Raw genomic sequence first — 144,179 nt, 5'->3', positions numbered from 1 at the left:
TGATGTGATACTGCAAAGGAAAATGCTGAAGTTCTGACATTAAAGATTAATTAGACATCTTATTATATTTTATTTATTTTGAATTGGAGGTGAGAGGATGGGATGTACTGCACATTGTGCCCCATGGTAGCAGTGTCAAACAAATTATGTTGCTTTTGAGCAAGGCAGAATTATTTGGCTTGAGAATGAAAGTTGTAATTAGACCTTTCCTTTAAAAAGAAATTCCTAGTATGTGCAGGCAAGATCAGCTCCTGTCTTTGTGTGAATTCTCAGATTGCAGAGACACTTTCCCTTGGTCTTATTTGCTTTGAAAGGGCTTATTTTTTTAGACTGAATTCATCCATTTCAAATGTTCATTGTAAATGTGTTACAAAATATAATTATTTTCTAAGAGCTGAAAACTCAGAATGACCTTCTTTAGAAGACAGAATCCTTGGGATCTTTGTCAATTTGCAAAAAGTTATGACAATGTTGCTGTCATCTGTCAGTCTAGCAAATAGGCATAGTGTTACACACACTTTAAAGAAAACCTACGAGGTTGCTCATAGATTTCAAATTAAATTAGTTAAAGTGGCTTAATCTTTTTGTCTTCATTTTCAGAATTTACATAGGCGTTGAAAAGGCTTCTATCTATTTGTCTGCAGTTGTGAAGGATAATCTGGTTTGGATGAGGTGAAAGGTTTTTTTGTTAATCTTTTTTCTTGAATTAGCAAGAATGGTAAGGATAGGTTTTAAAAATGATGGAAGTAGCTGTGGACATTCTTGGAAAAGGAGAAAGAGTAGAAATCAGTGGGTGCTCTGATGGACTAAAGGCAAAGGGGAAAGCGCAGACACAGTACTGTGAAGAAAATTGAAAAAGAAGCCTGAGAGGTGAATGTGGAGGCGAAGAGCCTTTGTATGAATTGTCCCAACAGATGGATGAACAGAAAAATTGATTAAAAGGGTGTGGAGGGAAGAAATGGAAATCAAAGAGGGAAAAATGTCAAATGAAGGAGATGATAGATGCATCCCATGGACAGCAAAGAACTTTGTCCATGAACAGCACACGAGTGCACTAGCAGAAAAGCAGCTGCAGAGATGAGACTGAGGCAGTCTGCCCAGGAGCTGGGAGAAGGAAGAGTGATGGGAGAGGACACAGGAGCTAAGCGATGGCCCACACAGACTTGACAAGAACATGTGAGAGCAGCTCTGCAGAGAGGGACCAGGGAGTGCTGGTGGATGACAAGCTGACCATGAGCCAGCAATGTGCCCTTGTGGCCAGGAAGGCCAATGGCATCCTGGGGTGCATTAGGAAGAGTGTTGCCAGCAGGTCGAGAGAGGTGATTCTGCCCCTCTACTCAGCCCTAGTGAGGCCTCATCTCGAGTACTGTGTCCAGTTCTGGGCTCCCCAGTACAAGAGAGACATGGAGCTACTGGAGAGAGTCCAGCGTAGGGCTACAAAGATGATCAGAGGGCTGGAGCACCTGCCCTATGAGGAACGGTTGCGAGAGCTGGGCCTCTTCAGCCTGGGGAAGAGAAGACTGAGGGGGGATCTTACCAATGTGTACAAGTACCTGAAGGGAGGGTGTCAAGGGGATGGGGACAAAGTCTTTTCAGTTGTCCCATGTGACAGGACAAGAGGCAATGGGCAGAAATTGAAGCACAGGAAGTTCTACCTGAACGTGAGGGGGAATTTCTTCCCTGTGAGAGTGACGGAGCCCTGGACCATGTTGCCCAGAGAGGTTGTGGAGTCTCCTTCTCTGGAGATATTCAAGACCCGCCTGAATGCAACCCTGTCTAACATGCTCTAGGTGACCCTGCTTGAGCAGGGAGGCTGGACTAGGTGATCTCCAGAGGTCCCTTCCAACCTTGCTGATTCTATGATTCTATGAAATAATGTCAGACCTTTCAAATTTTCTTCTGCAGCTCTGTGAATGACAGAGGAGCAAAGATATCAGGTATAATGTCTCTAATAAGGCTTTTTACACTGATTTAAAGAACATCCTCATGAGCAGGCTTTGAAAATATGTTTCTAAATGCAACTGCATCAAGTTGAGGTGTAAAACAGCCTGGTAATATGCACTCAGTAGTGCTAAGGAAGGAAGACACTTCAAACCCTGTCTGTTTCCATTAACTACAGATGGAGGGAAGGGGAGAACGCTAATTAAACATATAGAGGACACGATGCCATGAGGAGCTACCAAGAGATTGCAGAATATGATTAGAATTCAAAATGATCTTGAGAAATGGGAGAATGGGACACACTTCCATGAGGCTAAATCCTAGTGCATACGTCTTAGGCAGGTGTAGTGAGCTACTCTGCAGAAAAGATCTGATGTTCGGAGAAAATGACAGTGTAAAAAAATCTTAAATGTGCATCTAAAATGAGAAAATCTTCCAGATAGTAGGTCAATTTTCTTCTCTTCTTTATCTTCGCAATATAGACTCCCCCATATTTTTATTCTTTGATTTTCCCCAGTATTTTTTAAATACAATGGTTTTATCATCCATCAATATGACCTGATATCACCTTGCCTACTCCTTATCATGCTAAAACTAGAAGGTTTGAAAGTGTATTTCAGCTATTTGCTCTTGCAGATTTCTTTCCCCTGAAAACAAGGAAATTAATCATTAGCAGTCTCAGAAGAAGCAAGCACAGAAGTGTGAACCATCACTATTATATGTATACACCTCAATAAAATTTTTTTTCATAAATCAAACTGACATTTGAACTCAGCAGCACAGCTTCTCTTAAAAGTGCTGCCGCTGTTTTTATGTGTTAATTTCTGTGTAAAGGATCAGTTATTATAATGATTAGAGAGTGCCTCACCCTCTTTCTCCAGAGATTAATAATGCTCCTCTTCTAACGCCTTTTGGAGCCCTGCTGATCTGAGTGAAAGATGATGAGTTTAACCGGTGCCATTAGTTCATACAAAATGAGGGGCTTTGCTCTCCACGGACAAGAATTTTCTTTGAACAATATCTTTCCGCAGCAAACCTCTGTGCCCAGAAACCCGGGAAAACATTGCAGATTCCTTCCACGCCAGCTTGTTCCCCAGGATGTCACATCTCACTGCAGAGATAAGCACTGACTGGGGTCAGAAACGCAGCCACTTCCCTCCTGTAGACTTCAGGTGGTTTCAGGTGCCAATCTGAATGGGTATCTAAGTCCCACAGCCAGAGCTCAGCCTCAGTTCTTGAGATTTACCTGAGGCCGATAGTCATTTGTGTGTAGTTTTATTTATATATACGTTGTCAGTAATTACTTGCACTAAAGAAGAACAAAACCAGCTCGTTTTAAACTAGCACAGATCATCTGGTCCTGCACATACCATGCTGATAGAAAGCACGCATCTTCAGTACATGCCTTAGCATCGAAGTCATTGCTCCTAAATTAGACATCAAACTTTTGAAAGCAAGTCTGGTTTAGTTACTGTACTCTATCTCCAGAGGGATATCTGACTGTCCTGAACCAAACCCATCCATTTTCTGCAGCTTGCCTTCAACTCCTGCAGGCTCTCTGTGGTTTCCATTTTGCCTTGTGATCCTAGGAAGTCTCTGAACATTTTCCTGGATTCCACTGAAGTATGAAAGTACATTGATATTTCCTATAATTGGGAGTTGCTTATTCCATGAAAAAATCTAATTGCCCATCAGATGATTTTTGCCAGCATTTGATTCTGGCCACTGGAAGAGAAAGAAGGTCTGGTTTTTTTTGTATCATTATTTTCTTTATGAATCAAACCAGGTAACAAAAATATTAATAATTAAAAAAAAGAGAGAGAGAGAAACAGGAAACAAAACACTGAGCTATTTCCTTCCCTACTTATAATTCTGTAAATCTACTGGTTTAAATTATGCTTGTGGAACCATAAGTTGAGTTTTTTCTTTGTATGTTGTTAGATAATTATATTCAAGCTTTAAAATAAAACTTAAAATAGCTACCTAAAGATTAATGTATAAAGTTAACTAGAAAAAGTGTCATTAAGAATATCTCAAGTAAATCTGCTTTGTTTTTAAAAACATTTTCGCATTGTTTCCCCTTAATTGCTACAGAGAAGTTGCTTTAAAGGCAAAAGCAGTAGAGGAAGGCAGATGAGCTCTCACATGTAGATTGAAAATTCCTCATATGGGGGATTTATAGTTTATAAAGAACAGTCCAAAAAGCACCACTGGATACAGATGCGTGTGTATTAAATCCAAATTCTATGTTAACAAAATGCTATTTAAAGCCCTTGCTTTCCATTGGGCTTTCACCAAACTGAAAGCAGTTGACAACTGTGGACAAAAAGCCCTGAGCACTTTATGTTTGTCAAATTGCTTCTTTAGTAAATGCATTAGGAAATTAGAAGCACAAGAACAATTCAGATTGCTTCAGGCTTTTGTGTTGAAACTTCTTTAACTAAAGGCATTATTTGACCTTCACAATACGTAGATTTTTCATCAACCTGATAATCAGAGAACATACTACCAGGTTTATTTTAGGGCAAAGAAACAGTAAAAGGAAGGAATTAAGAGCATGTAATCCATTAAGACTCATCTCTTATTAGACCCCTCATCTCTTCAGGTAACATTTAACTGTTTCTGCAGTGACTCACCCCCAAACTTCAGTGTTTTTATTCACATCATAAATTTTCTTCTACTCAGTATTTTCACTGCTGCACAAATTGGTATTCTCTGGGCAACTTTATTTTAGCATATTTAGAGAAGCCTTTATTCTTTTGACTGTTCTTTATTTTCTCATGATCAATTATCTTTATTAGTTAAAATAATTTCTTTATTGATACAATGTGAAGTGGTAAGTTAATAGAAACGTTCAAATTTCAAGTTACAATTTAAAACTGTAAATTAAATTGATGTAATTGAAAAATCTTTACCAAATAAACCCCTTTCTATTTATTCTTTGCGAATTCACTTGTCATTCATTAGAGTCACAGATGGCTCCTGGACCGGAGGCACTAGTCTAAATTAATGTGTTGGAAAGACATTTATGAGTAAAAAAAAAAGCACTTCACTGAATCGTTTAATCATGCATTGGGGATGAAACTCATGTTTTCAGCTCCTGTTGAAAAAATACAAGCCTCTTCATTTGGACACTGATCTCCGGGATATGGTGGGCTGAGAGTCCAGGTATGTTAGTTCATTTTCCCATTGCATGAATAAGAGCAGCTTATATTGTTTTTTATCCTGTAAATGAATCAATGTGCAGAAAGAAATAGGTGAGTGCAAGTGAAAGGCCAGAAAACACATATAAGACACTATGGTACAATGCTGTACTGTTGCCTGACCATAACAATTAAAAATGGAACTTTTCAAAGGCATTTGAGGACATAAAAAGTGAGATTAGTCTTATCAAATGTAGCCAGACACATCTGGGCTATTCATATAGACTCCTGAGACAGTCAATGGGGATAAACTGGTATATTTTACCTTGTCCCAATAAAATAATCTCACTTAGGTTGGACAAATTGCTCCCTGAAAGTACCTATTTATTTCTGTTGACTATACAGAGGTATCGGGTAGCTAGATCAGAAGTAGACACATACAGGCAGGTGTCCAAAGCTGAGGAGGCAAATTCCCCTCACGCTCTGGGTTAGCCTGCTGTCAGCAGGTGAGCTTGGGAGTCAGTGCTGATGGCTCCCCTAATGCTGTGTGTCTTTGACAGCATCAGTCTCATAACACTGACTGTGTTTTAAAGGCTGTCCTTAAAGCTTTCAGAAAAAGTACAAATCAAGAAAGAGATACTACCACAGTTACTCTCTTCTTCAATATCTTTCTTGAGAATTACAACTGTTGAGTGTTTTTATCATGTAAGTTGTGGTACCAGGCTCATGGACAGTCCTAGTCAGAAAAGAATACAGAAATGAGACAAGTGTATTCAGAGATCATGGTCCGAATACGAGGTTTCAGTAGATAAACTGGGGTTTTCAGTCTGGAAAAATTCCAAAAATAGGTCTGAGAAATCAGAAAGGGCAAGGAGAAGACAAAAAGGTTATGATTTCCCATGATTCTTTTTATTTTCATTAAAGACTCTTAAATTCTTATACTATGAGATGACAGGTTCAGAACATACAAAAGTAGACTTTTTTCCTACACAGAACACTGTAAAAATATGATCCTGTCTCAAGACAACAGAAGCCTAAAGGGCAAAAATCAATGAGACAAATACACAGAAGACATATCTGCTGAATCTGGTTGGTCGCACAATAAACGTATTAGGTTCAATAAGTTCCTAAACTGCAGAGTGCTGGAAGGTAGGACAGCACATCTCATGAGCATTCACTTCATGCTTGTGTCTGTTCCTATCATCTTTCCTTGGCATCTGCTATCAGCTACCATCCGAATCAAGAACTGAGCAATATGATTCAATACAGACACTTCTATGTCCTTACTGGATGTGTAGAATGTGGCATTTTATTTACAGCCTGGTATATAAGATGTATGAATCAGGAGTATTGACACTCAGCTTCCATTCTGACCTTGGAAAGGAACATCTGAAGAATACACAGATTCCCAAAGAAAAGAGCTCCATTCTCAGCAGATTGAAGAGTGAAGGTCCCTGCCCCACATGGGCACTGAGCAGTTCCCTATTCCTTCCTTGTTCTCCTCTTTTCTTTAAAAATGAATGATGAAGAGTTCATAGAGACTGAAGAAATAAAGTACTTTCAGAGCCATTTCTAGAGCTCCAGCACAATTTGTAGTAAATCAGTTTCTCCAACAAAAAGCTTTTGTTAGGATTTATTTACTCAGAGGCCCTATGCATGAAGCGTGGATCATCCAGGGATAGGAGCTCTTGAAGCAAGTGTAATGTGCACATTTATAGATAAGCTGTTTATTGAGATGCCACTCAAGCATCTCAGTTCAAATATGCTTTAAGTTAATTGAAGTTTAACATTTCAAACAGAATAAGGTACCCAACTCCTTGTCCAGGACATGTGGGATTCATAATAAAGGCAGGTTGCTCAGCTCTGGAGCAGAGTAAGAGAACATAAACATCAGCAGCATCCCTCTGTACAACGACTACAGCATTTTCCAAAATGGCATTCATTGATGCTGAGAAGAAAAACATCCAAAATCCAAACTCTCTCAGTGTGACTCCTTACAGACTGCCTTAAAATGGATGGAGAGAGCTGTGTTCAGAAAACAAAGAAGAAAGGGCTAGAGGTTTCGAAGGAGGGTAGCCTCCTCGTGAGTGGTCGTAGGATTTCATTTTAGGAAATTACCGCTGTCAGCTGGAAGGGACTGCCCAGCAGCCCAGGTAGGATAACTGGCTGCATATAAACTAAGCTTGTTGGAATAGAAAATAAAAAAAGTTTCCTGACTGTCTTCACAGATACACTGTACCCTTCCACAACGGTTTAAGCAAGGCCATTTTAGTTCACATCACAAGGAAATAAGGAGCATGCACAAGTTACCACTGCTCAGCTGAGAGATGGTAACACCACAAAATGTGCTATTTTATTTCTTACACTTGTATCATCCTCATCAGAGGTCAGCCTCAATTTTACCTAGTTCTGGGTTTATAGCAAGCTTTTAACTCCTTAGAAAGAAAGAACAGGAGAAAAAATACCAAAAAGGAAGTTATCTGGTGGTTTCTTTGAGCCTTCTGTCAAGTATCAGCTACTGGGACTTAAAACATTATATTCCTGGTTATAGTGCTGGAGTTTATAGAGCTATGCTCTCTTCCTCTTCATAAAGAGGAACATATTAGTTACAGTAACTAAAAATTCACTTGGAAGTCCAGTGCAAATATTTTTGTAGAAAAAAAAATAAGCAATCTTTTTCTTTTTTTCCCCAAAGATGCATCTTAAACCTTTTATCCATCTATTTTCTCTTTAAACTACTTGCTTTCTAGAAACAAATGAGTGAAGACCGAAGCAAACCTTGTTAGTTCAGAGGGGATGTTTGAGAAATGGCAAGTGTAAGGTGTCTCCAGGGGATGGCAGAGCAGGTCAGGGTCTGCAATGCTGAAACTAAGAGATTGCCTAGCTGCTTTCTGAGACACAGGGTGAGAGTTGATAGAGGTTTGGAGTCTAGAGTAGAGAAACAGCAGGAATGTGCATGGCCTACTCAGTATTTTTGATTTCTACCATCCCTTGAGCAGCACTCCTTGAGGTATTAACTCTGAAAGTGTCCAAATGGTTCAGGATCTGGGTTACAATCAGTCAGTGGCGTAGCAGCCACTCTGCAGTAGATTTTCTGATGCTGACCCATAGCCAGCCCCAGCCCAGGCAGGGCTGCCCTCCTGGGAGGCCTGGCACCATTTTAACCTCCACCAAAACCGAGGCTCAGCTGGGTGGTCCTCTCTGTGAACCTTTGCCCATATCTGGCCTGGGAAATCTATGGATGCAGTTGGTCATGCTCCCAACCCTGGCCATGGCCAGGTAGCCCTAAGGCAGGAGGTGATACCAGAACCAGGTCAGTGCTCCTCTACCTCTACTTTCTCTTCTTCACCATAGTTTATTTTGCAAGCAGGTGGCCAGCTGGGTCTGTGATAGGGACTGGGTCACCAGCATTAGAGGATGTGGCAGAAGGTAAACCTGCTTCAGGGCCAACCACAAGAAGTGCCTACATTCAAGATAGTGGCAAATTCATCACTGAGCAGAGAAGCTGTGACTGGCCCCTGGTGTTGTGGACTCCAAAGTTGCCTCTGGTTTGGCAAACTGGAATCCCCATAGCCCTCAGCCTGTCCCCAGCACCAGGCAGTGGTGTTGCACACCTCTCCCAGGGACTCACTTCTTTGAGCATCATTACCACTCTGTAAGCACCATCTATCCACTTAGGAGTATAGAGCAATTATTTGTTGGCTAATGCACATAATGAATGGCCAGAACCTGCTAGACTGAGCATTAGTATGTCCCAGTCCCTCTGGGGAGCAACACGGGAAGGCTTTACTGTCGAGGCGGCTGCCCATGCCAAGACAGCGGTGGACTCTGCTGCTCCTCAGCACAGGCCAAGCCTTGAGATAGTGGCGCTGCTGTCTTCCAAAATTCTGGGTTTTTTTGCCTTTGGGGGTTATACTGGAGGACTCCCCAGTGTGGTCACCGGGCCCTGGAGCACCGCCGGGGGGAAGCGGATGCCCTGCAGCTCTGTAGGTGCCACCTCACTTTCAAGGATTTCTGAGTCAAAAAATGACATAAGATAGGTGGCGAAAACCATTACAGCAATCCTAATCCTTGCTCTCTTCATCAGCACTGCAATCAATTCAAGCACAAGCCATCTAGATTAAAATCACAAACTCTGTGCTTTGAAAACGCTGCAATATCCCCAGCCCCAATACCCTGAAATGGCTTCTTCGTTTAAGGAGAGTGGGGCCCCCTGGCACACAGCCGTGAAGCTGAGAGCTGTGTTGCTTTTTCTCACACCAAACTCCTCTGAATCTTGTCGTCTCCCACAAGTGCATCACACCATGACAGCTGGTTTCTTCAATCATTTCGCACAGGTCCGAATTCTGCTAAACTGTTCAAAGTGATCAAATCCCATTTATTGGCAGGTGTATGTCTTTTACTAGCCTGTGAGATTTTTTTTTGCTTTTTTTCACTTTCATAAGAAAAACAGTGGAAGAGAGAAAAGAATGTAAATTTTTAGAGTCTCTTATCAAAGTATTTTTATTTGGAAAACAGAGGTTGGAATTATCATTAGGTGGCATATGGCATGTGTGCTGTAAACACCCGTTCACACAAGGTTACATGGTTGTATAACATAGAGCTTCCTCACTACGGATCAGAGGGTGGGAGATGCTGAATTCCTCATGCAAGGTGCTGCAAGTACAGCCTGTGGTCGTGGAGGTTTCTTGGCAGCAGGTCTCCAAAAGAGCCCCCGTAATTCTCCCACTCCCTCATTTCCTGCTAAATAAATTCTCTCTAATGGCAACTCTAGCATCCTGCTATGATTCTGGTACAGCAGCACATGTGTGTTTCCGGACAAACAAGAATCAAAAGATACATAGGTACCACTCATAGTTAATCCAAGAGTTTTGCCAGCAATTATGCTGCAAGTAACGTAAGATCCTTTGTTGGTGTAAGACGTGCATATATACACTGACATTCAGCAAAATATAATTTAGAGAATCTTGGTTGGAAGATAAGTGAAAACTTAACACTGCTTGGAAATAGTCTACTAGAAGATGCGGTGCCTCTAAGATGAGAGCCAGAGCCCATTTTTTCATCAATGTTGCTGGTATCTGCCACACCTCCAGTAGCTAATGCAGTTTTAAAAGGACTCAAATACGTCTGCCCTAGATGCTTAGCTGTGCTGCAAGATCTTTTTAACACCAAAGTTTTTTTTTTTTTTTTAATGTCTTTTTTCTCCTGATGTTAGATTCATGCAACTTCAATGCAGCCTAGAAAGGTGCCAGAGGAGAAGGCCGCTTCCCACGGCGTGCGCTGGCAGGTGGTACGTTGTGGCGAGAGTGACGTCTGAGCCCGCAGCTGGCCGTGAGAGTGCTCTCTAATAACGAAGCAGAGGAAATCATGGTTTTACGAATGGATATGATTGTGGTTGCATTTTGACAGTATAAAAGTTCTTATTTAATAGAAACCAGACATACCACTATCAGTCCATAAATATAACAAAAATATGTTTAGCTGAGGATTCCCACAACACTAAAAAGTAATTACTTCCAGGGCTACATCAGAAAAGACTTTCTTGCTTTATTGCAGCAACAAAATCCTGGAACCTGAAGCCTGCTCTGCTGGGAAGAACAATCATATTAAATTACTCTAATAATTAAGTCCTAGAGTGACTACTAAGCATGATTCTGAGCCAAGTGAAGAATTTGTAGTTTTCTTACATATTTTATATACTCAAATATCCCATCTAAAATAGATAATAACTTATACTGCTGTATATTTGAAGCGTTTTCATCCCTTTAGACAATAAGTGTTTAAGAATAGCTGTTGGATTTAGTCTTGGAGAAGAGTTTTTGTGTATCAGACAGTAGTAGTCAACTTGCTGTAGATGACTGCAGGCCTGCGTACTTAGTTCATTTTAACTCAAGAGTATGTTTTGCTCAAATATCTCCCCTCTGTAAACTAGGGTAGCATTTCTGACTCAGATGGGACTATGACCATTTCCCCATGGTGAGGAGCTGATCCTCATCCATATGCTGGAAATAATAACCTTTGAGCAGGTTACCGGAGAGACAGGTTAGTGGTGGATATTTTTAGGATAATGTTATGCACAGCTCCTATAGTAATGAGGTTTTTCCTGATCTTCTAAGAGAGCTTGCAAGTAAGAAGATTCAGTAAGAATTTCTTTGTGGTGCCATCAGAACAGCAAATAAAAAAATACCTCTTTTATCATTTGAAAGCAACTGACAAGAAGTAGGCAGCACCTCCAAATGAACGTGTACCAAGTTTTTCTTGTAATTCTTAAAGCAAGACAAATCTCTCTTGCCAGAGCTATTTCTCCACAGCCAACCAAGTAAAATGCAAGAAAACCACAACCCATATGATATCTGCTTTTTATCATCCTCTCTCCCCTCTAGCTCCTTTTCTGAATGGGAACTGGCAGAATGGAAATCAAACGTAAAAAAATATTATAAATGCAGCATGGGAAAAAATCTTTCACAAATATTTAGACTCTTGTTTATTTTATAGCTTTTATTCTTGGTAAAAATAGCCCCCAAAACTGAGTACATGTGGAAAAAATGCAAACTGTGCTCTGTGCCTTCAAAATACAATCGTGTAATGCTACATGCAAAGTTTGAGCAACACACTGCAGGAAAGGATTTCCGCAGGTGATCAGAAGGTATGGCACCAGCCTACACCTCTGATCTTCTCCACGAAGTCTACCTTGAACATTTACCACCAAGTAGATATTCTCATGTCAGGCCCTGTTCTCATATAGTGCTGATACTACCGAGTGTCCAGCACTTGTCTGTTGGCATTATTTTTGCCAGCTGATATTCTTTTCTCCGTTGCAGACTGTTCATCACTTCTGCAGATATTGGGGTAATATATTTTATGAAAAGTTGCCTTTGATGCTAGTTGTCAAGCCTTCCAAATAAACACAAGCATCCACCAAGCTTGTTTCACTAGGCCATATATCTAAAAATAATTTCAAGCTAAATATCTGTTTGGACCGCCTCTCCAATTTGAGAGAGTTCAGGGCTGCATAAGGGAATATCTTGCAAAAGCAGGCTCTGGGTGTAATTACAGTAGTAATTGTCTGTCATGCATGTAAGTAGGCAATAACCATCTTTTTCTCATTGGTTAACATAATTCTGAACACATGGAGTAGGCCCGAGGAAATGAAAAAGATAATTTGCGAATGAGCACACTGGCGTTTAACCGGAGGGGGGGATACCCTCGGAGCAGCAAGAGACCCCCCGTGCAGACAGCTTGCCTTTCATAAGCGTTGCAACTTTTGACACATTAGAAACATTTTCAAAGAGAGGAAAAACATGCCACCTTTTACTGAAATATTGGTTATGTTCTGCTTAATTCTTTCACCCTTCTTTTTTTGGCCTTTCTTTTTTTCCTTTGCTGCCTTTCCATGGAAACATAACACAGTCTATTGTTTTGTTTAATTTTTGTCATTTGCTTTTCTTCTATTGACCTCCTCTAATATGTGTCTGATTCTATTTTTTTTTTCAGACAAGTTAATGATTCAGGAAGAGGAAAGACATTTTCAGACCAGCTAGAATATAAATGATAAACTGTAAGTCACATTTGTTTGCACATAGATAGTATTTGTGGTTTCACACTGTTCCAAAGAAGGGGCTCTGCTTCCAAGAACTGACCGGGTAGTTTGCCTGCTGTTTATTACTGTCCTGAGCAGATGATTTCTGGATGATTAACAGCGCTGTCATTGCACTCCTAAAGGAAGGCCAAACTGGTCTTACTGCTTTGGAAATACTTTTTAATTGTTAGGAAAAAAAATATCTAGAAATTCTTATCAAATAAGCTTTTTGTTAAAAGTCTTTTAAATGTTTGCATTATTTTATCATTAATTAAAGCCTAAATGAACTTTCCCAGCCATCCCATTCTACATGGCTTGCAAATAGTTGCAGTCCCAACTGTTCTTCAAATTGCGATGAGATTAAACTAAGGATTATTGAATTCTTAGAGTGAGATAGGATCTGCGGAGACATTAAAGTCTTCCACACAGGGCAATTTAATCTCAGCAGCCCAATGGGGTTAATTCAAACAGTCAAATAAATTCTGAAATATTCCAGGTGGTTTTTCTTTCTTCAGTGGAAAAGCTAGGTTCAGCGGAGCCCCAAGATAAGGAGATGCTACTATGGAAGTTCTTTCTATACGCCCAGAGAGCACCTGGCAGATTCCTTCTCTTCTGCTTATGGAAGTTAATGGAGTAACGTGAAGCTGTGTTTGGAAATGAAGACTCGACCTAGTAGTTTTGTGCCTTCTTATTGCATGTACTTAACAAATCTGCATTGCAGCCATTGCTCTGTAGTATGTTGGAACAGTTATCTGTGGTCTATTTAGGAACATTTTATGATTAAAGGATAGGAAATGATTATTTTTACTTCAATCCGTTAAACTGCTTACATTGCGCTGTGGTAGCAGAAGTCTGTGACCTTCTGAGAAAGTTTGCCAAGTTCCATGACACGTCTCACATCATAAGCAACTTGTATATATACTGGTCTTGGGTTACTTTATTTTCCTTTTCTGGCCTGTGGGAAGCTAAAATGAATATTATTATTATTATCATTACTTTTATTTGCTTCACATCACTGAGCCTGGGCATCCTCTCTGTGGAAATAGAAAGGAGTCTAAAAGATTCTTTAAATTTCTTGCCATGAATTCTAAGCTGCATTTACCTCTAAATAGCATGTTCATTTATGTAATCAAGCTATATAAATACCTATTTAAGAGATGTCTAGAGTGTCCAGAGAAAAGATTTTTAAATGCACTGAAATACTTAAAGACGATCTGGAAACATGATGGATTATTCCAAAGCAACTAAGCTGCTTTTCTGTCAATATTTTTGTGTCTTATTTTTATTGTGCATAATAACACATGTGCTACCCCAAGACAGAAGACTAAAGAAAAATGCATCTTACTAAGAGGTGAACTGGCCAAGGCCAGCCCTGTATCCTGCAGTACTGGGCTTCTGTCAGTTTATCTTTTGATGAGATAGAAGTACCTTGCTATAACTGTATTTTTATCTTGGAATACCTTGCATGCACTAATCAACACAAAATAGGGAGAAAAATGCCTACTTTTCTCAAAGAATGAAGACAATCTTAGTTACATTTGAAATCTAGGTCTTAGGAAAGTTTTTAATCTAATTCCTGAGAAAAAAACAAAAATAAACCCAGTAATTCCCCACTTCGTCATCTGGATACAGCAGCAACTTAAAAAATGTGGAGAATGATACTTCATTGTACTTCTTCTGTGGTACATCTAGATGGAAGGTTATTTTGCTTCCATTTTCATAAGAACAAGACTCCTAAGCAGAGCTGTAGCATTTTTTTCCCTTTTTCGTTCTGTTTTCCTGATGCTATACCTCTGAGGAATAAGCAGCTATGTTGCAGTATTAAGCTCATAATCTTAGACCGTAGATCACTATCTTCAGTGAGGCCTCACTGAATCCTCACCGGTTCATGTTCAAAAATGTGTTAATAAATACTTTAGGTGGTCAAACATTACGAGGTCAGGCAGCTACGTGTGATATCACTACCTGGCTGAAATATGGCAGAGGTGCCAAGCACATGTTCTTTCCCACTGTATTTTCCTATAAACAGTCTCAAGAGTCATTCTGAGAGATTTAGTTCAGCCAATGGTACCACTGCAGCCAATGGACTAACGCTGGCTTCAGACATGGGTGTATGACAATGCCTAAACACCTGATCACCCAAAGATACTGCATGTTAATTCTTGGATTCACATTTTCAACTTTATTTACATAAAATGTTAAAAATGTTCCCCAGAAGACTTCATGAGGGGATGGAAGATAGCAAGAGGGAAGCCAAGTGAAATGTGTCTGTAAGGGTTTTAAAACTACTCTGGAATCTGTCTGATCCTCTAGATTATCACATATGGGACCAGCCCTTGAGCCAAAATGCATGGAGAAGAGCTTTGCAGCTTGCCGAGATGGAGCAGCAGGCTGTGCAGGCCCCCTGAGCAGGCATCTGCACAGGGTTGCTTCAGCCACTACTCTGCATGAAGGGAAGGACAGGGACTGTGGCACAGACTCCAGCCCAGCAGAGCTGGGCTTGTGGTGACAATCAGCATGAGATAGATCTTCATTATTTTGGTCCTGTGTTTCTTTTAGGACAGACAAGGTATTGCTAGTACTTCCCAGAGACAGGATATTTTCCTTTAGGGTGTATGTTCCTTTCCATGTGACTGCAAGTTAATCACACTCAAAACCCTGAGTGCAGTTTTACAGATTAAGCTTTCTGGAATAGAAGCTTTATTTGTTATTTAATTTTTTTTTTTTATATCAGTGATAAGTACTTAAACTAAGCACCTGAATTCTTCTAGAGAAAACTTAGCAGTGTAGAGAGACCATTGGTTCTCTTTTTAGTGTTTAATTTAATGCACTGCATTTCAACATTAAAAAATATTTTTGATATGTAATAAAAGAACCTATTTTGTGTCACATTCACCAGCAGAGAAATGCTTGTCCTGGGCCAGTCTTATTTTACAATAGACAGAGGGAAGCAATGTCAGATCAGAGTAACCTTGAGAAAGCTCTACTACGCATCAGAAATAAGCTCAGTCCTTAGCTAGCCCAGCCCAGACCCTGGGAACAGCTTGCTTAAAGTTTCTTTCCCTCAAAGAATCATACAGACTTCTGTCTAGAAGCTCACCTAGAGTTTTTACTTATCCTAGCAGCGCCTAGATTATATGAAGATCAGCTGGAAAAGGGGTATATAAGTATGCCTCGTTAAAACATAAAACACAAAAACACAAAACACAAAAAATGTGTGTCCACGGCAGTTCATTAGAGTTGTATTAAGTAATTAGCTAGGATATCAGCTGTGTTTCTGCACTGCGCTGTAAATCGTGGTTTTTGTCCAGCAATGTAGGAGACCTATAACAGAATAGCCTGTAAGGTGGTGAGCAAGAAGCTGGCTTGAAAGAGATTTTTGCGACCTTCCAACTTTTTGCTGTTCAGACCAGATTGAATTGAAATGAAATTCAGGATGGGACTCAGCCGTAATGAGAGTGAATCTTTGTTGTCTGGTGACTGTTTAGCTTGCAACCCCGCGGTAATTAGCTCTAGCGTCCTTCAATTAGCCGTAACTGGCCTCCTGCCACTCGGCTTCCAAACGATAACGTTCAAGAGCTGCATCCACTTGGAGCCTGCTATAACCGCAGGGCTGCCGGGGTGGGCTCTGCTCAGCGGCTCGTTACATATGTGCCTGCTAAAAGAGAAATAAGTACAAGAGAAGGACTACAGAGAAGAGCAAATGAATGAACGGGTCACAGCACCTGCGTCTTGCCATTTGGTGTATTTTACTGTTGTATTTTGGCACGCAGTTGTACTTGCAGCTTTTGCGTGCTGGGAAGGCTTCCGGTGCTTGCAGCTGTGGTTGGGCACTTTGCGGTGAGCATTTCGCCTAAGCCCAGTTTCTATCGATTCCTAGGTAATTGTCCAAACGGCTGCAGCGTTGATGTGCTTGAGAAGAAAACAGCAAAAGCCAGGCAGCGTTTGTGCAGGGTGTTAGAAGTGTGCAAGTTATGTTTTCTCTTCGTGATTTAGATGTCCTCAAGTTACTGCTGTGCTGTGTGTTTTTCACCAGTGCCAGTGGCTCTGCAGAGCCACTTCCTAATACCTCTCCCAACTGCTTTTGCAGTTCAGCTCATGAGCTGGGCTGTCGTCTCTGGATTCAAACCGGTTCTCAGCATCGAGGGAATTTAGTAATGTTTCAGTAGCTGAACAGTGTTGTTCAGTGCGCTGAACAACAACAGTAGGGCAACAAGCCTAATAAGAAAAAAGTGTGGAATACTCTGCTTTACAGAAATAGAATTTAATTTCAGCCTTTCTTTCTGAACTATGAGATTTATTTGGGAAAGTGGCCTTCCTTCTCCAAAGGCTGTAGTTTCACTCGGAATATTATTGCCCCGTATTCACATCAGAACCAAATTCACCTGCCTATTCAGCTTTCTTTGCATGTGCACATTATGTGCTTTTTGACATCTCTGGTAGGATTTTTAAAGCACTAGTGTTCAGATTATTACCCATGTCCAAACTACAGTTAAAATGATGCTAAATTCGAGTATATGGACCTTATATTTGTGACAAAACCAGTTACTGCTTAGCTAGGCTTTAAGAGCTACTGTGAGGAAAAATCCAAACAAATTAAATCTAAAAATGGCATCTCGTGTACTAGGGCAATTTAAAACCTATGCCATTGTTACAATATACAATGACCCTATTCTCATGACTGAAGCATTTTATTATTCCTACTTCTAAATTAGTTTAAACTGATTTAAAAAGCAGTAGTTATTTCCTCTTTGTGGCTTCCCTCCCAGGAAGAGTTCTGGTTATTTTGGTTCTACATTTTGCTACGTTACATTTGCTGCCTTAATATGTTTTGATTGTTTTTAAGAGGAACTTTATTTAATTTCTTTTATAAATATATAAAGCAGCCTTCATTTTATAATCACTTCAGTTTATCCTCTGTGTTTCGTTTACAGAGAATAGGACACCTAGTTGTTTTGAATTTGTCTTGTTTTGAATACGTCTTGTAACAAAGTGGAAGTAATGAGGCTGAAAGCATCGTTACACCTGTATAGACACATTGCAGAACCAAAGGAAGGAGAAAGGTAATCATTAACAAATGCAGGCTACTTGATCATCAGACTTTCCCAAGTAGAACAGGAGGAGAAATAAGCCAGAGTTAGCAAGGTATGAGGCTCTTGGAAAAAGATAGGGAAGCAGTGATGTACAGTGTCAGCCTTCTGCTGCCATGACAGATGCTTCCTTTTAGTCTCTTACTAATTTTTCTTTGATTTTGCGCTAGCACTTTGGATATTTTGAAGCTAACTAAGCAATGGATCCTTTCTCTTTCCTTTTTTCTTTTCTTTTCTTTTCTTTTCTTTTCTTTTCTTTTCTTTTCTTTTCTTTTCTTTTCTTTTCTTTTCTTTTTCTTTTTCTTTTTTTGCATCATTCAGTTTATCTTTAATTAGCACATTTTATTAGCCATATACATCAATCATTGTTCACCACTTATGTAACACCTTAACGATCTTGTGTCAGGACATTATATTTTTAAGAGCTAATTGCTGCCTGCAAATTACAGCAAAAGAAATGGAACTGCAGCTCCCTCAGCTAAGGTTTAATGGCAGCTTTTGGACAGCAGCTGACAAACAACCCCCCAAGTCTCCATCGTGTTGTAAAGGCCATTTGTCCTCTTAAGAAACACTCTAAGAGCATCTGTCACTGTCCTTGTTTTGCGTCAGTGCACTATACACTAAGCTAAAAGCATCATTTCCACAAGGGAAATTACAATAGAAAATCCACCTGCAAAATTATCATTATATCTTCAAGCTAGCTGGCGGTTATTCATAGCAGCTTCTTGTTATTGCACTTGGTTAATCAGAAATACACAAATAAAGACAAATAAAAATAACTGAACAAATTTATGTGATTTCCTTCCAGTCACTTGTGCCTGACCAGTTACTTCAATACTTAAACCTCCTTCCTGTAAAGCCTACTTTCTTGTGGCAACAAATCATTTGTACTCCTAAAACTGAGCTCTAAATTGACAATCTCTTATACTCTGTTAGGACAACTTATTTTCTGCTGTGAAAATAAATAAATATAAATAAAAATTCTGGAATAATGTACACTCCTTATGAACATGTTGGTCAAAATCTTCATGTCTGATGGATCTTTCCAACAGGAACACATGCTGAAATCTGGCCTAGAGAAAATGATGAGGTCTACTTGAATATATAGAAACATGAGTGCTGGGGCATTGGTGTTGTAAGAGCTTTACAGAATACTGCACAAACCAATGGCTGATGCCCTGAGAAGCTCGAGTTTAACCTGCAAAAAGAGCCAGTAGCTCAAGGCAAGTCACGTGAATGTTTGCCAGCGGGAGAGGGGACAGTGATCCCAGGCACTTACCAGCCCAGCCAAGGCGTTGCTGAGACATAATGGAATGGAAAGTTTCAGAAACTGTTTGAAGAAAAACCGGGAAGCTTTGTACATTGTTTATAAGAGGCTGCTCTCAAACATAAGCAGTAACTGAAAAACAGGCACAAAGCTGCTTGTGTGAAAATCCAGCTGGGTGCAGCCTAGACACTTGTGCTGCACAAAGACTGAAGCTGGCTTCAGAACCACAATGAAGAAGCTAGAAAAGGTTGTTACGGGCTAGGAAGGCCATTGAAAGCTGTTCTTTGATATGATAGAGAAGAGGAACCTCAGAGTGAGATACAAAGAGGCTTATAACAGGGATAAAATAAAGACTTGGAAAATTATCATTGCAAAAGTAGAGGTGACAGACATAAGGTTTACTGAGGCCAAAGAATATCATGCCATATTAATCTAGACCTGAGATGAGAGGCTGGATAACAGTTTGAGCTGAGCAAATGAATCATAAGTGCTGTATTTTAGAAACATAAAGTAGAAAGATGCTGTAAGACTCCGAATGACTTCAAGAATATGAACATGAGGTTATGGTCTCTCATGATCAGACGTTTGATAGCTCTGTGCACAACAACTGAGCAGAGAAATGCTAGGGAGAATACCAATTTTATATTAGCCATGTTGAGCCTGACTGAACATCTACAAAGAAGCATTAGAAACAAACCAGCATTTTAGTTTGGACAAAAAGGTAGGATTTACCTCCCCTAACTTTATATAGCTACAACATAGGTATTACCCTTCATAATGAACGGAAAAAAAGCACTTTTAGAACATGGTTCAGCTGCCTTATTTCGCAGACTTTTCAGCAGTACGATGAATTGCACCTTACTGAATATCATCAGCTTGCTTTCCAGACTATACTGAAAGTCTGCGTAGATCAGAAATGAATGTATGCATTTAGGCATATGAATCCCATCCACTGGGAGACCGTACAGGGGTAGAGCAGAGGTAATTCCATAGAGATGGAGGGAGAATTATGGCTGTAGATGACATTTGTTTAGACAAGAAGTACAAAGAAAAGGTAGAGCTGTAGGGTATCCCCACAGTGGGATGGAAAACGACAAGGATTCATAGAAGAAAATGCAAAAAGAACAACTAGAGAGGTAGAAGGATTTATTTAGTGAGGCCAGTAACAAGACACTAGGGAGAAACACAGGCAGGAGAGCAAAGGTGGTGTGTTGAGCATAGGGAAAATCATAGGGAAATTCATAATTTGTCAGTTTTGTCTTGGAGTAAATAAATGAGATTCTCCGTGAACTGAAAAGCAGAGGCACCTGCTGTAAGGAAGAGCTGGAGGAAGGTGTCAAGTTTTAAGTTTTCCAGAACTCAGTCTCCATATCTGTAAAATGGAGATATATATATATATCCTGAATATATATAAATATATCCTGAATCATTTTGCAGAGCATGGAGATATTCTTCCCAAAGGTCAAAGACAGCTTCAGAACCACACTCGCTCCTAAGAAAAACTTGCTAATTCTTTTTTTTTTCTCATTGTATTGCTCCAACTGTTCTGTTAAAATGAATCAATGTACTTTGTCTCCTCCAAAGCCTTGCTTTATAGAGTGTGAGACTTCTTGAGGAAGTATAATATGGCAAGACAAAATGCAACTCCTTCACTTAATGGCATAGTTCATGTGTGTTGCACCTAAGCAGTCCTGTCTTCCATAAAGCTCTCCTCCTTCGGTTTCTTTTCCATCCTCCCTGTCTCTCGTACCTGTCTTCCATCTCTGTTCTTTAGGATCTTTAGGGCTCCTAAAAGAAAAATTGCAAAATGTACTGTTACTTAATTATTCATTGGATGGAGTTAAAAAAAATCCCAAGAAGGTTGGACTGGATAGTATTAGAGATACATCAAGAATAAAACTGGTTAGGGCAATCTGTTGCCTGTGTATTAGTGTTCTGCAACGCATATGTCACATGCAATAAGAGAAGATTTTCCAGTAGGAAGTAAGCTCCTCAGCTGAAAACAAGCAGTGCAAATCAGGAATCAGGATTGTCTATTGTTGGCATATTTATAAAATAAAAGTTAAGCTGTACAGCCGTGAGTTGCTCGTTCAGTCAGAACCATATCCCACCAGTAATTTCAGAATTTCCAGGGATGGGGAGGAGTTGATTGTTTTGTTTGATTTTTAACACAAAGCACTAGTATTTCCTAACAGTGTAATTTTTATCACTGCAATATGATTGAGTCTTTTTGTTTCAATTTGATCCAGGCACCAGGCTATTATTTCTGAATGACTATATGAATGAGAAATTCAAAGTAAAACTATAGGTATGCCCCAAATTTGGGAAAATTCAGATTTAAAACTGAAGTCTGATGTTGGCTCCTCTCTGTTAAAAATAACATATAGATGGCTGTAATCCTAACTGGCAGGAGACTTGTCAGGGATTTCAAGTTTGAAACTCTGCTTCAAGTGTTGATTATCCCTTTCTTGCCTTTTTAAAAAAATATATGCAGAGCTTGGATTTTAGACTAAAAGAGACAGACTTGCGGTAACAGTAAATTTACTCATATGTGCAGCTCCACTGAAACTTCAGAAAACCATTTAAAAGAATCCAACTACTTCAGGGGTTACATTTCCAGAGTATTTTGATTCCCAGGAGGTTCATGAGTCTCTTAAAATAGAAAACCTTGTTTTTCTTTTTAGTTCAACAGTAAACTCTCACGTTGGATAACTAACATGGACTCTGATAAGGGAAGTTTCAGGCAATGTTATGGCCCAGACATTCAGATTTTCTCCTAAAATGGACTACTCAGGATACAAGTACTTTCAAGGTTTTTCAAAATGTCAATGAAAACAATAATATTTTTGAAATTAAACGTGTTTCTGTCATACAGGATACACAAACCTCAGAGTATCACACAAGTGCATGAGAACTGGAGACTGACCTACATCACTTTGTGTTCAAAGATGTGGGCATAATTTGCTTAGAAAGCCAAAATGCAATTATTTTTAGACTCATGACTGCTTATGCCATAAAAGCTTGTTTCAAAACATTTCCCTAATTATAAAGAAGCACAGCACTTTGCTGCATTACAACAGCACTTTCCTCCAAAATTTTCGTGCATTCTGTTATGTAATGCTGCATTAATTATATTTCTAAGAAAAACATTTGAACATCTTTGAATCCAGCGCTGTGGATTTGGAATGATAATATTTAGCACAGTTACATTTTTCTTCTAATATTTTGTAGCTTATTTGCATAAATACAACTTTTGTGGGACTGGCTCAATAATTTATAAATACATTATCTTATATGTACAGTAATGCATACATATGAAGATAAAACACCATAACAAAAGGCACATTGTGAGTTTTGGTATAAATAAGATTCCTTGTTTTCTTTTCTCTTGCATGGTACTCACTTATGCTCTGCTTTGGAGTTCTTTGTAGATTGGTAACCATCGTCACTGTGGTCCACTTATTAACTGTTACTCTCAGCGCGGCCATACCAAACTTGGGAGAAGAGTCGATGCAACAGAGATCTGCACTGTATGTGGACAATACAAACTAGCTCAGTGGCTCTTGCTGCTCATTTTCTCCTTGCACTGTAACAAAAAGAGATCTGGCTAAATTAGCTGATCACAGAGTGATTTTGATCCATTTTTATGGGGCACCCATCAAAAAATGAGAGGCAGAAGTAGGATTGCTGTAGGTTGGATACGCTCTTTAGCGGCAGGGAAGTCTAACGACATTGTGCAAGGCACCTCACTGGAATATTGTGTACAAATTCGATCACCCATGTTTTGGTCTGCATGAAACAGATGCAGACCACCAACAGGAATGACAGGGGAAGAAGAGAGTCTTAAAAGGATCTTCTTCTTCGACTAAGTGAAGCAAAGGCTAAGAGGGAATTTCACAGTTCAAGAAATATATCAGAGCTGAGAAAAAGTAGTGTTATAAATACCATTAAATCTAACTGACAGGGCAGACAGAAGAGTAGATGGACCCAAACTCTAGGAATACAGGCAGGTCAGAAATTAGGATGATTTTCTAACCATCAAAACAACAAGGTCTAGAACAACTTTTCAGTATAAGTAATATAACAAAAACCATACACAGTTTTAATCTTGATCAGTTAAAAAATAGTGTATATTCTAAGGTCTGTAAGTGATATAGTAGTGCAAATACTGTGCAAAAATCCTTAATATCTGAATGATGTGTTTTAAACAATAAGGAACTGGAGTACCCCCATTCCAGATGCCGAAGTATTTATGCACACATAATGTGATGGTCTGAAGCAATACAGCGCCGGCGGGTGCTCCTTGGGTGAGACTCGCTCTGCAGTCGCTGATCACACTAGGTCTAGGGTATAAGAGCAGCAAGAGGCAAACTGAAAGCAACAATTTTTCTTGATTTCTACTCAGCTGAAGTTGTGAGAATTTTTAGCACAAGTTTCTTCATGTTCTCCTCGTAACCCTTAGCATTAATGCTCATAGAAACAAGTGTTACTGTACGGATTTCCCATGGCTCAGTCACTCCATAGTTCAAGATTTTCAGGATACACAATTTATTTCGTTTGGATCTTTTCACTGCTCTGCCAAATTTTCCAAGTGGATTAACATCATAATACTGTGCCTGTATTTTCTGTTCATAATTGTATAAGTTTTGTTGCGGGAAGAATATTTAAAGAAAGCAGAAAAACTAGGGGGTAGTTCTGCCAGTAAGCACATGTCCAGTTTGTTCCTTAAGTATTTAATTTTATAAAAATGCATAAAATTTTATCACCTTACTGAAGTGGAGGAACTACAGCACTTGCTTTAAATGACCAGTAAGATAGATTGAATTAGGTACGGTAGAGTCCCCCCTATTTGTGCAGTGTCAAGTAGCCTGAATTACAACTTACCATACTAAACATTTTTTTCTTAGCTGTATGAGATTGATTCAGAGCAACAGTAGTGCAAAGTTTCTGATCTCAGCTGGAAAATTAAGCCCGTTCAGAGGCAGACACTCGGCGCCGGGTGCGTTTGGAGGAGCAGCGGCTGAGCAGGAGCTCCTTGAGGTTTCCCACCGGATGTGGAGCAGAGGGATGTGCTCCCGCTGCTCAGCGCAGGGCTGTGCGCTGGGTGGCACCGTCCTCCTGGGCCCCACATCCCACTGCCGTCGCAAAGGCAAAGTCAGGGAGAGCTGGGCTCCCTTCTCTGAAGTCCTTTGCAGCAGCGCTGGAACCTGCCTCAGGGAGTGCCTGGCCCTTGGGCAGCTTCTGGAATGGGCGTTCTGCAAGCTGAGTTTGAAATACATATATATATATATAGAGAGAGAGAGTGTGCTTATGCGTATTTATATATATACATGTACATATATATATATATATATAAATACTCCCCCACCCCCTTTAATTCTTACATTCTGCCTGGCTCCTATTTGAGACACACAAGGTGGCTCTTTGTCTCTCGCCCTAGTCACTGCCATAGCACCTTGAGGAGCTCTAATCCCGAACCCCCAGCAAAGATTTTGCCGTTAGAATGCTATCTTTTCAACGAAACATTGAGTTTCTCAAGTATGCTTTGCAGTTAATTAAGCCCTTGACACAGTGCTGCCTATACTTCTTGGATTTATTGCTCTCAAACAGGTTGCATTAACTTTCTTGATGAATTTTTCTAAACTAATTTTGCCCACATTAAAATTGCATAATAATCTCGGATCAAGCTCACTTTAAACTTGATCTTGCTGCTTTAATTGGAAATAGATAGATTTTATTTACATCTTTCAGTTCCTTAATTTATTTGATCTCAGGAGAATCGGTTATTTTTGGCATTGATTTATATTTAAATTATCTACAAAAAATGATTACTGAGCATTAGGAGAATAATGACAACAATATTCTCATTACAGTGCTACTTAAATTGCAAATACAAAAATTGTCCTCAGTTGGAGGTTCTGTAGGTTAAAATCTGGGAGAATACAGATTTAGCACTAGACTGGTTTCTTAACAGAAAATGTTATTAGCAAATAAAAAATAAAGTGAAAGATATAAATAGGATTGATTTTTTTCACATTCAAGCCAAGATCATAATGTTGACCAATACATACAAAAATACACAAATATCTGCTTTGGTATAGGATCTTATTGGAAAGCTGGCAAAGTGTATTTGTCTGGATGCATAACAGTTTAAATAATTCAAAGACAGAGGAAAATGGAGTTACTTGAATTATAGATAAACCAGCAGACCATAAGGAAGAGATCTAAAATAAAACTAGTTATCTGAAAAATCCTGTTCAGTGGCAGAGGAGAGAGTTTTGATGACTCAGAGGTTGCCTGTCTTTGAAAACTAAGTAGAACAGTTGTCTCAGAAAAAAAGTGGCCATGTGAGGGTTTATATTGAAACAGTTATCCTGGCTATTTCACCACATTTTCAAAAGTAAACAAGTCTTGATTGCTGATGTATTTATGAGTTTGGCTGCTAGTGCTTGTTTTAAGTTTATGTTTGCAAGAGTTGGGTGACCTAAATGATTAATAGTAGAGTGCAAGACGGGATAACTGCAGCCATCCCAAATTTTTCTATGTAGTTCACTTACCTCATTAACACTGTGTTTTCCATAGTGGAAATGTTAGCATGGGAGACTAGATAATGAAAATACTGCTGTTATAAAGAAGGTAAAGAAAATACTTACCCTTTTTTATAGTCTTTGCTACTAGGAGTCTAAATTAATCATGCATGTTCATACCACTGAATAAAGTTGACTATAAATCAAGAAAATGGAGAGGAATTTTGTGCATCTTCCATGTGTCGCTAGATACCAACCCTGGGAGCTACAGCACTGAGCTGACTGTTGCACTGCTGCTGAATACGGTCAGCTTCGAAGGAAACACTGGGGAATGTAGGTCTGTCTGTATTTGAAAAAACTGGGAGTGAGAGATTTTTGGATTCTATATTCAAAGCCCAGTTCTTAGAGCTCTTGTTTTAATTCGATTTTAAGAGATCCCACATAAAATCAGGCTTCACTGCAAAAAGCTTGCAGCCAAAGGTAAAAGCCCAAACTGTTTGGGACATGAAGGCAGAATAAATCCAGTCATGTCTCTCATAAGCATCCCTTGCACACACACCCACAGAAATTAGTGTGGTGATGCTTATTCCTTACTTACTTCTCTAGCAAAACACTCTGAATTGGCCTCTCTTCTTCAGGTATCTTGAAGAATTTATTATTTTTGTACAATTGTGTAGATATAGTATCCAGACTTTAAATAGGTAGCCCAATACCTATGCTTGTGGGATATTACCAGTCAATTTCTCTCTTCTCAATGAATTATTTATAATTTTCTATTGTCAGCAGTTCACTAGCCAACTTTTGATTGAACTAATTGTTTTGTTGCCTAAGCTATGATTGATTTAATTTTCTCCCTAGGCTATCATATGCCTCCATATCAAATGCCTGTCTGAAGTCCGAGTATATCCATGGCATTCCCTCACTTTGGTTTTCTGCCCAAAAAACTATCAAGCTTGTCTTGCCAGCTTTATTTTTAGTATTTCCTTGCAGTTCAGTTTTCTTGACAACAGTCCCATCTACGGACTGGATCATCACAGCCTATCACAGGGGGAACATGAGGCTCCAGGAGACCTCAGTACATCTCCCAGCCTTGCTTAGGCATTTACCCAGTGGGGCACAACGACAGTTCTCCCAAAAATCCTTTGAGAGAGCAAGGCCAACCATAAACATAAGCAGCTGCTCCAGCTAGCAGGCCTAAATGGCCAGCACGGTTCCACAGCAACGGACAAAAACCAGCATTCTCCCCAAACATAGGGAAAGCCAGGAGAAAATGAGGGTCAGAATATTGGAGGCACACTGTACCTAGCCTACAGCATATGGCAGGTATGCTGCCCTTGCCTGATACCAACTGCAGTATCATCTAACACAAGACCTAATCCCATTTTTTTTGTTTCCTAAGTTCCCAAAGCAACATAAACTTCAGCCGGCTGGGTGCGAGTTAATAGCTTCTCCTTCTTCTTCATCAGTGCCCCAGGACCTGCTTTTCTTCCTAGTCTGGTTTCTAAGGAGAAAACTGTTGGCCAAGCAAAAATAGTTGGCCAGGAGCTCTTGAGTGCTGCTGGACCAGCTGCTGGAGGTTACCAACAATGGCAGCAGTTGTGGCACCAGCAGCAGGGAGTTGCAGTGATGGGACACGAGTCATGGCAAGGCAGGTTGTGTCACCTCTGCTGCTGCCAAGTCAGTCCAGGAGGCTCTACCACACAAGGTTTGCTTCAGGATAACCTACAAGTTTACCCAGTGTAGAAAGGCAGAGCATATATTGAGTCTGAGTGATTCTGACTCCATCTTTCAAAGAATTCAAGTTTCACTTGTGATAAAACAGAATTTTCCTTCATGAAATGCTATACATTTGGGAGAAATAATGGATGTTTGCAAAACATTTGCTAACAATATTGCTTGACTACAATAAATTGTATACTATAGTAAAGGCGGAATTTGTTTATCAGATTAAAATCATTTTAAATTTTATTCTACTATCTTCCCAGTTCCAAACCTCACTCAGTCTTTCTGACAAAGCCTTTTAAAAGGGAATCAGGCATTGCATGGATGACCTGCACAGCATGTTATCTGTGCAACAAAGAACCTTACAACTTTCTATATTAATTGATTTAGCAGAATGGACCATCTTTCCTGCAATTGTCTCTCCACAATTGTTTGTGTTTTTTTCATTGAAATAAGTTCCAACTTCACTTGCTCCATCAAAAGGATGCAGAAAGTGTCAACTCTATGTACTGAAAGCAAAATTAAAATAAAGGCATCACCACCAAAAAAATAGAATTTGAATTGGAGGGATCATGAGAGACTTTTCTGAGCAAATTGTTTCCCAAGAGCTCTGAGAGGAGTGTGCATGTGAGCATGTGTGTAGTCTTCCATGAACTGGTCAATGTAAAGGCTATGTCCAAGTCAAGAGCCAAAGGGGCTGACATCCAGAGATCTGACATGAAGTTTGGCTTTTGCATCCCACCTTGGTAGAAACAGGGAGGAAGCTTTTGCTACTCCTATGTCTGCAGGTGAACATGTGCATGGGTAATAAACCTCCCTGCTGAAGAACAAGAAGAGGAACAGGAGGGCAACAAGCTGGTTCTTGCTCTGATGGGCAACAAGATAGTGCTTAAAGCAGTTTTAAAATAGTCTGAGGAGTTCCCACTACATCACCCAGGGAAGACTAAAGGGACTTTCTGACTTGAGCTCAAAATGCAGCTCCAGAGCAATGCAAGGGAGCCCCGAATGGAGCTCAGTGTCACATAGCTCCTATAGCAGCAGCCTAGTCCAAGCCATGCTGCATCGAAGCTGGTGCAGGCAGCTGAAGTGCTGGGTAGGTAGATGAGGATGCAGAGCCTGCTGGGGCATGCAGAGCCCTGACACACGCCTTGGGAAGTAAAATGTGAAACTGAGGGTGACTCTCCCTCCCTTTTCTTTCTTTTTGGTAAGCGCCAGGTGGGGTAGCCCCATGCTAAGTTTGGGAGATGCACATTTAGGAAGCCACCAGCAGTGGCTATGTGCTGGCTTCAGCAAACCCTGCTATTAAAGTGCCCAGCCTCGTGTGTGCATTGTAAGGGGGCTCCTGAATTTGGAATTCCTCTGGAATCAGTGTCCTTCCTGGATTAATTCTCTGTCCTTTGTCATAACTGAATAACAGATAAACAACTAAAGTTGCTTTTAGTGTTTCTGTGTAGTATTTGGTCCTATCAGACTCCCTTTGTTCATATGACTGCATCATCCTCCGTATATTTTTGAATGCAACATTTGTAGCTTATGTCCAAGCAGTAACATTAAGCATTCTTACATGAGCATCAATAGTATTTTTCAGATGGATTGTTGCTTTCTCCTGCCCTTCAGCCAAAATTAGGGTCTATTCTTTCAGCTTTTCAGTTAGCCCATTATTTGTTCCAAAGCCATAGTATTTGAACAGCAGAGGCAAAGCTGAACCTCTTTAAATTTCTTATCTTCCACAGAGACACCATGGATACTTTGGATATATGCAAATAAAGTGTTTGTTATGCAGAATAATCTGGCAAGTGTTGACTTACATGACGTGTTTACAAGAACTATAGTCACTGAAAAGTATTCAGGTGTCCTCTTGTAATCCTCCTCTAACTCAGCTACTTTTTAACAGATCTGTAGGGTCAGAGTAGTGCTTCTATATCTTGCTGTTATTAACACACTTTGCTATAACTGCTACCTTTTTGTTATGTTTCAAAGGGACATTTTTCAGAATACTAGTTAGAAGCCATGGGTCAGATATATTTATATACAAAACCACCACATGTGGACTGGATAATGGCAATGAAATTACCATGAAAATCATTTATCCTGAAAGAGTGAAATTACAACTGTTGTGCTTCCAAGGAGACAATACATGAAGTGCTAAGGGAAGGGTTATAGTCAGATACTTTGATTAACCTTATAAAGAAAAACATAAAAAGCTGCTATTATGAATACCCATTCCTAAAGTCATTGACAATTTCTATACTTAAGTTTCCAAACAAATAAGCAAAACAAAACAAAAACTCTCCCTATTCTTCCTCTAAGTTATGAGAATGAGTAATAACAATTTAGGTCAAGGATAATCTTTATTTCCAACACTCATGCTGTGTTTGGTACCAAAATTCTGGCAGTTAATTTTGACTCAGACTAAGAATCCAAGATCTCAGTGGCTTTGCTGAACTTCCTCAATCTTTAAAGCAGATCTGGAAAGCATGAAAGATAGAAAACGAACCTGTCAGATTTTTTTTTTTTTTTTTTTTTAGACATGCAATGGTTTCTGTCAGTCAAACTGAATATGTAGGTTTCTCAGTTTTATAATTTGGTCAACTCTTTGACTACCTATTTCTTTTTTTTTTGTTTTGATGTGCAAGACCTTCCTACTCCCAGCCTGTCCAAAAGTGTCATTGAGTCATTTCAAAAATGAAAACTCTTTTTCCTGAAGACTATTTCCCTCACAAATATATGTGAAGTCTTGTCTCTTGGGTCCATTAAATCTTTTTCCGGGTGAAAGCTCAGGAACAAAGTCAGGACAGACTTTTTTTGCATTCTTTATATTTTTTTCAACATGCCCAGAAAATGAGTACAGCTTTACTGTCCCAGTAATCATTTCTGGGAACAGCATGTTTTGAATGTTATGGGACACGGGAAACCTCTTCTTTGCACAGTCAAATCAAATTTGCCTCAAACTGAAACGTTGGAGCTGAGCAGCCAGGACAAACGGAGGAGTTGCGTGCTGGATTCTGTAGCTGCAAGACTCACTGGAGTTGTATATTCTGAATGGATTTCATTTTCCTTCAAAATTTTGCTTCAGTGTGTGACTGCTAACAAAACTTCTGCATAATTCTTCTGCTAATCCTCTCTTATAGTCCAGCCCTCCTAGTCTGGAAAAGTCACATCCCTCAATTAAGCTATCTTGAAGATAACACAAAAAAGAGAAAGTACAAACTTTCTAATTACTTCTAATATCGTATTTTTTCCACACTGTTTTTATGTAATGCAGGAATGCGAGTTTTTTCTGGTTTTACCCTGTATAAAAAAAAGGCTTTTGCCAGCTCTTTGCAGGTCTGACTCAAAACGTATTCTGTAATTGCTTACTGAGATAATTTTTATTTACTCAATTTCTTTTAGGAATAATACCCAGCTGATCTCTGTAAAGCTGTTCTCCATGTAATTCAGATAAAATTTAGTCCGCCTTGTACTACCAGTTAGAAGAAGTAACCAACAGAAAGGTAGGATTATATTGAACATGTTGATTGCAAAAAAGAATGTCAGTACACTGTTATCTATTTTGTTCAGCAGCCTACAACCAAATTTACCTGTCTAAAATGGTGGGTAGGTCAGAGATGGTATTTTACCTGGGCTGGCCTTTTCTTTGCAACAGAGGTTGCAAAGAAGGTGGACCTAGAATGTGACATTAGCAGTATAGTAGCTTCCACTGTGTGTAGCTCAGAGAACAACCATTCTTATGTACATTGTGCTAAAACTAAGGCTGTAATGTTTGATGAAGAAAAGTGATTTGGCTCAATGTAGAACCATTCAAGGCTCCGTCTGGAAATGACCCCCAAAAATCACTGTCTTAAAAATCAGCACTGGCAGTAGATGGTTACACTTTCTTCCACTTACAAAACTGTATATTTATTGTGTAGCAGTTAATTATGCACAGGATGGATTCCTGGAAGCCAAGCTACAACCCTTACTTTTTTCATAAATAATGTATATTTTGACTAGCATTACAATGTAAAAATGATGTTTAGAAGTAGGCTGCAGGAACCTCCAATAGCATTACCATTGCAATTTATCAAGCAAGTAGGAATTTACAACTCCAGCATCTTCATCTCTGTGATTTTGACCTCAAAGCAAACTGTTATACTTGACTAAAAAGATAACAGCCCAGATCCGAGTTTTGCTGACTCTTTATAAATTGATGAAAACTTGCATCAGGATTGAGACAGCCTTCTCATGTCACACAGGTGGTTTGCCTGTTCATTCCTTATAAACATAATGTCTGGATAAGCTCCTTCAAATGTAGTTCATTGTGTTGATTGTCTAGACTGGAAACCAAAATGGCCACAGGCTCCAAAATTGTTGGTTTCAGATGCTAAAAGGTTTGCTACTTTTAGAGTTTTATTGCTTTTGGAGCTTCTTAATGAACTTCAGCTAAAGTTAAAACTATCACAAATTGTCCTCCTTCACATAAAAAATGTTTAACCCATGAAATGGGGTTTGTACTGTGTTGTACCGCTGCAGCATTCAGGAACTAACTACATTTATATGTGCTACTAGCCCCTTCCTCACATGAACAATACAGTATTAAACAAAAAATTTTAAAATATCAGAAAATAACTTGGGAATGGGAATGGTTTTGGTTTTCCTCCAGACAGTAGAGCCATTCTCTGCCTAAAAGCTTTAATTTCTTATGCAGGAGGGAATTTCTCCGGGGAAAATCACACACATTAGTTAGAGGGAAGGAAAAAATTGTACTCATAAATTTTAATGTGTAATTTATTTGCCTGTTTCTGTGGATTAGCTTGAAGAAAAATGTTAAGGGCAAAAGCCGGCATGGCTTGATTAACGGTCCAAAAGACCTTTCATGGATTAGGAATCTGGATGAATTTTTCAAAAGCATCTAGAATTTTGAGAGGATTCTTCTAAAATGTTTTATCTTAAAACACTACTTGACCTTTGTAAATTACATACTAATATTTCTTACCATAAGGTGAACATAACCGAATTTAAAGGCCTTATTCCAATTTCGTTGGCACTGATTTAGCTCTGTTCAATACATGGTGATATATCCTTGTTATGTACTGTAGTAGACGGAACTGATCATTACTGATGAGAGAAACAAAACTATATGCTGCTAAACCCTACCATATAAGAAGAATATAATATTAAACAAAAGGTCATAATATATTTGAAAATAATATGGGTATGGTTATGGGAATGGCATCTCTGTGGTCTATCTCTATGTTCTTAAGATGTTACTGGCCAAGAAGTAAGATTTACCTTTAAATTCAAATCAAAGATTACATTTTAGTTATAGAATTAGCAGCTCCTTCTTACTAGGAGTAACCTTTAACTTTTAACTTAGGTTAAGGTTTTCTGCTAGATTTTAGCACAACTTGATGAGTGAGAATATGCACTCATCAAGAGACTCTATTGGAAACAAAACCCAGTTAGCTGCTATTCCAGCACATTGTCCATTGGCAGCACATAGTATCTCAGTATAGGGACCTTCTGCTTACCAAACTTTCTATTTTTTCTAAATTCTGGATATTTTAAAAATGTTATAGATAAACAAATATGTACTTTCAAAGAATTTGTGTGAGAATTATTAATTTAAAGAATATTTACTGACTCCTCTGTTTCATTCCATTCCTATAACAGTAACTATGTCTAAATGTAGGGAGGGTGTGTTTTAGGGTTAGCAAGGGTAAAAAAAAAAAAAAAAAAAAGGAAAAGAAAAGACAAAACCAAAACAAGCTATCTTAAAGAAACAAAAAACAAAGCTGACACAAACAAAAAATACCAAGAGAAGAACTTTTCCTGTTTTCTCATAAACCTTACTAAGATGATCCTACAGCAAATAAATTAATGAGGAAATTCATACCCAGTGGCTGGGAAAAACAGCTGGAAATAAATGTATAAATATAGCTTGAGTTTCCAAACCAGAATGATGCATAGATGTCTGGATTGTTTCTGTCACTGGGGCTCATGATTTTTATTTATTTCCTCACAAAGATATCCATGAAGTAACTTGGAATTCTCCTAGCCGAGCTCTCAGGTACCATATATGTATTGGAAAAAAATTTACGTGAATATCCAGATGTGCCATGATCCAGATGCTCAGAACCAAAGATAATAAACAATAACTGCAGAGAAAGCAGTTGAAACATGAGAAAACAAAACCATGAGCAGTAAAAGAGAATTGATGAAAACAGACTAAGAGAAATGCCATTTATTGCAGCATTTTCAAACTGAACTGAAGATTAGATTTCACATGCAGTAAGGCTAAACTGATCACAGTGCATCAACACTGACATGTTATAGTCCTTTCTGCAAGACCATATCATAAATCCTGGGAAAAATATAGTTAGTTTTTGGAGAAGCAATCCTCAAGCCTGGTTAAATAAGAGAATGTAGATCTCCGTCGACAAAAGGAAACCAGCCAAAACAAACATTCACTTCTCAAAAACACTCTCAGCTCCCCAACAACCAGCAACTGTTCTGTGCAAAGCAAAATCAATAAAAATCAACTCAATAAAGCAGTACAGGAAAGTCCAAGAGGAGTTAAGTGAATAATATTAGTAAGGAAATTGATACAACTGTTGAAAGAGGTGATAGTAAATCACAGCTACATCCATCTATAATATTCTAAGATGTAAGAGATGAACAGTGTGTGAAGAACAAACTGGGAAAAATTCAACATAATTAGTAAGCCAAGTATACTGCAAAAGTATCTTTAAGAGACTAAAGACAGATCTTAGGAAGAGAAGGGTAAATTTCAGTGAGTTTTCAACCACAGAAGACTAATCATCAAAGATGCATCAAACAGCAACAAATACTTAATATTGGTACTCTAGATTTTAAGAAGATATTTCATAGCTTCTGTCATAATCTTGGAATACTATATAAGTCAGTTTTTATATAAGTCACTATACAAAAATAAATATGATACGATACTTTTATTCAGGTTATAGCTTGCACAGATGAAGTAGACACAGAATTGAATGAGTGGTTAAATGTAAGTGTTGGCGTCACAGTCTCTCAGTGTGACTGGCACTGAATTTATAAGATTTTTAAGATGAAGTGCGACAGATGAAAAACAGACAGAGTGGTCTGACAGCAGAGCATAACTTGAATTTTGCTAATGATACATCTCTTCTGTGACAATCTGCTAATGGGCAAGCCAAACAACAGAAATTTTCACTACCGTAAAAAAAAATAGATTGTTTAATAAGTAGTCATAAAAACAATACTGAGAACCCAGTATTTTGTAATATCTGCATTATATCAGAGGGCACTGAATAGTAAGATGACTGGCTTTCATGTACCTTATTAGTAGTATGCAGATCCAAGGAATAATCAGATGGAAACTATATTATGAATTGGGAAGTCACTTGCATCATTCATTATATCAAGCAAAATTTGATCACTACAAATTTATGAATTCAAGACCAAACTACTAATCTTCATTTCAAATATAATTTCCACATTTACATCTGGAACTCTAAATAATTTGAAAAGCAAGTGCGGTAGGAAAATACTACATATTGAAGAAAAATGAATTCATAACAAATGTGCAAATTTATCCTAAAGTTCACCAATTCTAGCAAGTGCCAAGAATGAAGCCAGGATGTGTATTACAACCGCTGCATCACTGGCTGCCAGGAGAGTATGGAAAAGGATCAGTGGAAGCAACATGCAGTTCAGCAATGTTGAAGGGAAGCTTGTAGAGTATACAGGTGATGGAGACATGGGAACAGGACAGCTTTGTTTCTTTACTAGCTCCTACTTGATTGTATGAGCTGAATCCAGACTACTCTGACACTCAGATCTCTGCATTGTTATTATTGGCTTTTGTGCTTTGGGGGAAATTAGTTTTTGAAAGAATTTTTACTTCTCAGAAGATCCCTCATTACAGCTTCAAAGCTATCACTGTGCTTCATGAATGCAGCTTTCTTTCATTTTTTAACAGAAATATTGACCCTTGCTATTTTGAATTATGTTTATAAAGCTGATAATGCTGATGGGATGAATCACACACACTTGCATTCCGACTTCATTTATATGTCTTTTGAATTGGATCCTTTTTACATATATCTTGAATTCGGAGCTTGAGAAATCGTATTGCTTGTTGAATTACATTGTTAAGTGGTATTTTAGAATGCTTATGGCAAGTTCTTAGTTTTTTTTTGTGGGGAATATCCAGTACTGAGTTTTGAAAGTCGTTAGAGTTGTCCTTGGCAATGAAGAACTCCTGCTCCCTCCCCTCTCATAGAATCATAGAACCAGTAAGGTTGGAAGGGACCTCTGGAGATCATCTAGTCCAACCTCCCTGCTCAGCAGGGTCACCTAGAGCATGTTAGACAGGGTTGCATCCAGGCAGGCCTTGAAGATCTCCAGAGAAGGAGACTCCACAACCTCTCTGGGAACATGGTCCAGGGCTCCGTCACTCTCACAGGGAAGAAATTCCCCCTCACGGTCAGGCAGAGCTTCCTGTGCTTCAGTTTCTGCCCATTGTCTCTTGTCCTGTCACACGGGACAACTGAAAAGTTTGTCCCTGTCCCCTTGACACCCTCCCTTCAGGTACTTGTACACATTGATAAGATCCCCCCTCAGCCTTCTCCTCCCCAGGCTGAAGAGGCCCAGCTCTCGCAGCCGTTCCTCATAGGGCAGGTGCTCCAGCCCTCTAATCATCTTTGTAGCCCTACGCTGGACTCTTTCCAGTAGCTCCATGTCTCTCTTGTGCTGGGGAGCCCAGAACTGGACACAGTACTCAAGATGAGGCCTCCCCAGGGCTGAGTAGAGGGGCAGGATCACCTCCCTCCACCTGCTGGCAACAGACTCCTAATGCACCCCAGGATGCCATTGGCCTTCCTGGCCACAAGGGCACATTGCTGGCTCATGGTCAATCTGTCATCCACCAGCACTACCAGGTCTTTCTCTGCAGAGCTGCTCTCCAGAAGGTCAGCCCCTTGCAAGTATTTGCATGCAGCCCAGCACATGGATTTTGTTCAGGAGATGGTGAAGGGACAGTTGCTGGACACTGGTGTCTGAGCAGCCCAATAACGTTGAGCTGGTGTAGGGGCATCAGCCAGGGAATGACTCTGGTTCAACCCTGTTCATTGCAGTTTGCCTTGCAGATAACACGTAGGGTAAGGTAACTTCTAGGTACAGGTGACACAGGCAGTTCCCTAAAGCCACTGTGGACCCACAGCCTATTTCTTCTGCCCTTGAGCCCTGAAAGTCGGGCTAGACACTGCATTGATGGGAGAGTGCTGGTGGGGGAAAGGGTGCTGGCTCCCCTTCTCCTTCCCTCAGAAGAAGAGCCAGTGTTCCCACCTCTGCCATTCCTGGCAGCCAGTTCTCTAAGGCTACCCTCCAGCTCTCCTCTGATCTCTAGGATTTTCTCACACTTTCTTTTTTTTTTTTTGCAGGAATGACCAGATCTGAATCCCAGTCCCTCAATCTTGGATGAAAATGAAATGTCTACTCTGCTGAGAGGCCTTCAGCTGGTACTGTGACTGAAAGTATGTCTATACACGCAATGTTGATGAGCCCGAGCCCTAATTTTGGTCAGTATGGGCCAGCCATGTTAAAGGCCTGCTGGAATACGCTCTCCTAAAATGACTTCCAGACTGCAGAAAACTTACGTCTAGCCTGGTAACAGAGGAGCTTCACGAAGTCTCATCTCTCTATAAGAACACGCTGCTATATGGCTAAAAAATTGTATAGTATTTCCCACAGGGTAAGATGAGCCAAAATCTGGTTTTAATTATGTTGGAGTAAATCCAAGGTAATACCATTGCCTGTTCTGAAGTTACTCAAGAGTTATACCTGCATTAGCCCTGGGCCAAAGCTAAGACTGAAACACTTGCGCATGCCAAGTAACACTCAGCTTTTTCACACTTTCTTTTATGGGACTTTCTGTCTTAATGTTAGTGCCACAGACCTTAAGTGCACCAGTTCTTGCATGGCTAATAAAGTATTCTGGTGTTTCACTGAGGGCTGGAAAAGTCAGTGGAATAGCCACGTATTCGTGCCCTGCACCAGGACTGAAACCCCTCTGAGTGTGACTGACCTTGAAAAACATGGAACTTCCCTGCATTTTTAGACCATAGAGCTGTCAGGATGCGTATTTCTACCCCCCTTATTTTCACTTCATGGCATATGGTTTGAATATGAAAAGATCATTTGTTCATTCTTCCTTTTTCCCATCTGGAAGGATATGTTATTTATTTATTTATTTGAGTGAAAAGTCATTTTCACATTCTAGATATTACTGTGTTGATTTTATGATTGGGGTCATCATAAAGGGCATTTTTGAAATGATTCTTGTAAAAATATTACTTGTTAGTTGAGTAGGTTCTCTTTTTGCTGTCTTCTTTTGTATTAGGCTTCCTTAAAGTGAGGTTAGGGAGAAGGAATTGAAAAGAAAAAAATGAGTAAAGTTCAGCCAGCAAAAAAAATTTTACGGCAGCATTATTGGGCTACCAGGACTTTATGTACTGTATTTCTATTATAATGTGTTTATAATTTCATGATTGGCTTCTGCAGTTTTCTGAAGGATTGTGGCCTTAGCATGTAGGGATTAGGACAGAAATGGTTCTTGCAGATCAAGTCAATCATGCCCCCCTCCCCCCAGCTGCAACCTGTTCTTTCTCTTTGTTCATGTTTATTTTTTGGATATTCTAGGTAAGAAAAAGGAGAAAAGACATAGCTTGTTTCAAACAAATTACTCTTGATCTTGATCTTAGTTACAGTTCCAGAATAAATTCGTAATTATTGTTCTCACTTGACAGAGGGTATTCAAATCTGTATCTGGGAATTAAAATCAGAATAAGGTCTTATATTTCATGTTTTTTAAATGAAATTGAGTGGTACCAAACTATCTAGAATATACTAGAATGTCCAAGATTTTATTGTATGCCTCAAAACTATAGGTTCAGAGACAATCAGAAACAAATTTGTGTTTGTTTTGCTTTATGAGAGCAAGTCATCTAGCTTTGGCCCATTTCTAATGTACATCATTTGCAGCTTCATTTGTTCATAAAAAATCTGCAAAAATACTTTACCATAGAAATTAATATACTGAGCTTACTGATCTTTCTTCCCTCTCCCCTCAAAAATCCCAAATCAAGTCCAAACCAAACATAAGTGTGTATAATAGATTAATGATTTTTGTAGGTATGGACTGTAGTGCGTATGACCAAAGGAAGCCTGAACCATTTAATTAGTTCAGAAAAATGGTGAGTTCATGCACAACCTGCAAAGTCCCAGAAAACCATACAAGTAGGATATCATAAATATTTTGGGTTTGGAGGGGTTGCAGTATCTTCTTGTGCAGCTCTCTGATGGATTAATGATATGATGGAGTTGAGGGTAGCTCTCACAACTAAGCAACTACTTTCAGGACCAAAAATCAGCATATCTACTTTCTAAATTGCTGACTAGACACACTTTAAATATATTCTGATATCAATCTTTTATTTCAGTGGGGAGCCTAGATCATCTCTTGTGTGTAATGTGACTTTAACAATAATATACAAGACTAAATAATAACAAAAGAAATGGGGACATACATATTTTCAGAAGAGCAGCTCTGGAGCCAGCATGGAGCATTTGTCATAATGAATTGGTTAAATGAGCACAGAAAAGCAACTAAATAAGCTAACATTAGTAACAGGCAGCTGCAGGTTGAAAGCTTGCCTGGTTTCTTGAGGAGAGGCAAGATGAAAGATAGTTAAGACCTAATTCTTATGCGCTGGGTGCTTGTGTTTTTTTGTGCAAAGAGTATTATGAAGAGTGTTGAGAAGAAGAAACAAATTTATACATTCTATAATGTCAGCAATTCCTTCACAATTCTGTTGACAGTCTGGGCACTGGGAAAAACTGAAGGGCTTTAGGAGCTTTTTCAATCTCCTGTATGTTCAAAAAATCTGTTTGACTTTCTCCATGGCAATCAATGTGTCAGATTTTGTTATCTCATTATAAATTTTATTCAAGCAAAATTCCAGTTATGCATCTCAAAACATAGCACTCAATTAACATTTACTCCCTCTAAGTGCAAAAAAAAAAAAAAATCTATACACCTTCTATTTGGTTTGCATCAGGGCAATTTAGAGCAGAATCCTGTCCATGTTTTGGGTACCTGTTTTGTTTATTTTTCTTGCTTTCTGGCTAGGTACCTCATAGTCTGTTTAGCTAAGGCAGTCTTGGTAACAAGACTTGCTTCATTCCCTTGCTGTTGAACAGTGCTGCATAATGGGATTTGAACATTGCCAGATTTACTATGAAGCATTAATTGATTTGTAGAAGAGCAAAATGAGAATTGGCAAGAGCTACCCTGTCTCCAATGATTGTCAATAGCTCTAACATCCTCTTGAAAAGTAATGAAAATCCACTGTAGTGTTCTCTCCTAAGAGCAAAGATCTGTGTTATATCATTGCTTGCCTAGTCAAAGATTTTGTGAGTCCCAGGGCACAGAGCCCCATATTTTGGAAAATGCAACCCAAGGGGAATGTAGAAGCACAAGACATCCAGAGTCTTCATGCTCACAAAGTAGAGGCAAAAATTAAAAGCAAGTGTTTGGGGATTTGCTTCAATCACTGAATTTCCCATGTAATCAGAAAGTCCAGAAACATATGCCAGCATATTTAGGTTGCTTCTTCCTCTAGCCTTACGCAGTGCATTGAGTAGTGGCATAACTGTGGTTTGATGCTTGGGCAACAGAGTAGTTTGCGTTAATACCATGTTGTGGATTGTGACTACAGTCCCCTTGCTTCTTTTCCTTTTGCAGACAGAAAATTTCCTCCTCTAAATGCAATAGAAGGAGAAATTGAAAACATCCTCTCTCATCCAGCATAGTTGGTGTGAGGTCCCAGAATGTCAGTGCTGAGGTCTATGTTTAGATAGCAAGCTCAAACCTCTTGTCATTGCAAAAATGCTCAGATCTACATTAACAATATTACTGCAGAAGATTTTGATGTGGTTAGAAAATCTCCGTGAGATTTTTTAACCAGTTCTGACTAAACAGAGAGCCAAAAATGCTTAACGTAAGATATTTTCCATTGTCCATACTCTAGAATAGAGAATAGAGTTCTGGCTCATTTACTCGTATGTTTGTTCCTTGCTGTGATGTCCCACATTTGGAGTAATATTCTCAAGAAGATAAAAATTCAGTTGCTAACCAAAATATCTAGATTTTTGCATAAGCATTTTCATATCAAAATGGAATATGAAAAAAGTCTCTCAGAATGCCCTGTGAATGGGAATTCATCACAATTTATATTAGAACCAAAACCTAGATAGCTTGTTGATGAACACCTTAAAACAAACATGAAACGGCATATTAGCTTTCTTAATATATGGTTATATAACGATATTAAAGTTACAGCATGAATCCATTATTTTCATTAGCCCTAGATATAATTGTTTTTTCTTATATTAAAGTAGTTTTGCTAGGAGAATTCTCTGAGTCCTCAGATCCAAGAATTCCTTTCAGAAAAAGTAGTTTAAGTTTTTGTAACCAGAAGCTATATGTGATTTTGATACTGGTCAAAATATTATCTAGACTATGTGAAATATTTTGCACATAAACAATGTGGAATTCATCTGACTTGGCTACAGTCATTTAAAGGGCAGGTATCACATCTAAGCGCTGCCTGCCATCACTGTGATGGAGAAGAGGCACATCCAGAAGAGAATTCACCTCACTTAAACAGACACCCTAGAAAGGCAGCATGAATCTCTCCTTCCCATGTGCCTATCTTTATTAATTGCTGGTAGAAGGAGACTAGAGGTTTAGCACAGACTTCATACTTTCTTTTTAGGTGAATCACATCTAAAATTGGTAAATTCAGAGAAATATTGGAGGAAAAAAAATAGAAATGCTGTAGTGTGGGACATATCTCTTTGTGTGTCTTTCCATAAGTAAAATTATGATTTGGGGCAATAAATGGAACTATAATTATCAGGTAGTTATGGGAATTTCTGAAAAATCATATGTTGCTGGAAAGGTAAACAAGGACTGACTGCCAGCACCAGCGGGATGGTCATCTTTCTTCAGGGAAACTCGTTAGTCACAATTTACAGGTGCGACATTGTAGAGGGCAACATTTAAGAATCAGATAAAATAGATTTTTTATTGCAGTCATATGCTAACACACGATTAGCAAGCAAAAACTAGAGCCACCATACCCTAGGAGCAGTTACACGTGAAACCCGGCCTGCCTCAGGGTGCTTTGCTCAGGGCTGTGCAGAGGCACTGCTATACACTCAGGTTTTAGAGTTTGCAACCTTCCTTTGAAGAGATATATGCAGTCCTCCCTTGCTTCCTCTGCCTCCAAGGGCTGTGTAAGCCTCTTTTTGATTTCTCTCTAAACACGGGTACTATTTCCCTACTTTTACACTTTTGGGCTTGTGATCGCACAGCTGTAAGACAGAGATACAAGTTCAAGTATGTCTTCAGCTGAAGGGCCCAGCACCCGCCTCCCTCAGATATGCCCTTGCCACAAAGCCCTGAGCTGCTCAGGAGAAGGGGAGCACTCCCATCTGCTCCTGCTGAGCCCCTCCCAGTGTGCAGAAAGACAGGTTACAAGGGAAAATCATATACTTGACCAAACAATGTACCTGGAAAAAAATGACAAACTTTGAGGCTCAAGAAGGCTTCATCAAGACTAACCAGACAGAAAAAAAGAAGAATAATTGTAACAAGATTAAATTAAAAACACTTATATTTCACTTGGTTTGGTTTGGTTTAATTATTTTGGAACTTCCTTCTTTCCTCTTCCCAAAACTTGTCTGTTTTTCCCACTCATATCAATTGCCTCACCGAAGATCCCTACTTCTGCTTCCAGACATTGCCTCTAGTAACTGCGGCAAGAGCAACACCTGAAGAAAAAGAAAAAAAAAAAAAAAAAAAAAAAAAAAAAACATTTTAGCTATGGGAGCACAGAAGCAGCTCTGTAACTACTAGGCTGATCTGTGGCTTTGCCCTGGCTCCCAGAAGCGCGAACATACTTTGCATTAAAACATACAGTTGGATAAGATGGATATATAAGAAAGATATTTTGCATTAAGAGATATAGGTTAGGAGTAGGGTAAAAAGACCTGCAAGATTTGTAAGTTAAGGCCTTGTGAACTTCGGATCCTGTTAAACCAATTTTTAGTATATACTTTGTTACTGGAAGACTGAGATAATGTTGTCAGATATTTAGGAATTTTCTGTTACTTGTTAATATTCTCACTATTCCAACTACTTTGTTCAGTGTGACTTAGAAGTCACATCTTTATCTTTATAGAGGAAAGCAAAGATAAATAGCACATTCCCTCCTCGTCATTTGTGACCATGAAGCTTATCAAGAGATCAGAGGAAATATTAAAAGAAGACTATTGTCCCAATGTTTCCTGTGTGCTACTGGCAACTAAATAAGGGGAACAGGAATAACCTGTAAACTCATGAGAAAACCACTGACAAGTGGTTTGCATGATCTGACACTCTGCTCTGCTAAGGCATGTGACTGCTTCTCACTAAGAAGGCATACACACACAAAATTTTCCATCGATGCTCCTTGCTTCCTAAGAGTTGTTGAGGTTAGAGCCACAGTGAGACATCTCAGCCACTGATGGCAAAATCTGTGTTTAGTGAAATTAGGATTTTTTTCCCCCTCACTCTGATTCAGGACACAAAAGTGCAGTATCAGGCTCTACATTTTCAGAATTATGCAAAATCAGTCTGTGTACATGCAGCCAAGAATCATCATATTGTCTGCAGCGTGAATCATCATATTATCTGCAGCAGGAACACACCAGCCACTTCTGGTATTCATTATTTAACAGTTTTGCAGACAGTGAGAGTGTTGTCTTCACTGACAGCTTAACAAAAGGAAAAATCTATAGCAAATGTAAAACTCAAGTTGTTTTGGAATGAAGTATCATTTTCTTACAGGGAAAATCATCTTATCAAGTTCATAAATAACTTCAAAGTCTATCAAAGTAAATCTTATTCAGGCACAGACCAAGAAAGCAGCCCACAAAGAAAACCTTCCTCCAAAAGCCTGTGAAAACAAAGGTCCCTGATGTTGCCTCAGATATATTGAGTGCTAAATAGGTATTTGCTAAAATAAACTTCATATCATATGATCACATTCATATCATCTTGTCAAGCATATCAATTGTCAATCACACAAATTTACCATTTGTGCAGATGGCAAATGGAATTTGATTAATGGACAATTATTCAACATTTTCTTGAGTTAGTCCAGGAAGAGCTGATCCTCTGTGGATTTCCTCTTGTTTCTCATCACTCTCTTGCCAACATACTACACAGTATCCCGAATGTCAGTGTATTAACGACTACAAAGACTTCTTTATTTTACAGAATACTATATGAATTTCTAGATAGTTATTGTCTACATTTTGAACAGATACTCTCAGTGAACTTTCTTTTGGTTCAGAGATTGGGACTTTGAAGAGGTCGGTCGTCACCTATCTGAACAAATTAATTCCTATTCTTGAATAAGAGTCTGCAAGGAACACTGCTATCAAGTAGATTATGAGATATTATGAGATCAGATATATGAGTGGAGAAATATTGTTTCATTCCTGTCCTTACACTTTAAGTAATTCCTTATTCTCCAGGTGATCCCACTGTCTTCTCCATTGTCTTCCACGTCACAGGCTGCTTCTGCGCCTGCCATTTCCGCCTGTGGAAAGTCCCCTAAAGCACTGCCATGCTCTCTTGATGCTTCATAAAAAGGATGTTTATTACACTAAGAAAGGCAGAAATGTAGCTTCAGATGAAAATCTAGGCCAAATGGTCAAAACGAGTTCTTGTGCACAACGGATATTAGATTTCACTTTTTTTGTTTTTCAAAGTCCTGGAACTAGTGATGAGTTTCTTTCCTAGCCTTTGGCTACTTGTATGCACGTAGTGACTATAGGTGTGAACACTATTCTGAACTCTTTAGACTCTGGCAATGTCAGGCTTGATTGCAGTTTAAACCAATTTCAACTGACAGATCACTATACAACAAATATATCACTGAAGGGAATAACTCTATTAGCATTGAAAACAGCCTAAAAATACACTGCAGACAAGGTGTTGTGCTACTAATTTAAATACAAATCACCTCAAAAAGGCAGAGCTAGCACGGATGCCAGTTCATTTACTGTATTTTCCAGGCTACACAGAAGTCAATAGACAAGAGTACTATTTCTGCGTACTGAGACTCCTGAGTCAAATGAACGTGTTAGTCAGCATGTTCCTTAGTATGGTATTCAAATAGTTTTTTCTTAGACTGTTTCCCAGTCATTGTACAATATTTTGATTTTGTTTATGGTATGTGTAGTCACACAAATTCTGTTGACGTAATTCTCTCATTACAATTAGTGAATAATACTCTCCTCTCACATTCAACACAAGGAAGTGGAGGAACTATTAATTTTTCCTGAATAATTAAGTTGTCATCAGAGTGTAAGAAAGAGATAAGACAATTAAATAAACCCTCTTATAAGTCTCTGACTGAAAGTTAAATTGCAAAAAAGAAAAGGACTATCTACAACTGGATTTTGCTCCAAAAGTGAAATACCCTGGTTTAGCTGGTGCCTTGACAGCTGTGTACATCTGCCACATTAGTAACAACCATCAAGCACTTAAAGAAACGAATAAGTGAGTATATCATAAATCTTCTGCCACCCACATAATTATGCCACTTTAGTAATGCATCACTGCACAAAACAATAGACTTAGAATGCATTTGTCTGGAGTAGAAGTATTGGAGTGTGACATTCACGTTAAAGCTACCTTCAGCCCCCATCAGCCCTTCTCTTGGACCTGATTCAAACCAAAATCAATGAAAAATCTCTGAGTAACTCTCAATGCCTCAGAATAATGCAGACCTCTTGGTAGACGAAAGACGGGACCTAGCCTATTTTTCTTATTCATGAGTATTCCAAGCTTGAAAGAGTAATTTTAAAGTCTGGACTAAAACTAAACCAAACCAACCCCTCCCCAAAATCCATTTTGCCCATTCAAAATCCTATTAGAGTACCAAAATAGAATTATGAAAGTATTACAAGTTTTGTTTGCCTTACTGAGAGTCTTTTGGAAAGGCCCACATTTGTGAGATGTGGATAGGTGCAAGTGGGTGTGTGGGTATGTACATAAGTAATATATGAACATGAAAAAAAGCATGTTCAGAAGCAAACTATGTTCCTTACATGACTCCCCCCTGTCCCAGCTATTTTGGACTGAAGGTACTATAAATAGAACAGGACAGACATTTGTACTGTTCAGACAAGGATTTCTCTAGGATCAGTGTAAGAGCAAACAGAATTAAACTTCTTCTTGACTGAGGCATGAGAGATGTCTTGGTCTCCTCACAAGTATATGCAACTGAGCTCTCCGTGATCCCCTTATTTTTGTTGCTTTTTTTTTTCACAATTGATTTGACATAAGTCATACTGACCTTCGACTCCCTCCCCACTTCCCAATGACCTATAGCTTCCTGTCCTTCTCCAGTAATGGACCCTGATCCTCCTTGTTTGGAAAATCCTGCTTGCATCCTGAATAAACTACCCCTATCTCAACAGGGCAATTCTTGATGACTTAGAAGGAGATTAAATATCTTTCATTGCCATGTTCCCTTGATCTTATACAGTCAGATTCATTTTTGATCAAAATGTTCATACTACCTTGCAAGGGACAGTTTGAAGAATCTGGTTTAACTTAGCTTAGAAAACCATTTTACTACACCATAAGCAGAAGAGAAACATTATCCACACAAGCCATCCTGAAATCTAGTAACTTCCTGACAATTATGTTGGCTGCCGAGCTGGACAGAGAGGAAACAGTGTCTGAATTAATTCAGCAAGCTTTTGGGAGGCAGAATGAACCCATAGATGCCTGGAATGGAAAACCTGTTTCTATTTCTTTCTCTATCATGGACTTTTATATGACATTAGGTTGATGGACTTCACTGCTGTTTCCCATTCTATCCATTTGTTTTGGCTTGTTAAACTGTTTTTTTTTTTTCTTTAGGACCTGGACAGACTAGTGATGAATTGCACAGGGCTTAGTCTGCTAAAACACAATCCATACGTAATCCTGTCTATCACTATATAAATGAATAAGAGAGTTGTAGAGCTATAGACTGCTTCTGTATGGGTAGTTGTCTATTCAGTTCTTCTTCCAGATCGCTTGTAAGTTGGTGATTTAAGCTGCTGGGTGTGACTAAATTGCAGCCTGTTTCTCAACATGACAAGTTAGCCTCTGTTAGGGGTGCTATACCTGAGTTAATTCAATGAAAGGAGTACTGCAGTGCAGTGAAAGGAGTACTGAGTAGACAGCAACATCCCTGCTCAAAACCCTGAAGAAAAACTTAGGTGCAAAAGCTCATTTTTCTCTTAGATTCCTGGATTTGGAGTTTGTCAAAGGGTGGCGGTTAGAGGTAGAGTTGGACTGCCCTTAGGATCATGTCACTGCTCTAAAAATCTGTAATATAGATTTTGTTTGTTCTTTAAATACACCTCAGAGGAAAAGGTCTTTCTTGCCAAAACTATGTGAGAGAAACCTGGATCCAGCTAAAGTCAATGGGAGTTTTGCCACTGAATTTATTGAGACCAGTGTGACACCTCGAGGACTGTAGCTGTCTTAAAATCTTCTTGGATTCCTGTTACAGAAAAATAAAGGAGCTAAAGCACTTATCCTTGCTGGATCCTCTCCAGTGCCAATCTCCTTTTAGCTTCCAAGAAAGGCATGAAATATAAAAATGAACACTTCTCATCTTCCGGACAGCCTCTCAGCCATCTGTCTGAAAAAGCACTGTGTAGAAGCTTAAAAAGTGCCACTTTTTTCCACAGGTAGTTTTGCTTATGACCTCAAAAGTAATTTTCACTTGTTGAGAGTAACCACAATATGGAGACTTTCCACACTGACTCCTCCGGTTTTGGGGGGAAGGTTTTGTTCTATCGAGGCTGAAGGAAATATTCAACACTCTCTTATTTTAGTCATGTAGTAGGTGCCTAACTCATGATCCCAAATGTGAATACACATAAGTTAGGCATCTATCTCTTTTCATCGGCTATAAAATTCACTGTGTTCAAAGAGAAGTATAAAATTTACTTCTGTGCAGACAACCCAAGCAAAAACCCAAATCTTTATCTTCTGACAGTGATATTAAATACAGATTGTGATCAGTAAACTATAAACTGTTGAAAAAGGTCAGGACAGAGAACCACCCAAGAGTCTGAATATTTCTTTAAACTATTCAAATCTCTTTTATCTGCTAAATTGGGTTGGACAGTCTTGTGAGAACTGGCTCTTTATGAGTTTTTTTAGTTCTTTCTGCTTCTGGATAAGCTGTAAATAGCCTGAGAAAAGGCTTTCTCACAGTATTTTGGCTATTCCCATTCTAGTCCCAAGAGGCACTGGGCAGTGTGAAAACAAAGATGGACAATAATTTTTAAAATTGACCTTAAAGCTTGAAATTGAAAGAGAGGTGCACGATGAGAGGGTTGAAGAAAGAGGAGAAAAGTGGAAGGTGAGGTAAGTTATTTGATCTGAGATGACTCCCCTTTGCTCCTTACAGGAAACAAGGATAGGATGGTGGTTGATAAGACCATAAAAACGTAAAACAGGTCTACTTGGACCAAAGATTTGTCTGGCCTGGTATCTGAGCAGCAGCATATGCCAAGTAAAAGGACGAAAACAGGACAAGTACACACTCGTACTTCCCTGGGGCCTGTTCCCAGTGGCTTGTATTTTATGGCTTTCTTGAGGCAGTGACAGCATCCCGGCATTGAACTGACTGTTTTGGAGATAGGCTGTGCACTCCCTTTCCATGAGGGTGCAGAGAGACCACGGGTGCTCTTCATGTTCTTTCTACCTGCAAATTGGATGCCCACCTACCAACAGCTTTGCACAGCATAAGCTGTAGAGCATAAGCCACAAACAACTCCCATTGCTTTGAGCTGCTCTTTCCATCTAGAGCTTACAAAGCTCTAGTATCTTATCAGCAGAGAGCATTGAGAGGAAGCTTGGGTTATTTATACCAGCATACAGAACAGTTTCAATAAACGAATGAGTGAAGGATGGATGGAAAAATGGAAGGTGAACCTACAACTGGTAGCTACTGTCAACAACAGCTCATTTCTCAGGGTATTCAGGTCCTGACCTGGCGAGCAGGGGTGAGACCAAGAGCAGAGGAGAGCTGTCTCCCCAGACGCAGGCATCAACACAGAAAGAAGCAGCAGCTGCAACAAGGAAGCAGAATTATCAGGAAAGTGTTTAGTCAGGCGCACGCTGGTGTGTATTTCCTGCTAAAGTGCTGGCTTCACAGCCTCAGCCAACACAGCTCACCTCAGCCCTGCAGCCTCCACTCAGCTCTCCCGCAAAGTGGAGTGGCAGCCTGGCGACAGCCACGTGTCCTTCCCCGAACGGAGAGTGGGAAATTGCAGGCAGTAGCGTGTTAACCATAAATCCCAGTGGCAGAATAAACAACCTTGGCTTGTTAAACTGGGATTGAGCTTCATGAGGCAGAGAGGAAGGGAGGAGGCATCAAGATTACTTGATCTCCTTCCAATTTTTTTATTATTGAATATTTATTAATAATCATTAATATTTATTACTGTGTGCAAATATTTATTAGTGTAATATATATGCATATCATAAAGGAGTTTATTGTTATAAAAACAGCAATCAGAAAAAAGTCCTGTCATTAAAAAACCCGCAACATTTAACTCATTAATGTTAGAAGTGTAGTTTCCACCCTGAAGTCACAGGTAAATGGTCCCCTTTTACAGAATGATATAGCACAGGAATCGCTTTGCTGCTGTAAGTGGGAACATGCTTGAAGACTATACAGCCATAAGAGGTGCTACTTCTGTCCTTGCATAGTTTGCTCAAGAAGGTAGCACCAGCAGAACTGAGAGACTGAATGAACCCCATAGCATTTACAAAATCCTGCTCAGCCACACAGCAGGGTGTAGGAATACTCCCCTCTCAGACAAATCCTGTCCTTCCTTTTACAGCTAGGCAGCAGGCCAGCAGGGATCATTAACTTCATTAATATCTCATGTTTAGTTCTAGCTTATAAATAGAGCTGCAATTATGCATGTACATGGTCTGTGTAACTAAGTGTTCTTATCACTGTTTCTCTCTGCCTTTATTCTCCAGTCTCTCCATTTATTTGATTTGTTTATTGTGTCTGAATTTAAACTGTAAATTCTACAGGTCAGAAAGATTTGTTTGTACAGTTAACATGATAAGAGGATCTTGTTCTGACTGGAGCTGTTGTAATACAATTTTAATACAAATAATAAACACTATATAGAGATGTATATAAATGGTTACCAACTGTACATTAATGCACTTACTGCATTATTGCTCTGATCAGTATATTTACTCTACGATTACTGCTGCTTCTTCTTGAATAGGTACTCTCAGAGCACAGCGAACAGACGCAGCAGTTTGCGCAGCACTGTCTCGGCTCTGCTTTGAGCTTCTGGGGCCCGTGTTGGACATTGTGCTCTGCTGACTCTTGCGGAACGAGGGGACTAGAGACTTGCCAACACGTAAGGGGAGCTGGGCAAGGGCAACTGCAGGAAGCCTTAAGCGCTCCTGGAAGAAGCCCCAGCACTTATCACCCACTCTAGCTGGGTGTAGCTACTGCTACTAGCAGTCTCCCTTGCCCCTGAATAGAGGGAGTTGGGGCTTTTGACATAGGTAGCCCTTGTTTAGGGTGGATCAAGTACCCTGTGGGTCGGTAGTAGGGAGAGGTCTATTTAAGAGCCAGGCCTAGAGTACAGCTCCCAGACACAGCAGTTTACGCAGGAAGAGCACAGATAGGTGCAAGAGGATGTCTTTTTGGTGCTAGTAGTGCCCACTCTTGCAAACATGGTTATAACTCACAGTAAAGCATATTGTAGCTGTGGGAATTGCTACATCAGCTGTGTCAGAAGCTTCAACCCAGACAGAGCCTCTTGCAGCAGATGCTGTCCTACAGGTCTCAGGCTGCAGGGAGTGCTTGGAGCCTCTCCAGAAGGCCTGGACTGATGGTCTGCCCTCCTGCAAGGGGTGTGCTGTTGTTGATGATTTGTGTCCTCAAGTGAAAGAGTTGCGGGATGAAGTCGGTAGACTGTGAAACATGCGAGAAAGTGAGCAGGAGATAGGGCGTTCTCAGAGACCATACTGCTCCCAGAGTCCCAATCCCCTGAAGCAGGGGAGTTGCTGGAGGACTCTGTGAAGTGTGAAATAGCACAGCACAGCACTGTTGAAGAAGGCTGGAAGCTAGTTGCTTCTTGAACAAAAAGAAGAAAGGCCCCTAATCCTCCTGTAGACCTGGAGTTACAATTGAAGAACAGGTTTAGTGCACTCCAGGATGAGGAGAATCTGGACGTGACCTCAAGGGATGCAACTGGGCTGCCTGATCCTGTGCCTTGTGTGACCAGTCAGAAGAAGCGACGAGTGGTTGTAGTGGGTGATTCCATGCTGAGGGGGACAGAGGTGCCTATCTGCCAACCTGACCCCTCCTCTAGAGAGGTTTGCTGCCTGCCAGGAGAGAGGATATGAGATGTGTCTGAAAGGCTACCAAGGCTTGTCTGCTCATCAGACTACTACCCTCTGCTGCTCTTTCATGTGGGTGCTAACAATACAGAGGGCAAACTAGAAACAATCAAAGAAGACTTCAAGGCTTGGGCATGGTGGTCAAGGGTCTGGGAGCCAATTAGAGGGAGGCATGGGAGGAGCAGTAGGAAGATTTTCCAAATCAACAACTGGCTATGCCGCTGGTGTTGGCAACAGGGCTTTAAACTAGGTAGGAAGGGGCAGGGGTGGGGGTATCATAGAGACAGGGTAGACAACAAAACACAAGTGGGGTTGGGGGGCCTCCAACAGGTGCATGCAGCTGGGGATGTGCGTTTGGGACATGGCTATGGGGGACCCCCATACACCCTTCTTGGGAAACCTGCAGGCATGACCACCTCTGTGAAATGCCTGTACACCAATGCATGCAGCATGGGGAACAAACAGGAGGAACTGGAGACCCGTGTGCGGTCACAGGGCCATGATCTCATTGCAGTCACAGAGACATGGTGGGATAGCTCACATGACTGGAATGCTGTCATGGATGGCTATGTGCTTTATAGGAGAGACAGGCCAGGGAGGCGAGGTGGTGGAGTTGCTCTTTACGTGAGAGAGCAATTGGAACGCATCGAGCTCTGCCTAGGCGGGGAGAAGGAGGCAGTTGAGAGCTTATGGGTGAAGATCAAAGGGCAGGCCAACATGGGGGACACTGTTGTGGAGGTCTACTACAGGCCACCTGACCAGAAAGAGAAAGTTGATGAGGCCTTCTACAGACAGCTGGAGGTAGCCTCACGATCACAGGCCCTGCTTCTCGTGGGGGACTTCAACCACCCTGACATCTGCTGGAGGGACTACACAGCAAGACACAAACAGTCCAGGAGGCTCCTGCAATGCATTAATGATAACTTCTTGTCACAAATGGTGGAGGAGCCTACGAGGAAGGGTGCCCTGCTGGACCTTGTCCTTACCAACAGAGAGGGATTGGTTAGAGATGTGAAGGTTGGGGGCAGCCTTGGCTGCAGTGACCACGAGATAGTGGAGTTCAGGATCCTGCAGGAAAGATCTAGGGCAACAAGCAGGATTGCAACCCTGGGCTTCAGGAGAGTGGACTTTGGGCTCTTCAGAGACCTAATTGGTGGCATCTCGTGGGTTAAGGCCCTAGAAGGAAGGGGGTCCAGGAGAGCTGGCTAGTATTCAAACATCACTTCCCCCAAGCTCAAGAGTGGTGCATCCCTATGAGTAAGAAGTGCAGCAAAAGGGGCAGGAGGTCTGCATGGGTGAGCAAGGAGCTCCTGGCCAAATTCAGACAGAAGAAGAAAATACACAGACTGTGGAAGAGGGGACAGGCTACTTGGGAGAATTACAGGAATGCAACCAGAGTACGTAGAGATGCAGTGAGGAAGGCTAAGGCCCAGCTGGAATTGAGTCTGGCAAGGGATGTCAAGGACAACAGGAAGGGCTTCTTCACATACATCAGCAGCAAGAGGAGAACTAGGGAAAATGTGGGCCTGCTACTGAATGGGGCTGGGGCCCTGGTGACGAGGGATACAGACAAGGCAGAATTACTGAATGCCTTCTTTGCTTCAGTCTTCACTGCTAAGGGCAGCCCTCAGGAATCCTAGAGCCTGGAGGTAAGGGAGAAAGTCTGGAGAAAGGAAGACTTTCCTTTGGTTGAGGAGGATAGGATTAGAGACCTTCTGGGCAGGCTAGACATCCATAAATCCATGGGCTTGGAAGGGATGAACCCACGGATAATGAGGGAGCTGGCGGATGTTATTGCCAAGCCGCTCTCCATCATCTTTGAAAGGTCCTGGATAACTGGAGAGTTGCCTGAGGACTGGAAGAAAGTCAATGTCACTCCAGTCTTCAAGAAGGGCAAGAAGGAGGACCCAGGCAACTATAGGCCAGTCAGCCTCACCTCCATCCCTGGAAAGGTGATGGAACAGCTCATTCTGGATGTCATCTCCAGACTTTTGGAGGAAAAGAAGGTGATCAGGAGTAGCCAGCATGAATTTACCAAGGGGAAATCCTGCTTGACCAACCTGATAGTCTTCTATGATGGAATGACTGGCTGGGTAGATGAGGGGAGAGCAGTGGATGTTGTGTACCTTGACTTCAGCAAGGCTTTTGACACTGTCTCCCATAACATCCTCTTAGAGAAGCTCAGGAAGCGTGGGTTGGACGAGTGGACAGTGAGGTGGATTGAGAACTGGCTGAAAGGCAGAGCTCAGAGGGTCGTCATCAGTGGCGTGGAGTCTAGTTGGAGGCCTGTGGCTAGTGGCATCCCCGAGGGCTCAGTACTGGGTCCCATCCTGTTCAACTTCTTCATCAATGACCTGGATGAGGGGACAGAGTGCCTCCTCAGCAAATTTGCTGATAATACCAAGCAACAATACCTCCTCCAAGCTGGGAGGAGTAGCTGATACACCTGAGGGCTGTGCTGCCATTCAGAGAGACTTGGGCGGAGAGGAACCTCATGAGGTTTAACAAGGGCAAGTGCAGAGTCCTGCACCTAGGGAGAAATAACCCCAGGCACCAGTACAAGCTGGGGGCTGACCTTCTGGAGAGCAGCTCTGCAGAGAAGGACCTGAGAGTGCTGGTGGATGACAAGTTAACCATGAGCCAGCAATGTGCCCTTGTGGCCAGGAAGGCCAATGCATCCTGGGGTGCATTAGGAAGAGTGTTGCCAGCAGGTCAAGGGAGGTGATCCTGCCCTTCTACTCAGCCCTGGGGAGGCCACATCTTGAGTACTGTGTCCAGTTCTGGGCTCCCCAGTAGAAGAGAGACATGGAGCTACTGGAGAGAGTCCAGCATAGGGCTACAAAGATGATCAGAGGGCTGGAGCATCTGCCCTACAAGGAATGGCTGAGAGAGCTGGGCCTCTTCAACCTGGGGAAGAGAAGAGTGAGGGGGGATCTTATCAATGTGTATAAGTACCTGAAGGGAGGGTGTCAAGGGGATGGGGACAAACTCTTTTCAGCTGTCCCGTGTGACAGGACAGGAGGCAATGGGCAGAAATAGAAACACAGGAAGTTCTGCCTGACCGTGAGGGGGAATTTCTTCCCTGTGAGAGTGACGGAGCCCTGGACCAGGTTGCCCAGAAAGGTTGTGGAGTCTCCTTCTCTGGAGATCTTCAAGGCCCGCCTAGATGCAACCCTGTCTAACATGTTCTAGGTGACCCTGCTGAGCGGGGAGGTTGGACTAGATGATCTCCAGAGGTCCCTTCCAACCTTACTGATTTTATGATTCTACGATTAGAGCATTGTAGACTCAGGTCAGACACTACAGCATACCCTCACCTTCTCCTCCTACCTTCCTTAGGTGATGTATGCTGCAGTCTGACCTGTCCTAGTGATCTTGTGGTCTTGGACAACAGGCAATTGCTTGTTTCCCAAATCAGCTCTCTTTACAATCATTTTCTCTGCTTTGCATGTTGGGGAGGAGGATGATAATGATAAAAAGGAAAGAAATGGGCAGAAAGTCTTGTCTTTTCTTTCTTCAATATGAAAAAAATGAAACTAAATATTTTCAGCGGTGTTTCATTTGAATATCCATCATCTTCCTCAGCAATGAAGTAATGAAAAAATGACTGTGACTTTGGCATCCTTTATAAAATGGAGAGTGGGTCATCTCATCTGGCTAGAGCCCTTAGCTTGATTTCTCTGATCTGCTCAGGAAGACAGGTTTTCACGTTTCCCACCATATTATATGGTATTCTGATTTCTTGCTCTCCTGCTTCATATAAAATATAAAATACTAATATTATCACAGAGACAAAGAATTTTATAACACGGTTACTGCTCTTTCAGGTGAGCAATCTCTCCTTCAGTAACTTAATTATTTTGTGATTAGTATTTAATACTTACTGGTAGAATATCAATAGGGCAGGAAGATGCTTGGAAAGTGGATGCAGCTCTCAAGCAGAGAGAGGAATTTGATCTGTGTTCATTTCCTGGATGAAAGCCCTAACTGCTCTATCAAAGGACACAGCCTCTTCCAGCATTCTGTGCATATAACTGCTTTCCCCTTCTTCTCAATGTTTTGGTCAAGTTAGCTCTAAACTGAATAAAAGATAAGTTATTAATAACTTTTTATAATGTGTCATAAATATATAAGAAATAATAATTTTCATTAATAACAACTTTTCCATGAATTCCATTTGCATTTACAAGTGATTTAGGGATATTTAAAAGCACACTTTCTAGTGACTAAATTGCTCATGTGGAAAAAAATTATCCAATGAAAAAGTTACCTACAGATGAACCTAATTCTCCCTCAGCTAAGATGTTTTCAAACTATTGTTGGACTCTCCAACATTTCATGTTGCAGATGAGACAGGATGAGTGTATTGCAGAAAAGTTGCTAAACAAACATTTTGAAGTTGTGAATTTATAAAAGGAAAAGTTTTACACAAGACAGTAAAGCTCAGCTGCATCAATTTCCTTTATAGAATTATGGTGCAACCCTGAGATTTTGCAGCAGGTCTATGATACATGCAATATAAACATTTCAAAGAGTTTGAAAATTGTTATTTTTGTCTATATAAAATGGCAGTCAGGATGTAGAATTTGACTAATGAAGCAGCAGCCAACAATCCCTAGCAATGAACAGTCCAATATGTCTTATTTTTAAGAGGGACTGCAATAGCCCGAAGTTGAGAAAATGAGTCTTGTAAGAAAACAGTTTGATATTACCTCAGGTTATCTATTTAATTCCCTTTTTGCCAGCTTATATTGATTCCTACACCCTTTCCTTTGAATTCAGACAGGACATGTGAGCAGAAACTTAGGGCCAGCTAGCAGATGTCTTCATATAAACCTACGTTCTTTAGGGAAAAAAAAAGAAAACACATCAGCTGTGTCTGTACAAATAGCTTGCCCCATTGTTGAACTCCAGAAAGTGCTTTAAAGTGATTTGTATTCTTCCATAAAAGTCATCAGTTCACTTAAAACTTGAATCCACCACTTGAGCTTTGCTGTCTGGTATTACTGGGCCAAAGATGAAGGCTGAAGTCCTGCCTTGCCGCATGACTATATAAAGCCGGCAGGACGCTGGCTGTCACAAGAAGCGTCCGCTTCCCGCTGACACTGCATACACATGGTCCTGCTCCACTGCCGCCTCCTTCTCCTCCACCTCTCATTAGTGGGCTCCAGGGCTCAGGGATGGGACAAGCAGTGAAAGTGCTTGGAAGCAGTCTTGCTAGTGTGTACCAGGAGCTGAAGAAGTGCTGCTCCATGGTGCTCATAAATAGCAGTTTCTTATCGCATCTGTTCTGCTGCAACGCTGCAGACACATTTCTTCCTTCTATATATATTTGCATATATTCAGTCTACTTAAAACAGATAACCAAAACCATCCATCAGGCATACGTATGTACTTCGAGTTAATGGGGAGATGGAGAGGGCAAGCAAAGCAGATTCTAAATCTAGAATAACACTGGCCAGACTGGCAATCTTACAGTTGTAAGTTATAAATGTATGACTTGTCAGTAAGAATAAGTCTGAAGTCAGTCATCTAATTTCATGGTTTTGTAGATTTAAGTGTAGCTTAAATAGTATTTTGGCTTTCTCAAAGCAATTTTCAGGAATTATCACAGTAACCGTTATGGAAAAGTTCCATGGAATTTAATTAGCATAAAAAATGGGAGGCAAGGATTATAGGATTTTATAGGATTATAGGATTTATAGGATTTTTATAGGATCCTAATTTATAAGATTATAAAACAAAATGTAAAATATAGAATTTGAAGAGAATGAGATCATCATGTATAATTTTAAGTCACACTGCAAATTTCAGTAGATAATTTTATCTCTAATGTGCTGTGGAAAGTTTTTAATATATTTAGAAAGATTACTACTGTCTCTTTGTGAAGGAGAGAAATGTTCAGTATGGAACTTTTACTAACTAAAAATGTTTTGTGCTTGGCAACCTTATTGAGTTCAGCGGCGTAACACAGATCTGATGACTATGGTTTGAAACCAAAAAGTATAAACTAGAGATTAAACCAAGAGAGAACGAAAACAAGGAAGAGCTCCCTGTGCAAGACCATTGAAAAAGAAAAATGACTGCTTTCTGGAAGGCCTCGGGGATGTTGGTTTCCAAGATTCAGAAGAGAAAACCTTATTTTGCTCCTTTTTAGAATTTCCATCTAACCTGGGTTCACCACTGCAGTCTTCAAAAAGTGTTGAACATATTTAATCATCTATAGAATAAATTCATGCATAACTGTAAAGCTCTTAAAATCTAGACTACATTTTTTTTGCTTATTTTATTCTTCCTCAACAAGGTACTTACTACTTTTTTACTCTGTAGCTTGCTAATTTCAAATGAAATAGGAGTACACAGAAAATAGATTAAACTAAATTTTGCCCAGACAGGTTGTGGAGTCTTCTTCTCTGGAGATGATATTCAAAACTTGCCTGGATGCAATACTGTGCAATGTGTTCTATGACAGATGGCTTGGACTAGATGATCTTTGGACGTTCCTTCCAACCTCAACCATTCTGTGATTCTGTGATTCTCTGAACTCAATATTGCTTTATAATAATATAAGGAAGCAGTTCCAGCACTTTCTGCAATTGCTAACTATTTAGTAAAGAATGCAAATATACAGTAAATGAACTGGTTTGCTTGTTAAAAGCCCATCAATGTTACGATGATATGGCAAAATGGCACTACTAATGGACTTTAGAGCAGAACTATAGCTGTTCTGCTCTGTAGCAATTTTACTTTAAAACAATCATTTCACTGAGAAATTAGGGAGCCTCTATAGTTTAGAGTATTGTTTTGGTTTCATGCCTAAGTAAATCCTACAAAGTTTGGGCAAATTCCAAAGTTTTGAAAAATCAGTTGGCAAAGGATCAATAGAAACTTGCTAGTATTTAATAGCTTGGTAACTCTTCTGAGATTTTATTTGTCCTGAGTATCCTACAATCCATGTCTGCACAATTTGAGCTGTTCTTTCCTTGCAACAGCTCTTTTCTCTCAATGGTGCTGAAAGCACTAGGAAGAGCTCCCTGTTCTCTCAATATTCCTGTTGTACAAAATAAAAAGTAATGGTATGAGAGAGACAGGGAGAGATAATCTGCAGGAACCAGAGAAGAAGGGAATACAGGAAGCGGAACAGGAGAGGCAAACGCAGTGAGAGCGAGAAATCTCGATGGGAGCACATTACTAGAGGAGGTTAAGGAAGAAAGGAAGATGGAGAGGACAAGACCCTTCACTCAAAGTAGAGGAAAAATGTTTGCGACAAGATTATAATTGATGCGTAGTTAGCAAAACCTGAAATCCTGAATCCTCAGTGCACATGAGAAGAGTGAGCTGAAATCCATGCCAAATACTTAAATGTTGCTAACAAGATATCTACCTGTAAGATATCTACTGGTGTTATTTCACCTGCTTCACAGCTTGAAATGACACCCAAAATTAGCTTAAAGCAATGGCATGGTTGTAAAGTCAAGCTCTCTAAGGATAAGAAATACAGCAAGAGAGGCTGTGCAACTGTCATGTGCACAATTGCTATGGTGAGATCCAGGAGATCTAGAGCTCACAAGTGAATGCAATACCGAGCTCCCATTATAGCTGGACTAATGCATGACCACAGCTGAGGCGACTCATCCTACAGTGGAGTGGCAGCTAATGGCAGCAGCATGTATGCCCATGCTCCCCTGTTTTGACAGCACTGACAGTGTGCCAAGGCTGGACCTGCCAGGCAGGCAGAAGCTGCCTCATAGCCAGGCACCTCCATGCTCAGGATGCAACTGTATGATCATTGCAATGGCTACTCCGTCTAACATGTGCATCTGACATTTTGTTCCTTGTACTGTCACACATTCGTTGCTCACTTGAATTTCTTTCGGTCCCTCTTGCCTCCCTCCATCTCAGCACCTCAGCTGGCTGCTGTGATACTTATTCCATTACATTAGTGAAGTATTTAAGTACTCCCAACCTGAGAACTTCAGAAAAGCCTTTCAGAAAATTGACAAATCTCTGTTGTGTGGAGGATGTGGATAGCATGAATTAAATAAGATCTAAGGTCACATATTGAGTAAAAAGGAAAGGATATTTATTATGTTATATTATATTATATTACATTATATATCCGTTTACTGCATGAGGCAGAAATACCTCAGGAAAAAGTATGATCATGTAACTATAGGTCTGAATTGTAATGCGTATATACCAAAAGGCCAAGAAGTCATACAGGCAACCTTAAGTCCTCAGTTTTCAAGCTTTTGAGAGTTTGACTTTGCAGTTTTGGTGCATCTCTCCCTTTCTTCTTTCCTTCTCTTTCTTCCCTTCCTGCACTTTTTCTTTCTTTTTCCTCTTTTTTTCTTTCTGTCCTTCCCTCCCTCCCTTTTTTCCTTCCTTTTTTCGTTTCCTATTCTTTTACTTTTTTTCTCTCTCTCTCTTTCACTTCCTTTTTCATAGCATTTTTGCATTTAGTACATTTTCTGTCACCATGAGCATGACTCCTACACATACTACCAATAATTTTTAGACGGCAAATATCTTCCCGCATCACAAATTAACTTGATTTTCCCCAACTTTTCAGAGCTTGATAACATCCAGATCTTGTATTCAAAGAAGTGAATTTAAAAAATCGGAGTACTCAGATGTTTTTGCTCTAACATGTGCTGAGCATGTGCCTCTCATCTTTTCTATGTGCAGAGATCCAGCAGAACTTGGATTTAGGACTTAGAGAACAACAAACTGCAGTGACAGTCAAAGTTTGTTTGTTTATGTTTATAAAAGCAACAAAAATTCCTAAAGCAACAAGAGAGATTTTTGAGGCACTAATCCACACAGCTAGACTGCTTGGATTAGGAAATGTTTCAAAACTATAGTCACAAGCAGCTGGCAGTGCTAATAGTCAGAGTGCCTAAAGAATTAAATAATATTGGTACACCACCAAAGTGATAGAGTGAGATGAAAAACAAGCTGGAGCTCGTTTTTGCTGTTTATAACAAGCTCATTTGTGCAGTATGGTATGTATGATTATACCCATGTTGCCTGGCCAGCCAGCCCGGCGTGGGAGGAGCAGGCACATGCCCAGTCCTGGAGAGGGTGAGCAGGGACTCCCACGCTAGCCGGCTTATGTGAGACAGCCGTGTGCAGAGGAGACAGCACGCTTAAATCACAGCCATTCCAGGGACTACTGCAGAGGAGCAAAAAAGCCAGTCCCTCAGCGTTAACGGGTATACACAGAGGAGGTGTGCTTGTTGGACCTTGGGCAAGCCACTTCATCTCTTTTTGCCCGTAGGTCTTAAAAGTAGGTGTCTGTGCTGTGCCCAACAGTGTGGAGCCTAGGGCAAGGGCTGCCGGAGTACAAGTAACAAAACAACGTGCTATTAACACGAGAGCACTGCCAAGTTGTCTTTCTGCAAAAGTTTGGCACCGTTTGCAAATCGCTCGTAATGTGTCCTAAATATTTAGGGCTTCCATGTGTTTTAAAGTCACAGCAGATCAAACACTGTAGTACACAAAATAAGTTTGTGAGAGCAGCAGTTTTGAAAATTACTTTTATTTAAATGATTACATAGGAGACAAGCTCTTCTTGTTCTGTCTTCTTCACGTGTAGTTTTGTGAGCTTTTAATAATCTTAATGGTAGCATGATAACTAACAATTAGACATTCATACATTTTAAAGCAAAAATAGACTATTGTTATTGTATAGTCTGATCTCCTACATGGACCATTAAAATTCACTATGAAATTCCTTCACTATGTTTCAGTTCAACTCTACCATTTATTTCAGAACACATCAACATCTGTCTTAATTTAAAGCCATCTACCCTATTATTAAATAAGCTACTTAGTAGATGGTTACCAGAGCTGATCAGAAAATATATTTTCCCCTGACAAAGGAATTTGAGCATGGGGTCCAATTCAATTGGAAATACTGACACAGCCTTGCTGGGGAAATGCAGTTCCATTAAATTTTGCTTTCTTTTTCTATAAACCAGATTACCCAGCTGAATTATAACTTCCAAAATACACTGTAGCCTTTATTCTTCTCATAAGACATAGGTTGCATTATAGGAGAAGTCTTGCTCAGGACTCAACACAGAAAAAAATAGAAATATGAATTGCAATGGAATTCCAGTTTTCAGTTGGTACTGTGAAGACTATATCAAAAGTCTATACATATTCTGGGTGGATACTTATATTTAAGATTGTATGAAGAACAGTTAGATATAGCACACAATCTTTTACTAAAACATGGACAAATAAGCCACGCTCAAGGCCACAGAAGACAGGGCTATTGCCTAAAGCCAGAAGGCTTCCAGTTCTGCTTGAACATTGGACAAATGTCTGAAATTCCAGGCAGTTAATCTGTCTCTAAATAAGGTATCAAGAAAAAGGGGGAAAAAAAATTGATTCTACATGTTGATGCAGAATTTGGGAGACAGATGATGAATTTTCTCCTTTGGCACAGACTTCTTGTGTAACTCTGAAACTGTCATTTGAGTTTAGAGCCCAGGAAGGGCTTAGATACCCTGATGCTGAGTCTTGCAAAGCCTAACCCACAACTGCTGGCCTTTGAATTGGGGGTCAAGGTTACTACGATAAGCTGCAAATCTCTCAAAGGCAAAAAAGAATGCACAAATATCATCCAAAGAGGGTACGCACTGAGCAGAGGACAGCCTGAAATAGCTAACACACTTGAGTGAACGTATTTTTAATTCTAGCTCATGCTAAGTCCTTATTCATGGCTACAGAGAGGCATACCCTTAACACACAGGTAGTCTGGAAAGCTGCCTAACACAGTGTGCCAGAAGCCTTTAAAACTTGATTGGTCAGTAAGGCAGATTTTTACAGCTGACTGTTATCATGCTTACTGCTGTTGTTATCTCAGCTCCAGAGTCAGTTCCCTGCTCTGCTATCTCCCTCTTGTCCCTGGAAGTGCCCTAATTAGCAGCTACCGGCCAGGCCAGGGCCTGGAAATTCCTTGTCCTGCCAGCAAAGCTCTGGGACTTTGCAGAAGGTCAGGAATCATGGGGTAAGAGCTGGTGAGAGACCCAGTATGGCAAGGTGAGCCTCCCAAGGAGGCTCATGGCCAGCAAGGAGGCAGCCGGTGTTTCCAGCGCTGCCCGAGGGTCGTGCATACATCCCAGCTGGAAGGTGTTCAGATCAAATGCAGCATGCGGAGCTGACCTTTGAAGATGAGTGCCTTGGTCAGTGGGTTTGCCTTCGTCCATGCTTTGACATCACCCTCCCACCTTATTTCTGGTCCACTGATTCTTTAACGAATTTATATGACTCAGAAAGTGGACTGAATTCCTGCTGAAAGGAGAACTGAATCCAGGTGTTTGCTTGTGCAAGTACCCTGGCTGCTAAGCTGCTGGATGAAAGCAAGAGCTTTACCTGTGCTTTGACAGAAAGCAGCAGCCGAATTTGATTCATTTACTGTTCTTTCAAGGCCTCTTAGACCAGAATCAGGGGTAATAAATAAAGAAATTTCTGAATCTGGTACAGCCTCTGGGACAATCTATGAACCACACTGCTTAGCTATGTTAAGATCTGAGATGCTGCAGGACACCCCCAGAAGCAGACTGTCATGCCGCAGAGGACTTTGAGTCAAGAATGCAGAACCTGTGAGGTTTTGATACCTCCAAGTAATGGTTGAATGGCAGTTTTGGGGATCACAGCTTTGTACTTTGTCCTCTGTATTCCAGCCAAAAGCTTTAATCTTTTATTGTAACTCTTATTAAAGTATTAGCTTGTCTTTTATCTCTTTGCATCTCAGTCTCTCATCTGTGAAACCCAGAGGATGGGCCTACATTAACTATCAGCTGAGCTCTGAAAGCAAAAACATTGCAGGTTTTGAGTCACTCTTGAGTTACTCTTGTCATTGGGATCATATAACTAAAGTAGATGCTTAAAATAAAGCTAAAGTTGAAGACGTGTATCCCAAGAGCAATATAAATCAGTTCTCTCACTTAGAAGGTGATAGCCAGAAAAATATTTTTGGTTCATGCCTTTTTTTTCATATAATAATTTTTAAATTCAATGTAGTATACTGCAAACAGACTTTTTTACACTCAAGTACAAAACACCCAGAAGTCATGCAACTTTAGTTACTACATAAAAATACTAAGTTCTTGGAAATTTCATGAAATAGACAGCTGGAGCAAAAAGGGAAAACTTCTATCCCACAGATGAGAAGAATGTAGTATAAGTTCAGGCCTTTGGGCACAGAAGAAAATCTATAGAGGGCAGAAATGATAGAAATGTCCCAATCATGGGAAAAGCTTCAATGGGAACTTTGCCTTATTAGGCATTGATGAATGCACTCATCAAGATTTTTCTGCCGTGTGAGTTCCCTGATATCTGCACTCATGTTCCTGCCTAAAGCAAAACACTAAACCTTGCTTTTTTTCTTTTTTGTTTTGTCTTACATTGGTTGTGCAATTACTTGTTTTCTAGTTGAGCGTATTTAGATTTTAAAATTCTCTGAGCCTATACTTTCCTCTAAAATAAAAGTTCTGTACTTTGGAAACTATCGTTGTCTCTTTTAGCAGGAAATTTTTAAAGAATTGAATCAATTACATTAGATGATTAAGGAAAACCTCAGCTCTCCCTGTAGGATTTGCTCTGCTAGATAATACAAGTTAAAATACAATTTCCTCTCTCTATAGTTAGGAGTTTTAACGAAGTAGTGATTAAAAAAAACCTGTATCTCTTTTATCCTAATATGGGCAAACTCTAAAGTCTGTCTGTAAAGGCCAGTAAAATAGTGACATATGCTAGATCAAAAATGATATCCCAAGACTTAAGGCAGTGAAATTTGAGCTATTTGGAACAGGAAAGATTTTCTGTCATGTTAGATATAACCTTCTGGATTTTCGTTGCTTTTCATTATTCCTTATTTAACTTCAGGAACTGACTAACCCTTTTAAAAATATTCAGCATTCATCACTTCTGAACTAAGGTATTAACAGCTTATAACAAACATCTCTAACTTCTCAGAATAATGATCCAGCAGAACAAGATGAGAGTAGATATTTAAGGCTTTTTTAAGTTAAAGAGAAAAATGATGGACAAAAAAAGTTTCAAACAATCCTTTATCCATCCAAATGCCTATTTTTACAAAACTTTGGTAAATGGCAGATAACAAACACATATAAAAGCAGCGCATTAAAAAAGCCTCACAAACTTAGGAAGCAGATATATTTTTTGTCAGACAACCTTCAAGAAAGTGGACTTCAAATTTACAGACAAGATAAACTTCTTCATCTTAAATCTTAGTACAGGAGTTTGTATGAGAAGTTCAAGATGAGAACTGTTCTTACTTAAAGGCTGAAACCCCAGCTGACATGTACTTTACAGTCTATAACTGAACAGATGTTCCTCACCACTGCAGTAAATGAAAAACATTTGTAAAGAAATCGACAAACAAACAGTAGTCTAATATGAAAATTTCAAAGTAATACTCAGTAATTGGAACTATGAAAACAATTTTTATTATTATTTCAAGGTCAGTTGATATGCAACTGAAATCACCTTAACCAAAATCATGTTGACAGGATATTTCAACAAGTTTATGCCATTTTTTAAATCTAGTTGTTTCAATACACCTTGTTTTCATGTCTTGATGCATTTTGAGGTGGGAAGGGTTGGATGTTTTACAAATTAATTTTCTTGCATGCCTAAGTATATATGTATAGAAGTAAAGAAATACTCATTCTCACTTTGGAAACTGCTAATAGAAAATCTACTATTTTATAATTAACAATTGAAATATATACAAAAGAGAAGACTTCCATATTTCCTGCCCTCCTGGTTTGTTTGGAAATAAGGTAACTATATTTGGTCAGGCTTTACTCCATATTTTGCGCAGATGCCACACTTTAATCTCAAGGAAATTTTAAGAGGAGCATCTCTTCATTTTCTACAGCCTCAGAGTCTGACTGGTGCCCGAAGGCTCAAGAGAGCACACTTCAGCTCCTGGCCCACGGGGTGCCCCCAGGCAAGCCACATCCTCTCTCTGCTTCAGATCTCTGCTTGTTTAGGCTGGCTGTGAACGCCATGCATGGGAGTATAACTTCAACAAGAAAAACGCAAAGTGCTGCCTCCCTAGAATAACCTTTCTCAGAGAGATGAGTTTACATGCCATTAGATACAGAAGAGGACTGAACTGTGCAAAGCTCTGGAGCAAAATAATTGCTCCCCATAGTGGACTTCATAAGAAGTGGCTCGCTCCAAGGGAGTCCCGAGGGATGAATCCTCAGCAGAGAGAGGTGCCTGCGTGAACCCCAGAGCCCCAGGGCATATGCTCATGAACAGAGAAGCCATAAGTCACATATTTAAGCATTTTAGGTGGCTTGCTTTGGGCTGTCCTCACTCACACTGCTTGCCATTGCAGTCCTTTTCCTGAGAAGCAGCAATTCCCCACATTCTCTTCATAGGGTACCCGGGAGGAGGGACTATTAATGCTTCGTGATAATACTAGCTAACAGATAGGGGCAGCAAAAAGGAAGGCTCAGTGGTGTCTGAGAAACTGCCAGACAAATGTTTGTAAGTGGGGACACTGCACACCAGTGGGACAAGGATGAGTAGGAAAGCACAGATAAAGGTGTTATGGAAGCTTTTATCTGAGAAGAAGCTACATGGGAAGTATTCACAAATAAGAAAATATTTTACATGGAAAAAGCCTATGTATTGGAATTTAGGCTGGAGAGAGGATAAGAAGAAAACCAAATGGCTGGAGGAGAGGAGGGACAGAGATCACAGTAAAAACCAAATGCACTGGGACTGCTATCTTCCCATACCCTTCCCATCTCTGCCCTACAAGGCACCCAGTGTATTCAGTACCCATCTGGACGCATATCTTAAGCCTTATTATGAGAAATATTTCAAATGGAAGCACAAAAGAGAACCTTAGCTTTGTGATTTAATACTCAGACTTGTTTTTTAGACTCTGAAATATTTCAAAGTTCTACCCTCTTTTATATACAAATGAAATAGTTGCAGCACAATGAACCAAATCACCAAGATGAAAATTTTGCAGTACTCATTCTGTAATAACTTTGTTTGAAGTAAATGAGTGAAGATCAGGTAGACAGGCACAAGAGCTATCCAGTGGCTAATATTTGGTCCCTTAATCAAGCATTGGTACCAAAACCTTCAAACAGACAATCATCTGGGTTATTTTACTCATTTAGAATGAGTATTTGGAAACAAAGACTTATGCTAGCATCCAGGAATGTATTTATTTATTTTTTTCACATGCTACCCAATTATATGTTTTAAAATCTGGGGCATAAATTCTCCATCTTCTGTTCCTAATCCGTGTGGATATGTTAATATACACACCCATGCTCTTAAGCCGAGGCTTTTTAGTTCTAGCAGCATCTGCAAAAGACATTCCTTCTTTGTGTGCCCTATCCACATACTGCCCTAGAGCTGTGAGCAAGCTTATTCCGCAAATATATGTTATAGCCTGTAGCATTACACCTCAGCATACCTCTTCTTTCATCTCCATATACATGTATTCTTGTTTCCTTCTGTTCCTTTGCAAAACAGTACACTGGTTTTCCTTTAAAATGTTAGGTCTTCATTCTTTAAAATTTTCCTACTTTTTGTGTCATCTTTTTGAATGTTATATCACATGAACACATCCACAGTGTTCAGCCTGTGTAGGGAGCACTTTTAAATGGACATTTGTAGTGCTTGTTTTCCTTAGAAGAACGTAACACACCACCACCTGACATACCATCTTCAAGTTGCCAAGAGCTAATAAAGAGCATCTCAGAAGATCTTTCAGATCTACCTGTGACTCAGGCAAGCCATGCTGCAGACAGTAACTGCTTGTTAATGCAAATCTTGTTTTGGGAGTAGAGGAAGACTGTGGGACATTACTGATATGTTAGAAGGTTTTGATCTTCAGTTGAAAATACTATTTTGAACTTCAAAGATGAGGGGACTCCTACTCTATATGAGGTATATTGCATATGATTAATTTATGGAATAAGTGGTGCAAGAATCAATTTATTTGCCAAGTAAAATATCAATTTAAATGGACATTTCTGTGCTTGCTAGTTTGGGAACACAGTGTACTGTGGACTTGGCTAATATAAACTGCTAGTCGCTATTTCTGCCCTTTGATACAATCTTTTTAGGTTGATATGACTGCAGCTTTCCATTTCTTTATAATTAAACAGACAACAAAAAGTGTTTAAACAAATGTCTGACTTTGCTAAAATGGCAAATATAAGCTTATAAAAACATTACGAATAATGCTATCAATATGAAATATATGTGCACTTTAAACTAGTAAACAAGATGTTGACTAGTGTAAACACACTTATAAAAGTTATAAGAAAATCCAAAGTGCAAATCAACACTAAAACTAATGAGTAAGTAAAATGTAAGTAAAAGGTTGAGTTTTTATGACCTATCCCTTGCCTGCCCTTCTCTGCTTCTTTGTTTCTTCATCCGTTTCATTTTTTTCTTATACATTTTTAGTAGAACTGTAGAGGAGTTAAATAAACAGGGATCATTTGCCTCATTAGTTCATCTCCTAGGGAATCACTGCTAATCCCAGATCCTCTGCAGCCGCAGGCTATGATGCTGCAGAGGACACTGGAGAAGGAATGTACCCTCTTCCTGCTAAGCTCTTGCAGGACAACCAGAGTTTCAAAGCTATATTTGCTTGTTGAAACTGCTGGAACATAAAACATAATGCCATCAGGACTTCCTTACTGACGCAGTATCCTGACGCCAACAGCGGTCAACAGCAAATGTCTAGGGAAGAGTGCAAGAACAGGACAAAGACATTTGGTCTTTCATGATTGTTCTCCCAGAATCCAGTGATTTGTGTGTCAAACATTTCCTGAGCCTGTGGTAACATCTTTGTATTAAACCCTCCACGGGCTTTTCTTCCAAGAATTTGTTCAATGCTTAACCTGTATAAACTTTTAGCAACCCAAACATCCTCTGGAATGTTATCTGTCCACTGTGTGAAGTATCTCCTTTGCTTATCTTTAGTTTGATAGTCTAATTTCATGTCCTCTAGTCTTCGTATTGAGAGACAGAATGATCTTTCACTATTCATCTGCATGCTACCGCATGTTTCCCCTGGAATGTTGTTTAAAAATTTGTGCCACAATAACCAGCTGCCAATCTTCTGCACAAAAGGAGAACTGAATGGGAAATTGCACATTAATGTTAGGAGTTGTTATTTCACTCTGGAGTTCCTTTAGAGCCCTTCGGGAACATTGTCAGACCTGGCAGTCACTGTTCTTTTGTCTTTTTGTTCCATAATGTCTACCAAAATCTTGATTAGACAGATTTTACTGACACACGCTTATATGGAAGGCTCTGCCACAGGAAGCTCTCCAGACTCCTTCACTGTGATCACAGGTACAAAGAATCTATTTGTTTTTTTCTTCTACAGCTTTACCTTTAAAATGTTGATGTACCTTGTACACTTATCTACTGCAGCTGCTCACTCTGGTGGGCTTTTTGCTTCTGATGTGTTTGCAAAAAACTTTACTAGTAGTCTTGATGTCTTTTGGAAGTTCTTCCTCCTGTCTTATTCTGCCTTTTCACATGTAATGACAGAGTTTTATGATCTTTTTGATTTTCCTCACTTGCTCACAGTTTCATCTTTTTGAAAGGCTCTTTCTTTCTTCTAATAGCCTCTCCTACCCTTCTGCTCAGCCATACTAGTTTTCTTTTTTGTCTTTCTCGAGTGGGATACACTTGCCCTGAATTCCTATATGGTGGCTTTGAACAGTCTTCTTGCTATTTGCCAGGTTTTTACTCTTTGACTGTTCTTTTATTGAGCTTCCTCCTGCTTATGTAATTCTCCTTTTTGAAAATAAGAGGAGTGGCATTTTTGTTTTTGCAGCTCCTATCCCAGAGGAAAATGATACTAATGTCTAGGCCTTTCCCAGGGCTGTCATTGGTGCTTTAACCCATGAGGTTCAGACACATCATACCTCATACAAACTGGTGGGTCCCGGTAACTGTTGACTATCACCCTAGAAGCCTTTCACCATATTTCATCATTCCATGAATATTTATCATATTTTATCATTCGATGAACAAGTATCTATTTCCCTACCTTTGTGTTAACTGTGAATTTGATTCCTCCCTTATGCATACTTTCTGCAGTGTCATATCTACATCTTTTTCTCCCTAGTTTTGACATAATCAAAGTACTGCCCTTGGCAGAATGACAAACTCTTCATATCTCACAGTAGATACAAGAGAGAGAAAAGTACACCATTCATTTTCAGAAATGCATTATTTTTCAGAAATAACAGAGCAGCTCTTAGTGTTCAAGTTTAGTTAGACAAATAACCTCCACATATTCACCAAATATTTAATTCCAGGCATTCACTCGTTGCTCAGGCAGGTGACTGTCATGGATTGCCCAGTGAGAGGGTGGACAGACAGGAGTGCAGAAAGGCTAGAAGATGAAATAGCAATAAAAAATAGTGAGGACATGAGCAGATGAAACTGAATCTGAGCCCTGTAATTCACTACAACCAAAACACAAGTAGGCAACATGGGATGATGAACAGTAGTTCAGGCAGCAAAAATTTACAGTATGTGTGAGTTGGGAAGTGTTTGAGTAACAGAGAAGAGATAAATGAATAACATAAATCAGCACGTGCAAGGGATAGAAAAAGAGGAATGGGAGAGAAGCAAAACATACCTCTGATCCTTACTGACAGACCTGTGCTTGATGTAGGAGGAAAAGCTTTTATTTGAAGAAAAGGTGCAGCCACCTGAAAACTGCACAGTAAATATGTTCAGCAAAAATGTCCAAAACAAAACCAAAAACCTCCCTTACCATGGGAAATTTTACATAAAAGCGAAGAAATTTCAACTGACTTTTAGTATTTTCATGCAGGAGGAGATGAGATTTTTGCATACAGAGGTCAGACCACAAGTCCTTATGTAACTGTAAATGAATTTTGAATTAAAATAAATGAGCTGCTAACATGGGGAAAACTGAATTTAATATATTTTTTATATAAAAAATATACACTTTTTTGTAAGTTAGTAAAATCCAAATTTTTAAAATTTCCTCTACCTTGAGCAATTGATGTTTTAAGTCTGGAACATATACGCTTAGCATTGCATGAAAGCTGGTGTTAGCATTTGATGTTACAGTCTTTCATGTCTTCCTGCTCTGTTGTGGACTGAGATACTTCCAGTGAGTATATGCAGTTAGTTCAAGTATAATGTAATTTGGAGCTCATTTACTTTAGAGCAGTCTACACAATCAAAGCTCTAGGATGAAGCTGTTATTCACATAAAAATATCGGCATTAAAGGTTTTTTTTTTTTTTACAAGATGGCATATGCAAATTTATTATGAAAAGTGGGGAAAATGTGGAATGAATAGGAAGGGAAAGCATGCATTGTGCATATTCTTGCAATGGTCCATTTAGATGTTTCAACATTTCATAATTTCCATCCATCTTAAAAAAAACTTAAAATCTCCCCCTGCGATTGCTTTTAGTCACATCCTAGGGACATTCTGGACTTGTTTCTTTATTTTGTTTGGAATTTTTGTCTTAACTGCTTTGTGCCCTGTGTCATCAGCAGCAACTGTGAAAGGAATTTGAATTTGGAAAAGTAGCACATTACATCCACTATACCCATTTTGCTCCAGTGTAAATCACTGCATAAGGTGCAAGGCAATAAAGACTAAGCACCATCATATTTTCATTGCTTGACCTTAATTTTAAATCCTCTGACTGATGAGTCAGTTTCTGTCTGGTATTCTGACATTTGTGTCCCACTAATCATTCCGCGCAATTCCATTAAAAACTGTATACATTAAAGCAACGAAGTTGCATCTTGTAGGATTAATTTCTAGTTTCCAACCTAAAATAGCATTGTGTCTGGAGAAAAATTGAACTGACATTTAAGTTCTGGAGACTTATCTAGCTAGTTGCTTGTTTAATTAGCTAGTGTGTATCATTCCTCAATATATGAGATGCCCCGCACCTCATATTTGAAGCTGCTGTAAGATACTTAAAGTAGGAGACTGTACCATCATTTCTCTGATGATCAAAAATCCAGCCAGCTATGTGCTCACCTCAAAAAGAGCAATGTGATTTATAGAAATTTTAGATTTGAGCAGAATTTACATGGTTTAACAGCCAAGAGCTTCATTGTGTTCCCAGCTGAAGCCATTGGGACTACTGCCATTGATCTCAAGGTGAACAGGACTGGACCACAAATGCAGCCGTAGGGGTACCTGGGTAAGACTTGTTTTTCCTGAGGGGTCAGTGATTCCAGGGCTGAGAATCCTCAATATCCACTTCAGCTACACAAATCCAAAAACACCGAACACTTCTGTAGAATCAGGGCAAGAGTTTTTTGAGTTAGATTCTCAGGCTTTGATTAGCACTTGTTAAACAACAATTCAGGGAATATGTGGCAAGATCCCACCCACGTGCATTTTTCCAGATTTCAACAAAATGTAAACATCTAGAGCCTAGAAGCACTTTATTAAATCTATTCAAAGCCAAAACTGGTAATATCCATCTTCTGTTTAATTGCAGAGTAATTAATGCACTTGGCTGTGAAATAGGAAATGTAGGTTCTAGTATCACTGAAGCCTGAGAGGGTCTAAACACACAGTTCCTAGATATGCTAGTCATCAGGCTAGAGGGCAGTCTGGTCAAAGATGTCCTTCATGCCTCCTCTTGAAGCTGGGCTGGTATGCAGCCAGAAATGGGGCTAGGACCAGACAAAAAGATTTGCTATCAACAGGCTGAGAGGAAGTTCTTGTCCTTTCCTCTGTTTTGTCAATTTGATTTCCTAAGAAAATTAGGCCACAGTGAGCATCCATCTGTGTGAGTGACCATGGTTGTCTATCCATCTATCTCTAACAACTTTCAAATTAGTCAGCCAATTTCAACCAAAACAGAAGTACGTAATATCCACATTTCCTCTACATTTCATGAAAATAGATGACCAAACAGAAGAGAGGCTCCGGCCTTACGTCCACTGAGTGACAGAAAACAGCACAATCTCAACGCTCCTGCAGTCCCAGAACACCTTTGGTTGGCAACCAGGGTGCTCTCCTGCAAAGTCAGGACAATGGCCTTGATTCAGGTTGGACTAAGGAAAATGTGGAAACAAAGTCCTCCATAACACTGAAGCTATTATGTGGGTTCAGAACCACCATCTCTTCCTTTAATGTTGTTTTTTCATTTTCTTTCCTTTCTTTTTTAAAGTGAATTCTGCTCAATGAGACCTTTGTTTTTCACAGAGCTTTCTGGATCCTGAATGGGAAAAGGCTGTAGAGAAGGACAGAGCACCCATCATCTCCTAATATTTCATTGTGCAGACAGATCCCTGTTCATGAGGATGCCTTTCTTCACCCACTAACACTGGTATTCCCTGTTCACCATCGCACTGTCTCTTTCTGCTTTTCTGTTTTAGTGTTTACCTTGGGCACCTAAAGAGGCTGGTATTGATTTTGCTTATGGAACATTCCTATGGATTACAATGGTTTGTTTTTGTCAACATGCATTTCTTTAGTGGAGAATTCTTCATGCAAACTCCAGTAATCCATTCTTGATTACCATGTCATTCAATTCATATTACACTGGACTATTAAGCTTCACTTATTACTTTATGTTATTGAATTTTTCTCTTAATGGAGACAGCAATTTTAGAGTGTTTAAAAGTTTAATTACACTAAAGATGAAATTTCCTCTTCCAGATCTCCTGGGTAGACTTGAGCTAAGCAATAGAAATCAAGCCCTGTATTGATAAGTACATTAATCTTCTATCTCTTTCTTCTATTGCTTTCTATGTTTCCCATTAGGGTAACGGTTATTCAAAGTTCTTGACAGAATGATGTTATGAATCTCTGAAGTATGCTAGGCTTCAGTTTTCTTCCTGAGCAGCAAAAATAAAAGCTGATGTGAACAATATTCTATCCTAAAGATAAAAAAACTACCAGTCAAAACAACCTCAAAATGGAAGTTACTCTAAATATTCACTATATATTTATTTACTTCTATTCCAAGGTTTAAATTCATGCAGCATTAGCACTTAAGCTTTTGACTATATTAATGCAATTTCTCCCCTTCCCCCTTTGCCAAGACTAAGGGCAGTTTGGACTTTTAATCTTCTTTTATATCACTCTTTAGAACAAGTCTTAATTTTCTCCTGTTGCTGGAGAAGAGCCCAGTACAAGGTTCCTGATACGCAGAAATTACAAAACAGGGAAGATCTGGATTTTGCGTACTGGCCTAAAATCTGCTTTGTATCAAGAAAAGATTTCACTGAGTAAAGATCTGTAGAAAGCAGAGCTTGGAAGATAAATTGTAATTTTCTTCCTGTTGACAGAATGTATGATTTTTTGAAAACCCCAAAATGGAAAATTTTATCCAAAAGCTAAATATTTGCATTTCTGGCAAAAAAACCCCCACCCTCACACTTTGGGGTTTTTTTGATGAAAAACAGAGATTTTCCATAAAGGCAAGCACTTTGTATGGAAAACTTCTTTTCTGTGAAAAAATCAAAAAACCTCAGCAACTTAGTTTCCAGAGAACAATAATTTTGATGCAAAAATTTGGAGAGGGACTGTTTACCACAAAATAGGCTATGAGTCTGGAAAAGACCTCCAGAACTATAAAAAATCTTGTGTATTGTTGGTGCACAGAGCTATATTACAAAATCCTTTTCACAGCCTGAGCAGGTTCTATCTTGATAAACAAATTCTTTTTTTGCCCTCGCTAATACTCTTCTAGAACAGCTACCTCTCCAGCAGTCCATACATTTCCTCTCACCTCGGTCAAGCCACCTGTTTTTCTGCCAAATTTATTCTACACAGGTTTATTCTTTGGTGATACATTACATCTTAGTTTATGTTTTACTAGGGTACAAAACCAAGCTTTTCTGTATTCTTCATTACTTACTCTTTCTTTCTTGAGTGCGGATTGCTAAAACTAAATGCAGCACTCCGTAAGAGATCTGACCAGTCCCTTGCACTTTACCTAGCACCTTTACTTTTCTAACTCTATGGCAAGTCTCTCTCCTGTATGTCCTGAGATTGCATTTCTTTTTCACAGCGATGTCACATTCATACTCATATTTGCCACAGACTGGTAAATATCCACAGGATTTCCTGCTGATGCCCTTTAGCTTATTTATAGTGGAAACACTTGTTCGTAGTTCTTTAGCACGTGACTTTCTATTCTGTTCTATTAAATTTACATTGCTTTTTTAGTACTTCATTTTCAGTTGGTTCAGTTCCATGAGATACCCAAACGCTGCTTGTTGTTGAGAACACCTTGAATTATTAGCAAATTTAAGTTTTTTTCCAAAATGAAAATCATTATTGAAAATATCAAAAGAGGACTCCAGCCTGATCTTTGAGGACTTTGTTGTTATCTTCCTTTCATCCTCATGTTTACACTTCAGCATGGCTTGTCATGTCCATTTAATCCCATTTTTTAACACATAATAAATTTTACACTAAGCCTCATCATTTCAATTTAAACTAGTAATTTCTGTGGCAATGTATCAAATGCTTCACAGGAGGCTCTCTGGAATAGATCTAATATATTTCACTTGTGTAAAAAATCATGTCTTAGTAGAGAAAATTATTGGATTAAGATAGTACAAACTCTGCTTGGTAAACTCTACTTATATTTTATTCTATTTCTATTTGTCTTCCCTTCCACACATATTTTTTCCCTACTTTTCTAAAGCCTTGTCTTCTATTCTGTCAGCTCATTTTCTCTGTAGTTGCTTGAGTTTTGTTGGGTTTGCCTCTTGATTTTTGGCAAAGTCTATCATTTACATCAAATTACATAAAAATTATAATAACTAACCATTATATACCTAAAATCAATTTTCCCTTCATTGTATCACCAGAAAAATGCGTCTTTGCAGATTTAAAAAGATCTAATTCCTTTATGTCCAGTAAAAGACTCAAAAATTGCTGATCAGATCTTCTAAAAAATCATAGCTGACAAGACATTAGCCAACTATTTTACAGTATGTCAGATACCCAAATTATTTTCATTATATTTAATTTATAAATACAAAAGTCCAGATTCTACTTCATCTACCCATGTAAGTGCAATAGAATACCCATTAATTTAATGTGTTCAATAGCTATTAATGAAAAGACCTGCTTGAAATGGAAATAAGAACACTAGTCTAGAAACTGGAAAGGTTACTGATAAGAAAGGGTTTTTCTCTGGCTGTTTTGAAATCACAAAAGGCTTGAGCATCTTATAAATCCGAAGGACAAAGGAGGAAATTGCATACTTTACCCTACATATTATAGTATATATATGTGTATATATATTTAGAGAGAGAAAGTGAGAGAGTCTACTTAGGATAAAGATGACAAATGTCCTTGTGCCATATCCAAATCTTCCCTGTTTCAGACATCTTCTTAATTAAGCCATTTAAGAGTCTAAGAGTCCAGATCTTAGCATACCTAAGAAAAAAAAAATTCTTTTCTTTTTCATATAATTTCTTTGTATTTCTAATCTGCAGAAATACATTTGGAGGTAGCCAAGCTATTTTTAAATTATAGAAAGATCATTATGAACAGTTCTTCATATCATTACTTTGCTGGTCAGAAATATGCACTGTTTGGATTTATTTGGTATGCTGCTGTTGATAAACACAGTTTTCCAGGTCATTGCAAAAAAAGCAGTTTGGGAAGTACCTAGTGCATCAGCTGTAGCCTCTTCTTTGTGCCTAGAGACAGTGGGTACCATTGGGGATGCTGAAATGGAAGAGAACGGAAAGACTGAAATGGCACTTAAGGATGGCCTTTTCTTAGACCTTCCTCTGCATGTCATTGCTTTTCTGTTTAAGAAACAAGCACAGAGTTCAAGAGGATTATGTAGACAAAGGATGACCTCTAACGACTGCAAAACTTCAAAATAAGTAAGAGGATTTCTCTGAACACCTGCTGGAGCTGCCAATGAAGTACACTGATGACAGTTTCTTTTGTTTACTCAGAAGAACCAGCATATCATCATCATCTCTGACTACAACTCCTAGAACATTTAATGCAAGCAGGTCAACCGTTGCACTTGTTGGACTGTAGGAAGGGTGTTTGGTTTTCTCCCTGGGGCAGCACTGTAGCCACCAGGCCCCTGCAGATTTGAATCCCCACTTGCATTAGTAGGACACATGTTGTTTGCCCCCACTCAGGCCTGGAACATACAGAATGCACCTTCACTGTTGTGCAGCGATCTGATCACTGCAACAGGTTCAATAATGTCATCCATGTTAACACTTCGGAGAAATTACTGATGCTAAAATTTTGGGGAACTTTCATTCATTTTCTCTAATACAGAAGGTACAAACGTGTACATTAAAGGCACAAGCAAACTTCCCTTTTCCTTGGAAATTCTCTTTAACCTCTATTTGCATGGCTGATTAAAACTTCCCCTAGACATTTGGATGCAGGAAAAAAAGAAAAAAAAAGACTGATCAAATGCAGGATAACAGTACAGTGTGCATTTGGGAGATTAAGGAGTATCTGATAAAGACTTAGTGAGAAGAGCACTCCTTCCGCACTATGACTTAGTGCATTCTGAACAAAGTGAGAAAAGAAGATCTCTCTGAGGTCTAGAAAACAGGACTAGAAACACATAAAATAGCTTCAGCAGATCAAGAGATAGCTGCTCCTGAAAGAGGTACTTAGTCTAAGACAGCTTGTGCATACGCCTTGAGTAAGTAAGTTTTTACATACTGTTTGGGGATTTCTGGCAACTGTATGTTATGCATTGAGTAAACAGTAAATGTTAGATGACTGAACAAAGAAAACTCATTTTAAACGATGAAAGTAAGGCTTTCACGTGATTTGTGGATGAAATAGAAATTGTCAGAACATCTTGAACTGCACAGTTTAAATCAGGATTCTGCTTAAAAAGGCTTGATATCATTGTTCAGTACAGAAAGCTGTCAGCTTCTTCTCCAGTGGCCTGATCAAAAGTCCTATTGGCTATTTATTACATACACCATGTATTAGAGGACTCTGAAGAGAGAGCTGGACAGACAGAAAGTACTTGTAACTGATGACTCTACTGGCATGTACCTCTCCCTGGCAGTCTCAGTACTTTTCCAATAGCTGGAATTGGAACAAACTTTTTGGCTGCTATGGGAGCAGAGTGCTTGCAACACCTTGGCATTGCTAGTCACTGTGTCACTATTCCCTGCCACTAAACTTCCCATTTTCATTTCTACAGCCTTCTCAGGGCTCTGTTGATTTAGAATCATATCCTTTTCAATCAAATTGCGTTTACTTCTTTACCACTTACTTTGGGACAGGGATATCCTCCTTTGTAGATATAGGTGTTTGTCTCCTTTTTTTCTCCATGTCCGTGCCTCATGGATGACTCCACAACCTCCAAAAAAATCTCTTTGTTCTTTTCTTCAAATTCACCAAGTCATTCTTGGAAATGACATCAAGCCTGCACCGATTGTCTAAATTTATATGCCTCCCTGCTTCCCTGTAATGCTGTCTGTTCTCTGCTGCATAAGAATATCTGTCTCATTCCCCTATAGATCAACAGCTGTGTTAGTTTCTTTTTTGCTTCCCCTGCCTTTCTACATCTGCTGTAACAGGGAACTGAACTGTGTTATGTTTAAGTGAAAAGAACTTAAAGTATACTTTTTGGGCTTCATCCATCAATAATTCGTATTCTTTTCAGGCAAAAAAAAATGCACTTAGCTATAGCTAAATAAAAATATTAGTGTTTGATGTATCTCCTTCATCTGTTGCCCCTTTCATGTCAAAGATTCATCGGTGATAATGACAGAAGAGATGGCTGGGAAACTTCCAATGATTTTTTTTATCCCAAAATACTGATTAATTGAAAACAAAACATGACAAAAAGTCTGACTCTTGACAATCTTCTGATATAATAGATGGCAAGTTTCAAAACTTCTGTGCCTGTATGGGATACATGGTCTCATATCCTAGATACCAGTTTCTGTCATTGCACAAAAGGAATAATGATGACAATTCCCAAGACTGTTTCTACACAGATTGTTAACACTAACTTGTTAATTAGTTTCCAAGGATACTCAGTCTCAACAGCCTAATGAATCATTTGCCCTAAGTATCAAACATAGGGTTTTGATGTCTGGCTATCCTTGTATCCTTAGCTCCTGGGCTGGTGGACAGCACCTCTGACAGCAGGGACTGTTGTTGGGTTTATAGCTGAAGTACCTGAGGAGCCTTACATATATAAATTTTATCCACTGATGAGAGTATTTATATAGTCTGCTTTCTTAGGAGGAAGCCAGTCATCACAAAGTGTGAGATGTAACTTCAAAGAAAGATAAAACAGATTTCCAAAGCCTTGAAATAATTATAAAACATCAGATTCCCATCATAGATAACACTAGAGAATTGGTTTTAAGACCGTTACTTTGGAAAGGCTTTACTGATTACCACTTTAGTAATTGCTAAGAACAAAGTGAATATAGTGAAGAAATCCTTTTCTAAGCCTATGTGCTTTACTCTCCTCTCAGAGCCTCCCCAAACAGCTCAGGTAAATAACGGGGAGCCTAGGATCAATGTCAGTCCAAACTAGTCTCTGTTACAATGAATATTTTCTCAAGATTTGTTCATATGCTGCCCTATGTTTTTCTTTCTTTGTTAATTTTTCTCTCCACTGTCAGCATGCAGGTGTAACACTGCTCATTATGATTTGTAGCATTTCTTTTCAATGACATCCCAAAGTTGTAAACAGTTCCTTGTTCTGAGCATGTTAAGAGAAACTTTGTAAATGTATTAAAAAATGGAAATTCTCTTCAGCTTCATACCAGAAGTCACTATTTAAGTGATAATAGTATGTTGCCCACTGAGTCCCTTTTAATATCTGGCACTTAAATTACAGCACATACAAGACAGCAGAAAGACGATTCTAATTTATTCTCATTTTCAACTAAAAGCCAGCACATAAACTCTGCTTCTTCTATGACAACAGGCACGGGTCAACATCAGTGCTGCTTAATTTTATATTTTATAAGCCTCGTGAGGCAAAACCGAGGCTCGTGCCTGGTATAAGCTGCCAGGCAGTAACATGAGGTTGCCCTAACCACTAGGTCTTCTCCTGAGGCCTCAAATAAAACAGCTGGGGGGGGTGGGGGGATCTGGGGATGGTGCCTATCTGCCCGCAGCGGGGCTGACCCTGCCGCATTCACCACACACAGGCTTGAGGGTTGGCGTGTGCCTGCTCTGGGGGCAGACGAGCCCAAATCTTGGCGGTTTGAGAGGGCAGCAGGGCCTGCAGTTTTGGGATAGATCCCCAGCTCCTTGGGACACGTCTGCAGGGATGAGGGGGCATCTTGGGATGCGTCCACAGGGGTCAAGGGGGCTCCTCGGGCCCCTCGGGATGTAGCTGCAGGAGATGAGGGGGCTCCTCGGGCCCCTTGGGCATCTGCAGGGCTGAGGGGCTCCTCGGGATGTGTCCACAGGGCTGAGGGTCTCCTCGGGCCCCTCGGGACACATCCGTGGGGACAAGGAGGATCCTCAGGCCCCGTGGGATGTGTTTGCAGGGATGAGGGGCCCCTTGAGACGTGTCTGTGCGGATGAGGGGCTCCTCGGGACACCTCTGTGGGAACGAGCGACTCCTTGGGTCCCTTAGGATGCATCTGTGGGGATGAAGGGCCCCTCTGGATGCCTCTGCAGGGACAAGGGGCTCCTTGGGTCCCTTAGGACACACCTGTGGGGACGAGAGGCGCCTCGAGACGCGTTTGTGGGGACGAGGGGGCTCCTCGGGCCCCTCAGGATGCATCCATGGGGGCCAGGGGCTCCTGAGCGCACGTCCACAGGGCTGAGAGGCTCCCTGGGCCCCTCAGCATGTGCTTGTGGGGACCAGGGGCTTCTCAGGCCCCTCGAGACACCTCCGTGGGGAACGAGGGGCTCCTCCAGACGTGTCTGCGGGGATGAGGGGGTCCTGGGGCCCCTCGGGGCACGTCCACGGGGTCCAGGGGCTCCGGGGCCCCGCGGCAGAGGAAAGGCCGCCCGCCGCCCCACGGCGGGGGCGGGCAGCGGGGCCGGGTGCGAGGGCCGGGGCCCGGCTCGCACCCCTCGCGGCGGGCGGGCGGGCGGAGGGAGGAGGAGAAAAGGAAGCGCAGCAGAGGGGCCGCGGAGACGCGGGAGGGAGGCGAGCCGGGGTGCGGAGGAGGAGCCGCGAGCCCGCGGCGGGCAGCGCGCACCCGGCGCCGGGAGCCGCGGAGCACGTGCGGGAGCCGCCTCCAGGCGCAGGGCGGCGGCGGCCGCCGGCGGGGTGCGGCGCGGCGCGGCGGCCCGTATGGTGCCGCGCCGGGACCCGGCTCCTGCTCGGCGGCTTCGGCGGGGCCCGGCGGCGCTCGGCGGGCATGAGGAACCTGCCGCTCCTCCTGCTGCCCCTCTGCTGGAGCCTGGCGCGGGTAAGTCGCCCCGCGCAGCCTCCGCGGCAGCTCCGGCAGGTGGGAGACGCCGCGTGTGGTGGTAAATGACCGCGGCGCTCGTCCGAGGGGGGCGCGGGGCCGCGCCCCGCCGGGGCAGCGGCTCCCGTCAGCGCCGCGCCGCGGGGGGCAGCGCCGGAGCCGGCCCAGGTCGCCCCAAGTTCTCCGTTGTTTCGCCTTTCGGCGGGAGGGCGGCGGAGCCGGGGGCGCCCTGAGCCGCCCCGGCAGCGGGGCCTGGCCCTTAAACGGAGCCGCGAGGCGCTCCCTCTCTTCTCCCCCCCACCCTGTGTTATTATTATTATTATTATTTTCCCTAGACGGCTTAAAATGTGTGGAAAGAGGGGCTGAGGGAGCCGCAGCGCTCGCCGCCGTGCCGCGGAGGGAGCCCGACGCTGCCCTCGGCTCCGCTCCGGAGAATTTCGCAGAGGCAGCAGAGCTCTGCGGGGTCACTGGAAATCAGAATACGGGAGGAAATGCTGCGTAGATAATTTCCTCTTACGCGATAACAGCATAAAATATTCGGGATATTAAAATCTTCGAGTGCAGGGTATTTTCCTTTTATACTTCTATGTTCTTAAATTTTTCCTCAGTTGCTGGCAAAAGTGTGTAATGTTACTCAAAACAGGAGTTACAAAGAGAATGAGCCCCCCTGGGTCTTTCCATTTTTTTTGGTATCGTAAATTTAAAATCACAAATTTGGGAAACCAGGCTGATGCTGAATGTAAAATCCTTGACAGAAGAAATGTTTTTCTGCTCAAATTGGATGTCTTAAAAATTGTTCTGCTGTTAGAAATGCTGTGAGGCTCTTCAGCTGGCTTTCCAGCTAACGATGCATCTTTGTAACCTGCGGCACAGTTCTGTATTCATTACTTAAAACAAGTAATCTGTCCTTGCATAAAGCCGTGGGGAAGAAGGACGGAAAGATCTGACCAGTCCTGAAAGCTGGTGAGTGCCCTCAAAATCCGTTTCAGAGTTCTGGATGTGTTTTGGGGTATGGTCAGTGCCACACAGTCTTGAACCCTACATCTCTGTAACCTGAAGTACATCTGGACTAAACTAGACTATGTGTTAGAGGAAAGAATATTACTGTTTGGCATGTGCTCAGTGTTTGAAAAACAACATTGCATTATCTTGGGGTACTATCAAACTTATCTTCTCAAAGTTATCTTCTGTATCAGATCATTGATATTGGCAAACTTACAATTACTTGATAAAAATGAGAGAAGGCACTTGTTTTACAGGTTTCTTCACTGAAGCAGCTACTTCGTTTTACCTCTCATTTAGTTAAAATTCGTACTTACTGGAACCTAACTTTCCAAGTCCCACTAATTATAAATTTTTTTTTTGAGGAATAGGAGACTTCTTGTCAATTACAGATTTTTTTGCAAAATGGCATTTTTTTCCAAAATGTGCTATGCAAAGCGAGTGTGCATTATAAATCATTTAATTTATGTGGGCATTTGGGAGCTATCTGAAAGGCAGATAATAGATTACAAAATGCAAGTATTTTCAGTTTAATTTTGAAATTTCTGTGCTAACTATTAGAAATTCTAATTTATGTTAAGGCTGTCTACAAATTTGCTGTAAAAAAGTCTGCCCTGAAAGCATATAATTTAAATAGTCAAAATAGAGAAAGGACGGGTGAAAAGGAAGTGAAGTTCTCATTTTGTAGAAGGGGAAATGAGACACTTGGAGAAGAACAGACAGATTTTCATGAGTTTCACTAATAGCTCCTGCTAGTGTGCTTAAGGCTATTGTGCTATATTTTGGAAAGTGCGAGTAGCTTGCCTGCAGGGAGGCTGTAGCATAATCAGGTGCTCAGTCCTAGCCCTGGGTTGTAGGTTCTGGGGCCTGGATTATAGCTTAATTAAATAGATACTGTCATTTTGGAAAAATAATATCTCACAAAGTAGACTTTTACAAGATTCTGCTATTAAGTCTCTCTGAGAAAAAGCAAGAAAGAGAGAAAGAAGAGGAAAGAAACTTTGAGAGAGAGAAACCACTCTTTCCTTTGTAGCTAAGAAGTACACAGATAACTGAAGCACATCTTACTATTCACTTTCACATGTTATTTCATTATGTTCTCATTTTATTTGGGCAAATCTCACTGTCCTTTCAGGTCCAGTGACATTCACACTTTCCCATTTGTCATCATCTTGCTCAGCTGTTTCTCCTATATATTCAGTTCCTTATGAACTCCTCATGTTCTTCTGTTGGGCTCAGTCAACTTCAGTGCAACTTCCCCATGTCTCTTCTCTCTCCCCATACCTGCTACATTCCTATCCCTTCTCATGGACACAAATAACCCTTCCTGAAAATCTGAGCAGAACTGATGACAGGATCGTAAGCAAGTAAAACCTGTAGTGTTTCTGTTTTAAAAGGATGGAGATATATATCCTTTTAAAAGGATGTATGTATATATATATATATATGGATAAATATATATTTGCTCCTGTGTAGCACTTCCTTGAACCAGATAGTCCAGCTGTGGGGCATGTAGGAGGTAAAATGTACATTGGGAAAAAGGGAAGAGAAGTAAAATTTACTATGTCAAAGATAACAGTCTGATCAGTTTTTGCATTTGGTGATTCGTATTAAACTTTCAGCTTTGCTCACTTCGTACAAAATCAAGAAAGCGGATGTGTTTGGGTTTTTTTTTGCTTCAATCTTGCTATTACAGAGTGGAGATTAACTCACTGTTTTTCCAGAGGAAAAAAGCCTCAGTAAACAGTGTTGGTGAATGCACTAGGTTAGGAATTCTCTGTTAATGACAATTGGCTTTGGAATGCGACAAGAAGGAGGCAGTGAGGGCTCTTTTTATGGCAGTGCATTATTTTAACTTTTTGTTTTGAAAAGTCAAAGTGCGAGAAGTTAAAATGGGCAGTGACTGTGTCTGTAAAATGCCTAGTATATACTTGAGCGAAAATAGTACCTGTTAAACTTGTGGTTTTCATTATGTGTAGTTGCATTCTTCATAAGACATTTTGATTAGTGCTTCCACACCATGGCATGTTTATTAACTTGGAACAGGTGAATGGTGTCCATCCAGAATGCAGATTTCAGCTGGAGATTCATAAGGAGGAAGCAAGATGCATGGAGCTTCTGAAGAATTTAAAACCAGTGGACTACAGAGGTAAGAAAAGATAAGCTGTGACGTGCAGACAGCTGGAGTAATGGAGGTTTTCTCCCTTTCTCTTTGTTGGCTCAGCTACAGTTGCCATTTTTTTCTATACTATGCTTAAAATTTTTATTTATTTTAGAATTCAGGCTGTCTCTGTGTTAAAGGTACAGCTGTAGCTGTACTGGGCTAAGCACGCTGTGTGGAACAGCAGGTGGAAGCAAATATGCACTCATGTTTTAGGCTGTTGCTGCTTGTACTTTTTCACAGGCAAAGAGGCAAGCTTGTGATGATGGGGACAGCAGAAAGAACGTAATTGAGGAAAAGGGCAGGGAAACACCAAAGGGATTGAAAGTCTTGGATCCAAGTGTCTCTCTCTGGCTGTCATTGGAAGTAAAATGCTATACTCCAGAAGTGCTGAGAATGTTCACTGGATTTCCAGGGGAGAAGACATTTTAGGCAGAAGATCAGATTCACCCTCAGAAGTCCATAGGTCACGTGAAAGCAGAATTAGACTGTAGTGTTACAGTCAAAAAGCAAATTTACTGTGTTACTTTTTTAAAAATTTTTTTCTTCAAATATCTAGGTACATAAATACGGATATGGTCAATCATAATTCAAGAGAAATAAAAAGGAGCCATTGTGGAGTTTTTTTTTTTTTTTTTTTTTAAAGCTTTTACTTTAGCAAGAAAATCTAGCATCATGTGAATAGAACATAAGACTATCAGAAAACAAACAGAAAAGGATGACGTTTTTCCTGGAAGCTGGTGCTGCTGACACAGCTATTTTTTCAGCAAGCAAACAAAGTGTGAAGGCAATGGATAGATCCAGAAAGGCAAATGAAAAGCAAGTCCATAACATTAAAGTAGCTGGGATATCAGGCTTGAGACAAAATATAGTGAAAGCCTTAGGCTTTTTAGGAAAGTTGGAAGAATGTATTTATTAAATTTTATTATTTTTAGGTTTGAAGGTATCAATACCTTACAGTTTTCTTTTGTAAAATGTATGCCACCGCTTGTGAGCCAAAAGCACTCTCTCTGCCCCTACTGGTGAAAAGGTAGAAGTGCTTCTTGAAGTGCTTCCATATAGCTACCTGCTCAGTACTCCTCTGATACCATGTATAACATTGAAGGGAAAGAGTGGGCTTCCAGAGGGACTTAGAAAAAATAGGAAAGAAATTTTAGATACTAAAAATATTTATAAAGGCAACTTTAATTTTTTTTTCGTTTAAAATAAATTTTTGGTTTTTATAAAGTAATGATACAACTAAAAGTAATCATTAACTTCCATTGTCAAAATCCTTTCAAAGTAGCTGGAAATAGTTAATTTCAAATTAACTCTACAAAACCATAAATCTTGATGTCCTGCATTTTGTAGTCCAGGTACTTACTATCTCAGAATAACTGGGCTCCTTGGAGGACTACAGCTCCTGCAGTGGAGTTATATCCTATGTATCACCTCATCAGCCAAGCAAATGTGTTTTTCCATATTCAGTTCTTTTAGAATGCGCTTCTGAAGAAGATTATGGTCCCCCAATGACCTGCTATCTACAGTGCCTCTTAAGCATAAACATGAGTCTCAACATACGATCCTTCCTCTATCTCTCTTCTTAATTTGAATTTGTAGCCCCTTCAGTGCATACTTCAATATCAATTTGTCTAAAATAAAATAATTAAAAGGAGCACCATTAGCAGCAGTTTATATTTTACTATCATTTCTCCTTTTGATTAATCAAGATCAGTAATTAGAAAAATTATAATAACAGTGAATCATTTGCATGAATATTTCTTCCAAGCAAAATCTTACTGGAATAATTCATCTACATTTAGGTTTTTTTATTTATATGACTGGTAAAGAGAGATGACTGTTACATAAATAATACCAGTGTAAATCCAGATGGAGAAATAATTACTAGTCGTGCTTAATGAATTAAATCTTGAATTAATAAATTCACTGTTAGAGATTTTAAGGCTTTGGAAGTCAGCTTGCTTCAAGATTCAGTTCTGTGATCCTGGATGATGGGCTGCTCTAAGAATATGATTGTGATGAGCATCAGTTTCATTTTGGCTTTTCTGGGAGAAGAAAGAGTCAATTCTGTCAATGGGTTCTTGAAAGCTTCCTTTCACTTGAAAGGTGGTGGCCTCCTGAAGGCAAGCTGCTTTATAAGAACTTTTTGTCATGGAAGAAGATAGTATGTCTGATGCTGTTGATTCGGTCCTGCAGGTAGAGATAAAAGAGTGGTGGAAGGATTTATACATTTAATTGAATGCCTGGCTGAAACTAATGGAATATTCCATTTTGTAGGAGATTGGAATAAAGCTCCTGAGGTGGTGAACCTACCTTAGAAACTCTATGCTTAATGTGCTAGGAGAATTAATCCTATGCTTCATGTTGCGGATGGCATCATCAAGAACCTGTACAGATGAGCCTGTGTTTAAAAATATTCATTTGTTTGGCCTAAGAAAACCTTTCTCCCTATGTCCTTTCTTACCAATAAACTCTCTGTACATTCAAAAGTGTAGATAGTCTTTTGAACAAAGATATGCAGATTATCACAGTGATACTCTGATTGCTGATAAAGAAGAATGACTGATGAAAATTGGCAAGTTGGGACTAGTCCAAGTCCCAGCTCCACATGTAAAACTTCTATTACATTTGAAAGGTATTTCATTACAATAAGTCCACAAAACCTGCTTCTTTTACTTTCCTGAAAGAGAAAAATGGTTATACAGCCCTTGTCAATTTTTCTAACTGCTTTAGTATATGTTACCTGCATCACAAAAGCTATAATGAAATCCAGTGGAAGTTGCTGGACAGAATTTGGAAATAAAGGTTCATTGAGCTTGTCTACTGGAAGCTTGGGCCTCCATTGTCAAAATGAGTGGGGATTTTTCCATTGACTTCCGGGCTTTCACATCTCTGCGTGTCATGCTGTAGAACTTGATGGGCATGCATTGCTACTGAATTACAGAGGGTTCAAATCTTACAGCATAGGCAGCTTCTCTTTTGGCTTAGAAGACAATTATTTATGGAATACCTTATCTAATATTTCCACATCAGCTAGGGAGACATAAAGAAAAGATTTAAAGGCTGTTTTAACTTTTTTTGACAACATAAACCAATGTTACAGTTATCTTACCTGAGCTGCCTCGTAGCATGGACTGAAGAATTTCATTCATTAATTTCTGTAGTGCTCCTAAAATCATTGCCTATGAATTCCTTGAAGGACCTGCTTACTTCATGGCTTAACAAACCAATAGTGTGTTTTGCTAAGAAAAGTTGTATTAATATTGTATATACATCCTCTGAACAATGTTAAAGATACATTAAAAACACAGGAACTGTTCTGTCAAAATTCTTCTCATTTGCTAACCTCAGACTCTTAAACAGCAATGCAGACCTCCTGCTTTACACTCTTGGGGTAATTTTAGGCATTAGCAAATACTCTTTAGTTAGTGGAGAGCATTACACTCAACTTAGGGACAAAAGTCACTCTCCAAAGACCTGTGGCAGCACCTACCTTTCTTTAGTGATTTCTAGCAAATCTAGATGTTTACTTCATGAAGACTGCATTAACTTCCATCCACATGTTGTTCTTCCTCCTATAATTTGACACCAAAGAAATGGATGTAACTGTAAATAAGCTGGAAGCCTAAGATAGGATTTTTTTTTTGTGCTCTCATTTCTGGAGGACAGATAAATTTCATTCTAAGTTGTTCATAATAGCTATGCGTTTCGAGTTCCATAAAGGGAAACATAATTTTATCCTTTACCATTCTGCATGGCTTGTACTCCTACCAAAAAAAAAAAAAAAAAAAAAAAAAAGTTCCCAATAAAAAGGTTCAAAGTACATAAAAGTCAGCCAACTGCAAATTTTTGTCTTTATTTGGTATTTAGAATTTTACCTTATGATGTAATTGATTCATTCCATTCACCTTTAAATGAAAAGTGAAATCTTACAGTGAAAAATCTTAAAACTCACATCTGTTTAAAATATATTAGTAGATTTTATAGCAAGTTTCTGTAACAAAAGTTATAAAAATATTTCATTATGGAAAAAAATGAAATCGATTTTTTTTTAATTCATTTTGGACTAAGTGGCTGCACAGTTAAATCAGTCTTTTCAGCTCTTGCTTTCCAAATGTTTTTTTGTGAGACTCATATGCCAGATAATATTTTTAATTTTAGATACGGCATCTTAACTTTGAGGAAGGGATATAGATGGGAAGAGAAATGGCTTCGGAAAAAGCTTGCACAAAACAGTTTCATAAACCTTTCAAAGAGCAACTTTATAATGCAGCAAGTAATGGAAAATTAAAACAGACAGGACTACCAAGAGGATACTCTCACTTATTCATAAATCTAAAGCAAGAGGGACCAATGTCACTGCCTAATCTAATCTGATCTCCTGAATTACACTGGGAGTAGAATTTCACTCATTGATTTCAGCACCACCCTTATGATCTTGTGGAAGAATACAGCATGTCTTTCAGAATGTTCTTCAGAATGGCAGAATGAATATTTGAATGATAGACCTGTTGCAAGTTATCCAAAAGCTAGTTAGTTTAACTAATCCTTGGTTTTAGGTTTATTTCTCCAGTAAGAGAGAGATCCCTGTCTTGTGCTTAACCGTATGTTCATACATGGCATGAATGAAGGTCTGACAGCAAGTGTAGCTACGCCAACCTGAAGGTCACTCTGTCTTCCACATCAGTAGAAGCTCATAAAGCCAGATGAAGTCTCTTTCTTGCTATGTGAGAAAGAAAAATGGATATGGACCAGTCTCTTTTTAATCCTCCCAGGAAAGCTCAGTCTCATCAAAGTATTCTGTCATTATTTGGGGGTTTTTTTTGCAGCCATTTTCTCAGTAAAATGAGCCAGTAGTTCAGACTAAAGTGTTGTTTAGAGTTATCTGAAGTAGAGTTATATGTAGAATTAAATGAGGTAGTGGGTTCTTGAAGCTTGCTTTCATGCAGCTCCTGTAGCTCTTGGCAGGACAACTTCAGCTTTCTCTAATCTCTGTGCTGCTGCTTTACGGGCATGCTGCTACTTTCTGGTTCATGCATTTTTTACAAGTATTTAAGGAGCTGTGGGGTGCTTGCTTTGAATGTTTGTCTATTTATGGGATTTCGTTAAAAAGTTATCATCATTAACGAAACCTGTAATACTGTGTTCATCCCCGTGGTGTTGACAACTTTAGGCCTTTGTGGAAGCTGTACATAATTATTTGAGAGTGTAAATGAATGTGAGATGGTTAGTCTTTTGGCTGAACAGGGGGTAAGAAAAAAACCTTAAAGGAGTTATGGGAAGCATAGTTACATAGTGAAAACTAACTGACAGGAAATAAATAGAGAAGACCAAGAAAACAGTTGATCAGCCTCATTCCAAATCTCACGTCATAAAGGCTATTAAGAGTGACACTAGCACACCCTTTTGAAAGGAAGGAAAGCAACATGTGGCTACAGATGACCTTCTACAGTTCTGAAGATTTAAAATTTCTACCCTGTAACAGGTGAGTAGAAATTCATCAATGGACTTCAAAAAATGTTATTTGGAGCCCTGAAAAAAGAAAATGCATAGCCATAAGGTAGTCTGTTTTGGTTTTGGGAAGATTCTGAAGGAAAAATTGCCCCATATAGTCTTGCCTTGGAATCCTGGTAGCTTTGGCCATGGCAATCATGACATCCAAAGTTCAAATACCACAGCAATACTGAAAACGAGTACCAAAGCATTAAGTAAGCTAAAGCTAATACAACAGATAGCACACAGTCTAGAAACTTGATTATCTACAAAGACTTACAATATTTTGTGATGGGTTTTATATAAGCCCGAGGTGGGTACTTAATATTATTTTATGAACAATATAGGGCATGTCTAACTTGGGGCAATGTAAAGATGTACAGCTTTGACGGTAAACCCATAAATGTCTGTCCAATATAATATAAAATGACATTCTTATGGCAAGATTGGAGGGCTGTCTGTTCATACAAAGACAAAAGCTGCTGTCTCCAAAGAATATTTTATGTAACTGGAAAACCTGATTTATTTGTTTCAAATTTTTGATGGAATTTTTTTACCCAGGTTTTCAGCTGTAACTAACTTCCATGTTTCATTACAGTACCCTAAAAATATGTAAACTATACTTTTTTTTTTTTTTTTTTTTTTTTTTTTTTTAAAGAAAGGCTCATAGATGTTTCATTTTCTGGTGAGAAACTGTTATTTTTTAAAAAGGAGGTAAGGTATTTCTTCTGAAATTTTTCATTTAAGGAAAATACAGTATCCCCTAAGAAGTCTTAGTAACAGTACTTTGCCATTCCTTGTAATAGGACTGGCTTTTAAAATCTATAAAAAGTATTTTAGGTAAATATAAGATAAAGTCTATTTGTTTCATCATTCTGATTAACTAATTAAATATGGTGTATATAGTAGCCTTCCAAAACTTATTTGCTATGAATGCACAACTTTTGTTGATCTGTAATTAAAAAAAGTTTACGCTTGCACTTCCTCAGCATTTCTGAGCAATCAGAGCTTGTGAATGCTCTACACAATTGTGCAACAGTGCTTTAGTTCCATGTAGGTGTACAGGAGCACCTCGTCAACCACTTTGCAGCCTGTTTTCCCTTTTGCTTGAACTCAGTGTGGGTAAAGTTGTCAGGGCACCACAGGGACCCATGGCTCCTGTGGGAGGGGAGCTGGGAGCTGTGGAGGTCCTGGTGGGGCAGGACTGGGCCTGGCCATGGGGCTTGTCCTGCTGCCCTGAGGGAGCAGGGCTGCCGTGGGAGCGGGGCAGCCCCAGCATCGGCATCGAGCACTGCTGTGGGGCTGGGGCTGGGTGGTCACCCGCAGGTTGGGTCAGGGATGAGTATGGCTGTGATGAAGTTGGACAAAGAGGCGTCTAAAACGATAGCTGAAAGCCTGAGCTCAGATGGTCCCACAGGCAGGGGGCATGTGGAGGTTCCTGGTGAGGCTGGTCTGGGCTGTTAAGACCTGTAAGTGCATTCAGAGCGCTGATGGAAAATGATTGCAGCAACATAGCTTGGAGTAGCAGTGTTGTCACCATCTTCTTGCTGTCAACACTTCTAGCCGTTCTGCTGTACATCTGCTTTGCTTCCAATTTACTATCTATTTCTCTACCCCCTCTTTTGCCTTTCTTTCTTGTTAGTTGTATAAAAATGCAAAATGAATTTCAGTCCATCTGTTCATAAATTCTCATGCAGCTTCTGCTTTGTCGAGTACAAAAATCAAAAATGTTTCCGTGTTCGAAAAACAAACCATGAACTGGTTGAAAACTTTCTTGTTCATTTTCAATGGCCTTTCACTTTATTTTGTGTATCGCTCACACTTAGTTTAGAAAGTGCTAAACTCTCTTTGAATTAACAATTTTTAAATCCAAATGCAAGGTGCCACCTAGTGGTTAATATATGCATAAAATGTTTATTTAAAACCTTTCCAGTACAAATCCAGTGCTACACATTTTTATGGATGAAGAAACACACGTAGGTGGGCAAACTTGCTGCTCAGGGAATGGATCTCAGAGAACAGGGTGATGGATGCATTGTCAATACTTACATAAACTGAAAGATGAGAAGCACAGTGTAGTTTATAGTCTGTTACATTACCTTTCATTCGAATGTATCTCCAAATCCATCACAAGCATTAAAGAACAATCAAATAAAGTAAACCCATGTAAACTAGTGCAAAATATTATTCACAATGTCATCTGGAGGAACAGTATAGAAGATTAGAGCCATGGTCAAGCTGTTGAGCAGGTCAGTGAGAAAAGGGAAGATTGTTTTCTTGGATATGATGGGAATGATAAACCAGGGAAAATAAACGATGCAAATTAAGAGATAGAAAATATATTTAGTTACACATAGGCTGGAGAACAGTTTTTATAAACACTGCAGAAACTAGCATGTAGAACCCATTCTTTTGCCTTTGCTAGCTTTGTTAATAGATAGAGAAGGGGGTAAACGGAAATATAGCAGTAGAGTTGCACAGAAAAAGTTGGGGATCCAAGTCAGATGAAGAAGTGAATTGATTTTGTATATGTGCATGACAGGATGAAAGTAAACAAACCTTTAGGCTTGAGAATTTATTAAAACGGGGTGCAAACATGAAGAATAAATCCATAAATAAAGGATATGAGTGAACCTAAAAAATACTTCTGGGTACTTCGAATAAAAGAAGCTAGTTGTTTTTTTATAAACATGACAAATACTGAAAATTGCAGGCACTACATGAAACAAAGATTGGAATGTTAAAATTGTATTTAAAATCTGAGATATTTTCTAAAAAAAAACTTTTAAAACTATTACTTAAATTATTAATAGAATTGTTACTAGAACTAAAACCTAAGAAGTTTTTTAATGTTTTCCAAAAGAACTAACTAAATGTGACTCTGGAGACAGTAGGAATAAGATTTATATATATGGGAGATGGGTAAATCTTCCAGAGAACAGGAGCAAAAAAACAGGAGGATTTTATGCAATTGCACAAAATCTTTTCCTGGGGCAGTGATGGACAATGGTCCAGAAGTTCTAACACTGGCTGAATTAATGGCTGGACAGAGAGTAGTGAAGTAGCAGAAGCTACTGTGAGCAGAAGGAGACACATTTAACATAGAATTTTTCTCACCTTCATTTTCCAACAGTACAGATATTCATAGCAGACGTTAGTCACTGTAGGCTCCTCTCTAGGCAATGGGGAGAAAGAGGCAGTTGTAGGGAGCAACTAATCTGTCCTGTTTTGGGTGTGTTTTAGGATGAGGTAAATCATGCTCCGCAACCCACTGACAATACTGAGTATGTCTCAGTATGTAAAAGACAGCTGTGGTGGGTAAAGAGCAATGTCTGCTTGAAGTCGTGTGACTCCTACCTGGGTCTGCAGTTGTGCCACATCATGAACTTCCCAAGGTCGGTGGAATACTGCTAGTTTCAATATTGCATGATGGGATACTGCTAGTGTATGATTAAGCTCAAGCTGTACCATAAATTGTTGGGATAGAGTAGAAAAATTGATGAAAATGTAATAAGAATGTTACTTCTATCCCTCTTCTACATAAGGATGCAGTTTGTTAAGAAAAAGATATATTACTGCAATATTATCAAAAGTGTGTAATAATAAGAAGGGGGAATGAGAAAAGATGCAAGTTGAGAGCCCAAGAAAGGGCATATTTTTTAATGATTGTACTTCTAGCAGCTGTTACAGTTTTCAGTAATTCCAGCACTTCAACTTTCAACTCTTAGACCAGTTTTCAGAAGCACACTGTAACCATTCAGTGAGTGTCAGTGCCTTCAGGACATTTCATCAGTTTTCTCAGATTTCGTGTAAAATAATAAAAGAGCCTGCAAATACACATCTTGGAATTCTAATGCCAGCCACTCAAGTTGCACAATTTTTGATGCATTCTAATTTAACCTTTTTGTGGAATTACATCTTTTGTATTAGTTCATCTGTTTAAGGAGTCTAAAAAGATCTTTTTATCTGTGGTAGACACTTGTGAAGTTCTAAAATATTGAGGGAAATGCTGAGAGGAAAAAATGCATTCACTAGAAATCGTGACTGACTTGTGATGTTTTGAATTCCAGAAACTCTGCAAGCTAACTTTAAGACTTGATGCAAATTGTGTTGATCTGATTGGTAGTTCGTAGTCCAGTAACACAAATCTGATTTCAGTGACAGCAACCCTAGAACCCCTCTTGATTTGGGTGGGAGTAGGACTTGAACCTCTGTATTTGTATGATATTTTGTGTAAGTGAAGTTTGAATGAGTTTTTATGGAAAAGATACCAACAGAGCTTCAAAGTTCATATTGTTCAGCTGAGTTTTTAGCCAAGACTTAGTTTAGTCCATAGGGTAGTGTGACACACAATTTTCAGGCTTCTGAACCGTTTGTAGATTACAGTAGTAAATCTACCATTTTACAGAGAGTATATTGAGCAGCAGGGAAAATTTGTGGAAGTCACCAGCTTTTATGGGTATGCATGAACACTTTCACGATTCATCTCAGCTCTCATTTGTAGTTATTGAAAATGAGGGTAATCTAAAAAGATGCTAATTATTCTTGTGTACTCCAGGACATATTTATGCTGGCTAAGGCAGTACATCCATTAAAGCCAAGAGATTTTCATTTTGTCACTATAGTTCTGAGTGCTGGCAGATAGAAAATAGTTTCTTTGTCTTTCTGAATACTTGTATGTCAGGTTGTTGATGTTGTTTCTGGCCTAAAATCAACTGGAAAGGAAACATGACCTGAACTAGCTGGGCTAAACATTCTTTTACTTTGCATAAACTCTGATCTTGCATCATAGAGAGTAGGACTTGATTTTAATCCAGTACTGCAGTTCAGAAGCACCTAAGTATGTTATGTTCCATTGACTTCAAAGGGTACTAACTTAGAGGTTAACCTTATATTTTAAATTAGATATGGATGGCCAAACCAACACAACCTCAGAAATATCACTACTAAGGCTAAAAGAAAGATCACATATGCCAGAGGGATTACAAAGTAAGAAGGTAAAACACGGAGCACAGGTAAAACTCAGTAGTATTCCTGAAGAAATGTGTGAAGTAGCTGCAGGAACAGATGCACTAGAAAGGACAAACCCTACATGAATATCAGGAAGAGAGGAGTGATTATGGAGTTCAGAAGTGTCATGCTTTGCATCACTAACTAAAACACACTCATTCAGGGGGTGGGGACCAAACAACTGAAAAGTCCAAGTGAATTGTCAGTGGCAACAAAATGTGGGCCACGGCTGAAAAGGATGCCACTCCTCACAGTTCCCGATCTTGGCTCCCTTACTCTAAAGCAAGACTAAAAGAAGGAGCTACCTATCTTGGTCTAGGAGATAGAACTTGGTCACAGTTCCCGATCTTGGCTCCCTTACTCTAAAGCAAGACTAAAAGAAGGAGCTACCTATCTTGGTCTAGGAGATAGAACTACTGAAGAAACCGAACAATTAGACCCTTTCAAGTCACTAAAGAGAAGATGAAACGAAAAGGTGCAAACTTTCCATGACACACAGATGTAGAAAAACTGAGTACACAAACAGTGACATTTTCCGCTAACCCTGAAGAGAGTGTCTTTTTAGAAAAATGGGTGATACTAGATATTTTTCCATCCTTTGTACCTCAAGGGAGCCCTAGCAGGTATTAAAAAAAACAATGCCCAGTTAGAATCTCCTTTCAGAGAGAGTGTTTCGCTGTCATTTGGTTGTGCTTGGCATTAGAGTAGTTTCCCTGGAATATAGTTCAAATTTTAGTGGTAGAGAGGTTTGTAGATGTAACATTAGGTTTGAAGGAAAAACAACACAACACTAGGCAGCAATGAAAAAGAGCCATTACCAGGCTGACTTTCTGTTACAATACAATACATCTCAGAGAAAAGTTGCCTCAAGAAGATCAACAGGTGAACAGGTGCAACTGATACTGTACAAGCATACATGCCCAGACAAGCAAGAACTTTCCATGACACACAGATACAGAAAGACTGAGTACTAAGATGCCTAGGAGCGATGAACTAGTGAAGAAGTTTATGCCTGATCTATACCACAATTATCACTCCACAAATGCAACTGAGAGTAAAGATTACTGTCTCACAGTATTAAGCCAAAAAGGGCTCATTCATTGAAACAAATAAAAATATTCATAGTCTAGATTCTGAAGCTAAATTGACAATTCCAGGCTCTCTTGGGATGAAATAAGCATTTTTATGGTGGAATTCCTCTGACCCAGTTAGGTTCTGCTTTAGAAATACATAAATTTAAACATTAGTCAGTAGTCCACCTAAGGCTTACCATGTGCTATGCTACATTAGAAAGACCATAGCTGGTAGATCAGAGGAGATAATTATTTGCCTCTATTTGGCACTTGTGAGACTGCATCTCAGTGGAGTACTGTGTCCAGTTTTGGGCCCCTCTGTACAGGAAAAACATTGATTGGGTAGTGATAATTCTGCAGAGGTCATCCAGATGGCAATGGAGTCTGTGACATATGAGGAGCAGCTGCGAGCTCAGCTTGGAGAAGAATGAGGATCTGATTGCTGTCTTCATCTATTTAGTGGGCTTATAGGCGAGATGAAGCTAGACTCTTCTTGTAGGTGTGCAGAAGAAAACCTTCAAGAAGCAGTAGAAGCAATCTGCAACAAAGGAAATCCTGATTAGATGTGAGGTAAAGTTCTTCACAGAGTAACCAAACACTGGAGTAGGTTGTCCAGAGGGGTTGAATCTCCCTCTTTGGAAATTTTTCAAAATTTGAATGGAAAAGGCACTGACCATCCTGATTCAACTTTGAAGTTAGCCTGACTTTGAGCAGGGACTACCAAAGGTCCCTTCCAACCTCAGTTATTCTGTGATTTTATGATCTATATCTTAGGTTGCAGAAACCGTATTTACTGAATAATAATAATAATCACTAATAATAATGAGAGCTTGAGGTCACTAGTGTAGTGCAGATGTGTGCATTTAATGAGGTAACATGGACATAAAGGATGTTGGGGAATGCTCTGCAATTTCTGATGATGCACCAAAACAAGGGTTCCTCCTGTCATCTACCAAGGCAAAGTGTCTTTCTTCAGATTCCTTGCATTAGCAGATCCTGTTTATAGCAGATAGAGTAGTAAGTGGTAGTGGCTTCATGCAAGAGAGCACCAAACTTAGAATGGAAATTTGAGTTTGTGGACCAGGTTCCCAGTTTACATTGTCATATGCACCCTGTTAGTTGAAATGAGTATGAGTGGGTGTGTAAGGTACTGAACTGGAATAATTTTGTTGTATTGCTCTTTGGACAGAAATGTTGACACAGCATACAAGCCGGTGGAGAATAAGGATGCTTACATACAGGTTTTATGCTCTGCATTGAAAGGAACTGTCCCTTATACTTTATGATGTACTCGATGTTATGGACATAGTACCAGTAGGATAAAAATTTTATTTATCTATTTTGCATTTACTACAGATTTAAACTGTAGATTGTCAGTTGCTGATTTGAAGACATAAATGCCAAAAATCTTGCACACCGTTTCTTTTTGAGATAACTAGTAATATGAATATCTCCTTACTTGTTTGTACTCATAACTCTTCACAAGAAATTATTTAGCTTAAAAAGCATGAATCACCTTTAAACAAACAGGGCATGCTTGATCCAAGTGCCCACAGGAGGATACAGGAAGATTTATGTTCACTTCGCAAGACATTGTATTTGAGTTGTGTTTTATATAGAGATCAGCATGGGCAAAGCCAGAAGTTAGACTCCAGCTTGCCTGGAAGGTTATTCCTGTTATGGAATTGCTATTAATCTATACTAATACTCGGAAGTTACTTATAAATGTTCATTATCCTTGTTACCTAAAAATGCATTCCTTAGCATGGTCCATGACACGGTTTTTATAAGACATTTTGCAAACAAATGTATTAACTGACTTTAAAAGAAGCTGGCTGATCAGCAGACTGATTGTTTTAACATTTTCCTTATGATTCCTGTAACATTTTCATGGAAAATACATCTTTGAAACCTTATTGGAAGAGCCAGATCTTTCTTGAATTATTCATGCTAAACTTCCACCAAGTCTTTGTAAGGTAAGTACAGTAACATGATCAAGACCAGACTGAGCTTTCAAGTCTGTTACTGCTGTTTTTATTTTAGGATGTGTTGGAGTTTGGGATAACATTACCTGTTGGCGTCCTGCTAAGATTGGAGAGACTGTCACTGTCCCTTGTCCAAAAGTGTTTAGCCTTTTTTCTGGCAAACCAGGTATTTTATTTTAAGTTGTATTTTTGTTGGCTTTTAAAATGTGTCCTAAGTATCTCTATTTTTAAAAAAACCCATTGTCGTAAGAAGTTGAAATCATTTCAACAGGACAATGCTGTTTTTTTTCTCCTCTGTATTTGGTAACATGTTAAAAATGTTTATTTGCAGTTAAGATTTGCATTTATTTTTAAATAATTAAACCAGTAGATAATCAACAGAACTATTCATGATATATCATGGAAAGACCAAATAATTGTCCTTGTAGTCCATACGGTGTTCTTTGGTTTAGATGCTATTCTGATATAGTAATGCGTTAGCGTCAAACGCTGAAGACAGCTTACTCTTTTTGACCTTTTTCACATTAATTCTGAAGGACACTGAGCCTGACTGCCACCTTTAACACTCGCCAGTGAGAAATCTGCAGTTCATTCCTTCTGTGCTTAGCAGGGAGCTCTGCCTCAATGTTGTGAGAGAATTGAGCCAACATTAGTACGAAATATGTAACTATCACTATTGCGATTTAAAGGGATTATTATAAAACATTTTACACTGTTTTTTAATGGAACCTAAAGAGAGACCCCAGTGTCTCAGACAGCTGGGAGACCTGTTTTAGTCCACCATCTTCTGCACCATCTTGTCAGTGTGTCATGAAGTGGTTTGCTTTTGGTCTTTGCTTTGTCAGTGAGGTTTTAGAATTAGATGGTGCACACGTAGTTTCTCACATATATAGTTCAAAAGTCCGCAGGAACGTTCTTATCCCCACTGTTCAGATGAGACAGTTTATAAAGGGAAAGTGTGTGTAATCTTCATGAAATCTTGTGAAACCTGTAAAATTGTTCAAATTACTCAAAGGGAGATATTTAAAATGTTGTCATGAGACAAGACAGAACTAAGGTAATTTTTTAGAAGTGCTATATAGATGGAAATGGAGCAGAGGGAGAGAGAGATGGAGGAAGAATTGTTTGTTCAGTTAAGAGGATTTTAATAATCTTGTTTTTCTATAATTCTGGAGAGGAAGACAGTAAACGTCCCCCATGGCTGGATGGATTTAGATTTAACTAAGTATGTTAGCACATTTAAGATTTGTTTTTGCTCTGGAATATATCATTTATTTAATTCATATTCAGAAAATTTTAAATTTGCTTGATTCTTATGGCAGGGAATTATCAAAATATCTTTAAACAGGAATTCCAGTTTCTTCTTTTACATAGCCAGATTTCTGATATAGATTTTCTGATACAGCAGAGCAGAGGAATGTGTTATCAGAACCACAAACTACATCAAAGCTAGTTTTTTGCAAGAAAGCGTCTCAAGATGCTAAAGTATTTTCTTCTGTAAGTATTATACTTCTAACTTAAGATAGTTCCTGACTAATTTTTCAGCTTTTTAATTTTTTCAGGATTTAAGAGGAATTTAAACTCTACTACAAGAATATCTGGACCACCTTATTTTCCATAGAAGTCTTCAAAATCTCAAGTAGATTTTTTAAATATCATCAATTCTTGAACGGATTTCTTATTTTAAATTGTGGATTAAAAAGTAGTTGCCCTCTCATCTTTACAGTTTCTGTAGGATTGGCTCTTATTTTCTGCTGTGGCTGTCAAGGTTGTAGTTTAAGCATACTACATAATTAATTCTCCATTGAATATTAAAAACTTCATATTATATGACTTGTTACTATAAAACCAGTCATATCATATAGTGTTTCTGTATAATACATGACCATGTAAGTGTATGGATATCCAGAAGTTATTCTGTGAGGTTTTATATTTAAATGTCAAATTCAATTAGAGATTTTAAAAGAGGTTATCATTTCAGATATTTAATTGTATGGAAAGATGGTGTAGAAATAACCAATGTCTTCCAAAGAACATTGTCTAACTGTCTTTAAATTAGAAGGCTTAGAACTATCTTAAGTTAGAAGTATAATACTTAGAGAAGAAAATACTTCAGCATCTTGAGACGTTTTCTTGCAAAAAACTGGCTTTGACGTACTTTGTGGTTCTGATAACACATTCCTCTGCTCTTCTATATCAGAGAATCTTGATGTGCTTTTAAAGTGAAACTCTTAGAATATATAAATGGCTTACATATTCTTTAAAAAACGTCATGTCTATGTGAAACTGCAGAAGCGGTCCTGTTGTTTGAGGAGGCATTGTGGTTTGAGGTCAAGGTCTAGTTATAAGCTAGGGCCATTTGGTCATTTGTCAGTCAACCCTTCGTAGGATATTTACAACATTCAGCCAAAGACCGTACACAGTGAACGTATTCCAGTAACCAATGAGCAAGATAAAAATCACAAAGGTTTTAGTTTAGAGTGTATATAAACACATTGAGTTATTCTTGGCCAAAGCTGATCTGTGACACATAAAAGTTGTTCTTGGATGACGGAAAGCAGATATCTTTAAATCAGATGAATACCAGTGGTAAACTCCAAACTATAGCAGTACGTTATTATAGAATTCAAGCATCACAAAGTAAAAATTACTGTTAGAAAGGTGATGAAAAGTTGCTAATGCTCAAATACTTTAAGAAGTTATAATAATTTTAAGAACTACTCTTTTTTCTGACTTCAAACTCTTCAGTTTTCTCCTGTTGACGTTTTTCTGTGCTGTATGAATGTTAGAACATATTCACTGGAACCAGGAATAGAATCATGCATTGCCACCATCTCATCTTAGTGACCTCATGTGAGACAATAGTCAACTTCTTTGCTTAGTTTCAACAAAAAATACTTTCTGAAGTCAATAAAATGTTCAAAATTCCTTTCTAGTGTACTTACAAATTTCTTATACCTGCCATTGACCTGATGTTTTCAGAGATTGGTTCGAAGGGTGAGATTCAGCGTGCATATTAACATACCCCAATTAAGGAGTTACAATGCCTAAGTTAGTCATAGGCACTATGTATTTAGTGCCTATATGGCACTCTAAGTATAGACACTCTATGTATTTACTTTATTACTCTAAAGCAATAGAGTAAATACAGTCTGCAGGGAAAATGATCCAAAAGCCCTAACCAAAAGTGTCTCCTAGGGACACGTGAGGCTCAGGAATTGTATTTCAACCTCTTTCCAGAGCTTAGGCACTGAATTAGGGCTATCCATTATATATTTAGGTCCCAAAGCCCAGAGTCCTGTTTAGAGTCTAGATATCTTGCAGACAGTTTCCTTAAAAAGCTGAAAAATGAAAGATTTATCTCTTTCTTAGACCATTTCACCATAAAGTTGAAGAATGGGTTCTAGGCTATGTTCAAATGGAGGCATTTCAAACCTACATGATAGATCTCCTTCATGTTAGAAGACTGCCCTGCACAACAAACTAGCTCACACCAAACTAGCTCACCAGCTTGTGAGGAGGACTTGAGAAATGATAAAACTGTCATCTTCCTTTTGAAGCTATACGGACAAAAACGCAAGAGCCAGTGGTCCAGGAGCAAAACAAGCTCAAAAAAACATGATAGGGGGCATTCAGCTGGGTAGGAGCAAAGCTATGCTTTTTTCAAATGGTAGTTTGCACCACAGATGGAGATCCCTCCAGTTTTCATTGTTCTTCAACCAATCTCATAATTTGGCCTTTAAAGTGCATAACCAAATATGTAAACATTTGTTGTAGCATTAATTCATCATCATAGTATAAAAGAGCTTTAATAACTCTTCAGCAGATCGTTTGGTATTGCTTTCTCAGAAAAGCTTAGCTAAGAGTTTAGAACAACTCTAAGTTAAATTACTTTTCTATCAAACTACTTTAGCTACAAATTATCCTCTTTATAGAGTGAGCTGAAAGACTCCATTCAGAGTAATTTAGGTAAAACTGTAAAATATTTCAGGCTTTTTCAAATATAACAGAAATAGCTGTTACACCAAAGCAGAAGTCTACCATTACAGCTTTGAATTTCTTTTATTTTTCTTTAGTGCAAACACAGCTCAGAGCTGGGAGTAAAAGCCAAAATAATATGAATGAAGTTCACATGAAGGGAAATAGCTGGGTTGCTTTAGCAGGACTGCTGGAAAGTACAGCATGTTAACAGCATATTTTCAGAGCTGACTAAGTTAGGTTGGCTGAAGATTCATTGCTGAGGACCCTTGAGAATGTTTTTGAATTAAATTCTAAAATATTCCTTTACAGGAAATATTAGCAAAAATTGTACAAGTAGTGGATGGTCAGATATTTTTCCTGACATCCTAAGCACCTGTGGATATAATGATTATGAAGATGACTATAAGGTAGGAAAAATACATTTCTGTTCATTTAGTGTTTGAAAGAGCTATGAGACGTATTTTGCTTCCAAATAACGCATTTTTTATTCTATCAAAATTAATGGAAATCTGTAGACTTTTTTGATAGCATTGATTCTCATATGCTTGGATTGCAAATCTCACTTGAGATAAAAGCAGAAATATGGCGACTGGAAACTGTTCAAAATTGATGACTATAAACAGTTGGTTTATGCATCTACATTTCTAATATAGCAATGTTACTGGACTTGTGCAGAATATTTTGTGCATTATGTTGTTTCTAGAAGTTTCTATTTAATACATCTTAATATCATATTACTGTATTAGTAAACACACTACTTGATTGGTGGTAAGTGTCTGAGTTACGAATAAAATTAATTTAGGTCATTGGAATTATAATGTACTTCAAATTGTATTAGCAATTAAAAATTGTTCAAAAGCTATCAAATATGAATATAATACAAATGGAAAACTGAATTTGTTTAGTTTGTGGAAACTCTTTCTTGTCCTTTTTGTTGAAGGAAGCATATTTTCCGTCATGTGTTCTATCTGTTTTCTCCCATTTTTTCTTCCAAGGCTAACAGAGCAAGAGTTTGTTTATAAATGTGAGTTCACAATGTCAGTAAAGTTCTCATTATCATGAAGATTATGAAGTTCTCCCCTGAATAAAGATACTTGACCAGTTGGACTTTCTCTGAATTGTGGTATGTGTGGAGTAGCTCTGGCAGAACAGTGCTGTCCGGCTTGCAGAGAGGTGGTAACATTCCAGTTGAGACGTGCCATTCCTTAAAAGCTTTTCTCAACCATGTTAACCTACCTGCTGTTTATTAAAGATGTATTTTAGTTGCGATTTGTGACAGAGACTTCTCCATTAACCCCCATTTAAGAACTAAACAGGAACTTAACAGGAGTAGTCAGGAACTAAAATAAATAATTTAGTGATAAGAAGCCTGTTCACAAAAGAATGTGATAGATATTGGCAAAGCAGTGAGATAGTAATGGGTTCTGATCTTTTAGCAGGCTTTTTCCAAGTTACATAACCAAGTTTGTATTTAATGCGGAGCAACTGTAAGGGTGCAAATCACTAAGTGTGAAAAAATGTGACTCTCCTTCAGAATAGTACATAGATTGTAGATTATTTGTAGTTTTTAAAGCAAAGAGAGCAACTCCATGTATGTGTTCACATTTATTTGGGTATATATTGTAGTAAAAAACAGACTTTATTTAGGAAATTGTAATTGGTGCAATTCTGCTTAGTCTCATTTAGGACCGTTAAAAGTTAGTAGTTACAGTAACAGTTACAAATTTCATAATATTTTAGAGCTGCAGTCAGCTTATTTATAAATAAGTATTTTATGAAGACCTTATTATAAATTGCCGGTTTTTAAGATATTTAGAAGCCCAGACATTACTGTACTTGAAAAATGATGATAAAGAAAATGGTTAGAATGTTTTGTTTTCCAGTCCTTTGTGCAGACACATTCCAAAACATTGGTATGATCTGACTGCTTAAGAACGCAAAAACAGCACTGCTTTAAGAGAGCCATTTTAATACACTGTCATTTTACCTTGCAGTTAAACCTGTCATGTTACCATTTTCAGTAACAGCAGGAATGAAACGAGAGATATTGCAAATAGGAAGTAGCAATGAGATTTGAATAAGCCTGAAAAACAGCAAATAGTAAAACAACTAGAATAAAACTTAAAGACAAATGTGGAAAGCAGATATTAAAACAATGCTATTTAACCAACATACAAAGCAGAAAGATATCCAACATAGATAGGCTCAGAAAGATATCTAACATAAATAGGGTATGGTATAAAACGCATAGCACATTGCAGGGAGGGAGAGTGGAAATGCAAGCACTGATTACAATTTAAGCAACATGATATGAGTGCTCAATCCTCTTTTCTAGAGTACAGGTATTACTGCTCGGAGAATATTCTTTGCCTAAAGATCATAAACTGGTTATTTCAGTGGACATAGCAATAATTTTTTCTGATCTTAAAGCTGACAAGTCAAAAAGAAAATTAGTATGATAGTGCTGGCTTGTCAGAAGATAATTGTTCCTGTGAAAATATTATATTTAAATAAGAGTATTCGTCTACTTTCTATTTTTTATAGTTAAAATAAGGATGAAATTATCAGAATCAAATCTGAAATAGAAATCAGGATAGCATGGGCTTTCCATCTCTTCATGGGAAAGAATAAAAAAAGTACGAGTATCATTCTGCTATAAGATTTCAGGAGAGATTTGAAGTTCTGGATGAGCCAAGTGATACAATGAAGGAAGATATTTTCTTGAATTTGGATCTTAGTGCTCAATGGTAGTACCTCAAAAGAAAATATCCTAAGGTATCCAAAGCTACTTGGACACCAAATATTCTTGGATATAAAGATGGGATGTGACAATATGCTTTGAGGATGATGTGTAAGGTTTTCCTGGGGGTTATAAAACCTAAAGAGAAAATATTTTAAAGCAGATTGCAAAATACTTTTCTTATGGTAAGTCTTAAATTTTCTTCTGTGTGCTTTTTTCTAAAGACAATGTTCAGGTAGTAGGTAGAAACTGTCTTTAGTGTCAGTTTGGTGCCTGTGTTTTCACTGCTGAATGAGTTTGCCTCATAGATTCAATTAACTATTTATTCCTGTTTCTCTGCTGTCTTTTAAGATACGGACTTTTTACGTGTATATATATATATGTATGTATATATATATATATATATATATATATGTATATGTATATATATATAAAGAAATCAGGTAGAAGCATGTTTGTGTATATATATTTGTGTGTACACATAGATATATATCTATTTTGAGCAGTTTTGAATATTCTAGAGAAGGTTTAAATGATAGAAAGAGATTGGTCAGTAAAGACTGAAGGGGAAGTTAATTAGTACATATCAAATTTTTAGGTTGATAATGATCTGAAATAAGAAAGTTTATTTAAAGATACTGTAAGCAGGTCATCCATTGTTTCTCTGCAAAGTTCACTGATACCATAAAGGTATCAATAAACTTGTCTGCTTCTGCAGTTTGCGCTGATTTTACTCAGTGTTAAAACATTATATCTATGTTCTGGGTCTAATGGTATAGCTAACAGCTTCTATTAAAGGAAACTACTGGCTTCACATTTTGAAATTAACAGTAAATTTCTAATACAGCATCCTTAAATGGAATATTTTTGTGTTATATTACATCTTCCATTAGTATTCTCTAGTGCTTCTGTTTGCAGTTGTAGGGGATCATTTGACAAATCTGACACTGCCTGAATAAACTTTTTTCCTTGCTCTGTGAGGGGTTAGCACAGCCTCCTGTAGGTCTGTGGCTTTCATGGCCAGCAAATGATGGAAATGAGTAGGTACTGGCATGAAGCTTAAATTGGCATAAACAAACTCTCTGTGTTGTCATCACATCAAAGTGTATATGTAAATCTTTGTTACATACTTCCAGCCTTTTTTCCTGTAAGTAAATTAGTTACCTCCAGGAGCCTCATAGATTAAGTTTTAGATGTCATCCCAGTCCCTCAAATGAGTATCATTTTCTTTTATATTTCTGTTGAGCTCATGCAGCACAATGGCAAAATGAGTAACTGGATTTGACCATGCTAGAAAAACATGTCAAGATGTGTTAACTAAGCTAAACCTCATTGCAACCTTTTCTTTCATGTGGACATATTTTGACTTCTTTTATCTAAACTGAACAGGCTAAAGATGAGACCTAGCTGTCCTCAGAGGGTATTAGACTGTCTGTCAGTATTACTAATATATGCTGAGTGGCTGGTGAATGTAAAGGACTGAACTGTGACCATTTTATTTAAAAATAATGTCTGGGTCAGTTAATACAGCATTGACTAAACTTAGCATGGATTAGCCTCAGATTTATTAGATCACTTAGAAAAACCCCAGTATGTATGAGTTATAAGCTATGTGATTTGAATACATAGGGTCATACAAAGACAAAGTAATGGAGAAAAAGATCCTCATGGCTACTAAGGACTTTATAATACCAGTGCAACTTGTGGGTAAGTAGAAACATCGTCTATGGAAGAAGTATTCTCCTTTTTGACCAGTTTCTTGAAGCATCCACTCTAGGCCGCTGTCAAAGAAAACATCCTGGGTGCACTACTGCACAGTCTACCCAAGACAAGTGGAGTCAAGTCAGTAAGGTCAGGGCTGGCTCAGACAAACACTCTCTTGAATGTAACTGCCTTTAGAAAATAGATGCATTACTTCTATCTGTGAAGTAGATCCTTGCACTGGACTAATGGATTGTTTGTCCTGAGTCTAAATTGAATCTTTCCCTCTCAAGAAAATGTAACACAGGGCTGCTGTCTACCAGTGCTCTACTTGTGCGTCTGTGAGTCATGCTGTATTTATTTACATTACATTCTGCATTTTTTGGTCATTACTTTTTCCACAAGATGTGATTAAGAGACCAGTATTCCATAAAATAAATACAAAATTTTCTTCCATTGACTTCAAGAGAGAAGACTGGGACTGAATATAAGCTGTTAATCTCTCTTGTAAAGCAGAGTGAGAATTTAATTTACAAATTGAGAATGTCCACAGGCACTGCACATTATCTGTACACACTGAGAATGTTCACATGCAAAGATAGGCTTATACTGGCACACACTTAGGTAGCAAAGCACGGAAATTCCCACATTTATGATGTTATTCATCTCTCCCACTACAGTTAAGCAACTTTGAATAAGAGGAACTTATTACTGCAATTAAAATGAATGATGATTTAATATATTACTGGTCTCTTATGTCTGTTGGCTCCTTTATGTGAAAACATCTAACACTGATCTTAGAATGATGTTTAGCCTTAAAGTGAGTTGAAGGAGAACCTTTTCAGAAAAGGTATACTATGAATTTGTTATGTATGTCAAAGATTATTAAATACCATGAGGTATTAATTTTATTAGATATATTTTTGGTAAATTCTATTTTATATTGTGCCATTTAAAAAATGTGTAGGAGCACCAGAAGTCAAAAACAGGAAATAATTAAATTGTCCCTATCATAGAATCCATCTCTTTATCTCAGTTAATATTTATCCACATACAAGTCAGTACTACAATATTTTAGTAATGGCTGTTGTGGTATTTCACTTCATTTTGGGAAAAGAAGGAACTAAGATTCTTTATTGCACTTTAATTTGCATTTGCTTGTTTTGCAGTGTCTTAAGCACAGAACTAATTTCCTAACAATTCTGATTTTACATTGTTTACACAATTTAACATGTTCTGATATGTTCTTCCAGTGTGAATATTTGGATATTATGGAATGCACTGTGACACATATGTTATAAAAATGTAAAACCATAGATCTTTAATATAGTTGCAAATAATCATATTTGTGAAGACTGGATTCTCTTATATATTGTATTACAGAAACATACTAGCCCTCAGAATAAACATGACCGACAGTTGTCTGCCATGATAATGATCAAAAATACCTTAGTAGTGATCAGTTGTATTTTTTTGTTAAATTAATAAAGGGTTTTTTTTATAAGTTAAAGGTAATACCTGGTCAGTAGCAAAAGTTCTTTGGACAAAGAATCTAGTCCTAAACTTTATTCAAAGCTTTTTGTCCTTCCGGTTCTGGTCAGCACTGAATTACCCTCTCACCCCTAGAGGTCCTTCCAAACCAAGGTTGAGGTTGAAAGATCAGCAGGGTAACACTGAGCTTTGCCTAGCAAACTTCTGTGCTCTGTCTACTCTGTAAATACACAGAAGACTTCTGTCTCCTGAACTTAGTAAACACGACACTGAATTAACTTTAAAGGAAACATTAGCAGAAAAAGGTGTCTCTTCTAAGAAAACAAATCACAAGTGGGCATTAGAACAGCTCTTACAAGAAAGAGTGTTCAAGAGAACACTAATGACACAAACATGTACTAATCCTCTATTTTTGTATACAGTCTTTTTATCTTTATATCCTTTTAAAGCCCATTAACATTAGGTAGCCATTAAAAAAAAAAAAAAAAAAAAAAAAAAAAAAAAAGTAGTACTGTAGCATTAGGTCTTTAGAGCCTAGATTTCAGTTAAAGATTCTGTAAACCTTTCCATGAAATTGCTCTGAAAATTGTAAGGGACTGATTTTTGCAGTGCCTAATCAACTGTTGAATTTTATTTTGAGATTATAATTTGAATATTTCCCTCAGAAATTAGAAGTACATTGCTGAATTTCAGTTTTGGAGTCAGTATTACTCAAATAAGGAAGTGAATATTTTACAGAGACCAACTATTCTTACTCCAGTTGCAAAAATACTATTTTTGTTAGACTTTCAGAAAGTGTAGATGCATTCATATACATGACTTCAATCAATGAAAGTTTAGATGTGTTTCATATACATGACTTCAGTCAGTTTGTACTTTCAATACAGTTACAAAATCTCAAAGGTTTTCAGTATTTACTCTGTGTTAATATATGTTTTTAATATTTTTAATATGTATTCTAGTATGTGTATTAAATTCTGTTTTACTCAGTTGCACTCATTTTATTCCTGACAATCTTATTTTTTAACTAAGTTTGGAGATATAATACTAAATTTAAATTGGGAACTGACTAATTATGGTTCATACAGAATAGCATATAAAAAATAAGATAGGCCAACATACCTCGCTTACCATTAATTTTCATATGCTGTCAAATTTGGTATGGCTTTGCCTGTTTATTTTGCATTAATACAATATGAAGGGTCTATTTCTAAATGGTACTGTGTAACATACAGAGCACTGATAAACATTTAATAGCTATGATTAAATCAGTATTAATCAGAAGTAATTTCTGTCCCTTGGATTTCCGTGGGCACAACACAATGCAGATTTTAATCTTTTGTCTTTTATTTTCTTTTCAATATTTTATAAATACATCTTTTTAGAATTGCAGAGAATATATTTTGCCACTTTCGGATATTGAGTCATTAGAAGTTATACAGGGCTTATAGGCACAATTAAGACACTTCTATTTACCCTCATATAGGAAATCTAAGTAACAGTATGATTGCATCTACACTGAACGTGGAGTTTGGTAAAATACCACATAATAACCATATAAAAATTTTTTTTTTGCTTTTGAAAATCACAACACCTGAATTTAAATAGTTATAATTTTTAAAGTAATGGTTTCAAAATGTATTAGTCTTTACCTAGCTTTTCAATAGGTTGAGAAGCAAGATTAATGTTCTTTCAGCAGAAGGTTAGAAAAAGCTTAAGTTGCTGATTGTTATAAGACTAATAAAATGATCTGAAATTTGCTCATTAGCCACATTTCCAAGTGCAGAATAATTACAAATGTGTGCGTTCTGTGTGCCAGGATGTAATATGATAAAATAATTTCCTGTGTGTCATTATTTTTTACTTGCTTGTGCTTAACTTGAAGAAAATGATCAGGATCAGTTTTAAGGCAATGTTAAAGTATTCTTGGCTGATTAGCTACATATGCCTTCAAACTCAGCTTATTCCTCTGTGTGGTGAATTCATGAATGTCCCTTTGTCAGATGAATGGCCAGCAGATAAATTCAGTCCTGTTGGCATTGCAATCTGTTGTGCCAGAATAAGAGCAGGTAGGATTCTTGTTTTGATTTTAGTCAGATTATTTCTTGTAGGGGTCATGCATGTGTGCAGAATGCCTGAAACATTACTTTAAGTGATGTGCTTTGCTGGAGAAAAACAATCTCTTTTATTCTTCCTAGTGGCTAGAAATGAGGAGAGTCATTTTCCTATCCAGCCTTCCTGACAGTTATTGTCAAGCTCAGAGAACATAGCTGGCAGCTAAATTAGGGGCACTGTTATATCAGTGCAACTGGACAACTAATGCTTTATTAGAAAGTTCATACAGGGTTTAACCTTTTTTTTTCTTCTTCATTTAAAAATTCTGAAATCAGCTACAACTTTAGATGGGTCCAGTTTCAAAAGATTCAAGCAAAGGAGTTTTTCTGAAATCAAATCTAAACAGTTTTTTCATGATCATACAGAACAATAAAAGATACTGTATCTCCTTCTGAGTTGGAATTGTTCCATTCAACCAGATAGTATTTGAACCACAGCTACTTTCCTTATGCCACAGTACACATCATTCCCTACTCTAATGGCTGAAGAATATTTAAAGTAATATTTTCGGTTCTATAGTATCAACACCTGCCATGCAAATTTGTTTCTAAATTGGAACAATTTGTTTAAGTTTATGTAGCTGAATTCACTTTATAAAAAGAACCCCTACAACTCTTGCTGGTGTTATTGTAAAATCACCCAGTTCCCAATTTGAGTAATGGGGTTTCATGATGCCTTCAAAAATTCACAAGAAGAAAGACCTTTGAGCTTTCAAACGCAGTGAATATAACTGGTTTAGTTTCATCTACCTCAAGAGGTGACATATGGTATATATATGGTGGGAATGATTCTTGGGAAAATGTAAATATGATGCTCCTGTATTTCCTGCCAGTGCTATAGAACTGACCACTAGAAGCTTTATAAGGACTTGAATCATCTCAGCTGCAAGCTATTAATAGCCAGACCAGGAGAGAATTGGAGTAAAGGATGTCCCTAGAGGGAATTTTCTTTTTCCTTCAGAGGATTTCAGGACCATTCACCATTCTTTGGAAATTCCATAGTTAGACATGAAAATAATCTGAAAAATGCTGTTAACTAAATTTATGTTGAATAACCTGCTGACACTGCCTGTAAATCCATTTAAGCTGTTTTCCTTCACTTTGAATGGTTTTGAACAATTTTTTAAAGGTACATCCTTCATTTTTTTCTTTGTATACCATTACTTTTGTCCTTTTTTGCTACCTTTGCAAACTGACACCCTCCAAAGTTGGGCACCTGGGCAAAATGATGGCAGATCATAGTCTAGACTGACCAATCAAGAACAGACCAGAAAGAAACAATTTGTGCACTTTACTGTGAATACCAATGGGTTATGAATTAGATATAAACTCTCCAGGAAACTGTGTAGGCATTCTTATGGACAGCTCAATGCAGACTCAATGCAATATGCCTTATTGGTAAAAAGAGCAGTTGGTATATTATTCCTAAGGGATGAAGGCCATTAGGCAAACAATACCTTTCAATGATATTGTTCTCTCTTCATGTACTTATTTGATTGCTGATTTCCATCTCAGGAAATAGAGGGCACAAGTCAATAAGGCAGGTTATATGTTGAGCTAGTAAGAGAAGAAATAACTTAGGACATAGATCATAAGATAAAAATTGTGTTAGGGAAGGGCTTTTTACTCTTACAGTTTTTATTAAAACTTTTCCTATAACAGATGCAATATAATGATACAATTAAGAAACAACAATTTTGAAATGGACTTCTAGGTTTTCTTTAACATGCTATTAAATTATTCTGCAGCACTAATTTCTACAAGATAGCCTTTAAGAGAAAAGCACAGGATATTTTGAACAAAAATAACCTCTGCAACTTCCAGCAGCTAGAATTAGAGCTGTAGTCATGATGGGATTTTAGACCTCGTGAGGATGACAACTCCTTTCACCAATGTCTTGCTTTGAACACATGTGAATTGAAGCAGAAATAATGAATTTAAAAGAATAAGGCTCATAAACTCTGGCTACCTGAAAACTTTCCTCAGTTTAACTCTGTGGTTTGGAACTAAGCTGAATTGATGAAAATTCTCTTTAAATTGATTTAAAGTGGCTTTATTTGGATTATCTGAATATCTAACTGACCTATAAACAACTGTATACTTAATCTGTTTGCATTCACAGCTGTATATATGTATTAAACCCCCTTTATATTTTAAGAATGATGTAACAGAAGAATCAAACCTGTAATTTTTCTATAATTATGTGAGAAAATAGTATTTAAAGTATAGTTTAATCAGTGCCTCAGTCAAGCTTCTGCTACCTGGTCTTTCAGGAAATTTCCCTTCGAAAATGTGGGAAATTTACTCCCTCACTTCCCAGTAATTTATTTGTACCAAACACTACTCTTTTGTCTTTTCATTAGTGTTTAGTAACTTTGAGATACATGCTCATTAAGTTACATACTGGCATCACTAGGTCTGCGTGTAGTAACCAGAAGTAATATGATAGCTGCTAATAGAAGGGCACATCATAAAACAGATGATTATTTGTTCCGTAAGCTCCAAAAACTTATTTAAGGAATAAAGCCCTGATGAGCTTTGTCTGACTACACTGTACACTATACACATCTGCATTTAAGCCAGACAACTTGTGTCCTTCGTATAGTCAAAGAAGATACAGTCTTTGGAGCCTGGATGCAATTCATCTTATCCTAATATCTTTGAATCACTGCAAGCACAATGAAACAGATAAATCATAGCATAAATGAGTCTGTTCTCCTCTGTTAACTCCCTCTCTCTCGGGAGAGGAAATGACTAGTTCTGATGAGTTGCCTACCTTTTAGAAGGACTATATCCCACCATTATCTGTATTAAGCAAAATAAGCCTCATTTGCTTTGTCTGGTCACCAGTGCTTATTTGAAAGGTTTTAAAATAATACGGGTTTTTTTGGTGATATTATTACTCAGAAAGCAGACTTCTGGTATCTGAAATCCCATGTGAGGTGGACCTCAGTTAGAAAAATTTCAAACAAAACAAATGCCAGCCTTCAAATAATGGCCTTAAAAACATGATGAAAATATAATAAAGGAAAAATCTTAATACATATTAAAAAATGTATAATACTCTTACCACATGATGGAAAGCTGACCAAACCAGTGGAGAGACTCCTGGGACAGATTCATATTGTCTAACTTTAGGTACATATCATCTGCATCTGCACCAGTCATTCTAGGTTCACTTTGTATTTAATGGAGAAAGCATAGGTGTTTTTACTCTACTGTCCTTCTAAGATATTTTAGATGCCTATCTTAGGATGATAGAGATCACTTAGGAAGGCATGAATCACCCTTTGTCTGCTTCTCTTCATTGGTTGTAAAAACAATCTAGATAGCTGGCTTAAATAAATCCATCCCTCCAAAATTCAGTGGCTGTTAGAGCATCTTCTACTTTACTGTACTGTCCTGCACTTTATATCTAACTTATCTGGAGGAAGGAAACAGGAACTTTACATTCCTTGGCATGGAAAACATTTACAAGAAAGTGAAATTGCTTATCCTAAGATGAACTTCATAGACCTATCCAAAAACTTTTCCCCTCAAAATGGAAAAAATGCTCAGCTGAATTACATAAAGCAGATAAATTTCATAGAGTTTTTACTCAGTGCAATGGAATCCTGTAGAATTCCAAGAAAAGGGAAAAAAAGACATACTGAGTTCAAATTGTTCTTGACACAAAGTAAAGCAGAATGTATAAGCAGGATCAAGGCTTTCCCTTGGGTACATTGGTCTGACTGTGATTTCCTAATAATACTTCTGGTCCAGAAACATTCTGATGAACTTCATAGTGCATGCCATGTCATGCGCATAATGGCAACTGTAAATCATTTGCTTCTGTGTTCTAAATTTATGAAAGTATAAGGTGCTGTGTATAGGGCAGGAATAATGGGAGGAAAATAATGTTAGATTAATGCAATTCATTCTGAGAAGCAGATGGGCAAATATGGAAAAAGTGAACAAAGGCAATGCACAGTAATGATGGATATAAATTTAATATGTTTGGCACCAGCCAATTTACATATTTCCTAAACAAATATCTCCAAGTCAAGACAAAAAATTAAGGAGAATCTACAGTCTCTCTCTAGATCTGGTATGCCCGGACCTTTCAAAGGATAATTAACATCCTAGAAAATACAATGCATAGACAAGAATGATATGGTAACACAAGCGGTGCTATTTCAAAAATAATGAATTGGTTGAATTATGAATAATTACATCAGAAAAAAATGATCAGAAGACGAGATTTGTTCTTACCCATTCATAATAGAAATGTGAAACATTTCATCATGCACAGCAGATTTTCTTATCTGGTGGGAACTGACTCGGCCGTGTTCAGAACATCAGAGTAGTTGCTAGAACAAATTTCCTGTGTCTTTCAGTTTTGTCTGTGCTAGCACAGTCAACAGTCATACTTTCCAATCACTTACATTCACATACTTACCAGCCTATGTTTTAAAACCAGGAAGGGTGAAATTCAACTTCCAGATCAGAAATTTAAATTTAATGTTTACTTGAGAGGTGTCTAATCACCAGTGTGTGGAAACAGAGCTTGATGAGGTTCCCTAAACATAGGTGTCTAGTGCCATTTGATGTGCTGCTGCCATTCCAGTAAAGAGGTCCTTTGACACATCTGCATACAGATGTCTAAGGCATTCCGGGTAGTACTAGATGACTACACATAGGTAAGCAGGTACAGTTTAATTAGGCCGTTGGAGCTGTGCTTACCAAGTGGAGACATCTCCGTAAGGGTAAACTGAATTTTGGCAGCATTTTCTCAGATCTTGATTCTTTGACCAGTATCTTTGGCTGCAGAAGGAAGGATGCTAATAGGAATGTTCATTTGGAAGTTAAAAAGTTTGGTTAAACCTGATGATAATGTCAAATGTTGCAGGTGGAATTTTGCGGGATGAGAACAGATCTCTGCCCTCTCTCAGTTAGTAATAAATTATCATCCATGATTGCCAAAAAAGCTCTTCTCATCCCATGAACAGATCTGAAATCCACTGGTACTTGACCTGGCATGTTCATTTCAGTGCAGTGAGTTTGTAGCTGCACTTTATTTGATTGGCCTGCAAAAAAGACATTTGGATACTGGTTTTGTTACTGCTTAGATGTTTTATAGCTAGAATGTTGTTACTCTGTATTATATATTTGAATGGAGAAAGTGAATGTCAGTGAATAGAGGCATTCTCTACTGATCAATAAAATGCATACTTTCGACTGTGGGACTGTAAGACACAGTGTTGGTATAGCTTACCTGAATTTACTTACATCATTAAATGTGATAGTAAGATGTGCAACAGGTATGCATTTGTGCACTATACAATCTGTGCTAGTCACTCAGAATGATAAGGTTTTTTTTCATATACACAATAGAGTTTTTGAAATCCACTCTGTGCAGTGGATACAGAAACCAGTTGAGTGAATTAGTAGTAAAGGATGTTATGACTCATTTTTGAAAAATTAATGCTATATTCAGTACCAGATAGAAGCCAAGTACTTGAGTTCTCAAAAATGTCAAACATGTTTAAGAATAGCTACTTTCTCTTGTTGAAAGGAAATGTGCAAGTTCAAATTACCTCTTATGGTTGCAGACTCTGATCTCTCTTGAAAATACGGGATAGATAGTGACTAGCAACAGAACTGCATAAACAAATTGCTATTTTACGAATTTAATAATCCAATTTAATAATACAAATAATTCTAATTACAACTTCATTGTGAGTAAGCTTATTTTATTCATTCAAATATTTTAAAGCATCCTGAATCAGAATAATGATGTTTTAGAACTGCCAGCATCCTAATACTTACCATGTACCATTTGTGTACAGAGTTCTTTACAAGAGCTACAAAAAAGGGTTTCATGGCAGATGTCCACTGACAGAAAGTGAGCACAAGAGAATTTTGACTGAAGGAAAAGAAGTGAAATAAGGATATCTACTGGGTAGGTGATGGAAGGCAGTCTTAAATCTGGAGTATAGACACCATGTGAGTTATAGAAAAGCGTACGGTTTAGTCAGTTTAGTTATATGTTAATACTAAATACATGATTTTGCATGTGCCAAACTCACATTCTTACTGTTCCAAAGTTATTTCTACTTAACTAGGCAAAGCTAAGACTCTTTCTTTGGAGCAGATATTATAACCAACTCATATCACATTTAGACTACTCTGTAGCAGAGAGAGACCTTACAGCTGCTTTAAGTTTTTCTAGCATAGTGAGAACCCTGAATAGATACCAATCTTTAATTATTCTTGGGAGGGAGGAGGTCATTTCTGCTAGGGACTGTGAAAGGATCAGGACACAATTTACATCAGACCTCCTGGTTTGCCTACTTACCTTTTGAAGGCTATTAACAGATACAAATTAGAGGAGTCCAGGGGTTCCTTTATCCTGTCAGGATTTGTTAAACTACTTGGTAATCCCTGAGATAAGAAGATGAGAGTGGCGTAAAGTTGCCCCATGTCCACTCTTACCAGCTGTTGTGTACAAGGCTTTAGCATAGCTATAGAGACTTCTGCCTCTGCTCTGCAGTATCATAATGATTTTTTTTTTTGTTTAGACATCACTGTTATTATTAAAAGGACAACTCTGCTAATTAGGTTTTTCTGTGAAAGTGAAAAAGAAACCTTCCACTCAGTATTTAAACTAAATAGATCTATTGTTGTTGCAACTTTTTTTGCAGATGACATTTATTTCCCTGAAACTTACAGTATTTACATGGTGGGTGTTAAGAACTTTTGATTTAGAGACCCTTCAAATTTATATTTGTACACTTAGTAGAAATGTCTTTAATGACATGCAAATGACAAGATGACAACTGATAAACCTATTGTGAAACTGCTGTGCATTAGTTACAAGTTTTGCAGTAGCTGCTTTATTAGAAACTCCTGATGTGCACATGGTCAGGAAATAAAATTTGCTTTCTTCCAGAATACTGATAAGTACATGAGCCTGCCAAAGTGTTAAGCCATTAAGTGTGAAGCAATACCCTCTTTCCATGATTTTGGAGCGGAGGTTAGGCTGAATTAAAGAAGGAACATGCCCAACGTATTTGCAGCGTTCCTAGTGTCATGGAAGAAGCCTGTTATGGGTTGTTGTAATTGATGCTGAGAAATGGTTTATCACTCAGTTCCCAGAAAATTGCCTAAGGACTGGCTGATGTTCCTTTTGCTGTGACGCAAGTCAGTTAAAGAAGCATAGTGATGCTCTAAAGCGCTTTTCTCTAGGCATTGCTTTCAGAGCTGCCCAGAAATTGAGGAAATTAGGGAATATAATTCTACCACTCTAATAAGGAATTGAAGGGCAAATCCAAGTTAAAATGTGCCAAGTAGAGAGAGATGGAAAGGGTGAATAAATAAATGCAAAAATTCAAAAATAGGAGACAGACATTGCACTTGATCAAAATTTTGAAATTCTGTCTGTATAACATGGCATACTCTACACTATTTTTAAAAACATATCCATTAATTCCATAAAATAGTGAATAACTCTACAGCTTTAATATTTTATCTAGCTTTCATGGAAAGTAATTTCAGTCTGATGACTTCATTGCAAGCATAAGTCAAGAAGCAGCTTAATTCTGACATTATTTAGCATCATTTTTTTTGATATTCTTATCCGAATATGATTTAATGGCTTAATGTATGGCTGGTAAATTTACAGATAACTACAGTTAACCAGCAGACCATGCACTGTAATCTGCTTTTTCTTTGTGGAAAAGATGACTTTCCTAGCTTTAACAAATAATTTTACTAAAGATATGAAGTGTTGTTTGGGTCAAAATTTAATGAAATATTTGAACATATGAAATAGGAAATTAGAGGGACTTAAACATGTCTTTAGATTTAAACTTATATATAAATGCATTACTGAGTACACTGGAGTAGAAGGACTGAGAGATTATCTCTTTCAGAGATTATCCATTCTTTCAAAGAGTGACTCCTCCTTCCCAGTTTGATAATATTTATGGAAGTTCATGAATCTCATACTTATGTTGACCTCATCAACCTGGGATAATCAGCTGAAACTATATCAGCTTGTGTGTCTAAGTTTCGAGGTTCTGAGGCTGAATTTTCTACTAGGGTCAATTGGCTTGAGATGTTGTAATTCAAAAATATATTAAAGATATTACACATTATCCACATGTTGTGTAGCGCAACAGAATAAAATAATGTGATATGTGACTTCTAGTCTTCAGATTTAATGTAAAATGATATCATTTTACAGTCAGTTTTATGTATAGTAAATGGCCTCTGTATATATTTTTTTCTGTGCAGGTCAACTTTTATATAAGGGTGAAAGCAATTTATACCCTTGGACACAGTGTATCTCTGATCGCTCTTACAACAGGAAGTATAATTCTTTGTCTTTTCAGGTATGTATTTTTCATGAGTAAATAAGAATAATGATAAGATAGTTTTAACAATTGTCTGATAACTGATTACTCAGGTATTTAGAAAATGCGTTGGGTTTATACTTTGCTAAATTAAATAGGTGACAGTAATGTAATGGTAACTTGATTTTTGCTAGTACCGGTTGTATTAAAAAAATTCAAAGCACTTTACAAATGTACAGACATTACAACCTATATAAAAAAAAGAATAGTAATTTTGGAATGGATTAAATAAATCATTTTTGTCTTGATTATCAAAATCAACACCTTGAATTGCTCTTGAAAATGAGTAGGAAGCTGGTTTTAATGCTGGACAAGTGGACAGCGATGTCTGTACTTCTGAGTGGTCTCGAGGAGTAGTATAATTGAAGGTAATCACTAATTTTTCTGGGTGGGGTTGTAAAGATATGGATGATTGTGCTGAAGGAAAGTGCTGAATGTGCAAAGTTTTGGTTAAGTGGTACTAGGAAAGGCACTGTTTGTTTTGATGTTGCCAAAGATTCCAGTAGTTATCTGAGACTAAAAGCAGACCCTTACTGCTAAAAGAAAGGGTTAAACAGTATTATCAGTATCAGAGTTCTCAGTCTCTCCAACTTCATGCCTTTATGTTTCATTTCTACCTATCTAATTAGAATAGCCAATATATTCTCCATCATAAACCTCGCACAAATTTCTTGTCCCACTCTCCACCAGTTACTAAGAAAATAAAGAAAATGCATCACCTGGGTTTGCTACAAAAGAAGTACATGTAAATAGTAGGAATAATAACAGGAATAGTGGTAGTAAGGAGTTGCATGTTGTTTGTCAGAGCATCAATCCTTTGATAAACTATTCCTATGGCTTATTCTGTAAACGATTGAGAGTGCCGTTGAACTGTCTCAATAATTAAATATTCAGAGCAGATACATGACCCATGATTATTTTTGGGGATATCTTTAAAAAGAGTGAATAGAATGATTCATGGTAATCTTTTTTATCCCAGCAAAAACTTACAGGCAAAACTGCTAAAACACAACCACATCTAAGGTAGTAGGTATATCATAGACAACTGACTGTTGTCCATCACCAGTCACTCATTTGCTGAGAATAAGACATATATTCATTTTTCTGGCAACCAGCTAGTGTATATACAGACTTATATCAAACCTCTTTACAGTTTTATAACAAATGTCTTGATAAATGTATTCTTAATAACTGTTCAAAAGGTGATTGAAAATTTCAAAGATGTACTCAAGTCTTACAACTTTAGACACAATTTAAATACCCAAATGAGAACCTGATCTTCCCAATCCTTCAGCTGAGTCAGCGGAAAGACAGACTTTTCTGTGGGAGATTATAAGGATTGTTTCTCTCTGTTAAGTATACAGGGAGTTTAGGAGCATTAGCCTCCTAACATTGTAAGCTAAATTAGAAACGCAAATTAGCTTTCAAATACCCTGGCCAGTATGTAGTTTCCCAAGCAGGTAACAAGGAGACACTTACTGTGAAGGCCACAGCTGAAGCAATGGTACAAGTTCAACTGTATCAACAGTAGAAGTGAATACAAAATGCTATGTGTGTGCACAGCTCTTACTATAGTTCCTTTGGGAGTGCTCCTATATAACAAAGCCTTCCAAAGAAAATGTCAGTTTCTTTAATATGTGTATCTTAGCAAGGAGAAAAACACAGATCTTCAACATTTCTATTAGATGCTTGCTCTCATGTACATCAGCTTCCTGTAAACATTTCTTCAATGGTAGTTTTCTTAGTCTTATCAAAGATAAGGCATAGTCTTACCAAAGATAAAAGGGTAATAGTTTTTGTGTCACTGTTAAAGAGCAACATTTATCATTATACATAACCCTGAATAAAAAGACAGTACCTCCAAATGTTGATATGATGGCCTTTTATAGATCCAACATTTATTATTTCAACTACTGAATGTGACAAGGTACTAAACTCTAAATTAATTGCTGAAGAAAAATATTTTGGTCCCATACCTCTGTTGCATATGTCTCTGAATTCTATAGAAGCATGTGATGCTGTGTAACATAATAATGATACGTCTGTTTTTTTACAGAACCTGATTCAGGAAAGGACTTGCATGGCCACAGAAATAACTGGAGTTTTAACTGCTTTAATTTCAGCCTGATAGTATGTCCTTTGTAAACTGGAGACTAGCAAAATGGATCTATTATTTCCTATTGGATCTATTAGATATAAGTCTATTATTTTCTATTATTTCCTAGCATTGCTTGGCTGGAAATGCTGCACTCACTGCGATTAGCCTTGCATTTGTAGTTTCGGATTGGTTACTCAGTGTTTTTCAGTACAAATTTACATCTGAAGACTACTTGGAAGCTGACACTGCACAGAACACAACTAGCCATAACATCCTATTGCATCTTCATCTTCCATTGGTTTATCATACTCACTAAAATGCCCTGGCTTCTGACTTACTTTCAGGTGCAGTTCAAGGTGCTGATTTTGACCAAAAAAACCTCGCAGCAATTTGGTTTCTGGAAATTTGCTATAACATATCTGTGTTAAATGGGGAGATTCTGAAAGGAATGTCTTTTAAGTGAAAGACCCTCAAGTGCTAGATCGCTTCCCCTTAGAGCTTATTCACTTGGAACAGTAAATTCCTCATTTTTTGTCAGACTTTCACATGGCTGCTGGACAAAAGAAGAGGAGTTTTATATCTCACTGGACAAAAAGGATATGCTATCTAATGTTTTACAAGCATTCTCTAATTGTTATCACATATCACATATTCACATCATAGCATGAAAAGCCATTATATAGGAACATGCAAGAATTAAAGGAGTAAAAATATAAACCAGAAAGTAATGTGGGAGCATGTCTGAAACACATCCAAGTTAATCAAGATTTTATCTGGAAGAAAAAAACGAATGAAATGTGGGAAAACGCTATTAGGATCTTTTGGTCTGTGATACTGAAAAGGAGTCAAAGATGCTTTATTTGTATATTTTAGTCAGAAAATAATGATAGTAATAAAAGAAAACAGCAAGACAGCTAACAATATGCAGAGGAGGAGAAGATAGGTGCTTACTCAAGGTTCATATCACTAAGAAAGACAGAGAGTAGTAGAAGTCTATTCAAGAGGCTTTCTGTCTTTAAATCTAAAATGCCTATTTTTAAATCTCTTCTTAGAAAACTTCATTGTACTCGGAACTACATCCATCTGAACCTGTTCCTCTCTTTCATTCTAAGAGCAATCTCTGTTTTAGTCAAGGATGATATTCTCTATTCCAGCTCCAACACAGCTCACTGTCCAGAGGATCAAACCTCATGGGTAATAAACCTCTTTTGCTACCTGGTTTAATACTGTTACCTCACTACATTTTCCTCCCTGATCCTTTTGAATATATAGGAATACCAAGCCATCAGAGTAGAGCATTCTGTAGAGAATATAATGACTGGATCTGTAGGTCCAAAGCAGGCATTTGGACTACCAGGGGTAAATTCTGCAATTTCCTTTATTCTCCAGTTATTCTTGCCTGCAGCCTGATAGGACCTTGTTTGAATTTGTCGGTTTTTGGCCTGTTGGCTAATTTCTGATGCGTTACTTGGGGGATGACCAGCTCAGTAAAGCTGCTTTGTCCTGCATTGGCTGGATCCCCCTTCTGGTACCTGGCAGCATGGAGGATTTGCCCCTTCAGCCTGTGTGTGCACTGCACAACTCTGTTGCAGGCGCAGATTCTTAAAAGCACCCCATTTAAAATAGGATGCAACTAGGTCCTGAATCTGAATGCCAGAGATTCGTAATTCTGGCTGACTTTAAGGACAGATACCTTCACTATTCAGCATCTGGAAATAGACCTGATACAGGTTTAACTGCATGGGAAACAGGGAGGGAAAATATTTTGGTGCAGGTGTGTAAGTCAAAAATATAATACAGAGGAGCATATGTGATAAATGTTTATTGGAACTTAAGAGGGAATACAAAATTTTAGGCATTAAGTGTTGATCTGATTAAGCATCAAAACAAGTTTCAATTGTCATTTTTGAAATATTTAATTTTCCCCTGTTAAAGTTCCTGGCCTGTTGCCGCTCTGCAATGGATATCCCTTCAGAGTCCTGCGGCAAGATTAGTTAGTCACTGAACAGGATGACTGAATTAAGCTGCTTCTCTGGACTTCTGTCTTTCTCACTGGGAGAGACATAGTCTTTTCCAGGGGGCAGCTTATCTCATCTATTTTAAGACTCTCTCTGGACATGCCTGTCCTCTCTTCACAAACTGTAGGAGAAGCTAGCTAGCTAGTGGGTGGCTAGCTTGGACCAGAAACTTTGCTTTAGACAGCTAAAATTAGGTAAAATGAATTCAAGGTTTTGGGTCTTACTTAGTTGCCTGAATATATGCATGTAATGCTACATGGGATGCCCTGAGATATCCAAAATATCCACATGGGGCTGAGTGGGAGACCCATGCCCTTCTGGCCAGGCAGCTGGAGTCAGGGGTACCTTAAGACGTCTGACACGGTAGTAGATACCTTTGTTTAGACAAAGGAATCGATCACTAAATGAGTAAGATACCGAGCTAGGCATTTGGGATACTTGGGTTTTTAACAGAAGCAGCGGAGGTACAAAGTGTTTTAGAACAAGGGATAGAGTAAAGCAGTTAGAAACTAGGAGAAATCACTGTATAATATTTAACTCACTAGGTTGCATTCACCATATCACCACATTTCTCGGTGTCAGTGGCAGTGTCAGCAGAAACATTTTTATGTTCAGTTCTCACCTACAAACTCCTCCTGGGAAGTACCAAAGTAGCAGCAGCCAGCACTGTGGAACATCAGCAGCACAGACTTCTGAAAATTCATTCTGCAGAGCAGCATACAGACTATGATTATGCTGGGACTTCAGTTTGTCATATATGTGTGTGTTGTCTTATTAATTAAGAAGCACTAGAGCATTTTCTAAAGGGAAAACATCATTTTTAAAAGTCCACTCAACTTCTAAGTTTGCTTGGGATATTCATGATACAAAGCTAGATTTTTCATTGTTTGCTTTTTTGGTCTTTATTAATTCAGAAAGCAATTTCTTCGTTGATTTTAATATGTTCTGAAGCTCGGAGTACAATTTTGAAAAAATTAAACAGCTGGATTTTTTTTATTAGCCATTTAACAGCTGATGATTTAATCTAATAGCCATTCATTAACCAGCTATTGCAAGTGTGTGCATTTATTGAAAGCAGCACCTTTTAGAATATTTATGCTGTGATATTTTGAAACTTTCTAAGTTAATTTACTCCATCTAAAACTTCTGTAATAATTATATACCATACTCATTCAAATGTACCAATTTGCTTGTATGGTTAGCTGAAGAAAAACTTTTGCTACTGGACCTGGTTTAAAAGCATTATGTGGAGAGTTAAAACTTACAGGAAATATTACTAACAAAATAATACAGCATTTTTCTTGCAACAAGTTTCATCCCTGTTCTCACATTTCAGGTGGGCTGCAAGGCTATTTTGGTATTTTTTCAGTATGGTGTTATGGCAAACTTTTACTGGCTCTTAGTTGAAGGACTTTACCTCCACATCCTTCTTGTGCTAATATTCTCCCCCAACAGACATTTCACAGTCTATCTGCTGATTGGATGGGGTAAGAACTTAAATACCTTCCAATAACGCTCTTTTTTCTTTACCTATGTATTAGTTAAGTTCAGTGTTTCAACCAAAGTAATGATGCTGTTTCTATTAGAGGACTGTGGTCAATGGAGCGACTCCTCAGACTCTTTAGTTCCTCAGTCAGCCTCTCCACCATAGGTACGGCCACTGCAGCATGGGGGAGAGCAGGTACAAAATTTCCATGCTCGTCCCCCAGGTTACTGCTAAGCCCATAGCCAGCCAGGGCCTGCGGTCACCTACCTGTTTGCATATTCCTTGGCGTGGTTCTCACCTGTGCCAATTTGCACTCCTTGATATTGCCTGGGGGAAGTTCAGGGGACAGGATGGTTCAGGGACTACCACCCAAAGCATGATTCGTATGATTCCTGCTGTCCTAATTTGGGAGGAGAAAGAAAGTTCAGGTGTATAGACACAGGCTATGCTGTGCCACTTGCCTTTGTTGAAAAGCTCATTAAATATTTTCCATCTGTTTTTAAATACACGTATTCTTTCGATCTACAGACAGTGCAGCGACCTATATATATGGAGCAATTTAAAGCTTCCAGGAATAAGTGGTGATAAAACAGCATTTAGGCTTTTCAGGAATAAACCAGTGTGTGTGAATGTCTCCACGCTGAATGATTTACCCTTCAGTTTTATATTGTAGTCTATTTAATTGGGAACGGGTATGGGTATAGTATCTCCCTATAGGTCACTTGAAAGAAACCTAAGAAAGAAACCAAGAAAGACACCTGCTTTGTCTGTTTAGAGATTACAGCTGCATTTTTATAAGAAATGAACCCACTTTCTTGCAGTATATGTTAGTAAGACAGTGCTAGTGCTGAGTGACTGATCAGCTGGGCCTCTCACTCCATTATACACTTTACTATGTACTGTATATTTGGGAAATTAATGGTTACAAGCAGGCTGAACTTACTTATTTATAATCTTCCCCTAAACCTCTTTGTTTTTTTAGGAATTCCTACCATATTCATTATTACATGGACAGTGACACGAATCATTTTGGAGGACACCGGGTAAGTAGGTGGGAAATGGAAAGCCTGAAGTCCCGAACTGTACCAGTACAAGCCTTACCTTGGATAAGAGGCAAGGATATGGTGCCGTTCACAGAAAGGTAGTTTGCTGTTCTAAAGGAGATAAATACAGGAAAGCTGAAATCTTACAGATGTGACACTCAAGGGACAATTGTTTAAAATCCCTTCAGCATGAAGTTTCTGCATGCTATTTATTTGGGAACTTTTAAGAGGAGGAAGTGGCAGAGAGACATTCTGACTAATGCTCCTCCTTGAAGTCCACAGGTAGACTACTGGCATCTTAACTTGCGAACTGGCAACTCGAAGGATTGAAATCTAGAAATCTTTGGATATATTACGTTCACATAAGTGAAGCAGTGTAAAGTAAACATATTAAAGCAGTGCAGGTTCAGGTAACAGTGTGACTGAAGAGAGCAAGGCCTAGCTATTCTTGGCACAAGGAGAGGAGCTCAGGTAACACTGCGGGAAGGTCAGACTCACTGCACCTGCTGGCACTGAGGAATGGGACAGAAGGGTTAGTGGAACAAACAATTTTCACATTCTTTTTTGGGAGGTCTGACTAATATTTTTCAGTTATTTGGTTCTGCAGTTAAATTGAAAAACCTGCGTAATTTTTACGTTTTCTTTGCAAGACCTCTAACATTTAAATGACTCTTTTCTGTTTTGCTATTACTAAACAATTAGAAGAACTCTGAAGTTATTGCTCTTGTTTAAGGTTAATCATTCAGAGCGTTTATTCTCAGAATGTTCAGGCTAGAATTACTTAGCCTGCAGTGAAAATTAAATTTCCAATTTTTCAGACAACGTTTCAGGTTCAGCCTCACATTTTCCTAAGCCAGTTCCAGCCATCCATAACCTAAATACCCCACAAGGAAATTATGTCATTTTAATTCTATCTGTCAGTTGCTTTATATTTTCCTGCTTTCCAGAGGCTGTTGTTAAGTGCTTTTTGGAAAAGTGCCTTGACACAAAGTGAAACTAAACTTAGAGACCCTAAGGGGCAATGTCCCCCGTTATTTTTATTGCTAGCCTCCTGTGCCTGGTGCTTTAGCTGATTTGAATATGCATATTAAAACCACAGATGTAAAAAATAAAAGCAGGAAAAAAAGAAATGGTGAAATATAGGCATTATTTTAGTGCATTTTGACTTGTATATCCAAAATACTTCTCTTCATAGGTTTTGCTTGCTAGATGAAATTAATGTTAACATCATTTTCACTTTTGTTTTTTATAGTTGCTGGGATACAAATGAGCATGGTGGTCCCTGGTGGGTTATACGAATACCAATTTTAATTTCTATTATAGTAAGTAAACTTTGAAGCATGAATTAAACATCAGTTCTGCACTGTGCAGTGCATATAACCATTATTCTTTACTGCTAGTTTCAGACAGGAAAGAGTTCTATTTTAATGAAAAGAAATTACACTGTAGGAGAAATTTTAAAGAGATGCCAAGGCTATTAAAATTTGTTGACTTCAAAATTTATCTGCCTCCTATTAAATGAACAGTTGCTTTTATTTGTAAGTTGTTTTTTCTTAAAAATCTCCCCTGCCTTAGCGAAGCAAAAATCTGATTACATTTTCCAATGAATTGAAGATTTGATTTTGCTTGTAAACAGATAGCCGTGCAATTGAGAATCTGATATTATTGCAATCATAAAAAATTATAGCTGTGTAGATTCTTCTTTAATTGATAAGCTTCTGAAATATATATTGAACATGAAATATTTTCAACCTTTGAGCATGTTTGATTGGGGTTTTTCTGTGTGGAACTTAGCAGAATCACTAGAGTAGCATAATAAAATTCCTGTTCATTGTGATAATTGTGTACTTAACATTGAACATAATACCTTATGGTTATATGTCCATTTGTCGAAGTAGTCACAATACAAATTAATGCATTTTAGATACATTTGCTCTGGTCTTTGTACACTTTAGTCATTTAGAAATGTTTGTGCATTATTAGGTTACACAGGATCTCAAGAGAGTCCAGGTCAGCCCAGCACTTATACTTTAGCTTGCATTTTACTATGTGCTTGCATAAAAATTGTGCTGAAAATGATTTGGAAAGAACTTCATATAATCTTTGTCAGAGTGAATTCCACAAAGCTTAAAGAGAGAGTAGGGTAGGATATGGCATATGTATGAACTGACACAAGATGAGGCACTCACAGGAAAAGTGTTTTATTTTATGAAGAAAGGGGCATGTAACAGAACTACAGCATGAAAAGTGGACATACCCCTAAAGGAGCTGGAATGTGGAATAGTCCAGAATGAAGAAAATATGATAAATGATGAAAGCAAAGCAACCACCTGGTGTTTACAGAAAGGTTTAAGTCTGTTCTCTGGATCTTCAATTTCAACAGCTATCTAGTAGACTTGTGTGCTGGGAAGCAGCGCTTCTCCAAAGAAGTCCTAGACATGGAGACAGTCTGCTCACTGGCAGACTTGAATTCCAGCTGGATCTTAGCAAAGACTGGGAAATGGACTGGGAGTTAAGAAAATGTAGTAGAGATCAGTCAGCATAAGTCCATTGTATCAAAACATGGACCAGAACCACACTCTGAGGTCAGTCGAAGAAAAGCCATGTTCTTTTTTTTTTTCCTGGTTCTATTTCTGGTTTAATCTAATGGCATTGTTAGACATAGCAAAGTGTTTTGCAAATGACCTTTTATGGATTTCCAGCTGCACATGTTTAGGATCTGCTCTCTGCATCTCTGCTTCCAGAGGTGTTTTTTCTCTTCAGCAGGATATTCTAGGGTTGAGAGCGACAAAAGATGGCCAAGGGATTCTGCAGCCTTTGCTGCATATCAAATCACTTACTTGTCGGATTATATGATTCCTCAGCTGTTTGATCAACTATATTTTGCATTTGGAAAGTTAAGCTGTGAAAGGAGAATTCAGAAGTGCAGGTGGTTATGTAAAGCAATGATAAATCTGTAAGTTGCCTATCTAGTTAATGTAGCTTTTTGGAGCATCGGGCTATAATCATTACACTCATTGTGGCATTTGGGACACCATGCAAGTATACTGCTGTGCAAAGTAGAATATACATCCATAGAATGAGAGTAGCCAGCCAGTGAAATGTCTCATTAAATTGAGCATTCGTAATTAAAAAATACTGCATTCATGAGAAAATAATTTTCAATACATATACACAGTGATAATGATAATGTATTCTTCTAGAAAAAATAAATCTGAAGATTCAGTCTGGGAATAATGAGCTCCATGCTGCCTGATATTTGACAATGAAAATAGATCATTGCAAGTCATTTGGATAGGAGTTGAGAAAGAGTCATATTGTCTCTGTATAAATATGTGATGTACCTCCATCATACTCACTTGCACAGTGCCTTCAGTCTATTCTAGCGAATATAGTAGGACCAGAGATGTTGCAGAAGGTGGTGACAAGGACAATCAGCTCTAACAAATGGCTTCAGCATTAGGAAGGACAAAGACCTATTGTAAGCACTCAGTGAGAAAGTGAACATAGGAAAACTCTGAAAGAAGCTACATTTCAGAAAAATGAAGGAAAGTAGAACACATAAATTGAGAAATGCTATGGAAATGCTATCTTATGCAAAGCCTGGAGTAAGAGTGATACTGAAAATCTTTTAAGAGCAAGAGGAAGACTGCAAAACAAACGAAAAAAAGAGGTGGACTTGAGCTTTTTTTTTGAGGATGATGTTGTGAATATACTGTTGAAAGTAGGAGGAAATAAAGTGGAGATTTTTAAGGAACAGTGGTTTAACTGCATTAGATTTAACAGGAAGTCCAGTCAGTCTTCATGCCATATGCACTCTCTTCCATCAATTTCTGTATTACTTCCAAACATTTTAGCAGGTTAGAGGATTGTATTATCTAAAAGGTTATTATCAAACAGAAAATAGCACTGACAGAGCAATTTCTGAAGTCACTTCTCGAAGTGGGAATGGCTTCAGTTAACTCAGTGCATCAGAGGCCTTCTCTGACATCTTCTATGAACAATTTTGGCCTGAGAAAAGTGATTTGATAAGCTTCCATGCTTCGTGCTTTACACACTTCAGAGTTTTTTAATTGGAGGTATACTATTCCAAACACTTGCTTTGGAGTATCACCTGTAATCTCCATTTGACAAATGCTTCCACAGCTGCCTTCTTTGTAACTACACTTAAATAAACTGCTGTCATTTAGGGCGAAGTGAGGTGGTCAGGTGGAAACTGTACTTTTGTTACATTGAAGTAACTGAAATGTTCATCTTGTTATTTCACAATGCAGCTAGTATAAGTGATTAAAGAGCAAGAAAGAAGCAACATGAAGACAATTTAAATGATAATTCCTTAGGCAACATGTTTGGACTCAAAAATTTATTCTCAGAACAAGTTGACTAGTAAAAGAATACATTACCAGCTTCTTAACACTATTCCACTTAAGAGCCATCATTTGTTTTAACTTTCTCTTGGTCTTGCAGTTTCTCTGCATTCACACTTTTTTCTCATTTTAGTGTTCTTATATTTCATGCAACAATATACATATTCTATTCCATTTAAAGAAATTATGCTCAAAGGCTTTTATGGGACTGAAGAGCTAAAAGTAAAATCCCAGGACACTGCTTGTTTCGTATTTTGCTGAAATATATTATTCCAAATCAGGTATATAAAGGATTTTAACAAACGATCAATAATATCTTATATTAAAATCCTACAGAAGTTTATTTGCTCTACTGTAGTAATTCAGTGGCAGTTTCCACCTTCAGATCCTAACACACAGTATCCTCTGGCTGGATTTACAAGCTCAGTCATGCCAAGGAATGTTACTTACACACTCCAAGAATAATGCATGTTTTTCATTAATATGAGGTTGTGCTTAAAGAGAAAAATAGACTTGTTTTAAAACAGACTTAAATGTAATACATGAATGACAGTCCAGTATGAGTCACTTGAGTCTAGTGTTGTTTGAGTTGATGCCTCAGAAACCAAAAGGATGACAACGTAACTCTATTACAGTAGAAACTATGTGGGGGGGCTCTCAAGAGCAAGAAGCTATTCTGCCAGCCCCTGTGCAAATATAGAGTAAAGATTTTTCCTTGTCCTGCTTTGTGTCTAAAAAATATACGGTGGAATGGAAGTTCTCTGCTTGCCCACTGATAGCAGCTCTAGTGTATGTACCCTGCTAAATGTTTATCACTTGATCTGTTTACTCTGCTATGATAAATAAGATTGTAGATACAACACCATCAGAAAGAATACTGACTTCTACAAATTACTTCTTGGGGAGACATACAGAAAGTAAAACTTCAGATTCACCATCTACTTGCAAATCATGTGTTCACTTCAGTGAAGGCTGGTATTTTCTAATGTTTTGTTTTTATCTTTTTTTCAAAACAAAAAAAATTTTATTTTTCCTGATTTTTAATTTAATCACTGTCAGTCACTGTTGCTTCCCATCACCCATCTTTCTCTAAAGAAAATAATAAATACAGAGGAAGGTGCAGTTGTTACGATCATAACTTATTCACACCACAGACTGTACTGGGTATTTTAGAGAAGACACAGTAGGCCATTCAACTTGGAGAGCTTACAGCCAAGTTTTTAAGATTGAACAAAGTTACAGCAATAAATCAAGGCAGAGAGAAACTGAAGATCTATAGCAGTGAGGCTAGCACTTTCTGGATAGATACCTAGCCTCCCGATTTTGAGCTCTGGGATCAGGTTTGGTTAAAAAATATATAATATTTATTCTCATAGTGACAGAAATATTTTCTTAGATGGATTTCTTCTAAAACACATGTATTTACTGCAGCTGTTTATGTAGTCCTGTTTTTAGTTAGCTCACGTTGTTGCTGGGAAGATGTAATGGATTCAGAATGTTTCATCACCTTAATATTACACACCATTTTTAATGTGCAGAGTACTTTACAGACCACAGAAAACAAGCCAACACCAGAGTACCTGGTGATTACAAGGTGCCAAAAGCCAAAGGTGGGGATATTATGGGAATCAGATTTGAGATCTCCTGAGTTTCAGAGTTGAATTTCCTAGACTGATCAGGATCTAATCATAACTCCAAAGTGATGCCTTGTTTATCCAAGTATCTCCAATCCTTATCTATGAAATAAGATTGTAATAGTATTTTTCTATCTCAGAGGGCTGCTATATGAGAATAAAATTTTAGATTGCCAGGATTCAGATGCTTCAGAGCTAATGTCTGCATCATTACCTGAGAAAGGCAGAGAAGCACATGGGAAAGACCCTCTCCATGCTTGATGGGAGTGGACAGATCACCTGTGCAACAAATCTTCTCTCTGCTAATCCAGAGATAAAATACTAAAAGTCAGAATGAGGGGTCAGAGAGAGTCAAAACTATAAACAGAACTTGCATTATTCGTTGGGCTTCTAGTGGTGAATCCACGCAAGAGTTTAGTACCATGCACCAATTCATGTCCAATATCTCATCATGCCAGGAATCCTGTCTGCAACTGAGATTTGGGAAAAGGGGATTGCTGACAATTGGGACTTTCAAAGGCTCTTGTCAGGCAGACTAGCACTTGGGGCCATGCAGAGGTACAGTGGATGTAGCTATTAGTGAGGCAGAAAACAGACAATAGCTTTGACAATGTAAAGCTTAATGTATTCTGGCAAGTACACAAAGCTCGCTGGCAAGTTGGTTAGTCTGCCTGATTAACATTTCCCTGTGCTGCATATTCTATTGAGAAGTTAGAAATCACTATATATTTTTTTTTGCAGGTGAATTTTATACTTTTCATTAGTATTATAAGAATCTTACTGCAGAAATTAAGATCTCCTGATGTTGGAGGAAATGACCAGTCACAGTACAAGTGAGTCGTATTTTTAGACATTATATACAGAACCAAAATAATCTCTATAAGATTTACCCTGCTGAAACCTGCTGCCAACAATTGGTATGATAACTGTAATTACATTTAATTCCAAAGCATCTGTTTTTAGATGTGATTTAATAAAGATTTTAACAATTTGCTGAAATAAAGATGAACATAAATTTTATCAAACAGTAAATTCAGTGAAAAATAAGCAATTCATGAAGACCAACAAGCTATTTTTGAAATTGAGTTGAATACAATGAGTTTGTTGATGCAAAATATGGAAGGAGTATCTTTTTTAAAAAAGTTTAAATATTTCATTTCAACACAAAACCAGTTTCAAGGTCAAAGTGCTTTGCTACAATCTCCTTAAAAACAAAATTTTTGTTTTTTCTTTTTTGAACCCCTTTGGTTGTAGTATTTGCATTTATTTTAAGGTCCGAAAGGAAGCTAGCCCTGAAAAAATAAAAAAGACATCAAAGGAATGGGTTTATTTCCAAGTAAAATATGCTTTATGTTGATCTAAAATAGCATCTTATATTATCTTGCCAGATAAAAATAAGAGTTTCAGCTATAGATAAACTTGTTTTCTTTTTGGACTTTCATTTTTTGATGGTTTTTGGCTTGACCATTAAATCAATATCCATTATCTGCAAAGTTTCATCATCAGTGAATATCGGGGAGAGGGCTGGAATTTAAACACATTGCTAAATTGAATTTTTTCCTTTTTATATTATCATGTTGCTTATGATCATTTATTGTAATAGCTGCTGCATACTACAATCTAGAATCAAGTCTCTGTTGTACTACATCTTATTTTAAAGCCCAGGTGTAGACACTATGTTGTACACTTTAGGATTTTAAAATAACACATAAATGACAAGACTACCATGAACACTGAAAATTCAAAACAATGCACTGCGGGGACCTTTGAAAATGGGCTCCCTGATAACACCTCTTTTCCTCATTTAAAAAATACTGAATTCCCTTCGTAAAAGCAGACGAAACATGGTGTCCTAGAATAAAAAAAAATCTTTAAACTGAGGACAACTAGAATCCTACATATTTTTGAAACAACATGACACATTTGATGCTGTGTTATTACATCCCAGGGCTCTTAAGACAGTTGAGGACTAGGGCAGATTATGAGACTTGACTTACCGTGTCCACAGATGAAAAATGAAACATTCTGTAGTATTTGTAAAAATCAACCATAAATCTTCTACCAGCCCTTAAGCAGCATCAAGGAATGATTTTACACTGTTCAGTTAAATTGCTTCAAAGTGGCTTTGGTTTACAAATACTGTTGTACTAGTCTACTGATTTATCTCAAAGTAAATTTTAGTGGAGCTGTACTTACATTAATAGAATGTACTGGGTCTTTGAAACATAGTGTAGTAGATTAAAAATTGCAGACTTTCCAGCTTTGTTGTGCTAACATGTTAGGCCCTGATCTTTAACTTACCAGTCATCCAGGCTGGAGATGGGCAACTATATCTGCATATTCTGACTATCCTATCAATGAAGTGAACCTAGTAAGTCCAGTGACGCATGTAAGAACTGCATGCATTTCTGGAAGCCTGATGTGTCCAGAGATGTGGGGGGCATTCACACTAAGTTACTACCTTTGTGACCTGTTAATGTTCTGTACACCCCGTGGGCATTTAAGCTTTTGGTGTGCATTTAAGCTCATGGGAGCTGCTGTACCACTGGAAGAGGGAATGAAGGGGCTCAGAGTGAGGGATGACTTCAGCACAAAGGTGCAAGCATGCTGGACGCATCTGCATTAAATATTCATTCCTTGGAAGCCACACATTGTCTTTTCCTAATCCCATTGTAAGTCCACTTATAGACAGATAACTTGCTATGTAATCAAAAAGTGAAGGATTTTGAGTCATCAATGAAAAGAGGGTACCACCAGGTTGACATAGGGTTGGGCTTCAAAGAGATGCATGATTTCTTTTGTGTTTGCTCTTTGAATTATTTGACTATGTGGGAGAATAAAATCAACCCAGATGAAATTACGCAGTCAGTAAGTTATTATTTAGCATAGTATCTAACAGGCTAGGCAAGACAGGCAGGAAATCTGCTGAAGTTTAAGTGACAGAAATTTTTCTTTGTTTCCCTGCAGTATTTGTGTATTTGATGAAAATGAGGTGTTCCCTTCATATCAGGCACATCAATTTCCATGGTTTGCTGTCAAGCTTCATAGTATAAAAATGTTCAATGTTAGAAAATTTATTCTTCACTGTTCAGCGCTCTAAATTCTTCGTTTTTAGCATTTGATTACCTGATTAAGTTTGAATTGTATGATGTTTAGCAGATACTCATGAGAATAGTATATTAACCTCCTCAAGAAATACTGCTTCTGCTGAGCAAATTAAAGATCAGAAGGTTCATTTTTCAAAATGCAAATGCACTTTCTTAAAAAAAAAATGGAAGAAGAAGAAGAAGGCTATTTTTGTCTGGCTCTTTTCCTGATTAAAATGTAAGTGCAGTATTTTAACGTCAGCTAGTCAAAAATTGTTAAAACAAGAAAGTGAAATATGAGACTAAAATGAATAATACTCATGCAAGTCACCATTTTTCTTTTCTTCCTCTCTCCCATCTGCTTGTATCTGGTTCCATACATTTTGTTCCTCATTTTACTTTCACAATGGGAGGGATTAAGCTGGAAAAAAAAATCCATTTTCTGTTTTACTTGGGAAACCAGGAAATATGCTGCCCTCATCATCTCCTCCAGCTGTAGATTTTTACAGTGAATTTCTTTTGCCAAGGAAACCCTATTTCTTCACATGCTAATACCGCCTTTAGCTGTGAGGGTTTTACTATTCTTGAGAAACTTTGCTGTCAGAAATGATTATTTCCACATAAGCAAATGCAGCTTCTGAGACATTATGAGCAGAGGATGGCCCCAAGGACACAGAAAAAATAAAATTATTTGAAATACCATGATTTTTGTGTTAACGTAGGTTGCTTCAAAGCAGCTTCCTTTCATTGTTGAATCAACTTACATTCATCAAGACCTGATGAATTATGGGACTCAACATGATAATTTCTTGAATTTTATGTAATATCAGACATCTGTAATATGCATGATTGGCCCCGTATAATGCATAAAACTGATGTTATTAAAGTGAAATGAGTGACAAATAAGGGATAATTAGCAATCCGTCTTTTCAGTAGTTCCCCAGGCAATTTGTCAAAATTGTTCTGCTTAATAATTTAACGTTATCTTTTCCCTAACTTGTGCTAAATTGTATTTCATAATCGAAATTTCAAATTAATGCTTAATACCATCACTATAGTTACAAACTTTTAGGATTTAGGAGTAAATCTAAAATTACTGATGAAAATCTCATAGCTGATATTATTGTTGATGGCATGATGTAGATGTGGCTTACACACTGTGTATATGAAATGTACAGGCTAGCCACCCAAGTGCAACCTTGAGGACATGAACATTAGTGTAATAACTTCAAGACAGAGATTGTACCTTACATGAAAAGGAACTATTGTATGATTTTGCAGGAAGGAAACCTTTCTATCTTTCTACTCTGATCCCTCTATAGTTGTATCCTAAAAGACCTGATCACAGCTAGTGACGCTCTGTAGAGCGTAGCCCTGTGGAATATCACAATTTGCTCCCCCATCCCCGAAAAAGAGTGACATGAGAACAGGCTGGGACCTGGCTTAGTGTCAAGGATACATAGCAGAGCGCCAGTCCCACACCCTGCTCCTGTCCAGAGGGCAGCTGAAGAAAAGGTCTTTTGGTTTAGAGAGGCCCTGCAGCTTTGGGGATAGGGCTAGATCAGCAAGAACAAGTGTAACAAGGAATTATATTAATCTGTAGGGCTACTCTCTGGCTGATCTCGTAGCAGGCTTGACAGGAAAACAATTTTTGGTATATATGAGACTGTTTATAAATCTGAAGTCATGTATGGTTTATCTAAACAACATTGCATCAGGTACTTACCTTAATGAAATGAGCTTATCATTAAACCCCATCTTTTTCTGTTTTAATTACTTAGGAGACTTGCAAAATCCACGTTGTTGCTTATTCCCTTATTTGGAGTTCACTACACAGTATTTGCTCTGTTTCCTGACCGCAGTTCCAATAACTATAAAATAATTTTTGAGTTGTGTTTGGGATCTTTTCAGGTAGGTTCTAAAGCTTTTCTTCACAAAAAGTTTTACTGGCTCAGATTACTACTGTGTACTGACTAATGAATGTTGTCTGGTTCCAGGGGTTGATTGTTGCAGTCCTGTATTGCTTTTTGAACAGTGAAGTAAGTCTCCGCTTTCCTATTGAGAATGTAATTTTGTTTTCAATAAATATTACAGTGCCTTTATGACTACTCTATGTGTCATGAAGTTGTTTTAAAAGCTGTTTGCAGTCCAGTTCATAGAATATATATGTGGCAGTGTTCATGCAACAGGAGAAATCAGAGTATTTAGGTGGAGAGTTAAGAGCTATATGAAATCTAATTCATTGCAAACTGTGGGCATGTCAGTAAGTGTGTCTTCTGTTATTTAGTATAGGCTAATTCTAGCCCTGTTACAATCAAATGAATTGTGCAACCGAGATGCAACAGGTCTAAAAATTTATCCAAAACTGTAAACACCATTTTGTAAATGTTTAAGGGTAATCTTCTGAATCTCACCCCTAGAACAGCAGCAGATTCTCATAAATGTTCAGCGTAGAGCAACTTTCCTAACCTTGAATGTGAAAGAAGGAAGGAATTCCTGTTGATGTCAGCCACTTTTTTAAAGTAGAAAATACTTTATACAGTGTCTGACAGAAGGAATCTACCTAAAGAAGGCATCTGCTTGCATAGGAGATTGAAATCAGGTGTTTGGATTGCCTGTCTGGCCTTTGATATTTGTGGGATGCCTGATTTTTGGGCTAATCATTTGATTCTGTGCTTCAAATACTTATGATTAATAGCTATCTACCAGTAGCCTCTGTTTCAGTACAAATGCTTCAAATCTGATTTTGAGAGTGTCCCTGGAGTTTCTTCTGATACGATGTAGATGCAGTCTTTGCCTCAATTTTATAATCTTTGTAAAGACTGGTTAGAAATTATTCCTCAGGGGTCCCCACTTGACAGCCAATAAATGTGGAAACGTTACTCATGTGAGAAAAATGTTTTCAATTCATACGCATTTTCTTTTAAACGTAGGTGCAAGGGGAGCTGAAAAGGAAATGGCGGAGTCTGTGCTGGAAGCAGACAGCAGGCAGAGATTACAGACTCCACAGCTCTTCGATTTCTCGAAACGGATCTGAAAGCGTTTCTCAGCTCCATCGGCATTCAAGAGCTCAGTCTTTTATGCAGACGGAGACCACCATGATATAAATCAGCTAGGTCCCCCAAAAGAAGAAACAAAAAACTGTGGGATATATCATTCCTTACACAACTTGATGTGGTATTTTCTAAAATGTACAGTTTAATGCTTTGCTTTTCTACATATTGATATTTGGGAAATTGGTTTGTGCAGCCAACCAGGTAATAACAGAGACACCTGCCCCATGGATGCTTTATGCTTTTTTTTTTTTTTTATGCCATTCATATTAGTTCTGATATTCTCTTGTCATTTACTAGCCATAATTATTTAAAAAATGATTTGCTATAGCGGTTCCTTTCACCTTAAATCTGTCTATAAGTTGAACGGTACCCTCATCAGTGCAGACTGTTTTGATACATATGAAAGTTTAGATGGGAAGCAAGCAAATTCCTTGCACTTTATTTATACCTAAAGTACCATTCCTTTCCTTAAGGGTATACTACAATTAGTACCTAGTACAGGTACTAATTATGGAAAACAAAGCAAAATAAAGAAATGTAAGGCTATAATTAACCACAGTGGGAATATAGTGTAGTAATCCAGGGAATCGTTAATATTATTTGTACGGAGGGAGAAAAAAACTTCTTGGCTAGTTGTATAAATCCTCATTCAATTCAGAGATGACTTCCTACAGAGCTTGATTCTTCTCATACTATCCCCCCCGAAAGTGCCGTTTTTTTAGGTTTTGGTGCAGAAAGTAGGGCTATCTTTGCAGTCCATTTAGAAAAGCCTACTGTAATAGTTATGATTGAAATATCACCATTTGCCAATAGCACTATTGCAGTCACCAGTTGTACTCCTCTGTTTAAAGTGCCAGAGATTTGTGTTGATCTTATATTAAACAATTTCTGAAGAGGTTCTTTATCACTAGAACAATCTGACATAGAATAAACAGCCTTGGCTAGCCTATTACCCACTGAAAATATTGTTTCCATATAATATTTTCATTAAAATGTGTCTTTAGGACTATATCTTTGATAGTTAAAAGAGAGAATATTTCAATAAAGTTACAACACCCATTTAAGGAATAATGTAAATATTTTAGCTTAATTCTGTTTTGTGTCTGAGCTGATTTAAAATTAAGTAATGAACATGATTCCAGCAAAAAAAAATAGACATAATCCCTAAAAATTACCGTAAAAGGCATAAATTGCAAGAATTTTCAGCATCATCAAGCCTCTTATGTAGTCACTTTAAAAAAAAAGACATAGAACTGACAAGGTCTTATAAATATACAAAGAACATTTGCAATCTTAAAAGAAATAAATCCAGTTACGTTTACTTCTCATGTCACAGTTGACCATGTCCACTCTAAATAGTAAGTGTGAATAATACATATTTACATGAGCACCCTAGATCCATAAAGAGAATTGCCCTAATATTTCAGATAACAGATTGTACGGAGCTAGCAGAGTATAAAGCCCCTAACGTTTCCAGGAACAGGGGAGCATGGCAGCAAGGAGGATCCTTTGGCAGGCACACATGTACATTCCTGAAAATACTGCCAGTATTAGGGATGTTTTAGGCAGCTATCAGCGTATCCGTGCACCTCTTAGTCTGTTTTACTTTACCTGTTTATCAGCCAAACACCATTTATTTTAATGAGATGATCCTGGAGTGATACAAAGTTCGGTAAAACCAAAGATAGAAAATGCCGTAATGATCACATGAGTAGTACAGAATCAGTAACTTTATCTATATTACGTGACAATAGCCTTAATGTAATAGGTATCATTTGCATTAAATAATCATTTAATTCTTACTTGGCAAATCTGACATTAAGGCAGCTCTTGGTCACCTGCAGTTATTCCAAGTATTTTTTACTGTCACTTGGTGAAGTAACTATGAGATACTGGAGTGAACTAGCCTGCCCAGTGGGGTTTAAAGATAGGACCGTACACCTGTGTTTAAACTTTATATACTAAATATTCCCAAAGACTTTAGACCCAGAAACCACTGCTGACCTTTAGTATTTCTCCTGGATCTCTGAACAACCTTAACAGCAAACTCTTGACTGCAAATATGTAAAGACATGTTGGAGCTTTTGAGGGGTTATTGGTATTCCTAAATTAAATATATCTGTGCACTTCAGGCTTCTCATGTCGTTTGGACTGCTCAGCTTTCTGAAAATGAGATCATATCTGGATATATGCAACAATAGTTCTCAAATGCTGAATTTATTTTTTTCCCCTGAAACCCAAAAGTGGAAAGGCACACTTGACAAGCGTTCAAATGGACTCATCTTTGTATTCAAGGGAGGTTCTGCAAGTGAGCTGAAACAAACAGAATCGTGGTGTAGAAACAGAAGTTTAAAGCAATCAGTTCCATCAGCCTGTTCTGCATGATGCATCACCAATTACGTGTTCAGAATTCATTGTGTATCCTAGAGAAAATAATCTTTGCTTTAATTAGATGAGCAGAGAGAAAAATCTGCATTTTAATGATTTCTGGATTATAAAACAGTAAATTGTAAACGAGGGAATACATTTTAAGGTGCAACAAGTAGTGCTGTATGCGACAATGAAGTTGCATCAGTGGTAGACCAAAACTGGGATCACTGATTTTTCAAATAACCTGCATTTTTAGTGCCTGCATGGGCAAGTGAAGAATGACGTGCGAGGGAGAAAGAGGCTTCGTATGCTTTTCTTTCAAGCCAGTGAAAAGTGTGGTAATTTGTAAAGACTTATCCCTCTATTAAAAATCATAGAATCTAAATATAGACAACATGAGAGACATGCTGTCTCAGAGAGCTTTACTTCGTAATGCTTCGGTAAGGCCCAGAAGGCATGGTGCTCATCAGTTTTCACTCCCAGAAAATTCTGATCTCCAAAGAATTTTATAAAAGGTTCCAGCATCAACCCCATCATCATGAGACCTGTTTGACTTTCAGCTGCTTTTGCACACAGACACACATCATATTAAAATGTATGCAAAAAATGCAAATCAGTTTGATGAATCTAGCACTTGAGCAGTATTTTGCATTTTTCCAACACACAGGATAGTTTTTCCTGGCTTTGTTTCTCATTACATTTTGCACCTCACTGTGGCGATAAACTGTCTTGTATTGTGCTGTAGTGACTCTAACAGTCAAAGAGACAGTGCAAGAAAGCATCATTTAGCCCTTTGGCATCCTTGAGCACCGCTTTCCCTTAGTTCTTGGTGTGTCAAGGGAGGAGGTGAAGGCAGCAAGGCAGGTCACATCCTTTCCCCAAGGGCCCTTCACATACTGTTTCTCACCTTTTTTATTCCTCTACAATCTTTCTCCCTTTGGTTGTCAAGGTCAAAACTGGGTTGTAAAGTCTTCAAGGCAGGAAACCTAGGTTTTTGCTCCCACTGAAAAGCCAGTAGAACATCGTCTGTGCTGTAGGATTCCTGGACAAGAGCAGTAATAGGCTTCACTCTTACAGTGTGGTAATCGGAGTGCTTCACTTCCCTTCAGCCTCCGGGCAGCACCATTCGTTGTGAGTGGTTTTTATCAGCACTGTGTCCTCCTGATGCCTGCGGGAGACATTGCGACAGATTACTCTCCAGTTGCTAATGTTGACCAGAACCTAAACATACATATTTTTCCATTAGTTGACTTAAATTTTCCTCTGCAGAATCAATTTCAGCTAGATGCTTAATAAACTGGTGAAATTCACTTGCACCTAATTTAGGCACCTAAAACTTAGATGTCTGCTTTTGAGCTATGGACTCTTCAATGCACCTTCCATAGTCATCACAGAGAAATAGTCTGTAGGTTAAGATGATTCATCCCATTTTCAGAGGGGCATCTAAGGTAGGTAAACTGAATCATCCTCTCAAAACATCTATTTTATAAAAGGAGCCCAGGATAGCTAGCTAGTACTTAGACTTCTCACTTTCTATCTAAAATTAAGTAAGATTAATCTCTGTGGTGGAGTTTATGGCCAGAGGAGTCCGTTAGGTGTCTGGCTGATAAATGATGCCCAGATATCCCCTTTTTAAGGCAATAATTTGGATTGTCCAAAGTTATCCTGAAGCAAAACATGCAGGATAATTTAAAATGCAGGCAGTAAAGTTCGTTCAGTAGGGTGTCCCAGGCCTTCCATGGTAAACCCTGTTGCCTTATTTCTTGTTTGGATTTGTCTGGATTCAGTTTATAGCAGTTGTTTCTTGCTTTGGGTTGGGTGTTAGGTTTTTTTTTTTTTTTTTTTTTTTTTTGTCTTTGGTAGAAGGATCATCTGCTAAACTAAAGTGCTCTTCGGTATGAGACATCTTCCTTATATGAAGTTTCCTGCTGTTAAAGTCACATGTTGATTCCCTCTCTGAGAAACTAAAGATGTCAGATTTCTGAAATTCTTACTGCAAGGTGTTTTCGCAACTATTTTTCCTGGTTCCCTCCTGTGCCCTCTTCCATTGTAATGGCTTTGGCCACAACAGACACAGAGCTGCAGTCGCTCCCTCGTCAGTATGACATACCCCATCGACCACGTGTCTCGCGCCACTTGCAGCTCTCCTGGTCATTTTAACTGCTGACCAGGGACTGGCAAATGACATGCAGCAAGATTATTAACAGTATTTTTCTGCCATCTGAACTCATATATTTTTGTAATACGTTGGCTTAGGAGTCTGGACTCTCATTCCCTTCCTTTCACAGCATGGTGATGTGATCGGTGCTGCGGGCAGCGCTGCGTTGGAAGTGTACTGCAGCAGCAGACGCTCGGTGGTGGCACAAGGTGACAAAGGCATGAGGAAGCTTCCTGGTGTCCGGGAGGAGACTGCCTGCTCCACTCCGCAGCAGCTTCTTCGCGTCAGGGTATGCCCCAGACGAGCTTTCCTCTGCCTTTAAAATGATGATGAGGAAAGCAGTTGCTGGAGAGCAGCAGCAACCCCGGCAGTCTGGGGCTGCTAGTGAAGTAAGGCATTTCTGAGTGCAAGTGTCTCTAAGCTTAGGGACTGAGATGATCATTTCCATTCTTTCCTTCCTGTTTTTGTGAGTTTTAAAACTTTTTTTTGTTTTGAATTTACTTTATACAGATTTTTTTTTCACATATCTCCAATGAAAACCAAACATGTTCAATAAGCAAAGTAACCTGGCAAGTAACCTGCAGAAAAAGCTACTATGGGTGTAATGGGTGTTGTTGGAACAACTAATGCCTGTGCACAGTGATACAGCAAACAGCGTTACTAGAATAAAAGTACCTTTACACTACCATGAGTGCCTATATGAGCTTTGGGCGGTCAGTAGTGCCCTGGCATAACCGATCAGCAGAGGTGCAGGTACGGCGCCGTGGCGTTTATCAAGCGAGGAGGGCTGGAGCAGCCGCGGACTCTGCCGTGTGTGCCGGGAGGAGCACCGAAAAGCAGCACTCTGCGGCACGCTTTAGCAGCTCAGTGCTGAACCTGGTTTTGCCACTGCAAACAGTATCTAGCTAGTTCAAAACCAGTGACGTTTCTGTTGTCAGCTAAACCAGTGACCAAAATGCCCTAAACTACTTTATTTCCCAAGCTCTGTAGTAAGTTCATATCATATGCTGCAACTTTTTTCTGGAGCATTACTATGAGTATTGGTTTGAAATTCTCTTTTGTCATCTTTATTGATAATTTTTTTTTTCTGTCAAATACAGTAAAAATTTAAGATGATGCAAATGAATGTGATAATTTTCTACAAAATGTACAGACTATGATGTTGTATAGATTAACGTGTGTAAATAGACTTGCTTTTCGTACTGTAATCCAGTACGCCTATCCTTTGGTTTTGCTCTTTTGTTCTTTTTCTGTTTCGTTTTAATGTCACATCCGTAACAGACTTCTCTGTGGTGTGTTGTATATAAAACTGCAAACAAACAAGCATTTATATCTTCATACTGTTAGTGATAATAGTAATTAATAAGACTGTAGTGGACTGAAGAGGAATGAGAGAAAACAAATTTAAAGGTTTTGCACAGAACCTGCGTTGTTTATTTTTCAGAAAACTGATACTGTTTTCTCACCGATTCAGTGGGTCAGGACCATGCTGAAGGATGTGGCTACGTTTAAATATTTCACTTTCTAATTAAGAGCTGTAAGATTTACATTTAAAGAAAACTGGCCCCTTACCTGAGCTATTCTACTGAGGAATGCATGGCTTAATGCAACTTAGGTAAGTTTACAGGGGTACAAGAAGGACACACCAATAGATAGATCCAGGTGATCCTGCATGCCCTCTACGTAAACACCCGGCTGGTTGGTAGTTTTTTGAGATACTATATCTTGCTTAAAAGTGTTTGTCCCGGTATCTTTCGGAAGTACAGTGTGGTGAAGCTGAAAGAAAGGAAGGCTATGAAGCCTTTTCTGGAGAGGGAACACCATTCATCATGTATTTCTTCCCTAAAAGATATCTAGCTATTCTTATGTCTATATCTACATTTTTCGGAACACTAAATACACTCGGAAGCCCATTTTCAAAACTCCGGCAGCAGGGAAAGGCCCCTTGCCTCGGCAGCTCCGGGCTCCTCGGCGGCGTAATGGAAGCTGAACGTTACTGCACGGAAAACGAAGGGCCGAGGCTGCTCCTGCCTCGGGGCAGGCGCGGAAAGGCGTGGTGGAAAGGCGTGGTGGAAAGGCGTGGTGGAAAGGCGTGGTGGAAAGGCGTGGTGGAAAGGCGTGGTGGAGAGCCGTTCTGCCGTCCCTCACGGCCCCGGCGAATCCGCCCCTTTCTGCCCGTGTCTGTGCTTGTCCCAGAAGTTATGCCGCCAGGAGGGGTCCTCTGGCCCGCTGAGCGATGCCGGCGTGTAGGAGCCCGTCACAGGGGCTGAACATGACTGCGAAGCCCGTCAGCGCCCACATGCAGGTGTCCTCTCCCGTTGCTGACTGGACGGTCCCTAGAAGAGGTCACCTTGACACCGCTGGGCTGAAGAGCCTGAGCGCCCCCGGAGAGCCAGCTGCCGGGGAGCAAAGCGGCTGGGTGGGATCCCATCAGCGCTGGCCACGGCCCCAGCGGGCTTCCCTGGAAGGCTGGAGTCCTGTCAGGCCTCCAGAAAAGGTTTCCTTACGTTTAAGGAAACCTTACATTTAAGATGCCATTAAGTTGGTATCTTAAAGAATATCATCAGTGCCCTGGGTTAAAAACGTGTACCAATTAAATACGAGCACTGAGTTTGGGAGACAAAAAAGACTAAAACGAAGAGCAGTGCTTTAGGTCAAAATCCTCCCGTATTCCCGAGCTTGTGCCGTGGTGGTTGAGATCGCTTCTCAACGCAAGCCCGGGCTTTCTCTTGGGAAAGGTTTTAGCAAGGCGCCCGGCCACCGCGTGTCCCCGGCTTCCCGCTTACGTTCTTCACCTGCTCCTAAAGAGCGCCTGGGGCTCGGGCTGCCCGTCTCCGTGCCATGAGGAAAAAATACTCTGCAGATAACGAAGGAAGCAGTGAGCAAGTCTAGAAAGACGTAATTCGTGATGGAGCCTGACTATTAGGAGACACTTTGTTATGCTGAGCAGCATTCACGAGAAGCAGTTTCAGAATTAAAAACTAATCTAAATACTATAGAAAATTGTACTGTAGAGAATAATTTTGTCTTAGTCAGGTGATGAATTAGACAATTTAATCATTCCTGCAGATTCTAGCTTCTGTTATTCAGATAAGTGCCTAAACCATATGGCCTCTGTTAAAAAACACTTAACTTGACCCTATTGCTCAACAATAAAAGCACGAGGAAAAATATTGGTTCCCTCAAAAATACATCTTTAAAGAATCATTTTCATAGTTTTGACTAGAAAGAATATAAAATACTGTTTCTTGGAACAGGACAATAACTTATCAGTTCAGATACTTGAATGGAATCTTAACATACGAAATTAAAATTTTTTCCCAAGTTTAAAGAAAAAAAAAAAAAAAATTTAAACCTTTACAAGCTCAAGGTGTACCTTGTTTGGGCCACAGCTCTTTTTACTTGTCCTAGGCAGGGTATAGGCAATACTGACTTCTCCTCATTTAGGCCCAGATCATTTCTATGTAATT

The 144,179-nt window shown here is 38.6% G+C and overlaps 1 protein-coding gene across 4 annotated transcripts; it reads left to right on the top strand.

Moving 5' to 3' along the window:
- Positions 1–79,944: 79,944 nt before the first annotated feature.
- Positions 79,945–141,930, top strand: VIPR2 (vasoactive intestinal peptide receptor 2). Of its 4 annotated transcripts, none has more exons than XM_062568849.1 (13): positions 79,945–80,246; positions 83,295–83,397; positions 97,029–97,136; positions 101,261–101,358; positions 117,275–117,372; positions 120,544–120,685; positions 122,846–122,996; positions 123,978–124,038; positions 125,291–125,360; positions 130,781–130,872; positions 134,907–135,036; positions 135,123–135,164; positions 136,059–141,930. In XM_062568849.1, exons 1-13 carry the CDS (start codon positions 80,196–80,198, stop codon positions 136,230–136,232), a joined length of 1,320 nt encoding a protein of 439 aa, XP_062424833.1. In that variant the 5' UTR covers positions 79,945–80,195; the 3' UTR covers positions 136,233–141,930. The 4 variants fall into 4 exon arrangements, with proteins under 4 accessions (XP_062424833.1, XP_062424830.1, XP_062424832.1 ...); XM_062568846.1 differs by having other exon boundaries at positions 80,100–80,246; positions 120,604–120,685; XM_062568848.1 differs by lacking the exon at positions 120,544–120,685 and having other exon boundaries at positions 80,100–80,246; positions 122,965–122,996.
- The last annotated feature ends 2,249 nt before the right edge of the window (positions 141,931–144,179 follow it).

The sequence above is a fragment of the Rhea pennata genome, chromosome 2, assembly GCF_028389875.1.
Source record: "Rhea pennata isolate bPtePen1 chromosome 2, bPtePen1.pri, whole genome shotgun sequence".
In the NCBI taxonomy this organism is placed as follows: Eukaryota; Metazoa; Chordata; class Aves; order Rheiformes; family Rheidae; genus Rhea; species Rhea pennata.
This window is presented reverse-complemented; position numbering and strand designations above follow the sequence as displayed.

Excerpts from the sequence above, each read along its gene's own strand:
- VIPR2 (XM_062568849.1), top strand. The coding sequence starts at position 80,196 with ATGAGGAACCTGCCGCTCCTCCTGCTGCCCCTCTGCTGGAGCCTGGCG. Across the intron at positions 120,686-122,845 it reads CAGAGGATCAAACCTCATGG|GTGGGCTGCAAGGCTATTTT; the intron begins GTAATAAACCTC and ends CTCACATTTCAG. Across the intron at positions 124,039-125,290 it reads ATCATTTTGGAGGACACCGG|TTGCTGGGATACAAATGAGC; the intron begins GTAAGTAGGTGG and ends TGTTTTTTATAG.